Source organism: Mesoplodon densirostris, chromosome 1 (assembly GCF_025265405.1).
Source record: "Mesoplodon densirostris isolate mMesDen1 chromosome 1, mMesDen1 primary haplotype, whole genome shotgun sequence".
In the NCBI taxonomy this organism is placed as follows: Eukaryota; Metazoa; Chordata; class Mammalia; order Artiodactyla; family Ziphiidae; genus Mesoplodon; species Mesoplodon densirostris.
Window position 1 is genome coordinate 191,290,338 of NC_082661.1, and position 115,601 is coordinate 191,405,938.

Sequence of the window (115,601 nt, forward strand, 5' to 3'; positions counted from 1 at the left end):
AATATTTTAAAAATTCAATCACTAATTGTGATATAAATTTAACTTAAAAAACTATAAGTTATTCTTTACTATAAAAATGGCAAAGATTTTTTTTTACATCTTTATTGGAGTATAATTGCTTTACATTGTTGTGTTAGTTTCTGCTGTATAACAAAGTGAATCAGGGACTTTCCTGGTGGCGCAGTGGTTAAGAATCCGCCTGCCAATGCAGGGGACACGGGTTCGAGCCCTGGTCTGGGAAGATCCCACATGCCGCAAAGCAGCTAAGCCTGTGTGCCACAACGACTGAGCCTGAGCTCTAGAGCCCACGAGCCACAACTACTGAGCCCGCATATCTAGAGCCTGTGGTCTGCAACAACAGAAGCCATCGCAATAAGAAGCCTGCGCACTGCAAGGAAGAGTAGCCCCCGCTCACCACAACTAGAGAGAGCCCACACGCAGCAACGAAAACCCAGTGCAGCCAAAAATAAATAAATAAGGCAAAGATTTTATTTATTTATTTCTTATTGAAGTATAGCTGATTTACAATGTTACGTTAATTTCTGGTATACAGCAAAGTGATTCAGTTATACATATATATTCTTTTAAATATTCTTTTCCATTATGGTTTATTACAGGATATTGAATATAGTTCCCTGTGCTATAAAATAGGACCTGTCATCTCTGCCCAAAGGGGTACAACTCTGTTGCTCCAGAACTTCCCACTGTGTTGGCTGAGGCTTTTTTTGGTCTATATTATGGTTCAGATTCCCCCTGTGCCCAATCTGGCTTCATCCCATTTCTTTCTACATCTCTAATAAACATCTTGTACCCCAAACTCCACTTTAGAATTTGCTGGAGGGTCACTGTCTACCCATCATGGGCCTCCTCTCTTAACAGAAGAATTTTGCTTAGTATTAAGGATCATTTACCTCTGAGCCTTACCTGGACCCCTAACTTATGCTTAAACATTGAAACATGTTTACTTAATGCCTTGTCTGTTATCATTTGAAGAAGTCTACAGACATGAACTTATATCCTTCTTTCATATATGTATTTGAATACAAATAGCATCCTGATATACCCACTGTCGCTTTTGCCTGTCCAGCTGCCTTTACCCCTTCTTTTGGAAAGGGTATTTACATTTTTCTTTTGGGGACTAAATATGTCTGTGCCTTGTGATTTTGATGGGATCCATCAAAGTGCAGGTGTACACATGCACACTCACTGGCCAAGGTGTGGGCACGCAATATAAGCCAGGCCAGTCAAATTTTTACCTTGGGCATCTGAGTTTCAGGCAGAGCGACAGAAAGTTGGAAAATGAAGCTGAGTCCTGCCAATAGTATTGCCTGAAGGGATGGCTCCTCTCCTCTGTGAGGCCTCTCCTGGGTGAGCTACCCAGACGCTTGTAACAAATATCTGTCTTAATAACCAGCCAGTGTCTATCTTTGTTGCTTGAACCAAAACCAAAACAATAACAACAACAACAAGAACAAAAAGACCCTAATGGATATATGTCTAGTTTATAATCTTTACACATAGCAATCCATACAAGAATATTTCTACAACACTCCTGAAACATAGAGCACTGGGGGCAGTTAGAGAGAGGTGGCTATAAATGAGGGGTATCCTCCAGTCCCTACAGTGTCCATCAACCCCACTTCCTGGAATGTATTCTAAGGAAATAACTAAATGAGCAGTGAAAGGTATATGTGCTAGGCTATTGACCACAGACTTATTTTAAAAAATGAAATGTAGAAATAATCTAGATATCAGTGGGTAGTTGTGGTCATTAAAAATGTAATGAAGGCTTATATGCATTATATGGAAAGATGTTTTGATATACTTTTAAGGGAACAAGACGACTATAAAACAAAATACCCCTTTTGTTTTTACAAATATATATTTATCTATATATGTAAATATGGGTAGAAAAAAATCTAGAAGTGAATATACAGAAATATTGACAATTGCTATCTGAATGGTAGGATTATGAGTGATCCTTATTTTTATATTTTTCAGAAATTTCCAAATTTTTTGCAAAGGTCATAGTACATCTATAATCAGAAATAATCAATGGACTATTAAAAAGCAATGTTCTTGAATCTTCAATAATATAAAAATGTTAAGTAGAAAACAAAGGATAAAATACTCCTTTTAGCATTGCCTTAATTATATTAAAATATTCAGTTTTAGAAGAAAATACAAAGCATATTAATGTGCTTTTCTCTGAGATGTTTGATTATTAAAGATTCTTATAAAACTGGGTATAAAAACACACGTAATTTATCTAAATAAAAATTAAAAGTAAAAAGTGTTTTTAATCCAAACACAAATAATAACTTTGTCATCGCATAGGACCAGAGGAAGAGTTGATTACACATTTAAATTCAGTCCCTTTCTGGTTAGTTTGTTTCATCTGACTGGGAAGGCTGATGAGAAGAAGGGTCAGAGGGACTTCCCTTGTGGCGCAGTGGTTAAGAATCCGCCTGCCAGTGCAGGGCACACGGGTTCAAGCCCTGGTCCAGGAAGATTCCCATATGCTGCAGAGCAACTAAGCCCGTGAGCCACAACTGCTGAAGCCCAGCTGCCTAGAGCCCGTGCTCCGCAACAAGAGAAGCCACTGCAATGAGAAGCCCACGCACCGCAACGAAGAGTGGCCCCCACTCACAGCAACTAGAGAAAGCCTGCACGCAGCAATGAAGACCCAACGCAGCCAAAAATAAATAAATTTATTAAAAAAAAGAAGGATCAGAGAGAGGTGATCAGACTCAGCTTTGGATTAACCCTAAAACGAATTGATGGACTTGGCCTCTTTTTTCTCCCCAGTCCTCTCTGGGAGGATGAATTTGATTCATGTCCAATCATTCTTCCAGCTCCCTTAATAATAATAATAATTATTATTAATATAATTTGCTACTGAAACTAGAATATCAATTGGGCATGCACAGTAACCATGTCAAAGCTTCAATAAGGGTGTTAGCCCTTCCATTTTTTAAAGTTGCTTTATTAGGTACATATGTAAGTAACTATTCACTAAATGTCTCTCCTATGTATAGACTTATACGAAAAATGAAAAATTACCAAAATTAAACAATAATTTAACAGTGACAAAACAATTCAAAGTCTTTCCAGGATAGTATGTCACCATGTCAGAGGCAGGATGACATAGTAGCTACATGTGGTAGTCAGCCACCAAGATAGTCCCTAGTGATTCTTGCCTCTTGGCAACCCCTGTGTAGTCACCTCCTATAATGAATAGAGACAATTTGATAGCCAATGGGCTGTTGCAGAGATGATACAGTGTGATTTTCCTAACACTAGGTCATAAAAGGCCTCGTGACTTCCACCTTGCTCTTTTCTCTGTTGTGGATCACTTATTTGGGGAAAGTCAGCTGCCATGTTATAAGGACATTCAATCAGCCCTATGGTGAAAACTACATGGGGAAGAACTGCATCGTTTCACCAACAACCAGTGCCAGTTTGCCAGGTATCTGAGTGGGCCGCCTTGGGAGCAGACCTTTCAGCCCTTGCCAAGGCTCCAGATGACTGCCACAGCAACATCATGACTGTAATGTCATAAGAGACTCTGAGGCAGAACCACCCAGGTAGGCTGCTTCTGACTTCCTGACCCATACAGACTGTGAGAGGATCACTGTTTATTGTTTTAAGTCACTACATTTTGGGTAATTTTTTTTTTTTTTTTTTTTTTTTTTTGCGGTACGCGGGCTTCTCACTGTTGTGTCCTCTCCTGTTGCGGAGCACAGGCTCCGGACGCGCAGGCTCAGGGGCTATGGCTCACGGGCCCAGCCGCTCCACGGCATGTGGGATCCTCCCGCACCGGGGCACGAACCCGTATGCCCTACATTGCAGGCGGACTCTCAACCACTGCGCCACCAGGGAAGCCCCATTTTGGGTAATTTTTTTTTTTTTTTTTTTTTTTTTAACGGTACGTACGCGGGCCTCTCACTGTTGTGGCCTCCCCCATTGTGGAGCACAGGCTCCGTACGCGCAGGCCCAGCGGCCATGGCTCACAGGCCCAGCCGCTCGGCGGCATGTGGGATCTTCCCGGACCGGGGCACGAACCCGTGTCCCCTGCATCGGCAGGCGGACTCTCAACCACTGCGCCACGAGGGAAGCCCATTTTGGGTAATTTTTTATGCAACAATAGCTAACCAATACTCTGTCATGATATATTAGTATCTTTTTCTTTTTTTTTTTTTTTTTGAGGTACGCAGGCCTCTCACCGTTGTGGCCTCTCCTGTTGCGGAGCACAGGCTCCGGACGCGCAGGCCCAGCGGCCATGGCTCACGGGCCCAGCCGCTCTGCGGCATGTGGGGTCCTCCCGGACTGGGGCACGAACCCGTGTCCCCTGCATCAGCAGGCGGACTCCCAACCACTGCGCCACCAGGGAAGCCCTCTTTTTGTTTTCTTTACCTTCTGCTTCACCATCAGACAACTGAGAGGACAGGGTCTGGGGACCAGGCATCTCTGGAAAGGAAGAGGGATGCTGAGGGCTAGAGACACAGGTACCAATTTGTACATCACGGGGAATAGGGCACTCCTGCTGGGAAGATTTGGTTTTCTCTGTAAGTAGAAAGCAGGGAATATCTGCCAGAGGGAATGACAGGCACTAGAAAATACAAAAAAAAAACACAAAAAAACAAAAACAGGGGTAGACAGCATGAATGTGTATTGATCTGATCTATGGGACTCTGGTCTTTGTCCATCAATTCTCTGTGATCTAGAGGTAGAAATGATGAAAATAGCCAGCAATTGGGTAAAGCCTAAGGGAAATTTCATTAATGGCCAGGATATTCAGGGCACTGGCAGGGGAGACTGATGAGCCTAGTAGTAATGTGTATAATTTCTTCTATGTGAACACTGTGTTTAGTGATTCATACTGTAAAATTGCCAATATTTGACCATTTTGGCCTGCAAAAATGTCAATTTCATATAGTTCAACCTATATTAACTCTGTAAAGGGTAAATCCATATCTTCCTTGTAGAGGAGTTGGGATAGTTGACCTCATTGAAAGGAAAGAAGCAAATCTCTTTTAAAAACCCTTAAGATTAAAGGGGACTTGTCTCAAATACTCTCTATTTCTCAATGCCTGGAACACTGTAAACTCTTAAAATCTTTCAAAATAGACGTACATGCACATGATTTAAAAAGGAAAAGATAGAAATTATATAAAAGGAAAAGTCTCCATCTGCATTAATTGCTTTCAGCTGCAAGTAGCAGAAACCTGACACGACTAAAACTGGTTTAAATAATAGGGAAATGTATTGGTTCACTTATCAAAGAAATGTGAGATAGGGTTCAAGAATTAGTTGATTCAGCCGTTTAACACAGTATCATCAAGGACCAGATTTTTCCTTTCTACTCTGCTCTCTAGTGCACGGGCTTCAGCTTAAGGCTGATTTCTTCCAGTTGTAAAATGGAAACAGTTGGGCTTCACGCTCCCTTGTTTGTGTCCAACGAGAGAAAAGCTGACCTCCTGTGAATTTCTCCTAAGAGTGAGAAAGCATAATCCCAGAAGCTTCCAGCAAACCTCTCCTCTCATTTCACCAGATAGAATTGGCTCACATATAACAGGTCACTGTCAAGAAAATGGAACCATATTTCTATCAATCAGAGACATCCCTGGAGAAAAAGTCAGTTTTCCAAATGCATTTGGGTAAAATGGATATGGTTGAGGCACCCACAATGTTTATTACCTTGGCCTACACCTTCCCCATATGCCTTTTCACAGGCGCAAACACTATTAGCAGTTTCCTGTGCATCCTTCTGAAGATATTCTATGCATGTTCACTTAGAAGCCTTTCTTTTTCTGTGCTCTTTTTACAGAAATGATAGCATAGTATACACAATCTTATACTTTGCTTTTTTCCATAATACATGACTGGTAAACATTTAATTAACAAATGGTAAGAACAAATATTTTGTAAGTCAGATGGTTTTAATCCTAATTATGCACTTTGCTTATTTGCCTTTTGCACTCCACTAGCATTAAAGTCTCTCTCTCTCTCTTTTTTTTTTTAAAGCCTAACCATCAATTTCAGTTAGGCTAAGGGGGAAATAGGGAGGGGTTCTGTCTGGATTCTGGCTAATGCATTAAACAGGATCAGCAGATCCTGGGTGTCAGTAAGATAGTGGCAGCAGGAAGGAAGAGAATTGCAAGGGTCAGGTGAAATACAAAACAACAACAATAGCGAAGGTATGTTGAGTACATACATAGGAGATGTTCCAGGTTGTGATAAACATATACTCAGTAAGAACTGAGTTAGGTATGCCTGATCAGCTATCTCTTCACATCTGAAGATTCTCCTTCAAATGCTAAATGGAGGTGATTCTCTTAGACTTGGTAAGTAAAATTCCAAAGAGCTGCATGAAGAAAGATGTGAGTGCTAAGGAGGGGATGGTGTGTAACCAAGCTGGGTTTGAATCCTGGCTCTGCCACTTACTAGTGTCACAATGAGAACTGGACATTGGACAATTTTCTTAATGTCTCTGTGCTTCACTATATTCATCTGTAAAACAGGGTGATATCAGAGGGCTGCTGCAATGACTAAATGAAACATGCATGCAAAATACCTTGCATGATGCCTGACAGAGTAGGCATTCAATAAATCTAAACAGAAGTTGGATGGTATGTAATGACTTCTAGAGAAAGAGACCTACATTACCGTTTTTGATGTAACAACAGCTACATCGGCACAGTAATTTTAAAAATAAATTTTATTGATGTATAATTTTATTGATGTCTATTGATGATAGACAATAATACATACCCATTTTAAGTATAGAGATCAATGAACTGTGACATATTAATTCACCCATATAATCATCACTACAATCATGATATGGAACATTTTCACCACTCCAAAAAATTCCTCTTGTGCCCTTTCAAGTTAGTCCTCCCTACCTGAGACCCCAGGCCACCACTATTTTGCTTTCTGTAAGTATATTATTCTGTGTTTTTAGCATTTCATATAAATGGAATCATATTGTATGCACTTTTGTGTGTCTGGCTTGTTTTATTCAGCATAATGCTTTTGAGACCTATCCACATTTTGCATGTATCTGTAGATTATTTTATTGTTGAATAGTATCCAGTTATACAGATATTCCGAAAGTTATTTACCAATTAACCTGTTGAGAGACTCTTGGATTGTTTCCATTTTTTGGCTATTATGAATAAAGCTGCTATGAATATACTTTTTGTGGATACAAGTTCTTATCTCTCTTGTGTAAATACCTCTGAATGGAATTATTGAATTATATGGTTTATTATTTAATGTTTAACTTTATAAGAAAATGCCAAGCTGTTGCCCAACGTGGTTGTGTATCTTATATTCTCGCTGACAATGCATCAGAGTTTCAGTTACTCCACAACCTCCCTAACAAGTGGTATTGCCAATTTTTCTAACTTTCATCATTTTAGTAGGTGGTATATAATTGTGGTTTAGTTTGCATTTCCCTGAAGACTAGTGATGTTGAGTATCATTTCATGTGCATTTGCCCAAACATATCTTCTTTTATGATGTAATGTGGCTGAACCACACTGACTCCATTCTGTCATCTCATCTTAGGACCACGGTCCTACCCCCTCCCCTCTCCGGATGACTGAACTTTAGCACACTCACAAGGAATGCCCCCAAGCCAGATAAATTCCCTATCAACTTTTGTCTTTGCCTTCATCTGACATGAAAACTGGAAGAATGCCTTTTGCTGATGCAGATGGTTAATGGTCATGAGACACCCCCAGGGGCAGGAAAAAACTCCAGTTCCTGTCCATGTGGACATGCACCTCTCTAATGGTCAGATTCTGTTTTTAGCTTTGGCCCTTTAAATTCCCCTGTACCTCTTTTAGTGGTGCAAAGTGCAGCTGCAAATGCCTCTGGACACATTGTCCACCTAAGCCTGCCTGTATGTACGTTACCCACAATAAACTTCATAACTGTACTTTATGGAGTTTCTTACTTCGTTTTTCAGTCTCAAAGTTCCTTCTCAGTTTGGAGAATATTATTCAATATCTCTGCTTCCTAACAGATGCATGTGTTCACATATTTTGCCCATTAAAAATTTTTTTTTTTTGCCAGTGTTGCAGAATTTTCCCAGTCTGTGGCTTGCTGTTTCATTTTCTTAACACGTCTTTTAAGGAACAAAAGTTTGAGTTTTGTTGATGTCCAGTCAGGTAGTGCTTTCTGTGTCCCCTCTAAGAAATCATTGCCTAACTCAGTCATTAAGATTTTTCCTATTGTTTTTTCTAGAAGTGTCACTGTTTTAGTGTTTACATATAGACTGATCCATTTGGATTCAGTCTTTGTGTATAAGTGAAATTAGCATTGAGGTTCTTTTTTTCTATATAGACATCCAATGGTTCTGGTATGATTTGTTGAAAAGGCTATCCTTTCACACAAAACTACCCTGGCACCTTTGTCAAAAATCAGTTGACCATACAGGTATGGGCTCTCTATACCCTTTCAAAGGACTGTATGACTGTACTTTGGCCAATTCAACAATGTCTTAATTGTTATAGTTTTTCAGAAAGTCTTGAAATCAGGTAGTTTACGTTCTCCAACTTTGCTCTTCTGTTTCAAAACTGGTTTAGCTATCCTAAAACAGTTTCTGCATAAATGTTAGAATTAGGTGGTCAATTCCTATTTAAAAGAAAGCTCCGTGGGATTTCAATTGGGATTACACTGTATCTATAGATTGATTCAGGGAGAATTATTGTATATTTTAAAAATATTGAGCCTTGTAATCCATGAACATGGTATATCTCTCCATTTAGCTTTCTTTTCTTTCAGCAGTGTTTTGTAGTTTTTACAGTACAGATTTTGGACATATTTTGATAAATGTATCTCTATTTTATGTTTTTGACAGTGTTGTACAGTAATTTTATATTTATTTATTTCAGTATCATAATGACCATATTTCAGTATCATAATGACCAAATTTGAGCTTCATTTTATAAGAAAATGGGACTCAAAGAGATCAAAAGACTGGCTCAATATCATATGATTGGCTAATCTCACTTCTGGAAATGTATCTTACAGATATGATTTCACATGTTCAAAATGACAAGCACAAGGTTATTATTGCAGCATTGTTTGTAATGGCAAAAGATTAGAAACAACCCTGAATTTACCAATGGGACTGTTAAATAGATAACAGTACATCATTAAAAATACTAGGCAGGGACTTCCCTGGTGGCACAGTGGTTAAGAATCTGCCTGCCAATGCAGGGGACACAGGTTCGAGCCCTGGTACAGGAAGATCCCACATGCCATGGAGCAACTAAGCCTGTGTGCCACAACTACTGAGCCTGCGCTTTAGAGCCCCTGCTTGCCACAACTAGAGAAAGCCCGTGCGCAGCAACAAAGACCCAATGCAGCCAAAAATAAATAAATAAATAAATTTATATTAAAAAAATACTAGGCAGTAGTATAAAAGAATGAGGAAGATAACTAGACAGTTATATAAAAGGATGTGCAAAATACATTGTTAAATAAAACAAGGTATAGAATGATATACATAGTATGTTTTTCTTTTATGCATTGATAAAAAATGGAGTAGGGTAGGAAATAAGAACATATATATATATTTGCTTGAAGTTGCTTAAGGAAACTCTGGAAAGATACACAAGATACTAAAAAAGTATTTACTTCTTGAGGAGAGGGGTGGGGACTTTACAGATTGTGAAAAAGGTGGAAGACTTCATTCTATGCTCATTCATTCTATGGACTATTCATTATTTTTTAAATTTTTTATCCATGTAACTACATTACCTCTGAGATTGCTGATTTTCCCCCAGTATCCACCTCTCATTCTTTCCTTTTATAAATAGGATCCTCTTCCCAAGTTTTAGTAGGGCATATTGGTGCTATATAAGAGATTACAAATCGTAGCTACCCCTGCAACTAAATATGTTCATGTGACTTTTTGCAGTGGACTGTGAGCAGATGTGACATGGCTATGCTCCTGTCACTTTATTAAAAGGAAATTGTTTTCCTTCCGCTTCCTCTTCTCCACCCTTCCCATGGGATAGACCATGGATATGGTGCTGGTGAACGAGCTTTGATCAGAGCAGATGAGATAACAATCAGAAGTTGATGCAGCAAGAAGACAGCAACAAGGAACATGGACTCTTGGATGACCTTAAGAAGCATAGCTAACAGGTCTCTCTGGACTGCTCACCACCTCCTGGACCATTTCATGAGAGAGAAATGAATACCTTTTGGGCCACTGAGTTTTGAGGTATCTCTATTACAGCAACTTAGCCTATACTCAAACTAATATATCAGTTTTGAAAGTTGCATAGCTTATGATATTTGGAAGTGAAGGAACATGAATCCAATTGTCCTGACTTCCAAGCCCACGGTTTTCACTGTGGATGAATAAGGATGCAGCTATGCAATGGCCAATTCTGGTATAACAGAATATAACAGAGTATAACAATGTTATAACAGTGTTATATACATTTTATAGCAGAGTATAATAATGAGGCATGGAACATAATCTGCCAAAATTTATCATACCTACCAACCAATATCCACTCTTGTTGATCCAGATGGGACTAAATGAAACAGACAGAAGAAACTTTAAACATAGTGCTGGTGACTTGAAATTTTAGGTTGGACAGAGGGAATTAATGCCAGGGCAAACTGAATTTGAAAAAAATCACAAACGGAGATGAATGCAATCCAACAGATATTGATAGATGAAGAAGCAAGGAACTCAGGTTGAAATAGGTAAAGAAAGTTTTACCTCATTCAAAAGGAACAAGTCTACAAGAAGAGAGATGAGGGTACAGAGTAACCCCATGCACTAGAGTTATTCAGCTAGTGGAAACTGATGATGGTAGAATGATGGACAGCGAATAGGTTGAGACAAAACATGAAAATATAGAAGTAATATTGCTGTTCAAATATACAGGTATGTATGTATGATTCTATTCTAATTCAGTGGCAATATCTAGTGGTTGAAGGGACTTCAACTACATAAATTTTCTAGGCTTACAAAAAGGAATAACTGATACCACAATAACTGGCTACAGGGAGAAAGGAATTATCTGAGAATTAGAGATGTCAGAACTATGGGACCTGACCCAGGCTGGCTGCCAAGGACAGTGACCAGCAGGCCAAGTCATCATACTCCAGGGAGCATGTCATTTCACAGGATGCTCTTTAATGAGATCAGATTTTAAAAAGAGCATGTATTAAAGAGTAGCAAAAGCCTACAAGGATTGATACTTTCTTGTAGGCTTAGATAATTTTTGCTTTTAAAAAGAATACCAAGAAATTTTCAAAATTTGTTTTTTTGCTTTTCAAGTAATACTTGCCATAAGAGGGTGAAAAGAAAGGATGAAAATCACCACTTGATGCTGATATAATGCTATCAGATGACCAAGAAAAGTCAAAACTACCCAACTTTTTGTCTCCTCTCTCAAAGAGAATTCTTTTTAATGAAAAATGTAGTATAAACATGATTAAAAGGTTACTGAAATCCAATGTGGTAAGTGAGCAACAAATTGCTTTAAGTGAGTTAAACTTTCCAGGCCTAAATGAATTATCCCTGAAAGACTTTGCATAAGTGATTATGGATTAGCATTAGTCAGCTTTGGGAAAGCAGAGAAAAATAAGAAATGCCAAGGATTGAAGAGGGCATATATTGTCCTGATTATCAAACAGAATAAAAGCAGCAGGAACAGGGCAGAGTTTGAGAAATATTGGTAAATTTAACATTATCTAGAATGAATTTTTAAACAACTGTTTTAACAGGGAAAGAGATTGAGCTTATAAATGACAATTTCAATTTTTTTTTGTTTCCACATATATCTACCAAAGTCTCAGTGGAAAAAAAAATATTACTGCAGATGTTTCAAATGAAAAAAAAATACCTTAAATAAAGAGTAGAACTGTTAACACTTGCTAGTCTAGTATGATCACCAGATCAACAGTATTAGCATCACCCGTGAGACTGATGGAACTAAAGAGTATCAGGCCCCACACCAGACCTACTGATTTTAGAATCTGCATTTTAACAGGATCTCCAAGTGATTAATGTGTACTAAAATTCGAGAAGCACTGAAGTATAGCAAATAAGGGATGGCAAGGCACCCAAAGACTAATAACATTAAGAAGTCACTGGGGACTTCCCTGGTGGCGCAGTGGTTAAGAGTCTGCCTGCCAATGCAGGGGAAATGGGTTTGAGCCCTGGTCCGGGAAGATCCCACATGCCGCGGAGCAACTAAGCCCGTACACCACAACTACTGAGCCTGCACTCTAGAGCCCGTGAGTCACAACTACTGATCCCACGTGCCACAACTACTGAAGCCCGCACGCCTAGAGCCGGTGCTCTGCAACAAGAGAAGCCACCGCATTGAGAAGCCCACGCACCGCAACGAACAGGGGCCCCCCTCTCACTGCAACTAGAGAAAGCCCGCATGCAGCAACAAAGACCCAACGCAGCCAAAAATAAATAAATAAATTTATTTATTTATTTATTTTTTAAAAAGTCATTACCACTCTTAGAACTGAAGGAACAAAGGGAGGAAATTGTGCAATTGGAACTGGTGGATATATTAAAAATCACTGAACTGTACACTTTAAATTGGTAAATTGTATGGTATGTGAATCGTATTTCAATAAAACTGTTAAAAAGGAAAAAGACCAAAAAAATACATGCAAAATCTGTATGCTGAAATCTCCAAAATATTAAAGAAAGCAAGCAGTGGAAATAAATGGAGTGATGTATCATGTTCATGGATTGGAAGATTCGATAGTGTTAGGATGTTAATTCTCCCCAATGATTCTATAGACTTAATGCAGTCCAAAATAAATCCCACTATGATTTTTTGGTATAAATTTACAAGCTTATTATAAAATGTATATGGAGAGGCAAAGGATTTAGATTAGCCAAAATAATTTTGAAAGAGAATAAAGTTGGGAGAGTTCATTTTCCTTCATTTCAAGACCTATTAGAAAGCTACAGTAATCAAGGCAATGTGGTATTGGCAGAAGGATAGACACACTGACCAATAAACAGAAGAGTTTGGACAAGCACATATATACTTAATCAATTTTTGACTAAAGTACAGAGGCAATTCAGTGGAGAAAGGATAATCTTTTCAACATGTGAAGCTGGAAAAATTGCATATGTGAAAAAAAAAGCTTTAGTCCTTATCTCACACCACATACAAAAATTAACTCAAAATAGATTATAGACATAAATGTAAAAACTAAAACTATAGACTTCTAGAAGAAAAACAGAGATTTGACACAGATTTCTTAGACAGACACCAAAAGCACAATCCATAAAAGAAAACAAATCAATGTTATACTCCATCAAATAAAAATTTCTGCTTTTAAAAAATTCTATTAAGAAAATGAAACGAAAAACCTTAGAGAGAAATACATGTGAAATATATATCAAGCATCTATAAGAATAAATAATAAAAACAAACCAGTTTAAAAAACAGGCAAAAAGTCACATAACCAAAGAGGTATATAAATGGCAAATAGGCAAATGAAAAGATTCTCAACACCATTAGTCACTGGAGAAATGCAAATTAAAACTACATTGAGGTACCACTGCAAAACTACTAGAATGACTAAAAAATTAAAAATTGAATATACTTACTGCTGGTAGAGAGCAGAACAACTGGAACCTCATATATCACCATAATAAATTTTAGAACACTTTTATCACCTTAAAAAGAAATCCCATACCCCTTAGTTATTCTGTACCCCTTCATCCCACCTCAGTCCTGAGCAGCTAGCTGTTATTTTTTTCTGTATAGATTTGCCTATTCTAGACATACAATACAAATAGAATGATATAATAAGTGATCTTTTGTGGCTGGCTTCTTTCACATAGCATAATGTTTAAAAGATTCATCTATGTTGTACTATTTAACAGTATTTAACTCCTTTTTATGGTCAAACAATACTCCATTGAATGAATCTACCATATTTTATCTATTCGTCAGTTGATGGACAGTGGGATTATTTCCACCTTTTGGCTATTGTGAATAATGCTATGAATGGGCCTGTTTAAGTTTTTGTGTGGACATACGTTTTAATTTCTCTTGGGTATATACCTAGGAGTGGCATTGTGGAGTCATATGCTAACTCTATGTTCAACCATTTGAGAAACTGCCAAACTGTTTTCCAAAGTGGCTGTACTATTTGACATCCCCACCAAGTGTATGAGGGATCTAATTTCTCCACATCCTTGATGAAACTTGTTACATGATTTTTTTTTTTTTTTGCGTTATGTGGGCCTCTCACTGTTGTGGCCTCTCCCGCTGCGGAGCACAGGCTCCGGATGCGCAGGCCCAGCGGCCATGGCTCACGGGCCCAGCCGCTCCGCGGCATATGGGATCCTCCCAGACCGGGGCACGAACCCGTATCCCCTGCATCGGCAGGCAGACTCTCAACCACTGCGCCACCAGGGAGGCCCGTTACATGATTTTTTAAAAGATTATAGCCACCCTAGTGGATATTAAGTGGCATCTCTTTCTAATGAAGTCAAGAATCTTTTCATGATCTTTTATGGCCATTTGTACATCTTTTTGGACAAATGTTTTTTCAAATCCTTTAACCATTAAAAAAATTGTCTTATTATTAAGTTGGAAGAGTTCTTTATATATTCTAGATACAAGTCTCTTATCAGATATATGATTTGCAAATATTTTTTCTTATTGTGTATGTTGTCTTTTCACTTTTGTGTCCTTGAAGCACAAAAGTTTTAAATTTTGAGTCTTTTGTTGCTTGTGCTTTTGATGTCATATCTAAAAATCTATTGCCAAATCCAACATCATGAAAACTTAGCTCTATATTTTCTACTAAGAGTTTTATATAGTTTTAGCTCTTACATTTAGATCTTTGATACATTTTGAAATAATTTTTGTATGTGGTAGGTGATTAAGGAGTGGAATTTATTCTATTGCATCTGCCTAGTTTCCCAGTACCATTTGTTAAAAAGATTATTCTTTCCCGCATTGAATGGCCTTGTCCAGTTGACCATAACACTTGAGTTCATTTCTGTCAATTCTATTCCATTAATCTTTATATCTATCCTTATGCCAGTACCACACTGCCTTGATTACTTGCTTTGTAGTAAAATTTGAAATATGGAAGTGGGAGTCCAAATTTTGACTATTCTGGGTCCCTAAAATTTTATATGAATTTTAGAATCAGATTGGTTTCTACAAATAAGCCAGCTAGAATTCTGATAGGGATTGTGATAAATCTGTAGATCAATATGGAGAGTAGTGCCATATTAACAATGTTAAGTCTTCCAATCCATGAACATGAGGTGTTTTTCCATTTACTTAGACTTTGAAAAATTTCTTCCAGCAATGTTTTTAATGGAAGTTTTGTACTTCTTTTGTTAAATTTATTCCTTAATATTTCATTCTTTTTGATGTTACTGTAAATGAAATTGTTTTCTTAATTTCATTTTTGGATCGTTCATTGCAAGTGTGTAGAAAAACAACTGATTTTTGTGTACTGATTTTGTATCAATACAACCTTGTTGAATTCATATTAGTTCTAATGATTCTTTAGTGGATTTCATAGGATTTTCAATATACAAGTTTATGTGAATAGAGATAGTTTTACTTTTTCCTCTCCAGTATGGATGTGTTTTAAAATATTAGAACATTTTTATATATTATGTTGCAGGAGGGGTTCACGATCTGTTGTCAGTTATACTGTTTGAAATGAAAGTGGTAACAGCTTCTAACTTATTCCCTGTCTCTTATAGTGTTCCTAATTCATCATTTATCTTTTTTTTTTTTTACTGGAATCAAGGTGATGTGTTAGTTAGGGTTGTTTGACTGCAAGTCACAGAAACAAGCTCTAGATAGCTTAAGAAATAAAAATAGATTATGGAATGCATGAACTCTAACAATTTGTACTGTCTTTGGGTCCTTAATTGAAGATTCAAACTTAACAGTGTCTGACTGACCAAGCTTAAATCACATGCTCTCTTGGATATACTTTGGTGGTAAGAGGAAGGATTTGATGGAAAGCAACTTTAGGAACCTCTCTTGTAGAGGCATTTATTTTCCATCAAGGTGGAACATTTGTTGGAAAATCTCCCCAAGCAAAATGGGGTTCCATTAAGAAGGGAATAGATCTGGCATAACTAACAATGTCAAATATTCAGTAGAGATCTTTTCTAAAACGCAAATATATGGTTAACCTCCTTGGCTCTTCATTGCCCACAGGATCACATTCCAAATCCTTAGTATGGCAATAAAGACTTTTGGTAGCATAGTGCCTAGCCTCATCTCCATTCCAATGCAGCTCAACATTCACTGAATATATCAGACTTTGTGAAACACGAATAAGCACTCTTGCGTTGAGACATTATAATCTTACTCATAATCTCTGTATGTTAGTATGATCATCTCTCAATTAATAACTTGTAATAATAGCTAGGGTGACCATAAGTCCTGGTTTGTGCCTATTGTCCTAGTGTAGTTACTAATGGCACCAATGCTTTTTTTCAGTCTCTGAAGTTTCGAAGTTTGGACAATAAGTTATAGGTCATTCTAATAATAGCATACCTATATTTTCTCAGTTAACTCTGAGTAAAACAATTCTCTGATGGACTGAATCTGTTAAGGTTGAGATGGTACATTCCTATTGGATAATTTCAGTAGAGTTTAAGAAAAGGCTACTTGAAAAGGTGTGGGCAAAATGTAGAGAAACCACAAGGGGTTTACCCTAGAATAACCTAGAGTAACTGTGACCTTCAGATGTAGCCAGCCTGCAGTCATGCCATAGCAAGGGAGCATTGGGGAATAAATACCCAGACTCTTTGTTGTATTGCTGTTGTTCCCCATTGCCTGAACTCAACTAACTGAATCTAAAGGAAAGAAAGCCCTTTAAGTTCAGGTTCTCCTGTAGGCAGGAGCATGGATATCCTCCATCAGAACTCACGATTACTACCCTATTTTGCAGTAGGGAAAAATGAGATGAAGAAAGGCTAATGTGCTCCATGTCACAAAGCTGATAAGTGATAATCTGGAGTCCAAGTGCTGTGTTGTGTTCTCCCCACTCTACCAGACTCCCTCTAAGGCTGCTACATTGTAGCAATGCCAAATTACCTATCCTTCCCATAGCATCATTACCTTTGAAACCACCGAATCTTTGCTCATTCTCTTCCCGTGTTTGGAATGTCTTCCTTGCTCTCGCCCCTCCTCCAACTCTTTGATGAAGCCTTTCCTGTTCTGACAGGCAGTGAATAGCTCCTTCTACTGTGCTTTGAAATCCCATAATTCATACATCTTTTCTAAGATTTGGCCTATTTATCAGAGTTGTTTAAACATCTGTCTCTCAGCAGACTGTCAGAGAGGCATCCTCAGTAAAAACTTTTTTTAGTTCCTAGCACAGTGCTGGGCAGAATTAAAAGGTAATCTAATCTCTTAGCAATTCTATTAGGGAGGAGCTATTACTAAACAGGTTTTAAAGATGAGATAATTGAAGCACTGAAAGGTTAAGTAATTTGCCCAAGGTCACACAGCTGTGACATATCAATAGTAAAGCCAGGATTTTGAATCTAGGTAGTCTGGTTGTAGAATGATATTTAACTTCAAAATGAGAACTGAAATTCTGAAATAGCCTTCCTTGGTTGAAAGGATTTAAATTGTATATTTATTAAATATATATATATTGTATATTTATTAAATATATATATACATATATATATATATATATATGTATATATATGCCTACCTGCCAAAAAAACAAGGAGGGGGTAATTTAAGGCACTGCTTGCTCCTAATCAGTGAAAAAAATCAGGCAGAAGCTGGGTAAACTGACGATTTTATCCTAAAAGGGTTTCCTCAAACAGATTAGATGTTGGAATAAGTGACTTTAAGCTTTGTGATGAGCATAAATAAAATAACCTACCAACAAAGGTAGGGAGTTCACATTCTTAACAACTAATCAGCTGTTTCAACCTAAGCATTTGCAAACAAAATAAATAAAATTAAAAACAATGAATAAAGTCCTGCAGTCTGGTCTGGTCTATGTAACATAAAATGGAGAGTTGGTTTGTAACTGCCCTTATCCGGTTGGCAGCCTGTGGAGCTCCTTTCATAGGGTTTACCTGAGACCTCTTGTCCATGGGCAGTGCCGCTGTGTAATCCTCTCTCTGGGAGAAGGAAAAAAATGTCCATGTACAGAGAGCTGCAGACCGAAGTATTTCTTTCCCCCTCCCTTTACATAGCACGCACGCACCTGGTAATCGTAACTCAACGCTTACAGAGTGCCTAATGCATGCTTGACGTAAAATGGTGGTCCTTGTCTTCAAAAGATTTGAAGTCTAGGGGTAGAAACTGGTCCAAACTGAAGAGGTTAGTGCTCTGAGGGTCTGGGCCACAGGCTGAAGAGCCCCTCATCTTTCTTTCACCGAGTGTACTTTCATCGTATTCTCATTCCTGGCGGTCCCACCAGGATGCTGCGGGTGTAATTCAGCTTGGGTGGCCTCTAGCCCCTTGACCGCTCCAGGGGCAACCCAGCGTCTGCCTCGCAGCAGCTGTTTGCGCGCCCGGAGCCCACCCACCCTTAGCCAAAGGCGGCGCGGCGCGCGTTTGAATCCTGCGACCCATCTGGGGCAGAGAAAGCAGGAGCGGCAGACGCAAGGCCTCGAGAAACCTGGGTGCTTTGAGTCTCAGGTCAGGCTCTGAGGCGCCCCAGTCTAAAAGAGGTGGTTTCTTTCACCTAATTCAATAGGCCAGGGTTTTCCCTAAGGGCGCAATCCCGTGGGCTGATGACAGCCCTTCATCGCCTCACCACACTTTCCCTGCGCTTGGATCCAACTGGCTCCCGGCCCCCGACCGGGAGCTATCCTCAATCACCTTGTCGTCCTGGGCCCCTCCCTCCTCGACCCTAAGAGAGGCCGCGGGAATAGACAGCACCTCCCGCACACCTCACCGCCCAGCTCTTGCCGGGGTGCCGCGCCACCCGGCCTGCACCAGGACCCTGCCATTCTGCACTCCACACAGACACGCTGCGACGCCCCCGACATCTGCGGGAAAAGTCCTTCCCCACCGCGGAGCAGTTTCCCATTCCCACGCGCTCGGAGTAGCACAGACTGGCGCCGTCGCCGCGCCCCCCAGCCGCAGGCCCGCGCGCCCGCCTTCCGGGTCGTCCGGTCAGTCTCCAGCGATCAAAAAGAGTCGGCTGAGCTCTCACGTGTGCCCAGCTCTCGGGTTACAGCCGGGGGAGGCCTCGGCCCCCACACTCTAGGGCAGTCAACAGCTGCTTTAATTCTCCGGCGGGGGCGTCCTTTTCCTCCTCTGCGGCAGGCTGAGGTTAGTCGTCCGCCGCAGCAACTTCTACAGCCTCTTCCTCTCCACTGTGGTCGCCTACCCGGCCGCACGCTACAGTGACAGCTTCCAGCTGCCTGCCTTTTAATCTCTCCCTTAGGAAGAGAAGAATTGTGGAGGGGAACTCTTCCCTCGCGGGGGTCGGCCCAGCCCACCTCGGTCGCCCACCGCTCTCCCTAGTAGCCCGCTCCCCTTCCAAGCCGGTTCCTCCGGGCGGGGCGTGCTTGCCTGGGGCTAACTTTCCGCGAGATGCTGTCCCCGTGGACCTGTCTCGCCCGTGTCCGGTCTCCCTCTCCGCAGCCGCTCCAGCTACCAGCTTGGCGAAGCGCGTGGCGGGAACCGGGGCTGGGACCTCCGCGCCCAGGCTTTTACTCGGACTCCAGCACTTGGTGGAACGGGGGTGGCGGCCGGCCCACAGGCTGGGGGCTTTCGGTGGCACGGGAGACGGTCATTTCGGGACCGCCCGCTACATTCGACAAGAGCGAGCTCTGCGGCCTGGACCTGCCGACCAGGGCTGGAGGCCCGCCCGCCTACCATCTTCCCTCCCACCGCCTGAGCCCGGGCGCGCAGGCTCACACCCCTTCCTGGGGAAGCAAATGGTCCCTTCCAGGCGGGTGGCCATGTTGTTCTAATAAAGCGGGAGGGGCGGCGGCGTGGGGAGGCGGGGGAGCAGATGCCGCTGGTTGCGCGCGGGAGCCGGGCGCTAGCAGAGCGCAGCCGCGAGGGAGGCGCGGGGGAGGCGAGCCGGAGCCGGAGCCCAAGCAGCAGCTAGTATTGGCGGAGGGCACCCGGGCGCAGCTGGAGCAGCAGCCGCGATGGCCGTGGCCGTGGGGAGACCATCTGTGAGTGCTGGGGCCTCGCTTCCCTCGGCCGCTTCTCCTCCGGCGCTGGGGGGGGGGTTCCCGCTTGCGGGCGGGGGCCGGCGGGGAATACTGGGGGCCGGGAGCGGGGGCCTCGGGACGGCTGCGGCGGTAGCTGTGGGTGTGTGCATGAATTTGGGCGCGTGTCTGGGGCTGAGGGGAGGGCGAGGATCCCCGCGGCTCGGCTACTACGTGATTCAACAGTGTATCGCCTCGTCGCGCCCCGATTCCCGGGATGTGGGAGAAAAAGGACCCCTCGCCTATTTTTTCTTTAAGAGGATCCTTTTGGCCACGGTATTTCTCGGCTGCCTCCTCCCCGCGCACACCTTTCCCCTCGTGACAGTCGAGAAAGGCGCCGGGTGCGTAGGGGGGGGCGGTTTCCTCCCGGCTCCCCCGCGCCGAGGGGCGACCAGGGCGTGGGAATTGTTAAGCCAAGCGTTGGGTCACGCGGTTGTAGAAGCGGGTCAAAAATGAAGGGGTGGGATTGCTGGGTCGTATGGTAGTTCTATTTTTAGTTTTTTAAGGAACCTCCATACTGTTTTCCATAGTGGCTGTATCAATTTACATTCCCACCAACAGTGCAAGAGGGTTCCCTTTTCTCCACTCCCTCTCCAGCATTTATTGTTTGTGGACTTTTTGATGCTGGCCATTCTGACCGGTGTGGGGTGATACCTTATTGTACTTTTGATTTGCACTTCTCTAATGATTAGTGATGTTGAGCATCCTTTCATGTGTTAAAAAAAATTAAAAAGGGGTGGGATTTCCGTGGTGGCCTCCCCAGTGCACTGTGAGATCCCGGACACCCTCAGGCACCCACGCTGGTGACCGGGCCCTAACCAGGATGTGGATAAAAGCCGTAGATACACAAAGTTTTCAAAGGGCCCCGTTGTGGGGGTGGGTGGAAGTTTTAAAATGCTCTGCGGTTGGAAGGCCGGGGGCGGCGGGCTGGGGAGGCGGGCGAGCGAGGAAGAGGAAGGGATGGCGGGTGCGTGGAGAATCGGGTGCCCCGGGACGGGGCGAGGGAGACGGGGAGGGAGGGAGGGGGCTGCTTAGTCCCCGAGTTTGCCGGCAGGGCACGGGCCGCGCCTCGGGCGGTGCAAAGCTCATTCAGCGACTCTGGACCCGGCCCGAGGGCAGGCGGACTTCAAGGGTGCGGTTTCAGCCGGGGCTCTGCATCCCGGGTGAAAGGCGGAGGCCAGGGGCGGCGGCGGCCTTCCCTTTTTACTGAAAGGAGCAGAGCCGGTGGGGAAAGGCGGAGTCCTCTCTTTCTCTTTCCCTTTTCTTTGTCGCTGTTCAAAGTCACTTTCGCCCCAATGGGCTTTGTGGGCTCCTTGAGCGAGTTTCTTCCCGCTCTACCACCTCCTTTTCTTTTCCTCTCTTCCCCTTCCCACAACTGTGTAGCTGCAGGTGGTGGCTTGAGAGATTTTGCAGGTACAAAGTCTCGCGGAGATACTGGAAGCTCTGCAAGCCCAGAAATGCAAATTGCAAGTCTGTGCTCTCAAACCCCCGGCCCTTCTCCCAACTCTTCCTCCAAATACAGTCGCTTTTTGCGCCCCTCCCCCATAATTAGCGGAGTCCTTCAGCGTGCTCTCACCCGGTTTGGTGGTTCAGCTGCCGCGATGTTTTCAAAGACATTCTCCGCCGCCAGAAAATGCGCAGTGGTCATATTGAAGTGTAACGGTGGGTCTTTTAGGTAGTTTAAACTCTAATATTTAATGACAAACACTTAAGAATTCAGGTGTCTTCTTGATAATTAGTGGTCATAGATTGTTGTTACTGCGGGAATTTGCATAGTCTCTGAGCTGATCCCTTTATTTTTCTGGTGAGAATATTGAGGTCCAGAGAGGTCAAGTTTATCTGGTTAAATTACTACTCCCACCCCCCCTACCCTACCCCCCTTCCCCAACACACACACACACACACACACACACACACACACATTTACAGAGCACAGATTCAGATAAATAACAATATCTGCTTTAGATAATTGGACAGTGGCTATATGCAAATGTTCTGTGTGTGTGTGGGCAGGGTGTCTTTCAGTAACACCTATTGCTGGTGCATTCTTGAGGCATGGGGGAGGTGGGAGAAATAATTTGCTGCACATTTTCTATAAATTAGTTCATATATGTTAGTTAAATAGGAACAGTATGTGGATTTAAGATTTAGTTGTGTGGCCACAATCATGTCCAACACCAGGTCTGCCAACCAGATGTGAGCTTAATTCCACAGAACTCTTGTGTAAGACCTCTCTCATTCAAAAAATAGAGGCGATTTTACAAAGTGTGTGTGTACAGAGGAGGTAACTGCTTTCTCTGCACATTCCCTGTTGTCATTAGAATTAAGATTAAGTTACTTACAGTTTGGAAACAGAAGACTTTTTTTTGGACCGAGTTGTGGTAGGGGTGATCAGGAGTTGACTACCAAGTTAAAAAAAAGTCTTTTCATACATTTTCCAAGGAATTGTTGAACTGTTTCACTTTGTTCATTCGGTTCCTGTTTTAAGTGTAGTGTTTGCAGTTAGGTCTTCAAAACAACCCCTGTGAATGCAGAAGATTCTCCAAACCCAGCCCCAGGGTCTCTACACAGAATCCTTCATGGTGGAATTCGCTGGCCCTCCTTTCCCCGTATCTATTCTACGATTTGAACAAAAGAAAGGAAGGGTGTGTTGCTAGAAAAGAATCACTCCAAAGTTGACTGTGAATGGAGTTTCCCTAGTTACTCCTTTAGAATTAGATTTTTTTTTTGTTTAGGAAAATGTGAACATATCTCCTTCCCCTACAGACTGCCTCTCTCATTCAGATTGAAGAAAAGTTCAACCAGAATAACTTGCCCTCAACTTTAGACAGACATTCTTGAACTTGAACATCTGAGTGTGATACCTCAGGTACATATGACATGTTACTGGGCAAAAATCCTTATATATCAAATGCAGTATTTTCTATCTTACGAAGTGGTTATCTTCAGTTATAACCATTTTAACTTCAAGGCTAAATTCAGACGTTTCTTAAGTGGATTTGTTGTTGGCTGGGAAACAGAAGCGTCAGTCTGGTGTGATACTGTTTATTTCCATTTTAATCTCGACCCTTAGCTTCTCCATTTTCCCAGGAGTGGTTTTTGGACTTGGCTCCCAGAAGCCCCTGAAGCACATCTGCTGTTTCCAGAGTGACTGTTGATTAGCAAGAGCATTTCTCCCCTAGGGATGTGTGCACATTTTGGATGAGTTAGTATTTTGGCATCCAAGTCCCAGGGCCGCTATTATCTTTGTTTTAATCAGAGCATGGTAATTTACTCTACCTGGGAACAGGCTTTAAGTAGCTGATCCTCTCTTTTAAGGAGTAGTGTTCATCAAGTTATAAGGTCTGGGGGTTTAAAAGGACTTTAGAGGTCATTTGGTTCAGCCTCCTCCCCAATGCAAAAAGAAATATTTTCTACATTATCCCTAACAGAAGTGTTTAAGTCTTTCCAGTGGTGGAGATTCCCCTATGATATCGTTCAAGAAACAAGTTTAATTATCCTTTTATCCACTGCGCCAAAAGGAATGGAAATCCAAGTTCATTCATTAGCTTATTTAACACTTTATTGAGCACCTCCTGTGTGCCAGGTACTGTTCTAGGTGCCAGGGATACAGTAGTGGACAACAGAGAAATTCCTTCTTACCTGGAGCTTTTATTTTCTGAGAGATTTAGTGTCCGTGTGTATTACAGAAACAAACTTCAATAGCGGAGAAAGGAAATTATGTGCCTATTGCTGAGTCAACAGCTATGATGCAGGTTAAAGGATCTTATCTGTTCGAGGATCATTATAGGCAGTTCCTAAAGATATGGTCTGTCTTCAGCAGGAGGATGAAGACTGACAACGAAATGTTATTTTCCCTTGTTGTAAAATTGCCATTTCTATGACTTGAGGATGTGGCCCCTACATGGAGGGCTGTGGCTTTTGGACCTGGGGAAGGATTAAATCTTTTGAAAGCTGTAGATTATTTTTCTGTCTTCTAAAGTATCTTCTTTAAAAATGATATGTCTACATCACGATGAAAAACTGACCCAAGGAATTGATTAAAAGATGAAAACTACTCATATCCCATCGTCCTGATGTAACAGTTCTTAGATTATTCTCATCAACTTTTTGAGGTTTACAGCAGCAGGCATAACCCATACCATATAAACTGCTACTAAGAAACCAAACTGTGTGCCTGGGAGTACTCCGTCTGACTATTTGGACATTCGTATAATCGAGGAAACAGATGCTTAGTGCTTTCACAGGGGCCATGCTATGTCTGTGTCCAGACAAAGGGATGAATGATTTGGATGGCCTGCTTTGATTGATTACCAAAAGACCCAGTGTTTATTACACTGATGATGCCACAGCTGATGATGATCTTCGGATTTAGGCTCCCTGCGGAGCAAGCTACAATCAGGGTTTCCTGTGCCTGTGTTTGTCTTTATAGGGCCTTAAACTTGGTTGGGGGGGAGGGTAGGGGATGCTCTTGGATTTTATCATTTATTGGGAACTGTCTTTCATAGCCTTAGCTAAACTGTCTCAACTGGGGTCAGCCAAGCTGAATGATTATTTAAACAAAGACCCAGTAGATCTAAAGCTTCAATCCTTTTTCCCAAAGAGAACTACTTTACAATATAATTGATACCCCCTTTGTTTTGTTTTTTTAGTTTGTTTGTTTTAATCCAGATTGACAGAAAACCGCCTTTCAACTAAACAATACCTCTCCTATCCACTCAGGCCTTCTGGCAGCCCATCAATGCGGCTGCTGTTGAACATAGAAACAAGACTTGGGCTAAGGTGAAACAGACAGATTTCTAAAAAGAATGCTGGTGATCTAAAAATCAAGTATGCATTGTCTCACGCCTGGCCTGAGGGAGAAATCAGGAGTCTGTTGCCTGATGTGACCAGAGCCAAGGCCTTAGAAACACCTTTTCAGGATTGGTGCCAGTGAGGGTGAGCGCATTGCTCAAGTCAAAGGATGCAGGAAGTTGAGTTGTGTGGATGCGTTCAGTCCACCTGCTGAACTAGGACCCTGTGGGATGGAGTGTGATGTGTTGACTCGGGCCAGGCCTGGGTGGAGAGGTGTAGGAATGGCTTCATGCTCCAAAAGAACATCCTCGTATCCAACAAGGGGGAGCTTGGTTCCTGCTTTTTTTTTTTTTTAATTTTAAAAATTGTTGTGAAAATATACCTAACATAAAATGTGTCTGTTTTTTTTTTCACACACACACACTGTATTTTATTTTTACAAGAGATAAATCAACTGACACCAAGCATTGTAAATGGATGACCATAACAAAAGCAACAATGATTGCAATTACCAAACACGAAACACACTCATACTATGTCATAATATTGACATTCAGTCCAGGAATCCTCCACTGTAACAGCTCATTTACTTTGCAGTGAAAATTGATTTGTATATTTTTTGCCTCTGAGTCCTTGTGGGATTGTGTCTGTTTTTGATAATTAAGTAACATTCCTTTGGGAAGAATTTATGATTTTCTTACTTTCTAATTCTTTTTTCTTGTAGAAGTAGAATTACAATAATATAGATAGGTTAGAAGTGGAAAAACAAAACAACTCTCAACACCCTAATGCATCAGTGGTCATTCTTGGCTTCCTAATCCATCTGCTTTATCAGATACATCTTGTGCACTTTCTTTGTGTAGGTGCTGAGGTTATGACGTAAGTCCTTGAGATGCCGTCCCTGATGCTCATAGAATTTCTCTGAAGGATGAGCAAGGACTAGGTCTCAGCAAGGAAAGTGAGGTGGGGCGGTGGCTATAGGGAAAAGTGTTCCAAGCCAAGGGAACAGCATGTGCAAAGCTCTGAGGTAAGGCAGAGCCTCTTAAGGGAATCCAGTGTAGCAGGGACATCAGCATTCAGGATGGCATAGAGTGGATGGACGTGAGGCTGAGAAGGTGGTGGGAAGAGACCACATCACTTTTGCAGTGCATTCTTCAAGACATGGGTACTTACTACATAGCTCTTTAAATATTTTATATGCTATCCACCCGACCCACAACATAGGATATCCCAGATTCTTAGACTTGGTTGATGGAAGACACTGAAAATCTTCAGAGCACTAATTCTTCAGGTTTCAGGGGAGGCTCGGGGAGTTGATTTCTTTCATGGCCAAATCAAGCCCTTAAAGAACTGAGGAAGTAAAGACTGAGGAAGGGCACAGAGAAGAGTGACAACATCACCAGGCCTTCCTCTGTCTAGTCTTCTGTATTGAGCTCTTCCTCAAGATGTAGAACTAAAGTCTTACTTCCTTACACACCAAAGCAACTGAGTCCTGAAGGGTGGGGTAGAATGCTAGGACTCCTCCCACCTTGGACTGCAAGTGCCGGTCGGTGTTGTCCATAAAGAAAACTAAAAACCCACTGGATCCTATGAAAACAGGAGGAGAGTCTTTTAAAAGCCAGGGTCCTGTTAAGACTTAATCCTTTTTCATTCATCTTCCTTTGTGTACCCTTTTCATGCCAATATAAACTTCATGAATCTCATTAAGGATGCCCATTAAATTTACTCAGACCTCCTGTTGGAAGGAAAAGGCTTGACTCACAGCTTCTTTGTGAGGTATAGGAAACCTGTGCAGCGTCTTGATTTTTAAGTTTTTTCTATTTAAATTACTGTCAAGACAATTATTTCTCTTTATCCTCACAAAAATTCTGAGAAGTAATACAGGCAAGAAAACTGAGGCACAAAGAAGTTGTCACTAATCTGGTACAGCCAATTAGTGGGAGAGCTTGGCTTTGGAACCAACAGTTCTTAGACCAATGTGCATACAGACCTACCATTTGTATTGGTCAGTTAGACTGAATTATGTTGAGGTAACAAATTGGTCCCGGGATCTGGTGGCTTACACAGCAATGGTCTATTTCTCACACAGGGTCCTTGTCTGTTCCATCCTCTGAGATCCGCTCCGTGCTGAACTGACCCTAGGACCCAGGCTGAGGGAACGTTCTGTCCTCTCTCTGGACATTGCCAGTCTGGTGGCAGAGGAAGAAGAGGCCTGCTGAACCCTGAACTGACTTTTTAAGCTCTTGGGTGGGTCACTTGCACGTGAACATCATTGACCAAACTAAATGTTTACTCCTAAATTCAACAGGATGGAGATGGATAATCCTTCTGCAGAGAGTGGCTCTGCCAGTCACTTGGCCAAGCTGGAAGGGATTGGGAAGTAAACCCTCCCCTAGGGAGAGCCAGTGATTGTGTTGAATAGTAAGAGTTCACCATAGCTTCCTGGTCAGGGCATCTGCTAGAGAGCCAAGGGTCTTTATTATTTTGTAAAGTTGTCTCCCTGTCTGTAATGATTTTTCTCAGTCTATTTGTCCCACTCTGATTCTAGCTGGACATGGTAGAATGATGAGAGAGGGAGAAAGAGTGTCTGTGTGTGTTTAAGCAGCCAGAATGAACTGAAGGCAGAGAGTATGATTCTTCCTATTCTTTCACAATGAGCTTCCAATAGCACCGTCACCAAATAAGGGATGAGTGGTGACCTTCTCAAAGACCTTCTGTGCTAGTCTCTGGTGGCCCCAACTCTGGGACTGTACTCTCTGGGAAATGGTTTTGAGGCTATTAGGGCTTCCAACTGCTTGATAGAATTATTTCCCTTAGGATGCTTCCAAATCAGTCTTTTCCCAGCCTGGCCCTGTCTGTTCCTAAATGCAGATGCATCTATGACACCCTTCTTTTCTGTGCTTTATTTTCTCTCTGCTGAGAGGTACTAGTACAGTCATCCCTCAGTATCTGCAGGGACTGGTTCCAGGGTCTCCGTGGATACTAATACCTGCAGATGCTCAAGTCCCTTATATAAAATGGCCTAGTATTGTTGGCCCTCCGTATCTGGATTCAGCCAACCGCTGATGTGGTCCCTGCAGATAGGGATAGAGGACTGTATGTAGCATTTTGGTTGAGAATGTGGGCTCTAGAGCCAGACTGCTGGCCTCCTAGTGTATCACCTCTGCCGTTTGACCACCTTTGTGACCTTAGACAAGTTACTCACCTTGTGTACCTCACATTCCTCATCTGTAAAATAATTACAGTACCTTCTTCAAAGGTTTACAGGACTAAATGAGTTATTACACCAGGTGCTTACAATGATGCATGAAACATTCGTCCTCAGTAAAAGACAAACAAATACTGAAATAATAACTGCTTTATACCTAAGGCTGGGCTCAAAGCAGAACTGCCACCCCCCCCGCCCCCAGCAGGAGGCGAGCATTTGCCCCTTCCCTTGCTCACACACCTGAAATGTACACTCTTCCCTTTTTCTTGTCAGGGCACACTTTTGAGGCACAGATCCAACATACACGCTCCTTGAAGCCTCCATTCACCAACCCAGGTTTTGGTGACTTTTCTGTCTTTGAATTCCAGCAGCAGTAATGCCCACCACACTTATGTGCCACCTACATAGTGTTCTGGCGCACCTCCAGCCCCAAGTTACTTTTTTTAAATAAAGAGGAATGATCAAATCTAGTTGTGAATGTTTAAAAAAGCCTCATTACGTTAAGCAATATGTTCTGATAACCTTGACCACATTCATGTACTCTTAGCCCTAACTGACAGGCTTAAGGGAGGGGCTGGCGCTGTGCACAGACCCCACAGCCCAAGAGACATTTGACCTAAGGAGTGGAAACTGGTCCTTGGATCCCATGGATGAGACGTGTACCGGCTCCCCACCTCTCAGCCACCCTTTTATTCCAGCTGTGCTGTGCTAACCTCTGGCAGGTGTAGACCTCATCTCTACAGCTTTCTGCCCCAGGCTTCTCGGCTGTAGTGTTCTGCTTCGCTGTTCTGACCTATGTACGTATCTGGATGTCCAAGGGAGTTACCATTACATGGCTCACCTCTGACTGCTGGGGGATAGAAGCTGGTAGATAAATACTTCTCTTTTGTCACTAAGTTGGACAATTCTGAGGCACAATCAGAGGGTCCACATGGGCCCCAGCCCTCAGGGGTGATTGGTCTATCCTTTAGGATAGCTTTCCTCTTTCGCTGTTAAACTTTTCCCAGTCCCCACTCCTGTTTCTCTGGATCACTTTCACATTAGCTGCATGCATGCAAACCCTTGCCTCAGGCCCCTGCATTTTGGGGAAACCCAGGTGAAAACACCTTGTTTCCTGCTTTGGGTCTCTTTTGCCTTATGCAGATGAGGGAGACTGCATGTTGCTTTTGTAACATACCAGATTACTCTGGACATCAAAAAAATAGGTTCAGAACAAACTGATCTTTTATCAGGTTTTTACTGTTTAATGGAGGACAGACTTCAAACTGCTGTAAAAAAAGCTAGACTTAGGGATTTCCCTGGTGGTACAGTGGTTAAGGATCCACCTGCTAATGCAGGGGACACGGGTATAAGGTCTAGCTCATGCTCTCAAGAAGCCTGCAGTTCAGTTGAGGAAAAAGTCTGAGACTCAGGTAATGCTCAACTTCCATGATTTTGGGGGGGTGGGTGGCAGCGTCTTGTCAGGCTCTTCTAACTACTATTTAGCCCTCCCTTTTCCCTTAGATAGTAAATGTCAGGAACTTGATTCCAAATTCAGAAAAGTAGGGCCCGTTTTATTTCCCTTCTCTTCTCATTTTATAATGTAATTTGAGGAGTGCTAGAAAGATGACCTCAACTTTATTTCCTTCTAGGCTACCATTAGAAATTTATTCTTTTGGTTTAAGGTGAGGAGAAAAAAGGCACAACAAAGGGAATTGACAAATTGTATCAGAGTCTGGAGGGGATGTTTTCAAAATTTCTTCCAGATTAGTTTGTATGCCCCATTATCTCTTCAAAACATAGTGACTGCCACAGCGTGCCAAATGCTTTGACTAGTAGACTAATATTCTATTCTAGGGCACGTGGGCATTTCTGTACCTACCATGCCTGCTGGATCAGTAAGCCAGTACCCATGCTTACTGGGTCAATTGTTTGTTTCCAAACCCGCTTATGCCAGTTGTAGTAATCATCATAATGTGCATAATTTAATATTATGTAAATCTATGAAATATAAGTGCAAAAATAGAAAGATTTAGTAAAGGTGAGAATTTTGCTAAAGTAAAACTGCTGTGAATTTAATATGGTTAAGTTGGAGAAAAAAATTGTAAGAATCTAAAGGAGTCTGAATTCAGATTACATTGAAAATGTTTCAAAATTCTGACTCCACTTGAGAAACAAACTGGAAATCATAGATGATGCTTATGGGTTTGTACCAGAAAGACACCTCTAAATGGAATTTCTCTAACTCATTATGATGAAAACAAACCTTGGCCTTTTGTCAAAAAAATTGGTGCATGAATGTATGTTTATATGTTTTAAGGTAAAATAAAATGTTTAGGCTATAACGATTTTTTTTAAATAGTAGTTTTTATTGTGTATGAAATTTGGAGTGAGTTTTATTAATTAATTTATTATTTTTTGCTGTGTTGGGTCTTTGTTTCTGTGCGAGGGCTTTCTCTATAGTTGTGGCAAGCGGGGGTCACTCTTCATCGCGGTGCGCGGGCCTCTCACTATGGCGGCCTCTCCCGTTGCGGAGCACAGGCTCCGGACGCGCAGGCTCAGCGGCCATGGCTCACGGGCCCAGCTGCTCTGCGGCATGTGGGATCTTCCCGGACCGGGGCACGAACCCGTGTCCCCTGTATCGGCAGGCGGACTCTCAACCACTGCGCCACCAGGGAAGCCCTAGAAAACTTTTTTATTGAGAAAAATATCAAACATACACAGAGTAAGGATGGAGGTGTTCATTATAACATTCTCTCATCACCCAGGCCAATCCTATATCATCTGTTTTCCCTTTTCTCTAACCTCTTCTCTTCCCTACCTGTCAACCCCCCAAATTATTTTGAAGTAAATTCCAGGACAGTCTGATTTCATTTTGTTTTAAAAGCTAAGATGGTAATCTGGGGGAAGGAGGGGAATGGTATTAGAAAGAGGTACTCAGGGATCTTCAAATGTATTGGTGATAAAAAAAAAAAAAGACTTGAAGTATAGAGATGGGAAAAATTATGGTTTGACAAAGGTAGGTAATGAGTATACAGATGTGCTATGTTTTGTTTGCTTGAAATATTTCATCACCATCATCATCATAAGAAGCCAAGCTTGAGCCCAGAGATGGAACAGTCACTGTACCAGGCCTCACTTACCTGTGCTTATAGTGAACTTTGAGTTCCTGGATAATTTAAACATTCAAACATTATTCGTATGCGATACTTATCATTGAGCTTAATTGAATGCCAACAGTGCTATAGAGTCGTAGGATCTGTAAAAAGGTGGAAAGCAAGCTGAAGATCTTTCTCTTTAGCCCAGTCTCCTCCCAACACTTGGTTTCAGAGAGTGGTAGCTTGATTGGAGCTCACACTGAGTCCAGAGTTTTCTGTCACACCACACTTGCCAGATCGACTGATTTGCTGAGTTAAAGCTTGCAGCGCTAAGTCACTCCTACCTACTTTTTAAAAATGGCAGATTCCTTTTTATAAATAAATAAATTAATTAATTTTTGACTGCATGGGGTCTTCATTGCTGCGCACGGGCTTCAGTAGTTGTGGCTCGTGGGCTCTACAGTGCAGGCTCAGTAATTGTGGCGCGTGGGGTTAGTTGCTCTGCAGCATGTGGGAACTTAACGGACCAGGGCTCGAACCCATGTCCCCTGCATTAGCAGGCGGATTCTTAACCACTGCACCACCAGGGAAGTCCTCACAATGGCAGATTCTTATGATCTCTTTTACAGCAGATACATTATTTCTAAGTCTACTTGCAGTTTTGCAGGTACTCTTGTTGGAGGGAAGTGTTTTTGTAATTAGCAGTATAAAGAAGTCATTTATGAAATTTTATATTTGGGGCTGAGAATTGATGCCTGTTACTGGTGGAGAGTATTATAGGAAATGCCTGTTTGTTATTTACATTTCTGTTTATAAAAGAAACCCTTGTAGCAAGCACATTTTGGTCATGTGGACACATTGAAGGAAATAGTGCTTGCATCAATGATATTTAAAAGTGCAGTTTTCCTTTACTATGTAAAATGAGAATTGTTGCTGTGCTTTTGTAGTTCAATTTAGAGGCTAAAAATGATTTTCTTCCCTTCTGATAGTGTGCAGAATATGTATATTCTAAATTTGGAACGCTGTACTTAGGATCTCAGGATTTAAGGGGAATGCATTTGTGATGGTAAAGGATCTTGTATCATCAGAAATGCTCCCAGGCCTTGGCTCAGCTGTCCTATTGATGGAGGAAGATAATATGCTTTAGAAGAAGAGCTATTAAAATTTTTAGCAACATTCTGAACAACTGCAAGCCCATGGTTGCAACAGGATGCTGTTCCTCTTCCATGGTCAAGTCTCTAAAAGCCTGCCCTTTGTGTTCCCTTGGTCTTTTGTTAACTACATTCCTGGGACGGAGGGAAGAGCTTTGTCTAATCTCATCGTCTACATTGCAATTTGGTCCAGTTTGTTGTTATTCCATGGTTTGTGGAGATAGTGAATAGTTGGTTAACACCCTACATATAAATGTTACCAGGAGTCAAAGATTTATGCCATTTTTACAAATAATACTCCCGTGAAATGAGCCTTCTTATCTCCACTTGACAAGAGATAGTTGAATCCATGGTAGGGCAAGAAGATTTAGGGAAATGTTTTGTCAAGTCAGTTGCTCTGTCCTTTTCATGTAGGATAGAGACAAGAAACTATTAAGGCTTTAAAAATGACCGTGACCTGATTAGGAGACTATAGCAACTATTTTCAGTAAAGAGGGCACAAGATTAGTGTGAGTAGCAGGTTTTTTTCTTTTTTAATGTATTAAGTTTATAGATTTTGAAAAGCTTTTATATTAGATGAAATTTAAATCTAGCAATAACACATCTTGAAAAAGAAAATAAATTGATCTCAATTAAGCATTCTTACACTTAATTACATTTAGAAAAATGTTAAACTTGATGTCACCATAACACTAGTAAGAAATAGAAGTTTACCATATGTGTTCTCTTTAAAATAGTTAATGAGCCATGGTTTACTAGCAATCTAGCAATCTTTGATAGGCCTCAGTTTGGTTCTGGAGTGAATTATTTATGGCATGGTAAGATAGTAAGGGAGAGAAATATGTCAAACTGTCTTTGACCAGGGTGAGCTTCATTATTTGGCTCATTTACTTGAAGGGAAAAAAGTACCAAAAGGGACAACTCTCAGATTCTTCTAGTTAAACTGCTATAAACGGGCAAGCACATGCCACCTCTTGATTCTGGTTGTTGAAATAAGGGTGTTAGTGGTGCCATAGTTTTTCAAGAGAAGACGGACATTTAGAGTTTGAGGTGAAATTTCCCCATCTGAAAATGTTGGCAACGAAATCAAATATTTTAAAACTACTGTGTGGGCCACATACACACATGCTCATGGGCTGAGTCTGCCAGTATGCAGTCTGATTTCCACTTGAAATGATTCATTTATTTTTCTTGTATTTGAATAAAGAACTCATTAAAGTTTTTAAATTTTATTTTGTTTTGGTATGCCTTTTAGAATGCTTTAACATTTGAGCAATTACAGTGCTTTGTGTGGAAAATACTCTGGTTTTTTAAAACAGAAGCAGTGCCTTGAACTCCGGTATGAAAATGTCTAGATTGTTCGAGGGCAGCATCAAAACTTGTAAATTGTTGGGCTTCCCTGGTGGCGCAGTGGTTGAGAGTCCGCCTGCCGATGCAGGGGACACAGGTTCGTGCCCCGGTCCGGGAAGATCCCACATGCTGCAGAGCAGCTGGGCCTGTGAGCCATGGCCGCTGAGCCTGCGTGTCCGGAGCCTGTGCTCCGCAACGCAAGAGGCCACAACAGTGAGAGGACTGCGTACCGCAAAAAAAAAAAAAAAAAAAACCAAACAAACAAAAAACCTTGTAACTTGTTTCGTTCACAGGATATCTCCAAACAGGTTTGATCACATTGGGAGAAATGGAACCGGAGTTGTGTGGCGTGACTAGGACCCACAGCAGAGAGAATGGGAGGGATTCATGAGTGTGTGGGATCCAATGTAAATATCCCTCTGCAAAAACATGTGCTATATATAGTGAATGGGGTTGGATTTTTTTTTTCTTCCTTTTTGGTTGAGGTCCAATGACAGTTAATGGCTGTTTCTTACAGGCTGTGAAATTATTTATGAGTTTGGCAGTAGGATGATGTAAAATGCAAGTGGATATAGGTAGAATAAGGGCTGTTACCAAATTCCAGTAAACTGTTAGTGCTGGAGCTGGGAGGGAATTGAGAGGTCATCTCATCAGGGCCTGCCTTTGAGATGGGGAACTGAGGCCCGAGTTCAGCTGAGACTGAAATTCCCCATTCACCCTTCCCTGCCTGGCAGGAACCCAGCATTCTCCCTTCTTTTCCTCTCCCTGCCTGTAGGAAAATGTATCTTCCAGGAACTATTTGTGACAATTAGAGAGTCTTGGAAAACAAACAAAAGCAGATGTTTGGTGAACAGAACTTTTAGAAAACAACTTGCGAGGAGGTTGTCTTTCCGATTGTTAGAACGTTTTTATTGGTAAAGTTTCTGTGGTTGTTTTTTGTGAGTCTTGATACCCATCTTTCCCAAAGTCTACTCTTCCATAATGGGTATAAGAAAAGCAAAAAACCAGTTAGATCATCGACAGAAAAATGTGGCAATTAATTACCTTTAAGTCTGCAGAATTTCCTAGTGGTGGGTTCAGCCACATGAACTAGTTGATTTCAGCTGTTTCTGAACTACTGAAATGCTAGTTTCACATGGTTCAAGATAGTAGCTTGAGCAAAAGGGTAATAAGTACAGTTGACCCTTGAACAACAGAGGTTTGAACTGCACAGGTCCACTTAGAAGTGGATATTTTTCAATAGCAAATACTGCAGTACTATGTCTGTGGTTGGTTGAATCCAAGGATGCAGAGAAACCACTTGTATGCAGGGCTGACTACACATTATACGAGGATTAACCCCTGCGTTGTTCAAGGGTCAGCTGTACTGGGGTATCTTCCTAGCCCTCTAAAAACATCCTTAACGTTTTACACGGTCACTGGCCACTCAGCCCTTCTCAGTTTATCCTGCTCAAACACTGTTCTGCTGGGGTACTTTTACTAAGAAATGTGGAATTGAAAGCTCCACGTGCACACGTGGAACAATCTTCCTTCCCCATGTTACCTTTGGCTTGAAAAGCCTCCCTCGCCTTGAAGAAAAGACTACCCAGCTAAAGTCAGATGCTGGATTTGTTTCTAATTGTTCAAGCGAACAGAAGCCAGCTGGAATGGAAGTCTTGGTCAACAGCAAGATAGTTTTGTTTTTTTAAAAATTAATTAATTAATTTTTTAAATGTATTTTGGCTGCGTTGGGTCCTCATTGCTGCGCACGGGCTTTCTCTACTTGCAGCGAGCGGGGTCTACTCTTCGTTGCGGTGGTGGCTTCTCTTATTGCGGAGCATGGGATCTAGGCACGCGGGCTTCAGTAGTTGTGGCTCGTGGGCTCCAGAATGCAGGCTCAGTAGTTGTGGTGCATGGGCTTAGTTGTTCCGCGGCATGTGGGATCTTTCCGGACCAGGGCTCGAACCCGTGTCCCCTGCATTGGGAGGTGGACTCTTAACCACTGTGCCACCAGGGAAGCCCCCAGCAAGATAGTTTGATATGCAGTTATATTAATGTTACAACTTGTATTGAGGATCTGAGACTTTTGGAAACATTGCCCTGTTATTGTAATTGAATCCTAATTCTGATTTGGCAGTGGTAGTGGGGGGGGCGGTGGTGAGTGGGCCCACAGAAAGCAATGTTGTAAACTTTAGACTTTTTCTTCTGCTAGTTTCCTAAATTGAATCCACTGAGTATTGACTTTGTCAAACCGACTTTTGTTAAACAAGTGGCATTTTAGCATTTTGTAGATTCGGAAAATAAGTATAAAATAAAAGACATTTGGGCTTCCCTGGTGGTGCAGTGGTTGGGAGTCCGCCTGCCGATGCAGGGGACGCGGGTTTGTGCCCCAGTCCGGGAAGATCCCACATGCCGCGGAGCGGCTGGGCCCGTGAGCCATGGCTCCTGAGCCTGCGCGTCCGGAGCCTGTGCTCTGCAACGGGAGAGGCCACAGCAGTGAGAGGCCTGCGTACCGCAAAAAAAATAAATAAATAAAAAAAATAAAAGAGACATTTAAGCTTCACTCTGAAAATTTTATTTGAGAGATGTTGTGATCTCAATAATATTTCAGACGTCTGACCAAATAGAGGTCTGAAAATCTTTTGACTTTAGGCATCTTAAGAAATTAAAAAAAAAGAAATCCACCCAAGATCCAATCAATAAGAGAAAGCCAAACTCTACCAACTTCATGGTTCATAAAGATCAGAGTGCACTGCAACTGAATAAATACAACGAAAGAGCCACCATAAAGAGCAACTTGGAAATGGGATTTTTCTGTACTCCTTTGAACCAGACGGTTAGAGATACGTTTCTAACATTTCAGTCCTTTTTGACTATTGGTTTAAAATCTGTGCTTTACTCCAATTCTTAAAGCATTGCATAATACTTGTATATGAGCTGTAGAACTAAGGGACCCTTTTATTGATATAAAACGTTTTCCAAAGGAAAAAGGTACTGGAGAGGCTGAATCTCTTAAATTACTTCTGCAAAGCTGCCCTTCCATACTCTGTTCTCTTTGGGATGCAGGCTCACCTCCCCAGGGTGGCATGCTCTTCATGACTGGATGCCTTTCCTCCCTATGAAGCTATTGCTGGGTCCTGAGCACATCTCCATGCAAACTCAGTCTTCGCACATCACAGAAATGCCTTTCTCCTGGCTTCTTCCACCCTCTACACCTACTCATCCTGCGAGACTCTCCAGGCCTTTTAGCTTTCCTCTCGCCCAGGCAGAGTTGGGAAGACTTCTTTTCTGAAGTCCCATTTATCTTGGGCTCCTGTAATAAGCAGATATTTCGTTGTACCGTAATGGTTTTCATGCCTTATTCATTTTTGTATCTTAAATACAGTATAGAATAGTGCCTGGCCCAAAGGAGTTCCTCAATAAATGCTTCAAAAATAAGTCAGCAGTAACAGGCCCAGGTTTCTGCCTAATGTAGAAGGACTTAATCAGTAAAAATTACTGCGGCAGAACATCCTAGAAGGAGGTTAGGGAACAGAGTTTAACAATCTGCTAAATTTTCCCCAGGAATTCTCAGTTATCTTTATTTAATGGTTGAGCACCTGACAGTAGGTTGCTGTGGAGGGCTGAGAAGTGAACACAAATGCAGTGGGCTGAAGCTTTTAATTTTCATTTCACCTGTTTCTTGTCTCAGCTCAATTTTTCTCAGCCCTGGGTTGCTCAGGCTATACCAGTTGGAGCTGACAGAGCATGATGTGATTTACTCCTGCCTATCAGAAAATACTGCAGAGTGACTGGGTGAGGCAGCCTCAGTAAATGGTACAGGTGGTTCTCTTTGATGCTGTACTCAGGGCCTTCCCCTGGGCGTATTTTTCCTAATTATTGAAATTGTATGAATAGCAGTGATCCCTGAAGCTCTTCTATGTGGAAGTTGGTGGGCTGCTTTCAGTATTTCCACTTTCATTACTTATTATCTTCCAGAGAGCTGCCAGGTGAAAGTTCTAGAAATAATAGCATGTGAAGTGGTTATTCATAGTTGTCTTTGTCCTGTGGAAGTGAGGCTACAGGAATTCATCAGGACAGTAAATATTTACACTTTTTAAAGTTTATATATGAAATCTATATGTGTTTCTTAAATAAACATCCTTAAATGGCTAGCAGAGTTGACAATGAATTGATAGGGAAAAACATTTTAAATCTTGTTTACTGTGGAATTGCTTAAAGTGGGCAAGACTATACCAGATACTTCCTATTGTCTCTGAGGAAAAACTGTCACAAACATATAATATAGACATCTGTACTTTTCAGTGAAAGGAAAAGAGACTTAGAAGTCACCTGCCCCAAAGTCATTCAGCTCAAAGGTGGCAGAGCTGGAATTTTTATTCCCAACTGACTTGCAGCCAATGCTTGTGACACTCTTCCATGCTGCTTTATTTTTTGTATTAATTACAGAGAGATTTTTTTTCCAAGCCTATCATTTAAGATACTGATATTTAAATATTAAATTAAAAATGGGGGGCTTCCCTGGTGGCGCAGTGGTTGAGAGTCCGCCTGCCAATGCAGGGGACCTGGGTTCGTGCCCCGGTCCGGGAAGATCCCACACGCCGCGGAGCGGCTGGGCCCGTGAGCCATGGCCGCTGAGCCTGTGCGTCCGGAGCCTGTGCTCCGCAACAGGAGGGGCCACAACAGTGAGAGGCCCGTGTACCGCAAAAAAAAAAAAGAAAAATGGCACCACCAACTTCATGCAGACCTGCCTGAAATGTATGTTGGTGAAAGGTAACACTAATTACTTTAAATTTTTAAATCATTTTATGCGTTGCTCTGAAACAGAATATTGCAGTGTATGTTTCAGCTGAGTACTTTAGTTATGATGTTTGAATGTTGGCTCAGTGCAGCACAACACCTATGAATATGCCAAGACTTTTATGAGCTTTTTAGAGGGGTAGTATTTGCTTGGAAAAAAGAAAACCATCTGAAAATGGATGGAACTTCGGGGTTATTCAGTGGTAACACTGCTCATCTTAGAAGAAGATCAGAATGAGCCAGTGAGGGTCTGGGTGTGAAATGCCAAGTGGTTGTCACAGTGCCTCTTTTCTGTCCAGCTTCACACGGTAGGTATGTAAAACATAGGCCTTTTAAAATATGGGGACATAAATTAGTTTTCTTAAGTAATTCTTAAGTAAAGATGGCCAATGGCTCCGCAAGATACAGCCACCTCTAGGTGGTTATGGTATTCAACCACCGTGACTGTAGTGTGGTTGGACATCTTTTCCTGGGGCTCTTGGCCATTTACGTTTGTTTCTTTGTGAATGACTTGTTCACCTCCTCGCCCTTCGGCTCCTCTACCCCCGAGTTGGGCTGTTTCTCTCTGTCCTGTTGACATTCGTCCTTTTTTTATGTACACATAATTTTCTCTCAGTCTGCCATGTTTCTTTTCTTTTGTTTTTGGTGTCTTGTTATATAGAAGCTTTAACTGCACCATCTTCTTTTCGGTTTGTATTTTGGTGTCTTGTTTTGGAAATCAAGCTCCCTTTTCACGGAAATTCATTTAACTATGTTTAACAGCTGTTTTATCTTTTGCTCAGTACTTTACAGACGACAAGAATGTAGCAACTGTTAAGAAACAGAGTCCATTCATCCAGTGGGAAACGTCCTGAACTAATAAATTAGAAACCACTCAAAGAGGAGACAGAAAGGGAAGAGCTTGAAACCCAAGAGGTGAAAAGGAGCTCAAGGATCCAGCCCCTTTAGAGGGGCACAGGCATTCAATGCTCTGTGATTTGAAGAAACTTTTATGAGATAATTAACACCTAACTTGTAATTAGCAGTTGAGTACACGCTGAGCTAGATGGAGGACAAGCAAGGGAGGCCTTGAGTTAGTGATTGGGTCTTTGAGTTAGAAATGTGTTGTTTGGGGGGAGAGATCCCATTTTAACATTCTTTTCAACTGGGTTATTTTCCAGGTTTATAGATCAAAGTATTTTATCGGTAATAATGAGTAATAATACTGAACACTCACTATACAGCAGGCAGTGTGTCTAAGCACTTTATGTGCATCATCTCATTTGGTCGATAAACTTATGAGCAGGTGTTATTATTATGCCATTTTCCAAATGAGAAAACAGGCTCAAGAAGGTTAAATAACTTGCCCAAAGTCACATAGCTGGTAAGTAAATGGTACCAGGACTTGAATTCATTTTTTTTCTGTCCTCAGGGCCATCCAAATGTGATTGTTAACACATGTAAAAAAGTATTTGTGGAGATTCTGAATGATGAGTCCTTGAAGTCAATGAGAGTGGCTGTTCTGCTTTAAAATCAGGCTCTATCAGGCATCTGCTGGCAGGGCCTGACTTAGTTGCTCTCAGTGGAAGTCAGAAGTCTCTGAAGGACTTTACCACTGGAAACCCTTAAAAAAAATCAAAGCTGCTTCACTTCTGGGGGCCCTGCTTTTCTCTGCAGCCTTTGCTGTTTTCTGCCAAAGTGATGAGTGGGTCGTTCTGCTCTTTCAAGCCCTGGCTTTGCTCTCCAGCACCCTTTTACTAAGTCAGGTCACAGGTAAGCCTACATGTTGCGGTGGTGCGAGGGGACTGGATAGACCTTGTCTGCGTGTGTACATGACACACACATGTGAGGGGGGGCTCAGAGCATGGCCATCTCCTCCCCAGGGCTCCTTGTCAACAGTTCCACTCCCCAGCTCAGCACGTATTTTATCAGGCTGTCCCAAACATAACCACCTACTTCAGTGAAAATGTGACACATATCAAGCAAACGGAACAAATGCTGATGTGAATCGCTGATATAATTCCATAGTGATAAAGCAGGTTAAAAATCCAGGTTTTGTTACTTACTTCCTCTGAGACCTTGGCCACATTTCTTTGTATCTCCATGACTTAATTTCCACCTCTGTAAAATGAGGATGATAATATCTATCTTACAGGGTAGTGAGGATGTAAACGTTAATGCATGTAAAGCACTTAGAATAGTGCCTGGAGGATAAATGGTACTTTATGAATGTTAGCTATTTTATAGATTTAAAGCAATAAGCCACTATTTCCAGAGTGGTGCTCCTGGTACTATTTCAGTGCAGTTCATGGACATCTTATATTCTTACCTCTGACAGTTTGGCGCACTGATATCACACTTACCTCCCCCTGTAGATGAATGCATTTCTGTGGTCTCTAGAAAAGTGGAAATGTTTATTTGAGCCCCAGGAATACTGCTGCTGGCTTTGAGTCATCCTTTCTCACCATGGCCATGTTCCTTTGATCACCCAGATGTAGTCCCCCATTTAAGCCTAAAGAATGGGTTCTCTGCCTTCTAGAACTGGCATGTGTTCATGAGTTATTACCCTAGCAGCTGAAATCAGGATGAAAACATCCTAACTGTGCTTGTGGTCTCTCCCTACCTCCTCTTCCTTGTTGAAGGTGCCCCTTGGCTACGGTCCTTGTGGACTGTTTACAGCTCAGCGGCCCGTGTCGAGCACTGACACTCCTCCAAGCCCTGGACTAGATGCTGTGGAGGCACACTGAACACCACTGCAGGTTTCTGTGGCTTGGGTTTTCAGAGAGTGTTCAAGCAGGAACAACTTTTAAAGAAATCATCTCATCCAGCTCTTTCATTTTACAGAGAAGGGGGCCGAGACCCAGGAGAGTCAGTGACCTGCTTAAGGCCCACAAACTCAAAACTGGAGCCAGATCCTCTGACTTTTGCTCATACTGCAAACCCAAGGACAGCTGAATGGAGGCATTCCTGATAGGTAGTTAGTAGGCAAATTTTTTGGTGGTTTCCCATTGCCTAGCGGAGAAAACCCCAAATCCCTTTCCAGTTACTGATCTCACGTTTGGGACCCTGGTCACTTACTATGGTGAAAAAAAATCTTAACGGTTTTGGAACTACACATGTAATGAATCAAGTTTAACTTGGGCCCTCAATGCAGTTGGGTGTTTATGGTGAGTCACCCTTCGTAAAAAAAAAAAAAAAAAAAATGATTCCTTATAAAAGGCTTACATAACACAACTTGGGTTATTGGTGCTTGTGTGTGCATCTCCAGCCTGTGGACTAGAAAATAACGAATGCCTTACCGACAACACGGGACACCATTTGAAAGCTCTCTACCATCCCAAAGTGCTTACTGTGACAGTATCAGTTTGGGACTTTTTTTTTTATTATTAGTTGCATACTTTATGCCAAAACAAAGTACTCCCCGTAGCCATCCCTGTGGAGTTTTGTTGCAACGTCGATCCACTTTTATTATTATTTTTTTATGTTTTAAAAATATTTACTTATTAATTCATTTTACATAACAATAATCGTATTACCTGTTAACATTAATAACAGTTTTATGAAATGTAAATTTTTCAAGTCATTCAACGAGTGAGATGAGATACAATTGTTTTACATTTTTGTGATTCTTTTTAATGTCTGACTTAATAGAAGACAGCTGGTCTTCAGGTCTGCTTTTCATGTACTCTGATGCAATGTATTGTTTTGGTCGAAGTGCATGCAGAAGTCCCAGCCTCACAGATATGTGGTTGGAAAAGAAGGAACTTGTACACCCCTAAAAGTTTCCTGGAAAGGCCTCAGGGAACCCCTGACCACACTTTGAGAACTACGTTACTTTAGAGTAACTCTCTCAGATCTGTATCCTTATTCATTCCCCTCTAGGGAGGAACATTGCATTTCCTGATAGATGACATGGATGGAGAAGGGAGCGGGCAATGCTATTACTGTGAAGTTAGGACTCTTAGTGACTGTGTGCTGATAGTGGTGTATAAGGTAGAGCTATGGTAAAAAACAAAACAACAAGAAAATGACTCAGTGCCAATTCAGGATAGTGTTTGTATCTGGTGGTGGGCAGGAGGGAAAGGGTTACCATCACGTGTGGGGAACTCTGGGGCTTCAAAGCATTTGGTAGTGTTCTGTCTCTTGGGCTGGGTGTTGGATATATGGGCGTGTGTTCTTTCTCTTTGCATGACAAGGATATGTTATAGACACTCATATATATATATATTTTTTTTTTTTGTGTGTGTGTGTGTGTGTGTGGTACACGGGCCTCTCACTGTTGTGGCCTCTCCTGTTGTGGAGCACAGGCTCAGCGGCCATGGCTCACGGCCCCAGCTGCTCTGCAGCATGTGGGATCTTCCCGGACCGGGGCACGAACCCGTGTCCCCTGCATTGGCAGGTGGACTCTCAACCACTGCGCCACCAGGGAGGCCCGACACTCATATATTTAAAGAGAGCTCTGGTTTCTAGCACCTGGGGGAAACAATGAATCTGTTTTTTTCCCTCATTCAGTCTCTCCTGCTTTTTTGGCTTGGAGTTCTTGAATCTTTCCCGTCTAAAAAACACCTGTTTGGATACATGAGTTATAACTATATCCATCACAGTTATTTTTCACTTCAGGTACTTGTGTTCACGCAAGATCTAAAGCTTGTGATTCCCTCATTGTTGTAAGAGTAAAGAGAATCAGAGACTCTCAAGCTCAAATGTAGGGCTAGAGTCATGAGAGCTCTTGGTGTGGGAATGGTCTGGTGACAGTGTCCCCCCCACCCCTTGCTCTGAACCTTCTGTGTCACGTTGATCTTGGCCCACAAGGGCTGATTGGTGGTTCTGCTTTCTGCTAGATAATAGGCTGGCTTTGTGGTCTTAAAAGCTAAAGTTGTGCTTCTTGGACCGGCTAACATACTTTTGACTTGCACTTGGATCCATTCCTCTGTTTTGTCTTCTCCTTTGGCTTCATATTTAATACTTCTGATTTGATGACTGATTACTTCTAGTTCGATTTTATTTGAAGCCTGATATCCACTCTAATGTAGGCACTGGCATCCTTTCTTTTCTTACCCCACGGTCAGTGATAGAAGCCTGTGATTGAAGAACTAGAGAGTGTTCATGCACCCTTCCTCAACAACGCCTGTCCCCTCATCTGTGTTATAGAAGATGAAACTGAAGCCCAGACAAATGGTAGTTGCTGTTATTTAAAGCAGCCCCTAGCTGGCATATGGTTGCAAGCCCTGGAGGATTTTTAGCTGTGGAATGTAATGGCTAAAGTAGCTTTGTTTGCATGTGTGCTTATTTACTTTAAGGTAGGTAAGTCCAGCTTCAGGATATAATGTGGAATGAGGTGGAGGGAAGAGTATAGTATTCTAAAGAAAGCATATTTGGTGGGAGAGAAACTTAGACGATAGGACAAAGCTCAAGAGGAAGCAACCACCAATTTTTACTGGAGAGGGAGAAAATGGTATTAAATAATATGTGACTTTAAATTGATTAAAGTTTGATTTTAGAATGCTTTGCCATTTGTTGCACTTGCCGAAATATTATTGCCTAAATAGTTGACATCTGAATATGGTTTCCATGGGTCTGAGTAAGCTATTAGTAATTACCTCATGGATTGTTAAGAAATCAAAAATCAGGTATTTTGTGTTGATGCCACAGTGGCTGGTGGCTTGAACATGTGTTCCAAATTGTGAGCTGCAGACAAGTGCATGTAAAGGAATGTGGGTGCAATTAAAATGCCTTCAGAATGGAAGTCTAAGTAAATATTAAGTGAAACAACATAAGTGAAATTGCCAACTAATGTCTAGCTCAGAGTAGGCTTTAGAATCATGAATGTTAGTTTCCCTGAGGGTAAAAATATCACTAGTTTTAAAAGTTTTATTTTTTAGTATAAGCTCAGAAGTGGATAGTGGTGTTCCATCAATAAATCAGGAGATAATCATTCTCTCTTCCATCTAATCTTTTTTTTAATCAATTACTTTTATTTTTATTTATTTTTGGCTGTGTTGGGTCCTCGTTGCTGTGCGTGGGCTTCCTCTAATTGTGGCGAGCAGGGGCTGCTCTTCACTGCGGTGAGTGGGCTTCTCATTGCAGTGGCTTCTCTTGTTGCGGAACATGGGCTCTAGGCGTGCGGGCTTCAGTAGTTGTGGTATGTGGGCTCAGTAGTTGTGACGCACAGGTCCAGTTGCTCCGTGGCATGAGGGATCTTCCCGGACCAGGGATCGAACCCATGTCCCCTGCATTAGCAGGCGGATTCTTAACCACTGCGCCACCAGGGAAGCCCTCTCTTTCATCTGATCTTAAATACGTGGGTGATGAGCCTTCCCCTCTAGACAGGATGAGGGAATGAATCTGGAGACGTCCTCTCATCCCAAAAGGCACATCTCTTTTTAGGATAATTAAGGATAATTAAGTTTATGTCTTGCCAGTTCCTTGCACGTGGGAATAGGGGTACAGAAAATATTTGTTCTTCTCTATCCCCTACTCCTAAACGTTTTTTAGAGTCCAACCATATGTGTTTGTGTTCCTCAGTGCTCTCTGAGAAGCTAAGGAGGAAGTGATGGGAATTTCCGATGTGTTAGCCATGTGGTTTTAATCAGTCAGGACTGCATCCTGTCTTCCTTCTCTATCTCCAATGCATTTTCTTTGCATCTTCTATGTGAACTTTAGTTGATTTTTCTCTACAACTGGTTTTTATAGCATTTTTCATATCTTCTTAGAGAAAACTAAGAAGGGAGGCTTGATAGTCTTTGCTTTCTGGATGCGTGAGAGAGCGATTACTGTAGGCTGTTCAACTTTAACCTATAATCTTTCGGTTAGACATGTTCCTTCTGTGTGAGAAATACAAGAATCCACTCCAGCAGCTGGTGGTGGAAAGGCATCTCTTCTCAGATCCTTCCTCCTCTTCCTTCCTTAGTCTCCCCTTTACTTTCTTTGTGGGCTCCACCAGGTGGCTTAAGGCACGTATGTTGTGGTAGGCACTACCTCTCCTACTCTTACTGACCTTAGGAGATGGTAGTGTAGTGTGCTGGTGTGAGGCTGTGGATGTCCCCTGATGGCCAGCACACACACATCACTCTGTGGCTTATAAAAGGTTGACCGAGGGCTTCCCTGGTGGCGCAGTGGTTGAGAGTCCGCCTGCCGATGCAGGGAACACGGGTTCGTGCCCCAGTCCGGGAAGATCCCACATGCCGTGGAGCGGCTGGGCCCATGAGCCATGGCCGCTGAGCTTGCGCGTCCGGAGCCTGTGCTCCGCAATGGGAGAGGCCACAACAGTGAGGGGCCCGTGTACCGCAAAAAAAAAAAAAAAAAAAAGTTGACCAGAAGTAGCTTTTCTAGGCTCTTAGGCCTTGCTAATTCAGTGGCACGGGTTTGGAAGCAGCCTGCCTGGCTTTGAACCACCACTTACTTGCTGCATGACCCTGAGCAGCTCAATCTCTGAGCTTCAGTTGCCTCAACTGTAAAATGGGAATCATATCAGAGGTGGTGGTGAGAGATAAGTGAAATCAATGTAAAGTACCCAGGATGGTGCCTGGTGCTGTGTGCACGCGCACACACACACACACACACAAACACACACACGTTTCCTGAGACCAAGTGCCCTACAGTGTTTGACTTCTAACTATGCACAGTGAGTTGCCACTAAGTGCTGGGAAGGGACCATACTGATGCACGTGGCTGGAGTATTAATGTCTAACTTCTCCAGTTTGCAAGGGCATCTTCACCCTTACTTCCTCCATCACACGTACCCTGGGGGTTTTAGCCCATTAGGAATGCTCCTTCCAGCATGGCAGTTGTTTTGGTTGGGGAAGGCAGGGGAAGACTGTTAACTCTGTGAGAACTGATTCCCTGCGTTTGTTCATGCTAAACATACAGATCAGGCTACGTGTGACATTGTGATAAGTGAGGTTCAAAGTAAGATGAGTAAGATGGGGTTCCTGTCCCCAGGAAATTTACATTCTTCTGGGGCCTAACCAGTGGAAAACTAAGTATACTGCTAGGTACAGGACGTGCTGAGTGGCCCAAATACAGTGAATGTTTGTGAAATAGAGAACAGTGGTGTCTAATTCAAGGAACCAGGGGAGGCTTAATGAAGAAGGTGACATTTTGCCTGGGATTTTAAGGATGAGTAGGATTTGACAGGTGGAATTGATGATAAAGCATTCTCTGTGCACAGGTGGTGGGCTTTGAAAAGAGTCAGCTGTCCAGCTCAAAGTCCAGGTGGTGGTGGACTTGGAATCTGGCCCAACTGGTTTGAATGCTGCCTCTGCCATTCATTTAAGCTTTGGTTTCCTCATCTATAAAATGGAGCCAAAAATATCTACTTCACAGAGATATGAGGATTAAATGGGAAGATGTTTTAAAGGTCCAGGTATGGTGTGTGGCACAAAAGGGCCCAGTAAACCATTATTTATGTGATGGTTGTAGTGGAAGGAGGATAGTATTGAAAAGCTTGAAGGGTTAGAGAAGTTATGGTGACCTTGGAGTATCTTGTTTATTTTTGCTAAACTCTACTTAGTATTGTGGTCTTTACATAAATGTTCAATGGTTGCTTTTTGGGTGATTGATCGAGGGAAATGTTAGATCCCCTCTTTTTAGTTCTCTGGCTAAAAAAGTGGTAGAGCCTGTTTCCTCTTTTCCCTACTATGAATATTTTAACCTTCACTATTCAGGTATTCCAGGCAACTTTGAATTGATATTTGTAAAAGATATCAATCTACTTTTCCATCTTGAACCCAGAATATGAGGTGAAATAGAAGGTACATTTCTTAGTGCTCTAGTTGCCTGAGGACTGAACTTTCACTCATTCCACTGTCCAGATAGAACTGGTTTTACAGTGGTTATTCCTTGAGTATTTGGGCATGCTAGCAGCCAGATGACTTGTGGCTGTCACACTGTCTTCCGCATTATTAATATCTGGGCTCAAGAGTAGGAACTTGGACTGAGGAGGAATCCGGGGGGGTAGCTGCCAGGCCTTATCTCCTTACATTGGTGGTCGCAGCTGCCACATTGGGCGAAACCCACTCCTGGTAATAACCAACCTAAGTATGTACAGTTGGTGCAATTGTGGCCAAAGGGATTTAACTCTGTGTAGCCATGATTACAGTAAGATATATGGTCTGACCCTCTCTATGCAGGAGGAATTGGAGGCTTAGATCTTTCTCAAATCCAAATGGCCAAAGTTGCTTTTCTTGTTTTTGCCAGTGTAATTATCACTTATCTTCCCTGCCTGCCTTTCATTTTCACTACATGAATAATAATTATTCTCATGAACCATTAAGGCTTTGGAAGAGGTTAATGGTGGCAGCTTGGATCAGTGACTAAGACTTTTTGCTAATTCTGTTCTTTCTTTCACCCTGGGTCTCATTTAACTTTCTTAGTTTCTCCTTCCTACAGAACGTATGAATTATAGCGAGGATCTCTTGCCAAGCTATAATCTTTCAAGTTTCGATTTCAGCTTAATGCTTTCCTGTAATCATGCTATCAAAGACTGTCAGAAACATATTCTCATTCACATATCCCACAACTCTTAATCTATTAATCTAGGAGCATAGAGCTGAGACTGGACTCCATCTCAGTGAGAAGTCTGGGCTGCCAACCCACCTCCTTTGTGCTTTGTGGGAACGAGATGCATGAAAGTGTAACCTCTGCTGTTACATATATTCTGTCATCTAGTTTTGAAAGCTGATGGGATTTTGTAACAGATTGTTGTATGTAGTAGAGGTTTCCCAGTATCCGACTTGGGTCCTACTTGATTGTTTAGAAATAACATGATGATAATGAAAATGCCTCTTTAAGAGGCAGTAGAGGGGGCGGAGGGGACTGTGGGAACATTCTTCTGTGACAGCATGTGAGAAGGTTTGTTTTGCATTGGCTGATCAAGACAAGAAAGCCAGCATCTAAAATCATCCAACAACAGGAAACTTTTGAGAGTAGCAGAAAATTGTAACGTAGCCTCTTGGGTCTGCTTTCCCAAGTACAGCAATATGTGTGAGAAAACCCCTACATCAACTTTTTCTTAGAGCTAGATGGACACTTCTATGATGTGCTACTAGAAGGCAGAAAGTTGTCTGTTCTGCTGGAGTATTTATATTTATAGGGGTTAACTGGCTCCATTTTTTTTTTTTTTTTTTTGCGGTACAAGGACCTCTCACTGTTGTGGCCTCTCCCGTTGTGGAGCACAGGCTCCGGACGCACAGGCTCAGTGGCCGTGGCTCACGGGCCTAGCCGCTCCGCAGCATGTGGGATCTTCCCGGACCGGGGCACGAACCCATGTCCCCTGCATCGGCAGGCGGACTCTCAACCACTGCGCCACCAGGGAAGCCCTGGCTTCCTCTCTTTTTTGAGAAAGAGAGTAGGAAGAAATAGGAAAGCTTCAGTTTGATTAGAATGGCAGAAATTGTAGCCATAATTAATGGAGTCAAACTATTAGGTTTTCTGCAAGATATGTTTTTTGTTTTTTTGTTTTTTTAAATGCTCTGAAGGACATTTGCATCAAATAGCTTACCGTTTGGATGGTTGCCCAGGCTGGTAATCTAGGTTAAAACATTGGCTAGAAGGCAGTTCTATACCCAAGATCCCTTGGGCTGCTGCTCTGGTGGGAAGATCTGTTCCTAAGTGCACTGGGTGGTAGGAAACAGAAAAATCTTTCATGATGTGACCGCCCAGTGATTGTTCCTTGACTTCCTCCCTCAACACTGTGACACCCAGTGACAGATCCTGGGTATGTGTTTAGGTATGTGTTGCTTATATGTGTCTTTGTAATGCTTCACTTTAAGGGATATTTCCAGTAAACTGAAACGTGAACCAGTTTTATTTAAAGTCTTATGTCCTCTACACTGAATTATTCTTTGGTTTTTCCAGTTCATTGATTTCCATGCCCTTTTGGACCTCTTTCCTTTCCTGTTGCCTCCCCTAACAGACTCTACTTCTTTCTCTCCTCCCATCTCCATTCCTCCTCTGTAGCTATCCAAGTTGATTTCCCTTTATCATGAGCTAGGTGAGGTCTGACCCCCTCAGAGAAAGTCTTAGTTTTTTGCCATGGTCCATGTTGCTGCCCCTTGTCTCACACTGATAAACTTTGTACTATACTTCATCATCAAACAGTTTGCAGTCATCTTCTGTTTTGTCTCAATGACTTTCCTCCCTAATAATGCTTAAGTTCCTTAAAAAGCTTCTGCATCTCCTAGAATTCTTACATAGCAGCCACCTAAATGTTTTTGCAAGGTTTACTTTCATTGTTGGAAGACTTCCTCCAAAGGCAAAGTGACACTCCACCTAGTTTGTCGTTAACCGCCTTATCACTTTTGGTTAAGAGAGGGTGGAAATGCCTTGGTAACTTGATAGAGATCTAGTTTACGATGGTTTACTAATTTCTGTCTCCTCCCTCCCCTCCCCCGCCTCCAGAGACTTAGTTGTGTTTTGTTTTTAGTTAGGGAAACTCGCTAATATTCATTATTTTATTCTATCCTAAAGTTACCTGGGAGAACATAGGAATATTATAAGGCACATGTGGTTGGCAGAATCCTAAGGTGGCCCCATGACCCCAGCCTCTTGTGTGCATGCCCCGTATAACCCTCAGAACTTGTGAGTACAACGGGTTAGTCACCCCTTTGATTATGTTATGGCACAGTTTCCTCTATGATATGAAGATTATCCTGGGGAGATCTGATCCAATCTTTCTAAAGAAGGTGATTTGAAATATGAGAGGGACAGAAGGGATTTTCTGTTGCCTTTGGAGATAGGTGGCCATATGGCTAGTAACTGTGGGTGACGTTTTGGAGCTGAGCACAGCCTCTGGCTGACAGCAAGGAGAGGAGGCTCTCACTCCTACAGCTGCAAGGAATGAATTCTGCCCACCTGAATGAGATTGGAAGTGGAATTTCCTCCAGAGCTTCTCAGCCTGGCCAGTGCCTTGATTTCAGTGATATCGTGGGCAGAGAACCCAGCCATGCCATACCCAGAGTTCTGAGTTACAGAACCGAGAGCTAATGAATAGGTGTTTCCAGCCACCAAGTTTTTTGGTAATTTGTTGCATGGCAATAAGAAACTAAGGCATACCCCAAGTGTATGCAGACAACCTCTATTCCATCCTGATCGCTTTTCATCCAGGGCTGAGGTTAAGATGCAGTGCTATTTTATTTTTGGAAGGCTTGAGAATTTTGGCCAGGATTGTTTAGTAATATTTGCAGACTGATATCAAATGTTAATTTGTATGTTTATTTCCTAAGAACATATTTACCATGTCTTTGGTCATTGTTGGTATAGCCCCTCAATTTTCAGGTGCTAGAAATGAATTCCTGCACTCAAAGATGTTCTATATCAGCCGGGCTGAGCAACTGAAGATGCTTTGGGAGGAGAAATCCCTGGTGCTTTTGTTGATGACTGCTACAGAGCTGGTTTGGATTTTTTTCTTCTTTCTCAGAGACTGCCATTATGTGGTCATTACAGTAACTGAGAGCCCCTTCCATCTTCAGAAAGGGACAGAAATAAATAATATCTTTCAAAACGGAAGTGGCTAATTTATATCCGGTGATAGAAATGGTGGCAAAGGAAGGAAGTGTCCCATCCATATTTCACTTTTTGCTGATGAATGCTTTCAGTGAATAGAGGTACATGAACTGAGACACAATATTTCTCAGATAGGAAGCACTGAGGAATTGACGTGTGTGAATATCAGGAGGAGAACCGTACATAAAAAGTTGAGAACAAATCTTCCAACTGATATGGGCCCCTTAATTATCTTTGACCTCCTATTCACTACTGTTTTGAGAAAGCTTGTCTGAAAGATGTGCTGCACGGTAAAGGCAGGGCAGAAGGCACAAAAAAGGAGCCACACAGCTGTGAGGATTTGGGTGGTCTTCTCCGCTGCAAGATAGGTGATATGTTGGAGATGGCACTGGGTTCTTTGGGGTCCCACTGGAAAGCTGAGGGTTTTGAAATGATTAGTGACCCTCCTCCGTGGTTTTTTCATTAGCTTTCCTTGGTGTTTGCTGAGTGAAGGGCTTCTCTCTGTCTCGGTGATGTTGAGTGGTGTGAGAGAACATAGCATGTAGCATGTGTTTCTAATCGGAATGTGCCTCTCTAAATACTTCTTGCCTATCTGTCAACCCCCCTCCCCCTCCCACCCGTCTTCCTCTGAGCCTGCAGAATTTGTGAGAGTCCCTGGAATGCACATGTGGGCCTTGTTATTCCCAAACATGAGACTTTCTGTTGATCAGCACTTTGTAACATTAGGCTCTCACAGGCATTAGTCACTTTGACTCCACTAGAAAGACTGATCTTTAGAAATGTAAGAAAATGTCTTTTGCTGTTGTTGTTATTAATTCTTGGCATCCAGTTAGATTTAGCCTTTGAGAATTTACATGGACTTCTAGCAAAAAGCATTCTGTCTGTAAGAAAAAAAAGTGCTGCCACTTTTTACAATTTTGGGATTGTCACACTTAGTAGTTATTGGCTGCAAGACTATTTTACTAATAAGCCAATACCTCCCCCATCCTGCCTATCCTTCCCCCCACCTCCCCAGGATCCAGGGTTGTGGGCAGCAGCTGGGATTTTGTTCACTTCAGATACCCGTTTCTGAGGACTGTTTTTAAACAGTGTATTTCCTAATTGTGAGAGATCTGATATCTAACTGGACAAAGGTGAGACTCTAATCCCAGACAAAGCAGCAAGATCTTGGAGGAAGTGTGGGCAGTGACTGTTTTCTGTGAGGGGAGGCTGTAGAGAAGACAGAAAGGCGGGTGGAGGAGCAGAGGCAGGACTGTGTCCTCAGCCCTTTGGTGTCAGGCTTCACTCAGCAACAGTGTGAATTTTCACCTTGCAGCTGGCCCAGGCTTAATGGAGGGCGGGCTGGACCAGGCGCCAGGGCGCTGGGTGCCTCAGCTCTGTCTCTCCACGTGGCCCTGTGCGTGGGGAAGACCCATCAGCCGCTGGACCTGTCTCCTTATCTGAGAAAGATGAGGTTGGAAGATAACAGTTTCTGTGAAACCTCACACGGGATACAAATCTGGGTGAAGTGTAATAGGGGTGGTGGTAGGAAAAGAGGGACATGCAAGTCGTGGATTTCCAGGCTCAGAAATAGAAATCAGCTGGTAGACTGGATGCACTTTTGTCAGTTATGAGTGCTGGGTGGGCAAGTTTCAGCCAGAAAAGGGGTGATGGGTGGTTATTAACATCTGGGCACAGGAGAAAAATCTAACTTGAGACTGACAGGCTTCAGGAAACCTTCGCCGTCTAATTCGGAGGGTAGCGGAGGGTTTAAGATGATTAACCAGTGGACTTTTTTCTTCTGCAAGAGGGCGGAGGCCTATAAATTTATGCATGTTTTTAGCAATATGCATACGAATTGATGTTATTCTAGAGGCCACTAATAACTTGAAGTAGATATTGTTGCCATTTGACATAAGAAAATCAGAGGAAGGACAGATTTGAATTGAGAATGGGGGATAGGGTGCGTTCTATTGGAGATGTTGGCTTAGGGGTGCCTGGACCATGGATGCCCAGGCACCCCTAAGCCTGGAGGCGGGCAGCTGGTTATAACCAGGGAGTTGTTAGCTTGGGGTTGTCATGGGCAGGGATGGGGTCATCCAAGCAAAAATGTGTCAAAAGAGCTGAGGAGAGAGAATTATGTTCATTCTTGCAACAGCTTGGTGAGCTAGTTTATTTTAAAGTTGACAAGACTGATACAGCCACTGTGCAGAACAGTATGGAGGTTCCTTAAAAAACTAAAAATAGTCCTACCATATGATCCTGCGATCCCACTCCTGGGCTTATGTCTGGAGAAAACCATAATTCGAAAAGATACATGCACCCCGATGGTCATTGCAGGACCGTTTACAATAGCCAAAACATGGAAGCAACCTAAATGTCCATCAACAGAGGAATGGATAAAGAAGATGTGGTATATATATATATACAATGGAATGTTACTCAGCCATGAAAAAAAGAACAAAATAATGCCATTTGCAGCAACATGGATGGACCTAGAGATTATCATAATTAAGTGAAGTAAGCCAGACAGAGAAAGATAAATATCGTATCATATTGCTTATATGTAGAATCTAAAACAAAACAAACCAAACCAAAAAAAAAAAAAAGATATGAATTAACTGATTTACAAAATAGAAATAGACCCACAGACAGAGAAAACAAATTTATGGTGACCAAAGGGGAAAGGGAGGGGGGGAGTGACAAAGGGGAAAGGGAGGGAGGGAGGGACAAATGAGGAGTTTGGGATTAACGTATACACACGACTGTATATAAAGTAGATAACCAACAAGGACCTCTTGTATAGCACAGGGAACTCTACTCAATATTTTATAATCTACAACGGAAAAGAATCCTGAAAAGAATATATATACATATATATAAATTGAATCACTGTGCAGTACACCTGAAACTAACACAACATTGTAAATCAACTACAATTAAAAAAAAAAAGTTGATAAAACTGAGGCTGAGAAGTTAAATGAGTTACCCCAGGTCATTACAGCTAAGCAATGGCAGAGTTGCCCCGTGTCTCCTGACTTCATGCGTCAGGTACCTTCTACTGTACTATTCTGCTTTTTTGCTTACTCTCGTCGCTTTCTATGTAACTTCGTTCTGTTATTAGAAAAGAAATAATTACACATATTTTATCTTACCACCCACCTATTAGCAGCAGTAAAATTGCAGGCTTAGCTACTTTGAAAATATTTTTATTATTTATTATTGTTATTCACATTTCCTGATTTTTATTTATTTATTTAAATTGAAGTTGAGGCTGTCCTTTAATATAAAGTCACGAGTAAATTTCCTGTGGTCCTGACACAACTTTTTTTTAAATTTATTTGGAGTATAGTTGCTTTACAATGTTGTGTTAGTTTCTGCTGTACAACGAAGTGAATCAGCTCCATGAATCAGGATATATACATATATCCCCCCCTCCCTTGGACCTCGCTCCCACCCCAGCCCCCCAATCCCACCCATCTAGGTCATCACAGAGCACCGAGCTGAGCTCCCTTTGCTACAACTTTTAACCAGAAAAGATGTTGAAGTTTTGGTTTTCTTAGATTATATTGTCTGCGGGTAGTATGAAAGAATTCACCCTAACATATCAGCACGACTTATCTTACCGTTTCGGTGTCTTTTTATATTATGCAGATAACTGGCACCCCTTTCCCTCACTGTACAAAATCTGAATACGATCCATTTCCTAATTTTTAAAATCTCATTTTCTATTATAAAAGTGTGAGGGGTTTTTTTGGATAATTAATTCAGATATTACAGAAACATAACAGAAAGTAAAATTTCCCTGTAATCCTACCATCCCCAAAGAAACCCCCTACACCATATTATTTTTGCAAGGATCTAGAAAAGCAAAATCTGTCCCTCTGCTGGGAGTCTTTTGGAGAAAGTTGCTTAGAGATGGCACTTAACATTGGAGCAGTTACTTAATATTAATCAAGATCTTTCCTCGTTATTTGGTGGTGTTTCAGGAGTGGCTTCTGGGTGTGATAGAGCTGACATTCCTGGCTCTGTGACTTGGGGACTGGCCCCTGGGTGCCTTTTTTTCTCAGTCCCAGCTTCCAGCTGGGCTGCAGTCAAGTTCTTTCCTCATATGGTTTTCCTCCGGAGTTCTCTCTTCTTCCTGGCTCTTACTATTCTGCTGCTTGTGTGAGACAGTTTCCTTGGGGGCTTTCTTGGCTCTGACCTTGGGATTTCATGGTATAGATGACAAGCAGAGTAGCAGATGTTGTCCAAGTCATTCTTAAAGAACGCAGTCCTCATTGGTAGTGAGATGCTTCAGATGTTTTATATTATGGAAGTGGCGTTAGCAATGCCTAGCCTTGAAAACATCCCAGTGCAGGCTTCGAAGTTGTGGTTTGGGTTGCTACTTTGCATACCAGTGTTTTCCTTTTTGCATGAGAACTAAGGGCGTGTCCCATCTTCCCACCAACTTTTCCTTCTTTAAAAGAGAATAGGGCCTCCCTGGTGGCGCAGTGGTTGAGAGTCCGCCTGCCGATGCAGGGGATACGGGTTCGTGCCCCGATCTGGGAGGATCCCATATGCCGCGGAGCGGCTGGGCCCGTGAGCCATGGCCGCTGGGCCTGCGCATCCGGAGCCTGTGCTCCGCAACGGGAGAGGCCACAACAGTGAGAGGCCCGCATATCGCAAAAAAAAAAAAAAAAAAAAAAAAAAAAAAAAAAAAAAAAAAAAAAAAAAGAGAATATGAAACCAGTTGAATACTCTCTAGAATGTATTTAGATAAGTGTATGTATTTACAAAAATGAACAATCGGGCACTTGGGATGAGCTTACTTCTTGGACAGTTTGTGAGGCCAGGATTTCTCGAAATACTGAGAAGTGGCTGGTGCTCAATCAGTGATTTTGTGTGAGGAAAAGCATGTTCTTCTCTTTGCCTGTCTCCAGCTGGCTGGCATCTATTACTAAAACAGAGCCTCAAAAAAAAGACTGTCTAAGATGATGAAGGGATATGTACCACTCCTCTTCTCTAAGTGGACATCTCCTTTATGGGAAAAGACAGAGAGTAAAGGGAATATGCCCCATGGTTCCACCTCAGCTCTATTTTAAATGGGACATTCATTTTCTTAGGACTTGAGTCTTAATTATTTCTACCTCCTCCCATCAGGCAATGCTGGTCAAAAAGACTTTGTTTTCATCTGAATACATAAAACTTGCACATCAATTGTACATAGGAGCTGTCTACTAAATTAATATCAAACAATGCTGCAGACTAATACATGTTTTTATATCCTATAAGCTGGTGGATCTACTGCAAGAATCACATGAGTTATAAGGTTGCATCGAATTCTGTACTTTGGATAGCCTGTGATTATACGTTTGGATTGCTTGATTAACGTCTGTCTGTCCCACTAGACTATGCGTTCCATGAGTTAGCAATGCTTTGCTTTCTCACCATCATCTCCTTAGCATTTATCACAGTATCTGGCACGTGTTGGTGTTCAATAAATATTTGTTGAATGAATGAAAGCATGAAAAATTTGCTTTTCTTCTTGAAGAGATGATTAACTTACATAGAAGAATTTTCTACATTTTGTTTTGAGGCTATAAATCCACTTTTCAAAAAATTTCTTGAAGACTGCAGATATAGCTGAAGAAAAAAAATACTTTTTAAGCAGGACAGTTGTAGGGAGTGGGTACGTAACTTTTGTTTTAAAACTAAGTCAAATTATTATAGTTAAGCAAGCAGAAGTGAAAAGTTCATGTGGAAGACACGAGGTACACACACAGATTTCTATTCTGTTTGGAGTTAACCAGCGTAAATGACAGGAACTCCCTTTCAAGGGTCATGTAAAAACTGAGCCATCTTGGATCTGGCAATAGAAAATCACTGCCAAGAAGTTTTTACCCTGTGTTGGCTTTCCTCAAGCAAAATGACAGATTTAGATTTATGCATCTCTGATTTCCAAATGCAAGAAATCTTAGAATTAGCCTTAGAACCAAAGACTTTGCTTAGAGGTCATTTGTTGAAATCTCATTTTACAGATGAGGAAACCTAAGCCCGGAGATTAAGTGACTTGGATCAATGTAATTCATTCTCCATAAAATGAGGCTTTGAGAGAGTGTAATTTCCAGCTCTGTAATACATAAAAGAAGTTACCTGTTAAATTTAAAAAATAATAATTTAAATTTTAAAGAGGCAGACTCTTTCTAAACTTAAATTGTAATGTCTGTCTTAAAAAGGTAAAAAAAATGAAGTCTAATTGTTTTCAACATACGTGAAAACAGATGTCACCTTGGTAACATGCTCTCCAGCTCCCCCTGACTGATGAGGGTCAGCAGCTGTAGACAACCTACTAACCACATCTACTGAAGCCTTCAGTTTTCAAAGGAAAGAACTGGGTTATCACTTTGAGTATGGTGAATAGAATCCATCTGTGCACAGCCAGTTTGTTAATTTCAGGAGGCTCTGGGCTGGACTAAAATAGAAGGAAGAGTGAAGATGAGGAATCCTTAATGGTTTCCAGCCGTGGAGGATGTGGATGCCTGCAAACAGGAATGGAATTCTGGGGCTTTCCCCTCAGCCTTGTAAATGAGCTTCCAATTTAGGGTGGATTTTCTTCACACTAGAGTCGCCATTCTCTCTTCCATGTTTTTTTTTTTTTTTTTTTTTTCGGTATGCCGGCCTCTCACTGTTGTGGCCTCTCCCGTTGCGGAGCACAGGTTCCGGACGCGCAGGCCCAGCGGCCATGGCTCACGGGCCCAGCCGCTCCGCGGCATGTGGGATCTTCCCGGACCGGGGCACGAACCCGTGTCCCCTGCATCGGCGGGCGGACTCTCAACCATTGTGCCACCAGGGAAGCCCTCCATGTTCTTTTTTTCCTCTTTGTTCCTCCGTGAGTGATTCTTCCTCCCTGGTTTGTCTGCGGGCTTTGCCCATCCACAGTTTCTCCCCCGGCTCCCAGCAGCAATAGGAGGGCTCCTCATTTTAAAATGACAGCTGTCTTCCTCCCACCTAATTTAGGGAAAGGAAACCCAGGTTTCCTGAGGACCTGTTAAATGCTGGCCCTCCCATACGTACCATTTCCTCAGTTCCTCCCAGCCACTCTGCCAAGTCCTCCATTTTTACTGATGGAGGACAAAAGGTAGGGAACCAAACCCATGGCTGTCTGAGTCCAAGCCTTTTTCCATCCTACTTGTGGTTAAGCAAGATTTGGAATTGTGGAACATATTTTAAAGCAGCACTCAGAATGTAGGTGTTGGCACACATTCTTATATAATTTGTTTTATAATTATTTCCATAATGAAGTCAGCTAGACCGCTTCTGAAAAACTTGTCGATTATAATCTTCAAAGTACACATTCATAATAAAGTGACCCTTTGTGTATAGGTAACATTTATCTGGAAGGCTTCTGCAAGCTGGACTTCTTTTCCCTGGTAGATTTGGAGAGCTCCAGCCTTCCTGAAAGATGCCCCCCTGACTTTCCCTAGCCAAAAGCTACCTGTTTCCCCTTTGTCATCCCACAGTTAAAGTGATGGTATTTATCACTTTTATCCTTAATAGTATTACATTTACTTGTGTCCTGTCTCTACTGCTACATTGTAAACCTCTGAAGGGCAGGCAGAGTGTTTATCAATGAATAACAAAAGTAATGTATTTTTGCTCCCTTAGCGCTTTGTGCAGTGAGGTGTTTTTTTGAATGAACAAATAAATAATTGTGTTCATGTGAAGATGATCTGGAAAGAGAAAAATGAGACTGTCAAGTTAAAGACTGGTTATTTTATTTTATACTATAGAATTTAGTCATTGCCCATTTCAAGATGGAGTGGGCCTAAAAATCATGCAAGTACAACCCCTCCCTAGATAGATTAGCAAGTGGAGGACTAAATCAATGAAGGTCTTATAGTTACTTACTTAGAGGCTCCAAGGTGGCACTTGCGTCTCAAAAATGGTCCAAATGAAACCTTTTATTATTGGCTTCATGTGCCATAGATGCAAAAATCAAAGTCTCAGCATTGACGGGACCAGTGAAAATATACTTAGAGCTACTTTGCCAATTTTAATTCTCAACTTCCACCTCTTATGGTTGCCAACGAATTATGATTTTAGAGAACATTTTTTTCTTTCTAGTTTAATATATTGGATTTCAATAGCAGCTACAATTGCTGTATTGTCTGGGGCTACCTAGGAACTTAGATCATCATGTGGTAACAGTGACTAAGTGTGAGGACTCTGGACTCTGGCACCTGACCTCCTGGGTCCACATTGCAGCTTCTCACCTTATTGGCTGTGTGACCTTGGGCAACTTACTAAACTTCTGGGCCTCTGTTTTCTCATCTGTCAGTTGAGATTAGGTAACAATAGTAACTACTTCATAGAATTGTTAAGATAAACTAATTCACTCATATTTAGGGCTTTTCTGGAACCTTGGTCCCTAAATGTTAGTTAGCTGTTATGATGATGATGGTGGAATACCACATAGCTTGAGCTACTTTTATCCAATTATTATTTTCCTTTTATTGGTAGGGGGAATGTTCACTGAAATTCTCCCTGAGATTTCATAGTAAAGACAAGCCTGGAGATAGAATTTCTGTGGGATCTGGAAGGTTTGGATATGTAAACACTGGCTGTAAGGTCCTTCCAGATAGAGGAAATAGTATGAGTAAAGTCTGATGAGGAGAACCCTGGGGTTTTCTCCCAGGAACTGTAAGTAATTCCATTGAACTGCAGTGGAAGGTGCTCCCTGGGAGGAGTGGGAATAGAGATTTGAGTTTGGCCCATGGAGGCTCCTGAGCTGGCAGGCCAAGTTTGGACTGAGGGCCTTTGAGTACCAAGATCCCTTTGGCAGCAAGGTAGAGTGAGGGAAGATTAGAGGGGGTGGGATGGAGGCAAGGTGACAGTTGGAAGCCTGTTGAATTAGCATAAAGAGGAGGAGGATGTGGCATTGATAACAGTTTGGGGTTGATGCAGGCAGGTGGGTCTCAGGTACAGATAAAGGTCACTAACAGAAACAGGGAACCCTGGAGTAGGGGTGGGTTTGCAATAGGAGAAGATGATTTCAAGTTTCTTGAAGAACACTTGGAGGGACAGAAAGGACAACCCGGGAGAACTGCCCCTTTGGTAGAAATTCAGAACTGGAATGCAGACAGAGTTCAGTACTTAGAAAATTCCGAGAGTCATTGCTAGGTGTGTGATGGCGGTAAAGACATGAGACCATCTGAGACTCCCTGAGATCATGCCTGTAGACTCAAGAGCCCCGCACACATTCTTCGGATAGAGACATCTAAGGCATGAGGCCATAAGCGTGGTGCCATGAAGTGCTGGGGTGTAGGAGTTCATTTTAGCTGCTGTGTGTGAGATAGAGCTCCCCTCACACATCCTGCAGTGCTTTCAGTTTTAAGCCTGTTCATGACCCAAAGGAGGAACTTCCTATTTCCCCTTTCCCCATCACTCACCAATAGCCCAGTAAAGGATTCCTTTACTGCTGGGCAGAGAAATAGGCTCAGATTATGGAATTTTTTAATGGCATTATAAAATTGACATATTTTATATGACAAAGAAGAGAGAGACCCTGAAGACATAAATTTAAATTAAAAAAAATTTCAAGACCAAACTGTTTTATAACCCTTCATTTTGTATGTGGTTTTCAGTGGGTATAAAAATACTTGGTGGGTATGTGGGTGGTTTCTCATGTTTTGGAAATGGTGAGAATATGAGATGCTGAGCACTGGGTTCTGGGATGAGAGCTATAATTACTAACTCTGATTCTTTCCCCGGACTGGCTCCTGGGTGGATATCTGAACCTAAAAACCCAACAACAGTCCAGAATCCAGAGCAATAAACCACTCTCCTCCCCACCCACCCCGCTGGAAATTAAAAGAATTATTGTGGCAAAGAGGAGAGGGAGGGCAGGACGATGGTTCTAACTTGCCTCGTCCCCTTTTGTGCTGCTCGCTGACTGTTCAAGGCCGTGGTGCATCAGGAAAGAGGCTGCTGTGATGGCTTCTCCTCGCTGGCTGCACAGCAGCCCCTGTGCAGCTGTGATGGAAGGAGTTCTAAATATAACCCAGACTCCTTTCAAATCTTCCTCCCCCAGTCTTGGCAGATGTGGTAAACACCCTAAAAATACCTGCTGTCTGAACCTTTGAGGTCTTTGGAGGGGAAGGGGCAGGTGGTAGCCCTGGGGCCACGGGGTGCTGTCAGGAGGCCTTGCCAAGCTACCAGGGCTGCTCCCCAAGCTGTTTGGTGCACTGTCGGCCAGACCATCCTGCTCAAGGATAAGAGCCCACTCTTGAGTCTCCTAGTCACTGCTGGCAGGTTTCAAGGAGACTATTCATAGACTAGACATCTGTTCTCTGTCCCGTTGACCTAAAACCTGCAGCTGCCACCGTGGTATTCAGGCAGTGTTGTGGCTTCCAGTCTTGTTCCACAGAATCAGAATTGTAGAGCTAACGAGGCCCTCAGATATTATATTGTTCATAAAACATTCCATTAAAATCACAACATCTATGGAGTTACATTTCCCTGCCTCTGTAGTGACTTAGGGATTTGGAAATGGAGTCTCAGTCTCTGATTATTAAAAGACCTCACTGTCCTCATTGGGTAACACACATAGGAGGATAACGAAAACCGGTCTTTTTAAAAATAGTGACCAGATGATCCTGTGCAAGGCTTTTTCTTCTTTATTAAAAAATGGAAATTTGAGGCTCATTTTCTCACCCAAAATTCAGTATCTCGAGTATAAAGCTCATTGGCAACATAGCCAGACGCCAGGAGTCTCATTTTCAGAAAGGCTTTCAAGATCTAGTTTCTGGAATCCCATACCATAACTGTGGTGTTTAATTGAAAGACCATAGCTGACCTCTGTTTTCCTGGGAAAGAAAGGCTTCACAAACGATCTCCAATACCCACGGAATGCATTCAAAGTTGTGGAGGCAGTCAGCACCATCTAATGAAACAGCATAAATCATCCAGCTTTAAATGTATGATAACTACCTTAGTCCCAGTCTCCTTCAGGAGAATCTTGAGAAGGTGCGGGGAGCGCAGAACCTGTGCTAGGAGCTGTGTGAGGGAGAGCAAAGTAGCCCCGAGAAGCCCGTCCAGATGATGGAGAAGGAAACCAAGTCCTGTGCCACGCCCTTTTCAATATGTTCATCATGGTAGTTACAGAATTTCCATAATTGTAACGGGTATGCATCCTCCACTGTGAGCTTCTCAGGGCTCCTTCCTGTATCTGGAAGAGTGTCATTTATTTTTTGCCACTGGGCTGAAAGTAAATTGAAGGGTTTTCTTGAGTGCTTGAAGCTGTCAGAATGGTTGAAGTTTTTAATGTCGCTTAATGCATGTCTGAGCCAGCCACCGCTAGAAGCTTATTTCCCCTGGACCAGTGCACCTGTAACCGGACCTGAGCTGCCTGGGAGGGAGATTGGTGTACTTAGGGACTCAGTGTGATTTTGTGGAAAGAGCGTAGCTCTGGAGTTGGTAACTTCAGTTGTGTAGAAGCCAGGGACGGGGTGGACGCAGAGGGGTCACCTTTTTCCATGCGTGTCAAGAAGAGAGGGTGGGAGAGGGAGGGGTCCCCAGGTGGCACTGTCATGGGTTATCAAATGTTTCCCTTCTGAAATTCCAGAATGAAGAGCTTCGAAACTTGTCTCTTTCTGGCCATGTTGGATTTGACAGTCTCCCCGACCAGCTGGTCAACAAGTCGACTTCTCAAGGATTCTGTTTCAACATCCTGTGTGTTGGTAAGTGACTCATCCCTTGCTGCTGAGCAAGGAATCTGACTCTTAGGTGTTGGCAGGTGACTGTCAGAGGGGCACGTTTCAGGAAATAAGGGGAATGATATTTTTTACTCTTTCATTATCAGTAAAGCAGGGCAATAATACCCACTCATGTATGTCACACAAAGATCGAGACTTGTATTTAGGTAGAATGCTTTGTAGGCTTTGTGATGTTACTCAAAATGTTATTTTTATTTGTGTCACATTGTCAAGCAGTGATCAGTTTAATATTGCTATTGAACCACTTATTTAAATTTTTTGTGGGGGGAGGGACTTAGACCCTAGCTAGACTATAGGAAGTTGAAAGAAGGACCTGAGATGCACATACATAGGAAGATCATTCAAAAGCATTTTAAGAATTTGTTTCCAGGGTCTTTGACTATGGTGCAATAGTAATCTCCACTGAAGTCTTTTTAAAGATACGGTGTCTACGGTAAGTAAAATCTGAAACTACTTTAACCACTTTGATAAACTTAGAATATTAAAAATTTTTGCTTTTAGAGCAAAAGACAATTTAAAATTCTCTTTTATATTTGAAATACATTTTCTGCCTGAATTAATAAATTAACCTTTTGTCCTTAATTTGGAATCTGAAATTGACCTCAGTTTATTCCTGGTAGATAAATGGAAACGGCCAAAGAGATACAACTTACATATTTGCATCCTCAGGATGTGTTATTCATAGCCTTTAGATGTTATGCATTGACCTGGGCCTCTGGCCTTGGTATTTTTCTTCTTCTTTAGCCATATATTTCTTAAACTAAGACAAGGAAGGTAGGAAAGGAGGTGGAGAAAAAGAGGAACGTAGAAATAGAAATCTCCTATTGGTTTGAAGCAGACATGTCCCTGGAACAGATGACGGCCTTTCCTTCACCCTCCCTGTCACTCTTGATGAAGGACCAGGCTAAACAGCAGTGAAGTGGCTTGGGCTGCATTGTTTTGTTGTCACTGTCCTCTGGGCACAGACTTCAAGACAAATTAAAAGGAATTCTGTATGTAGCCGATATGTGTTCTCTGTGTATCCGCCCCCGACTTTTGGCAGAATGTCCTGCCTTCTCTTGTCTAAGTAAAATGAAGTGACTTTAGAAAAGAAAGATGTGCATTCAATGTAAGTTAGTTGTTGGGGGGAGGGCCAGGCATTTTCCTTTCTGAAAATTCTTCGAGAGGAGCATACTGAACGTGGCCCCTGCATTGGGCATTCGCTAGTGGAAAGCCGCCACTGACTTGCACACCAGATGGCTCGCTGTCTGGCATTATGTCTCAAGCACTGGAGAGAGAATGACTGGAGAGAAACATGACCAGAGCCACCAGCTCTCCTGCTTTCCCCTTTTCCCCACTTGAAGCCGATTAAAATTCAGCAGGGGACCCCCTGGAATGGCAGCTCTGAGAGTGGCATAAATGAGTCGTCTTTTCTCTTCTGCTAAATGCTCATTGCAGAGCAGGACAATTCTTCATTAGCATAGCAATTTGTTGGCAATTTGTTGATTTTCTATTGAAAAGTGTGCTAAATTGTAGGCCAGTTACTATTCTGGCTTCTCTTCTCCGTCTCCCCCAGCCCTGTCTTCAAAATCAGTTTCAAGAATCTATGTGAGAGCTATGGCCCAGCCCCTGCAAGTAGGATAAAGCCTTACAGTGGGACTGGGCTGGAAGGACCTGGTTTGACCGGGTGTGTGGTGTGCAAGGGGGAGTGTTGGCTCGTTGACTCACCCTTGTGTTACTAGCACAATTATGGTGCTAGTTGGAATTCCTCACAAGCCACATCCTTGCTGTGCTGTTGGATTCGTAAAGCAGCTGCTATTCTGACTCTCCTGGGTGGGTGATAATCCGTATGATTCTTAGGTTTTTATTCTTGTTCCATTCTTAACCATGTTGAAAATTAGTTTTTCAAGTTATTCAAAATGATGCATATTTATGTTAAAAAATTATAAAATGGCCCCCCTTCTCTCCTACCCTCATTTCCATTCCACAGAGAAAACACTGTGGAATCCTAGGAACTTTCTAAACTTTTCTGTACTTGGAAATTATTTTCGGAGGCTGAAAACACCACCAGTTATCCCACAGTTTTGTAGAAGTCCCACGTGTGTCTCACCAGGCTAAACTCAAGGCATCCGCAAGGCTATGCTCCTTTCTGGAACGTCAAGGGGAGAAGACATTTCCTTGCCTTTCCATCTGCTGGAGGCTGCCCACATTCCTTGACTCTTGGACCCTTTCCTCCATTTTCAAAGCCAGCAATGTTGTATCTCTCTCTGACTGTTCTTGGGTTAGGAAATTTTCCACAGAGAATTTCAGAAATCTAGTTTAAACTCAGTTAAGGCTCTTCCTCAACCCCCAAACACACTAAAAAGGTAATATATTGAATTCTGTAATTAAGAACAGCTGGCTCTAGGGATGCAGCGTGTTTGCAGGGCTCCGTTTCTGGTTTTCGAGCCTGCTTGCTGCTGCGTGGCTTCATGGTCGGGCTGCTTCTTCAAGGAGGTGCTACAGCCTCCAGCAGTGTTGCCGGCTGAGCAACCCCAGAGGAGAGAGAGGCCATTCCTGACAAGGCCTTCTCAACAGTCATAGGATCTCTGATCAACCAGGCCGGGGTCATCTGCCCACCCAGGGTGGGAGATGGGGATCGTCCACCCCGAAACATACAAGGGTCCCATAGGAGAGAAGACATGGGCAGAAAGGAGAAAGGGCATGGGAGAGACACACACTGGACAGATATAAACAGGTCTCTCATGACTACATAAGTACTTTTTTGTTTTGGTGTAACATAAATGAGATCATGCCGTCCTATTCTTTTTTTTTTTTTTTTTCTGCGGTACACGGCCTCTCCCGTTGCGGAGCACAGTCTCCGGATGCGCAGGCTCAGCGGCCATGGCTCACGGGCCCAGCCGCTCCGCGGCATGTGGGATCCTCCCGGACCAGGGCACGAACCCGCATCCCCTGCATCGGCAGGCGGACTCTCAACCACTGTGCCACCAGGGAAGCCCGGGAAGAGAATTCTTGATGCTAAATCGGGTACCAGACACCCAAGAGTTCATAGTTCCTCTACTCTCCATCTTGCCTACAACACAGCCGTTCACCCACAAAACTGCATTTTGTTTTAAATAAAGCCTTTCTTTCTTACCCACGCTGTATTTCTCCAAAGAATCTAAATTAGTATTCAGCCTTTCTTCACAGTTTTAAATTTATACATCTTTGTCATTCACTTTCCAAAATGACACCAGCTCTGTGAGAAACTCCAGCATTGAACCACCTGTATGTTGGTTCTTTGTGCACCTACACAGATGGATAAAATACTGTGACATCCCTGCTTTTGAAGAGGAACCAGTTCGATAGCAGGGTCAAAGTAAATTAATAACATATTTTGAAAATAGAATTAAAAAAATAATTCCACTGTATTGTTTTGAGGGGAAGGCAGAAGAGGAATAGAAAACAGACAAGTTTCAGATCATTTTAGCCAAAGCTATAGTGTCCGCATAAGCTGTAGAATTTTACAATCAGATCTTAAACATTTTTATCCCATCTTGCTTTTCCAGGAAAGGCTCTGAAGTGGTTACAGGGTGAAATGAATGAGTTAATGAATAAAAGATAAAATTAACCACAGAAAATAAAGTGAAGCCAAGGTTAGAGTCAGAACTCAAAGCCATCAGACCTGCCTATAGCAGTTGATTCTCTCAGGAACGCATGTACCTCTCCGCCAGTGGTCAGAGCATGGAGGGACCCATTCATTCAACAGATATTTGTTAAACACATATTATGTGCCAAACACACGTTAAAAGTTTAATGATGACAGACTTACAGTAGCTATAAAGTAAAAACAAAATAGCTGCTCCAGATGAAACACAGTTCACCGGGAAAAATCTCTCCCATGGATTTTCAGAAAAGACATACGGTGGCCGTCCCTCCATTTAAGCTTGGGTTCCTGAGCGTCCCCCACTCAGCGCCACTGAGCCAGGCAACGCCGAGGGTCACATGCTGGTCTTCCAAGGGGACTTGAAAGACCAGCATGCTTTGGCTAATACCACCAGCTAATACCACAGCTGGTGGTATTAGCTAAAGCATGTTCCATCAAAGGCGATTCTATGAGGAGTTAAAACAACACAGCGTAGCTCTCTGATTATCTGGCTTCATCCAAGAATAAAAGCCAGACTGTTTAGAGGAGGCAGACAGACCTTCATGCACAGCTATTTGAATAATTATAATAATTATCCAAGGAACCAGTCTTGGCACTCAGAGTAAAAATGCTGAATCATAGATCAACTATTTGCTCAGTTTACAATTAATTACTTTCTAATTCATAATACATTCCTCTGTGTGTTTTTTGTTTTTGTTTTGTTTTTTTCTTTTTTAATAATGTCCAGCTTAGAGCTTGCGGTTTAAACAGAATGGAAGGGGCAAGCCTGCTTCCCACCGTGCGATGGGTGTTACGCTCACCAGCACTGGCAGACATGGGAGAAACGGAAGCCTCAGATAGTGCATCAGGAGTAAATCTCTAATTATTCTAACAACTGTTCAGGCAGATGAATTTATAACAGAATAAGCAACAAACTGAAAAATCTACCAAAGTGGCAAATCTCAATATAAATGATCACCATGATCATTTTTCTTTTCAGTTAACTGAAAAGAAATGCCTGAAACTGAATGCCTGCTCTGTGCCAGGGATTCTGAAATGTTTCACAGTTGCTGCCAGTCATTAATTGTCTCAAAATATTGTAGTTGTTGGGTTTAAATTGGAACCTATGCCAGGTAGGCTTTTGCTGAGACTCAAGTGAAAAGAAGCCTTTGTGCTCTTGTGTGTCCTCAAAAATATAGAAAATGCCTTATTTTCTGAGGCTAGAGATTGACCTCAACAACAAACGCATTGAAAATCTCTCTTAGTTCTAGAATTCCTTTTATTCCAGAAGCTGTCATTTCTTAGGGAACTGCTTGTGGTGAATTGCACTGCTGCTAGAGTAGCTGTGTCTAATTAGGGCTCTTAAAAGCACAGAGCATAGGAATGGAAAGCAAAGCACTCTGAAATTTAGAGGAACAGTGGTTTTTCCAACCCGTGGAGTAACCCTGTGCTGTAAGTAGGCCCTGGAATGCTAATTGTTCGTAATTTCCACCTTAATGCAAATAATAATTAAAATTACCTTGCCTTTAAAAAGAAAACAAAACATGGCGTTCTTGATTCACACATGCTTAACTAATTCTCAACTTAGTAAAATGTGATGGTAATTTCAGTCCCGTCCAGGTAACCTACAATCCTTGCCATGTAAATTGAAGTCTTTATTGCTGTTTTTAGGGAAAGAGATGAAAGTTAAGTGGGTCACTTTCCACTGATAGAACCGTTACCTTATAGGGGAAATTTTATAAGATAGTTCTGCTGTTGTGCCTTTTTCCCTGTTCTGAAAATAGGTAAATTCTGAAAAGAAGTTTGCTCTATTGAGAAAGATACTCAAGTAGGTACTTAAAATGACTGGAGTACCTTCCGTGTAGAATTGCCTTCCAGATTCTAGGTACCTTACAAGTGAGAACCCTGTTTTGTTTCTGTATCCATTACTTAGTAATTTTGTTTTGTTCAGAGTTATTTTGTTAAGTCACCAATGGTGGATATGAGCTTGTTGAGCATTAGGGAACAGAGACTACTTTAGGTTACTTTTATTGATGGGTCTTTTTTTGTAAGAATGTGAAGGAAAGTAAGGAAGACAGGAGACAGTCTCAAGTGCTACACAGCTAGACTTCATGGAGATCTGGAATGACATTCAGGATATTACAGAAGTTCAAGAAGTGTCAGTTGCTGTTTTTCTTCACCATTTTATCCCCAGCACCTATGCTTGTCACATAGTAAAATACTCAAGTACTGTTAATGAATAACTTTCAGGTACTAGTGTCTACCGTATCCATCTGCTCTCTTTCTCCTGTATGTCCAGCTAATTGTCTGTCAGCAACATGTCTTCTATTTATTGACAGCCTTTGCTGCCTCATGGCATCTGATTTTTTGCTTCTCTCAGCATATCTTTTCTTTTCTTCTTTTTTTTTTTTTTTTTTTTTGTGGTACGCGGGCCTCTCACTGTTGTGGCCTCTCCCGTTGAGGAGCACAGGCTCTGGACGCGCAGGCTCAGCGGCCATGGCTCACGGGCCCAGCCGCTCCGCGGCATGTGGGATCTTCGCGGACCAGGGCATGAACCCGTGTCCCCTGCATTGGCAGGCAGACTCTCAACCACTGTGCCACCAGGGAAGCCCCCAGCATATCTTTTCTTTTTCATGCCATCATGCTGTGTGCAGGTTCAAACTCCCAAAGATAGAAGTTTGATTGGATAGACACATCACTGTCCAGTTTGGAGCATTCTCACAGCACTGGCGTCCATGGGTGCCTTTGGACAGGGGGCTAGCCCTGGGCCAGTTATCTGTGGTCATTAGCAAGGTCCATGTTATAAACTATGGTCTTGCTTGTGAGAGGAATGTGGTTATGGCAGACATTTAAAATATCATTCCCATAATAGTAAATCAGAGTCTGGCTGGTATTCAGTCATGTTCTAGGTCAGATTCTAAGCTATGGGAGATCAGGCCAGTTCGTTGTTGTATTCCCAGAACTTGGTACTAAGCTGGAAAGGATACTGGCTGAAAGAAGACTGATGAAGGAGGAAATTCTTTGATCTTAGATGTATCGGGTCCAATGGGTAAAGCTAAAGAGTTAGGCAAATGTACTTGAGCAACTTTTATCCTACAAGTGAATCATGGTAGTCAGTGGCAAACCACCTAAGGCTTCTAATTAGAGAAAGCTCAATTACAGAAAGATTCCATTCTACTTCATGTTTGTACTGTGTTGGAAAGCAATGAGTAATACAGAACTTCTAATTAGTAAAGGTATTTTGTCAGTGGGAAAGTTGCCCTAAGGCTATAAATCTTAGAGCTCTTTTTTCCCCCATGGAATTGTCACCATCCTAAAAGTCATTATGGCAATTTTTCAGAAGAGGGGTACTGTTCCTAGGACCATCATGGGATTGGGATTTGTTGAAAGGGCCGCAGTATATTGGTATGTTTAAATTGAGCTGAAAATCTAATTGGGAAATTTTCCAGATTTTTTTTTTTAAAGGCATTCTTGTGGGCAATGTTTCTCGATTTCTACCATCACACACTCAACCACCACCCCTGACAAGGGTGGGTTCTTTCTCATTGCCAACTATGTTTGACTCAAGAACTAGTATATAGAGAGAAAATTTTTCTTGGTCTTATTTTGAAGACCAAGCTAAAGTTCTCCATGGCTCCACATTTGGGTCTTACCATTTGATTGGTGTAGTGGTGCTAGGTACCTGCCACTCTCCTTTGCATATATTAGGGGCTCAGTAAGACTTACTGACTTGAATTATCAATGTGAATTAATAAGGCCATTGTTGCAGGTTATTTAACATCATTCAGTTTCATTGTCACAAACATCCGCTTGAACCTGGGAAATCTAACAGGTGCTTGCCATCTGCTGAATAGGGAAATAAAAATGGAGATAATGGAGGATTCTCACAGATTCATAACCATACCTAAAAAAAATTAGGCAGTCATTTCCCTCTGTAACAGTAAAGTCAAGATGCTGTGTTGGTTGAGTGTAGGTGTTAGAACCACACAAACTTGGGTTAGAAGCCTGGCTCTGCCACTTAACAGTGTGACTTTAGGCAAGTTACTTAGACCTTATCTAAGCCTTAATGCCCCATCTGTAAAAGGGAGGAAAGAGCAGTACTTATTCCATGGGGGTTAGTACTAGGGTTTAAATGAGATAGTGCATTGGAAGCTCTTACCACAGGGCCTTGTACAAGGTAAGCGGCTCAGCAGCTGTAGCTGGGTTTGTTATGATTGCTGTTATTTGTCAAGAGTGTTGTTTTGAAAAATGTAATTCTTTTCCACAACAGTAGATGGTATCGAGTAATTCAATACAAATGAATCAGTCTTTTGAATTTTCTTCGTAACAGAAACTCAGCAATATAGAATTTTTTTTAAAGCAATATAGTGTTACATGCCAACATTTAGGGAAGGAGGAACTACGGTTTATGTCTTTGAAATGACCACACACTGACCACAGGCAAGCTTATAGGTTCTGATTCTCTATGCAGAGGTAAAGAAAAGTATCTTGATCTGTAAGTTCAAGATCTTTTCTACTGAATGGTTTTGGAAATTCATTAAAGCGTTTCTCGGGAAGTATTCCGTAGATCACACATGGAAAGAACTATCTTTTTGTGGTGGAATTTTTGGTGATACTGACTTTTCAAAAAATTTTCCTATCATGATGATGAAAAACTCCTGATGATGTGAACTGGTGCCTCAGAGGCATTGACACATTCTTTGATTTCTCCCTTGTGGTCATGCAGGCGAGACGGGCATTGGCAAATCCACATTAATGGACACTTTATTCAACACCAAATTTGAAAGTGACCCAGCTACTCACAATGAACCAGGTGTCCGGTTAAAAGCCAGAAGTTATGAGCTTCAGGAAAGCAATGTACGGCTGAAGTTAACCATCGTTGACACTGTGGGATTTGGAGACCAGATAAATAAGGATGACAGGTACATCTTGGGATTTTGTGGGGATGTAAATGAGTGAGAAGGTAACAGGATCCATCCCGGGTAAATGCAAAGACTAAGTGTTCGCTAGTTATGGGGCTTGGTCTCCTATCACCTAAAAGATAAGACATTCTTGTCCTCTGAGAAATTTTCTTAGAATATTCTTGAGGTCAGAATCAGCTAGTGTAATTGATTCCAGCTAGGGTAAGGAGCAAAGGGATTTGTTAGAAGGCATAAGCTACCTTATGGCATTTTTCCAGGAGAGTCATGGAACCAGGCTTGGGTGCTTTCCCACCTGGAAAAGCAGTCTAGAGAAACACGTACAGTTAGTGGAACCCCTGCCACAAACTGCCTTATATAGTTTGGTAGCTGTGACACTGGGGAGAGGTCTCTAGAACCTCCACCCAGTCTGTCTCAGAGGCCAAATGCCTTCACCATCGTTTGCAAGAAGAACCCCTTTCCCTGTGTGGGCCTCTGCCTTGTGCGGCTCCCTTCCTGCTTCCAGGTCTTGTATGGCTGCATCTGCTTCGTAGAAACTAGACCAGATCCAGAACACTAGCTGCAAGAGAGTCTGGGAAGTGTGGTTTCTGGTTTTTGTTGTTGTTGCTGTTTTAACTCTGCAAAAAAAAAAAAAAAAAAAAAAAAAAAAGGGCCGGGGGGAGGGGCATTAAAAAGTAAAAGGAGTTTGGAATGAGCATCTGCCACGCTCTCCTAGTCTCTGAGGCAGATTGACATATTTGACTGAATCCCCAAATTCCTACAGATCTGAATGAAAACTTGGAGTCAACGTGATTTTCCCGAGAAGCCAGAGCCCAGGATTTAGTAGACCCGGGTTGTGATCTGGATTCTGCCTATGAGCAGCTATGGGACCTTGGCAATTTATCTCACTCTAAGGGAATGACGCTGGATACTCTCAGGCCTCTTCCAGTGGGATCTGCATATAGTCTCTTCTTAGGTGGGGTCTAAGGAAGGGCACTGGGAAAGGCTAAGCCTGGAGGAGGGGTGTGGTAATAATACACAGCTGATAGAGCGCCATCAGCTCCTAAAACCCCAAAGTGAAGAAAGCATGTTTGTGAAAGATCAGTTGGAAGAATTGTCGTTGATTTCCAGCCAGCACAGGATCTTAATATTGATGCTAGTGCTGTGGCATGAGCACTGTGTGTCCTTTGTGCATTGTCTGGGTCTTCCTGTAGGCTGCTCATACTTGGGTGGCCCGCTGTGTGCAGAATGGCCACATTGAGTCTGAATATTGAGTGTGGTTTCAGTGGAGCCTGGTGAGGAATTCAGATCACTCTCTATCCAGCCAGGGTTTGTTAAGCTAATTTGATAATATATATAACAAACTTCTTTGTCAGTGTAGAAGAAGGACATGTTTAAGCTGCTTAAGAAATAAAACGTCTTTTCAGAATTTTGGTCCTGTAGTTTGTATGTAGACAGAAGCTGTTAGCTATGTCAGTCTCATGTATTCATTCACTGAAATTGGTTTACATAAACTTGATGATCTAGTTATAAAATAATATAGTGAGGTTTTACTTTTTTTTTTGAGGTGAAGCAAACAGTCATTTTATTGACTCAAGTTCTTTCATTTACATCTTATCTCAGGCTATTTGCTTTAGTAGTTTAGCACTCATCAGTAGAGAAGGCTGTCTGCATCCAGAGGTTTTACTTTTATAAAACACACATAGTCATTTTATAAAGCCAAGCAAGTTTGGCTCTTTTCTCTGAGTTGCTGTGTGCCCTTATTTGAGGGAAGCTGTTAAGCCTTAAACCTTCTTAATGTGTTAATCTCAAGATCACCCATCCTATTCACTAATCTTGACTTTAAATGCCTTATGATTGTTCTTACTTTTTTTTAACTTTTATTTTTTTTAATTTTTATTTTGTATTTTTAAATTTACTTTTGGCTGCTTCGGGTCTTTGTTGCTGCACATGGGCTTTCTCTAGTTGCGGTGAGCGGGGACTGCTCTTTGTTGCGGTGTGCGGGCTTCTCATTGTGGTGGCTTCTCTTGTTGCGGAGCATGGGCTCTAGGTGCGCAGGCTTCAGTAGTTGTGGCCCATGGGCTCAGTAGTTGTGGCTCATGAGCTCTAGAGCACAGGCTCAGTAGTTATGGCACGTGGGCTTAGTTGCTCCGCGGCATATGGGATCTTCCCGGACCAGGGCTCAAACCCATGTCCCCTGCATTGGCAGGTAGATTCTTTTTTTTTTTCTTTAACATCTTTATTGGAGTATAATTGCTTTACAATGGTGTGTTAGTTTCTGCTTTATAACAAAGTGAAGCAACTGTACATATACATATATCCCCATATCTCCTCCCTCCCACGTCTCCCCCATGCCCTCCCCATCCCACCCCTCAAGGTGGTCACAGAGCACTGAGCTGATCTCCTTGTGCTATGTGGCTGCTTTCCACTAGCTATCTACCCTACACTTGGCAGTGTACACGTGTCCATGCCACTCTCTCACTTCGTCCCAGCTCACCCATCCCCCTCTCCTTGTCTTCAAGTCCATTCTCTACGTCTGCCTCTTTATTCCTGTCCTGCCCCTAGGTTCTTCAGAACCATTTTTTTTTTTTTTTTAGATTCCATATATATGTGTCAACATACAGTATTTGTTCTTCTCTTTCTGACTTACTTCACTCTGTATGAGAGACTCTAGGTCCATCCACCTCACTACAAACAACTCAATTTCGTTTCTTTTTATGGCTGGGTAATATTCCATTGTATATCTGTGGCAGGCGGATTCTTAACCGCTGTGCCACCAGGGAAGTCCGTTATGATTGTTTTAAATACTTAAGTTCATTCTCAAAAAACGTTTGAGAAAGTTAAAATTAAACTGTCCCAGGCCCAAAGATAATTCCAGAAGGAGGCTTCCAGAGACATTTTTGTGCAGTGACAGCTTAATGGGAATAAGACACCAAATCATTAAGTTACATTACGTTTGCTTAGGGTTCAGAAACTTCATTAGTACCAGGTTTTTTTGTTTGTTTGTTTGCTTCATTTTCCTCAAAACTGTGTATGTTATATGTGTGTGTTTTGTAAAGAGGAATTTGAACCATTTTATCTAGGGCTATGTATTGTCTAGATATATTTTAACTATCTGTGATAGAAATATGAGCACACAGTAACAGCAGAGAAATATTTAACTCATGCTCTAGCTGAGCATGGGGCTCTATTTTATGTATAGGGCAATTTAAATGCTCTTCAGTAAGCATTGGCCTGTAATACAGGAGCAGTTGTTAGACATTGTAAGAAAGATTTCATTTTGCATCTGTCAAAATGGACTATCTGTACATTGTGTTGGAGTGGAGGAAAGCTAAGCACAGCTGAGCAGTTGCTCTTAATTTATGACCTCAATGCCAGGGAATGATGGAGAGGTTCTTGCCTGAAGGCTGTCTGCAATGCCCACTGAAACAGATGAAGAGAAAACCCTGATGACAGGCAAAAGTGCACACTGGTCCTCGTGTGGTCACGGAGTCCCCGTCCGAGCAAGGCGGGTCTCCATCTCTGACCTGCGCAGGTCTCCCCCTGGGGTTGGGGAGCGCCATGCTTGTGCACTCCCTGATGGGAAGACATAGCTGCACCTTCTCAGGATGTATTCCTGCAGGAATGAGAACCGTCTTCCTGCATTTTGCTGCTCAGTTTCCATGAGCTGTTCCAGCTCTGAGTCATCGCCTCAGCACTGCCATTGCATTTTTACTTCTCCCCTAAATGGGGACTTTCCCTCAGTCTGGTGGGTTTTCACTCACCAGCCCTGAACAGCAGGTGGCCAGTGCAACGCTGATCCACACATTTGCAGCTGGAGGCCTCTTTAAGAAATTATCTGACTCATTTGGGTCAAATAATAGTTTCCAAGGAGACTTAGAAGAGAGGAAGTGTGATATTAACCTAACCTACATACCAAGTATTTTTTTTTCTTCTGAAATTTCTTGACAGCTGTTGCATAACCTCTTTAAGTGGCATTTAGAACTCTGGGCCCCAGAATGATTGTTGACACTGTTGACTATAAACCCAAATGTCTGTTGTTAAAAAAATAATCATTTGGATAGGGTCTGCTTCCTTCAGAAAATTGGAAGTGGGATGCATTTTTGTATCGATATGTAAACATATGGAAGGGGATGTGCTGTTTCTCTAAACCCATGATTATTTTTAGTACTTTGAGGATTAGGCAAGCTTTTCTGCCATCAATGCAAGACTTCAAGAATGTCCCAGTTTGTTTATGTAGGCTTCGGACATGTCAGCATTCCTGCATCATTATCTGCCTGGGACCAGGCTAGCTAGAAGGAGGCAGGAAGAGAGATCTGGTAAGGTTTCCTGTTTTGTTTAATAGCACGATTAACTCTTCGTGGTCTAAGGGCCTCCTTGTTTTGCTGTCTGTACTCTTCAGTAAAGGAAAGAGGTCTGGAGAAGAAGGGAAACCAAATTTGCTGTAGTGCTGGAAATAAAAGAACTTGTTGGCCTCACGTTTGGGATGTGGGAGATAGAATGTTAATGGCATATTACAAACTATAATGATAATCAGTCCTGAAAAAGCATGGATAATTGAAATCCACTGAGAGAATCCTCAAACTCACCAAATCTTTATCAGAGTTATAAAATGGTAATGGAATGGACTGTTTGGTCTTCAAATTCTGTCTTAATTACACTTTCTGGTAGATGTAGTTGAAGGATAAGGAAAATTAACTTTGGCTAATAGATAGCAAGATGGTAGGTATCTGGTCATGTATGAAATGGAAAGTCAGCAGTCCCTGAACAATGGCATTGGCTATTTTGCAGTTGGGTAGCTTGGGTGGATAGAAAACATTGCATAAAATATTTTTTCCCCATCAGTTTTAGGGTCAACCTCTGTCAATTTTTTGTGTTTTTTAATGGCTGGAGATTTATGGGGGAAAAAAATAAGTGGTAGATAAAAAGGAATATCCCATGCCTTAAAAAGAAATTATGTGAAAATGTAAGGACTTGATTTGATCTGCCCTACCCCCCCCCCTCCTTCCCCCACCCTGCCCTTTCCTCTGCTTGATAGGGCTAAAATCCACAGAAGTTTGAATTGGCAGAGCAGAATATAAATAGGTATCCTTGCTGTAAGAATGGAAACTAGCAAAAGGCAAAATAGGGATGAAGTTTCCTTATATTTATGACTTTGAGTGTAGATAACATATGGACAGGAGTAGGAGAGAGGGCAGAGAGTTTGTTCAAAGGATGTGAAGGGGAGTACAAAGCCACTAGGCTGACTCATGCATCAGGAAGAAACTGTTTCATCAACATAATTAAATCTTGAACACAGGGCATAGTGATTATGGTAAATTGTTCTCCTGAAATACATTTATTTGTTTTTAATGATATAGAGGGTAAAATGGATGGGATTTTGTGCTTGGTTATGTGTAGGAGGTAGGAGAGGAGGTCTCTGGGTTGAGCCCCGGGGTTCTGACACAGCCAGTGGTCTGGATGCAGGTGCAATTTGCTGACCTGAGGAATACGGGGGAGTGTGGGTTTGGGGACAAGATGAAGAGTTTGATTTGGGACATATTTAGAAGAGCAAGTGGAAATATCTGGTAAGCAGTTGGATGGATTGGTCTGAAACTTGGGTGAAAGATCTGGTTAAGTGAAACGCAAGAGTAAATGTGATTTTCCAAGGAAACCACATACAGGGAGAAGAAGGAGATTGAAAAGATTGGCCCAAACTCCTTAACAGGGGATGGCAGACGAAGCCCGAGGTATAGAGGAGAACAAAAGATGTCTTGGGATATACCAAATCCAGGGCAGAAAGCATGCCTCACTGGAAAAGGAGAGGTGCTATGCCTCCCATAATCTTGGAGGATCAGAATCAAAACCAAATGCAAACTGTTGCTGGGAATGTAAATTGATAACAGCCACTGTGGAGAACAATATGGAGGTTCCTTAAAAAACTAAAATAGAATTACTATACGACCTAGCAATCCCACTCCTGGGCATATATACCCTGAGAAAACCATAATTCAAAAAGTCACGTACCACAATGTTCATTGTAGCTCTATTTACAATAGCCAGGACATGGAAGCAACCTAAGTGTCCATCGACAGATGAATGGATAGAGAAGATGTGGCACATATATACAATGGAATATTACACAGTCATAAAAAGAAATGAAATTGAGTTGTTTGTAGTGAGGTGGTTGGACCTCGAGTCTGTCATACAGAGTGAAGTAAGTCAGAAGGAGAAAAACAAATACTGTATGCTAACACATATATATGGAAGCTAAAAAAAAATGGTTATGAAGAACCTAGGGGCAGGACAGGAATAATGACGCGGATGTAGAGAATGGACTTGAGGACACGGGGAGGGGGAAGGGTAAGCTGGGACGAAGTGAGAGAGCGGCATGGACATATATACACTACCAGATGTAAAATAGATGGCTAGTGGGAAGCAGCCGCAGAGCACAGGGAGATCAGCTCGGTGCTTTGTGACCACCTAGAGGGGTGGGATAGGGAGGGTGGAAAGGAGGGAGACGCAAGAGGGAGGAGATATGGGGATGTATGTATATGTATAGCTGATTCACTTTGTTATAAAGCAGAAACGAACACACCATTGTAAAACAATTATACTCCAATAAAGATGTTAAAAAAAAAAACCAAATGCAGAAAGGAAATGAATAGAAAGAAGCAGCATACTTGGGCCACTCTTGTGGGGAGGTGCTAAGAAGCTGCAAATCAGGAACTGGGGAGGCAGGAAGGAGCACCTGCTGTGAGCTGCTTTCCTGTCCTTGGGGCTAAGAGGGCGTAGGGGGACCTTGATTCCCCCAGTCACATGCCTTGGTATCAGGAGACCGAAAGATCAGGCCCTGGACTGGCAGGGCATGGGTGGGCCTCACTGGAGTGGCCTGGTCCACTGCCCTACAGGGCATGCATGAGTCAGTAGCAGAACAGTTACCATGGAAAGCGGGTCAGTGTAAAGTTCCTTTTTTTTTTTTCCCTGTCTTTTTGAAAAGTCAGGCTTGCTTTTCTCTTATTTGTTGTTTATTATATTACTATGAAATAGTTATATCTCACAGTTTTATGGGCTAATTCTTTACATATATTAGCTCACTTAATTTGTCACATTAGCTGTCTGATATAGGTAATATCTTTGTCCTTGATATTACCTATGAGGAAATTGAAACACAGAGAGGTTTAGTAACTTGCCCAAAGCCACACAGCTAGTAAGTTATGGATTTGGAGTTTGGTCTTAGGTGGTCTGGCTTGAGTCCATGCTTTTAACCCCCATTTTATGTAACTATCCTATCATAATAATGGCTATTGCTATTGTTATATAATTCCTGCCTATATTTTAAAATTGGAAAATGGAGGAGAATCTTATTACTTGCTCATCCTTTCTATTGGAATTCATTGGGATTTCTACTGTCATGTTTAGAATTTTATTTAGGCACATTCTACTTTTTCTTTAAACCTCTAGAGATTTCGTCTGCTCAGATTGAAGCAATGGATTATGATAAATCACCAAGGGAAAATATAAGAAAACTTTTTTCTGTTTTCAGTTTTGGTCATACATTTTTGTTTGTTTGTTTAATTTTGTTTTGTTTGTTTTTTCTTTTAGGGCATCTGCTGTCATCCTCATTATAAAAGATTTATAGTTCTCTTTCAGGGATTTCAGTTTAATTTATGGATCCGAGAGTTGACTGTTGAGAGGTTTTTATTTTTCTTAATGCCTAAACTGTTCCTCAGCAAGGTAGTAAGTTTGGGGAAGAATTAACCCATTTTATTCCCAATCAGCCCATGTCATTGCTGGTGATACTTACTTCTGAGAAGTCCCCTTGGAGACCTGGAAGAGTTCATGGCTTTTCCACAGTGACCTAATGTACTGTTTAATCCCTGGAGAACATATGGTTTATTGAATATGTCTTCCCAGTATGCTATTAGTGATTGTGTTTTTGGCCTGTTAATAGAGTCATGTGTAATTATTCAAAATAGATTTGAATTATGATTTGGTGAGAAGAGAGGGTTACAAAGTTTACCTTCAAATCATAAAATTTGAGAGTTGGGAAGAATCTTGATCATAATAGCCAGGCAGTTCAGTTTATAGATGAGCTTATGGCATGCGCAGGGCTTTATGAGAGTACGGAGAAGCCCTCGTCCCTGGGGGTTGGGGGCGCAGGAGCAGGGAGGGGCTGCCAGCAGGAGGAAGTGCCACATCCTGAAACTGCAGAGCAGTTTCATCTTGTGCATCGATGCCAATCAGCTGGGAGAGGCTGTCAAAATCACTTTATTGGGACAGATTTTGAGGCTCAGTTTTGGCCCAGGAGGAAAGAATGCCACAGTCTCTTAGCAATACCTTCGTGGGTGCCATGGGGGAAGTGACAGTGTGTCTCACGTATTTCCAGTTGCTGTTTTAAAGGCTGAATGTTAGCCAGGGGAATAATAGGAAGAAGACCATTCCAGGTTGAGGTGTGGGGGGATGGGATGGCTAGCATGAGGAAAGGCACAGAGGCAGGCGAGAGCTTGACATGTGGGACAGAAAGGGTGAGCCCCGGAAGGGGTTGGAGAGAGGGCCTGGGGTGATGTTCAGGGGCCAGATGGCTAAAGGCCTGGGCTGCCAAGGTAAGGAACTTGGGCCTTAGCTCTTAGGGAAGAAGGAACCACTGAAGACTTTCCTGGAGGATTGTACAAAGAGCTTTGAGACTAGCAACATGCTGATTGGAAAATGTGTCTTAAAAAACCTTCTTCTGGGGCTTCCCTGGTGGTGCAGTGGTTGAGAGTCCGCCTGCCGATGCAGGGGACACGGGTTTGTGCCCTGGTCCGGGAAGATCCCACATGCCATGGAGCGGCTGGGCCCGTGAGCCATGGCCGCTGGGCCTGCGCGTCCGTAGCCTGTGCTCCGCAACGGGAGAGGCCACAGCAGTGAGAGGCCCGTGTACCGCAAAAAAGGGAAAAAAAAAACCAAAAAAAAACCCTTCTTCTGCCCTAGCTATAAGCCGATCGTGGAATATATCGATGCCCAGTTTGAGGCCTACTTGCAAGAGGAATTGAAGATCAAACGTTCTCTCTTCAACTACCACGACACCAGGATCCACGCATGCCTCTACTTCATTGCCCCCACTGGACATTCGCTGAAGTCCCTGGACCTGGTCACCATGAAGAAGCTGGACAGTAAGGTACTCACTGCTGCTCTGGGTACTGTCCACTCTCCTGTAAGATCACTTTTATCCCGGGGCCCCAATTTACCTCTGCTTTCAGTGTAATTTGGTGTTTTGTTTTAAAGATTATGTTTTAGAGCAGTTTTAGGTTCACAGCAAAATTAAGAGGAAGGTGCAGAGATTTTCCACATGCTCGCTGCCCCGTGGCATGCATAGCCCCACTCCCACCCCATTGCCACCATTCCCATCAGATGGTGCATTTGTTACAACTGGAGAACCTACAGTGACACATCACTGTCACCTCAAGTCCATAATTTACATGAGGGTGCACTCTTGGTGTTATACATTCTGTGGGCTTAGACACATTTATAATGACATGTATTCATCACTGGAGTATCATACAGAGTAATTTCACTGCCCTAAAAGGCTTCTGTGCTCCACCTGTTTATCCCTCCCTACTTCCTAACCCGGTATTTGTTTTTTCTGGTTGATGGAACCATAGGGTTTTGAAAAAAAATGGTTCAAAGCCTCTCTGGATATTAGGACAAAACAAAACAAACAAAACCATGTAGCTTATTACAAAGTATTTTTAGTTCTTCAATTAGCACTAGTGTATGCTCTGTTGAGGGTTGGGGAATTATACAGTGGAGACACCTAAAGGGTCGTAGGAAGGGTTAAATTTAGGGAGCTTGAACTATAATTTCATGCTTTGTTTATTTTCTTAAAAACTTTCTTTTAAATCTCTCTTTGAAAGGTTTTTACAGGCTTGGCTTTAATTTGAAGTTTAACATGCAAAAAAAAAACTGTTTATTTTTTGTTTATCTATGTGATAAGGATGGTCCAACTTCTTAGATTTTAAAACTGAGCTGCACCCTGTGTTCAAAAGAAGTAGAGTCTCAGATCAAGTCTGACCCCTAATCTTTGCACATTTATAACCTTTCTCCTTCACAGCATTTGGAGGAAGGGACCGATGAGTTTGACAACATTTGATGATCTACTTTATGATTAATTTGATTTTCCATTTTGAAATAAATGGAAGACAATACATTCTGAAATAAAGAAGCAACAAGTGACACAAGGACACCCACACAATTGAGCTATAGTATTTCCTCTTAGATTCTAACCTCCTTTTTTTCTTTTTTCTTTTTTTTTTTTTTTTTTTTTTGCGGTATGCGGGCCTCTCACTGTTGTGGCCTCTCCCGTTGCGGAGCACAGGCTCCGGATGCGCAGGCCCAGCGGCCATGGCTCACGGGTCCAGCCGCTCCGCGGCATATGGGATCCTCCCAGACCGGGGCACGAACCCGTATCCCCTGCATCGGCAGGCGGACTCTCAACCACTGCGCCACCAGGGAGGCCCTCTAACCTCCTTTTTTTTTTTTTTGCGGTATGCGGGCCTCTCACTGTTGTGGCCTCCCCCGTTGCGGAGCACAGGCTCCGGACGCGCAGGCTCCGGACGCGCAGGCTCAGCGGCCATGGCTCACGGGCCCAGCCGCTCCGCGGCATATGGGATCCTCCCAGACCGGGGCACGAACCCGTATCCCCTGCATCGGCAGGCGGAATCTCAACCACTTGCGCCACCAGGGAGGCCCCTAACCTCCTTTTGAGTTCAATACAAAGTCTTATCTTTAGAGGGCTTTGTTGGGTGTTATTTTCTGTCCAAACAACACTGTTTAAAAGATGCTTTTGCTCCGGAGGGACATAATAGTGAGAGAATGCTGAGAAGATCAGCCTGTCCCCAAGGCCTCTGCCTGTACCAGCCCAAAAAGGGCCTGCGGGCTGACACCAAGCCAGGCACCCGGGGCCCCCAGCTTGCGAAGACGCACTGCTTTACAGAAACATATTCTGCCAGCCAGAAAGGAGTCCTGCAGCTAGAGCACTCTTGGGAGAATAAATGGAAACCCTTCCTCATCTCACTTGATTCAGCCTCAGTGAGCCATCGATGGTGGCTCACTGGGCGGGGAGGTCTGCTTCCTGGGCTGTCGGGGTCCTTGAGAGCAGGGCTGGGAAGCAGACAGAGGGAGGTGGCTTCCTCACTGAGGCTGAGCTTGCAGACCAGCCAGGGTGATATCCAACAACAGGATTATGCTTCCATTTAAAAAGGGAAAGAAAATAAGGCAAAACAAACAGCTAATCAAAACAAAACAATCACTACAGAGCTGGTTAAACTGCTTTCAAAGAACTATTATTGTAGAGCTGGAGTGCCAGGGAGTATCTGAAAACGGTGTTGTCAGAGGTTTGTTGATCCAAGTAAAGTGAAGAGTTAAGGCAAACATATGACAATGTCAGACAAGATTTCCAGGCACCTGCCACTGAGGAAGAAGAGATTTTAAATATAAATTTGCTTGGTTCTTCCATCTACTCTAATCAAATTGGCCAAGAAAATATGAACCTCTGCCATTTTGTCCATGTTGATATTGACCCAATACTAAGTGTGCACAAAAGTTAGCCAGTACAAACCATAGGGAGGGGTTTGTTCCCCACGTCCTGGTCCAGGCATTCCCCCACCCTCAGTGATGTCTGTCTCACTGAGGCAACTTGCTGCAGGAAGCCCATCCATGATAAGGTTAGGATTGGGTTGAGGAATAGGACAGAACAGATTTTTCCATCAACGGGTCATCTCACTCTGGTTTATCAGGGATTTTTGATTTGGCTCTTGGGATAAAAGGAGAAGCAAAGGAATGCAGATGTGACCCGGAAAACCCCCCTAAAGCCTCCCTCTTCTCTGGCTGGGACTGATCGCTTTCTCGCTGAGCCTGTTCCCTTTTCACCTGAGCTGGGTGAGGAGCATGGTCCCCGGGGTAACAACTTGTTGAAACCTCTGTACCAATCAGGGAGTGGAAGAAAGTTAATTGTAAAAAATCCATTTTAGGGCCTCCCTGGTGGCGCAAGTGGTTGAGAGTCCGCCTGCCGATGCAGGGGATACGGGTTCGTGCCCCGGTCTGGGAGGATCCCATATGCCGCGGAGCGGCTGGGCCCGTGAGCCATGGCCGCTGAGCCTGCGCGTCCGGAGCCTGTGCTCCGCAACGGGGGAGGCCACAACAGTGAGAGGCCCGCATACCGCAAAAAAAAAAAAAAAAAAAAATCCATTTTAAAGAATGTGTCCTGTGGACAGTGCTGGGGCAAGTTGGGAGCAGAGGGTCCCACCTCGGGCTCTGGGGCTTGCGCTTGAGGGTCCTTGGCTCTCATTCTGGGCTTTCTGCCATCGTTGTCAAAGTTCAGAGTTCTCACCTGGTCTTTGTATCTGATGCTCTGAAAGTGAGCCTTGTCTTTTGGCACCAGGTCTCATTCTGGCACAAAGAAGTAATGTGATAGAAGCTGATTTTCAAGAGAATTACTTGGTGTGGTTTTGAAAAATTTTAAAGTAGGTGAAGTCAATTTTGTTTTGGTTAATATTTAGGTTCTCTGCTTCCAGCAGTTCTCAAGTCATCAGAAGAAAGAAAGGATGCTCTCCTGCATAGAGCTGAATATTCCACTATTCTAACTAATGAAAATCTTGGTATTAGGCTGTTAGAAACATGCAAAAATCAAACTCCTGAAGTAGCTGGGAGGAGTCCAAAAGGAGTGGTGACTCAAAGAATAGGCTTCTTTGTTACCGTTCTTTGTCATAGAGTAACACTTCCTTTTACACCGTAAAGAAGAATGAGGTGGGGCCTCCCTGGTGGCGCAGTGGTTAAGAGTCCGCCTGCCGATGCAGGGGATACGGGTTCGTGCCCCGGTCTGGGAGGATCCCATATGCCATGGAGCGGCTGGGCCCGTGAGCCATGGCCGCTGGGCCTGCGCATCCGGAGCCTGTGCTCCGCAACGGGAGAGGCCACAACAGTGAGAGGCCCGCATACCGCAAAAAGGAAAAAAAAAAAAAGAAGAATGAGGTGGCATAGAAGAGGAAATTACGAGGGTGCTTTCTTTCAGTGCCAGATGGGAGCGAGTAAAAATGTTCAGAGATGGAACTAAAAGATTATTCCATATCTTCTTAATTTTGTATCTAGGTAAAAAGTCCAATATTTAGTATCATCTTTATTTCTAAGGGAAGTCTTACAATTTCTGCTTCCTTGTTTTCTATATTTTATTCATTTGTCTGTTTTTCTTACATTGGAATCGTATAACAATGGATGTGTTTGGTTTATAGGTGAACATCATTCCAATAATTGCAAAAGCTGACACCATTGCCAAGAACGAATTGCACAAATTCAAGAGTAAGATCATGAGTGAACTAGTCAGCAATGGAGTCCAGATATATCAGTTCCCCACAGACGAAGAAACGGTGGCAGAAATTAATGCAACGATGAGTGTAAGTCCTCAAGTAAGAAGGGACCAACCAGTGATTTTCCTGAAAGCTTTTCTTAGTAGCAGCATTGTGCAGTGGCTAGAACATTGGACTAGCATCTAACGTACTCAGTGGGGTCCAGCTCTGCCACTGTTTCAAGTCATTTCATCACCCTACTCCTCAGTTTGTCCATCTGTCAAATGGGAGAGTTAGACAAGATCTCAAATCTCCTTCCTGCTTTAACAGTTATGATTTCCACAGCAAATCTTGTGGGAAGGGAATGCCAGCCCAGCACCATTTCACACAAAGCAGCTTAGAGGAACTAGCACTCCGCTTGCTTCTGCCAGTGTCGGCAGAAATATGTCCACCTGCCTCTCTTTTGCTTCTGTGATTGGTTCCTGCCTTTTTCTCCTTTCTGCATTCCCCACCCTTTCCTGAATCATGAGGTAAACTGGCAGTGGAGGGTACAGTTTCCACATCACAGGGAGGAATGGTCAGGAGATAAATGATGAAAGCTTCAGCAATCTAAGTGTGCCCGTGATATAATGTCTCCTGAGGACACTCCGTCCTGCTAGTCGATACCCAAGTCTTTCCCACTGCTCCTGTGTGTCTCGTAGCCGTGGCTCACCTCTGTGTCACGTAACTGTACCCATCTTTCTTCAGTTGGGAATGCCCGACTTCTGTAGAAGCAGCAGCATTCTTCACACATAGTTGATGCCCACTGAGGGTTTTTGGAATTCTTAAAACTGAAGGTTAGCTTCAATGGAATGTAATTAGAAGCTGTTAAATAGCTTGGCCTTCCCTGAATACGTGCTCGAAATTGATTCAGAAGTGTGCTGGTGGCAGTGGAAGTCAGTCTAGACTTTTTAATTTGTGGTCCATTGAGGTATGTTCTACCTTCCTCAGATCTGATCATGACAAGTGTCTAATCAAGTCATTATTAAAGGCACTAAAGGTGCTCCTTTAATTAACGGTTTTATTGAGATATAATTGATATACTGTACGACACCCATTTAAAGCATACAATTCAGTGGTTTTTAGTGTATTCACAGAATTGTGCAACCATTGCCGCAATCAATTTTAGAACATTTTCATCACCCCAGAAGGAAACCGTATACCTTTTAGATGTCAGCCCTCTAACCATCCAGACACTGGCAACCACTAATCTACCTCCTTGTCTCTGTAGGTTTGCCTATTCTGGACATTTTATATAAAGAAAGTCATACTGAAGCTTATCTAGAGAATTAAATGACTTGGTTAAAGCCCTCCAGTTAAGAGCACCACTGGGATTTTGACCCAATCCACCTGGTCCCAGTCTTGTTGCTGTTTGCCTTCATAATTAGGAGATCAGACTAATTCCACAAAACTGCTTCTTCCTTCTTCCATTCAGCATACAGACTTTTCTAGATATGGCTATTATCATTTAAGGAGGAACTTTTCCCATAAATCACTCCCAACATGATTAGGACTTTGGAAGGGAATGTAACTTTCCCCTTCTCTGGGAAATTGTTGAATTTAAAATTTTAGGGGGCGTCCCTGGTAGCCCAGTGGTTAAGAATCCGCCTGCCAATGCAGGGGACACAGGTTTGAGCCCTGGTCCGGGAAGATCCCACATGCTACGGAGCAACTAGGCCACTGCACCACAACTACTGAGCCTGCGCTCTAGGACGTGACTACTGAGCCCGCGTGCCTAGAGCCCATGCTCCTCAATAAGAGAAGCTACCGCAACGAGAAGCGCACGCACTGCAGCAAAAAAGCAGCCCGTTCTCACTGCAACTATAGAAAGCCCGTGCATGGCAACGAAGGCCCAAAGCAGCCAAAAATAAATTAAAAAAAAAAAAGAATTTAAAAAATAAATAAAATTTAGGGATGTCATTGATGCAGAGATAGACCAGCTTGGCTCTGTCCTAGTCTGGTCACACTGAGTCATGTGACACCCTCTGGCTGTCGTGCTCCTGTGTCTAGGATAGTAGAGGGTCTGGAATCCTTGGAAGGCACGGGAGAGCAGATTCTTCCTGGGAAATGGCCATGAGGGCGTGCGAAAGGAAGGTAATCATAGGGGAGAGTGACTAGACTTACTCAAAAGGCAGAACCAAAACCAGAGGGCAAAAGAGCAGTGTGGGCTTTGGGCCCAGTGAAGTGCACGTTTAACTCTTGGTGCCTCCATCCCAAGTAGTTGGTGGACAACAGATTCTGTTTCAACTCACTCAGAAGAGATAGCATGGAGGGAATTCCTACACAGATTCCACCCCTAAAGTTCTCTGGTTCTGGTTACTGAGAACTTGGTGATAATAGTAGTGCCTGACATTTTGACATTTATGGAGCACTTATCACTATGCATCGGGCACTGCTCCAGGCTCCACATTTAATGTCCACAACAGTCCCATGGACCCAAGCGGAGGAGTGTACTTGGTTATAGCATCATTAAAAGCTCAGGCTGGGACGGCACGTGTTTATTCCGCTGTAGGACTGCAATTTGGGGTCAGTGGGATTCAGGAAGTGACATGAATGAGTACCATCCAATTTTTCCCTGTATATCCCTTCCTGTCCTTTCAAGTAATTTTGCATGACCATGAAACTAAATTTGTGTTAATTTTCTTGGAAAGAAAATACCCATGAATCTTTGCTCTTTTTCTCTCTTTACCAGATTCACAGAACTGATATTCCCAAATTCATTGTGCTCTTTATCAAGGAATTTTCTTATAGGGTCTTCCTTGCAGGCAGTTCCTGGTGATGAAATCCCATATGATATGTGGAAAGCAGATTTCATTGGCGGTTGCTTTCGTCACTCAGATCGAGTGGAGGGGTCAGTTCCCTGGGTCGTCACAGCAGAACGTGGGCTGGAAGGGTCCTATTACCCCTCAGCTCCAGGGAACCACATTTCAGTTCCAGATGCCGAAAAAGAGAACGTGCTTTCTTGCCTTCCTACAGAGTGTGAGATGAACTAGAAAATATAAATATCTGGAGCACCAGACCAAATACCAGTTGGGCGGCCTGGGCTGAGGATTTTGCCAAGCTCTGGGAGAGGCTCTGGCTTTAAAACACTCTTGTCTGTCTCCGTGTATCTGTAGTGGAAGAGCACCGGGTCAGGGAGCCCTAAGTCATAATTCTCAGAGCAGCCATTTCAGATGTTATTCTCACTTGCTAATAGGAGAAAGATAGAATTACTGTTTTCTCCCCGGAATGTAGCCATAGTTACCAAATAAACCAACGTGGCACAGCCAGTTGTCTTGAATAGTATCTCTGCTCAAGGTAAGTCGGGGTGCAAGGCTTGAGCCAATAATTTGAGCTAAAGTATATTTGACTTGAATTTTGTGCAATGATCAACTGTCTAAAGCAGTGCTGTTCGGTAGAAATATAAGCCACACAAGTAATTTAAATTTTCCAGTAGCCACATTTTTAAAAAGTAAAAAGAAACATAAAGTTAATTTTGAGAACTTATTTAACCCAGTATATCAAAAATATCATTTCAACATGTAACCAATATAAAAATTATTAATGAGATGTTTCCATAGCAGGGCTTTGAAGTCCTCTGTGTGTGTGTGTGTATTCTTTTTTTTTGTCGTACCACATGACTTGTGGGATCTTAGTTCCCCAACCAGGAATTTAATCCAGTCGCTGGCAGTGAAAGTGTCGAGTTCTAACCACTGGACTGCCAGGGAATTCCCCCAATGTATAGTTTATAATTACATACATCCCAACTTGGACGCATACCTAACTTACTGCTAACATATTTAAAAGTTTTTCAATATGAAGTAAGTACCAAAAAGACAATTTTCCTTCATGTTTGCATCTACGTTAACAAAACTGGTTCTTCTTTTTTTTTTTTTAAGAAGATCTGAGTTTGAAGCAAAGTGAAATGCAGTCCTACCAAAACAATAAAGTGATAATTAATGGAAAAATATTTCACACTGCTTCCCTTTAAATGTAAATTAATTAAAAGTAAATAAAATTTAAATTTTCTTCATTTTACAAGCCTCATTTCAAGTGCTCAATAACCACATAGACCAGTGGCTAGTGTCAGGCAGTGGACATCCCACGCTTACCATATAATCGCAAAGACTCCTAGTTTCCCCCTGAGTCCAGCTCATGTCAGCTACTTGGTATCTGGTTGAAGGGGGTTCGGATACACGAAGCCCAACCCCACTGAACTGTTGAGCCCCTCGCTCTTCTGTCCTCCCTCGCCCATTTCTCCTGCCCCGAGCAGAGGCCTGTGGGGGGAGGGGGCGTGTGGAAGCGGAGGAGAGCATGTGTTTGCAGCACGGGGAGGGTAACCGCTCTCTGTCCTTGTGTTGCTGGCAGGTCCACCTCCCTTTCGCAGTGGTCGGCAGCACCGAGGAGGTGAAGATCGGCAACAAGATGGCAAAGGCCAGGCAGTACCCCTGGGGTGTGGTGCAGGGTACGTGCACATCGCGGGGAAGGGGTTCCTCACGTGTCACCCCCAGGGTGGCTGTCCCCGATGGGTTTGGGCAGGTCCTTGACGTGGGCAGGTGGAAGGGGGCGGCAGGGTTTTACACCTGGCAGTCGTGGAGGCCAGAAAGAAGCGGGGAGGCTGGGAAGCAATGGAGAGAAGTGGCTGCAGCCCTACAGTGCCTATGAGGCAGCCCCCCAAGAATGCTGGGTTGTGCGGGGAATTTCGTATAAATTCCTGCTGGAAGAGAGATCTTCCCTGGGAGTTTGAATGAGTTCTTTATCAGCAAAGAATAAGAAAGCTGCAAAAAGCTTGCGAACAAGAGGATACTTGTTTCTCCATTATCTCTGGAAAAATTGTCTTCTTTTTTTTTTTTTAGAAATTGTCTTCTCAGTAAATATCTGAGAACAAGTGACCTATAATTGTAGGACATGACCACAATCTCTAACCTGAAGACATTTCCTATGTCACTTGGATGGGCAAGGTCTCAGATTCTATTACCAACCCTTGTGTGTTCTGAAGGAGGGATGTCCAGTGCTATGGATTAAGTAGAGTGGCTGCAGAAAGTTCCCTCATCGGCTTACGATACCTCAGTCCTCCGTTTCCTTTGTTCTGAGTAAAGGCAATAAATCTGTGAGACATGAGAAAGCACAGTACCTTTGAGATATGTAGGAAAATTATGGTTTTTATCAGTCTTCCCAAATTCTCTACAATAGAAAAACTTGCTTCATAGTGTTGTTGATAAAATTACAGGAGATGATACATAAAAACTGCCTTGTGGGCTTCCCTGGTGGCGCAGTGGTTGAGAGTCCGCCTGCCGATGCAGGGGACACGGGTTCGTGCCCCGGTCTGGGAAGATCCCACATGCCGCGGAGCGGGTGGGCCCGTGAGCCATGGCCGCTGAGCCTGCGCGTCCGGAGCCTGTGCCCCACGATGGGAGAGGCCACAACAGTGAGAGGCCCGCGTACCGCAAAAAAACCACAAAAACCCCCCCCAAAACTGCCTTGTACAGGTCCTGACAGCACGGAGGGGCAGAAATCGGCCGGGCTTTGGAGCCAGAGGTGCTGGGGTCTGAATATAGACTGTGCTGCCTCTGGGAGGTCAGCCTGCTCATCAAAGCCACGCTCTGCGCCTGGGAATCCTGCTACGCAGAACTGCTGCCAAGAGCCAAGACAGTATTGGCAAAGCTCCTCCCACGGTGCCCTGCCCTCAGCAGCCACCCTCATCATCAGCAATCATGGTCTCTGCTGTCAGAAATCCTGTCTTTGTAGGGGTGTAAGGAGGATCCAGTGAAGGATCTTCGGGTGACCTTGAGGCCTCAGAGATTTCAGGGGCAACGGTAACTACGTCTTAGAAAGATCACTTGAGATTTTAGTGCCATCGCTGCTGAGAGCCCTCCCCGCTTTCTTCCCCATCTCCTGCAGTTGAGAATGAAAACCACTGTGATTTTGTGAAACTCCGGGAGATGCTGATCCGTGTGAACATGGAAGATTTGCGAGAACAGACTCACACCCGCCATTATGAGCTGTATCGGCGCTGTAAGCTCGAAGAGATGGGGTTCAAGGACACCGACCCTGACAGCAAGCCCTTCAGGTATGTGGGCACCTGGCAGCCAGGCCCCCCAGGCAGCGGTGTGAGTGGCGTGCTGGCGCATCACAGAAATGCTTGTTGGATTGAGAGGTGGGTGGTGGAGGGACCTGGCGGGGGCAGATTAATAGCACGGATTGCCAGGCATTGCGATAACCGCTTTATTTGTATCATCTAGAGTACCCGATGCAGCTGATGTCATTATTGCATCCCCATTTTACAGATGAGGAAACGAAGGCACTGCAAGTGTAAACAGCCTGCCCAAGTAGGAAGTGACAGGTGTGAGTTTTGAACCTCTGTTCTTAACAGTTATACTCACAGAGGCACAGAACCTGGTCCAGGCATTTACAAAGGTGTGGATGCTCACTACAGTTTGTCCCATTCATTTTTGCCAAATAGGTTTAACTTACCATGTCTCCTACTTTTTGACGTGCTCTTACTAGGTTCCAGTGAACCAGTACAATTCTAACAACACGAATGAGTAGTAAAGGAAATAACTTACAGAACATTTGCTGCGTATTTTCCCACACTGCTGATGGATGGAGAGGAAGAGGCAAAACGTGAAGGGGAGAATATCGAAGTTCATGTAGAATTAGGGGCCCCGCAAAGGCCAGGCCCTGTTAGAGCCCAGTGGTGGGGAAGGGTCGGCAGGGGCAGAGTGCCGGGGCCACTCCAGGCTTGGTGAACGGTCAGAGGAAGGTTTGCCGCCACCTGGTACAGGAGAGGATTGCTCTGTGCATACTGAACCCATACGGCTTCTTCACGGGGATCTGAGTTGAGGTGATGTGAGGTGTGTCTGTGCTTGGCGCCTGTACTGATCGGGGGCCACGGTTCCTTGGAGAAGACTGTTCTCCTCTTTTGTGGCTGGCCTGGACTCCCACTCAAATGCTCAGGAGCTGGCTGGCCGCGGTGCCTGAGGCAGCCTGTGTGCAGAGCCAGTGGACTCCCTCTGCTGGATCTGAGCTGCCATTGCAGTGGCAGGGAGGTTATTTTCTTGGAATCTCTTTAGTTTGGTGAAGTCTGGACTGGTCTCCCAGTGGAGTGCTCCTGTGGAATGTATTTGGTGAGAACAAATGGAGACCCCAGACAGAGGGCTTCTAACCAAAACGTTAGCTTCTAGCTAAGTTTGCATCATTTAGTCCTGCTCTAGGGGCTTGTAAAATTGGCCCTCTTCATTCACATGAAGTGTGCTTTCCGAGGCGGGGTAGAGGATGATGCCCTTCTGTGTACACAAGTTTAGGGGATTGAACCTTGAAATGCATTGACCAAAAAATAGCCCCTACACAATCAAGCCTACTCTCTGGTTATTAAGCCTGAGGAAAGTGGTTTTTGTGTGGCAGAGACTATCTTTATTTTTTCATAGAGGTTTTTTTTTCTTCTTCACCCATGCATAGAGATGAAACAAAAGGAACCACAGTAAAAATGGAACCCATGTGCCCTCCACCCTCATTCAAACCCAGGCGGTGTTGAAGGGTGAAGGGGCAGCAGTGTGGGTTCAAGTCTTGACTCTGCTACTCCCCAACTCCTTAACCTGCCTGCGCCTCAGGCTCTTCACCTGTAAGAAGAGGAACTGGGCTAGATAAGGGGACAGTGAGATCTCGTAGGGGGACTTTTTCCAGAATGTGCCACAGAGGAAATGCTCTAGGCTCTGTGGACCATGCAGTCTCTGTCCCAGTGAGTCAACCCCACCCTTGTACTGTGAAAGCAGCCAGAGACCCTAACATAAAAGAACAGGAGTGGCCGTGTTCCAATAAACATGTATTTACAAAAACAGGCAGGGCCAGATTTTTCCCTCAGGCTGTAATTTGCCAGCCCCTGGCCTAGATCATCTCTTGGAGTCCTGAGCTGCCTGCAGAAGTTAGAATGCATGTGACTGTTTCTTAAGTCTGTTAGAGGTAATTTACCTCCCCAAATTTTAAGAACCATTCAGCACAGCTGTGTTTTTTTCAGCTCTGGAACTTGGAGTCTGTGATGCAGGCCCCTTCACTGACCTTCCACCATCTCGACCAACTGGGGTTCCTGGTTCCCAGGAACCAGGGCTCGTGAGGATTTCCTGCTGCTGCCTGTGTCTCTGCGTTTGAGTTACAATTTCTCCTGCAAGGCCAGGGTAGCTGCCGCCAGGAGGAGGTTGCTGGGTGGGTCTAGCAGGTCCTGCAAGGCCTGGCAGAGCTGGATCCAGCTCACTGCTATGGCCTCCCCGTCCCCAGGGGCTTCAGGACCTGTGGTGGACGTCGCTGAGGCCTGACTTGTAGAGAACGTGCTTTATTCACACGTATCCCCCTCCCCATCTGGTTCCTTTTCTACTGGCCTGAGGGTTCCTTTTTGAGGATGAAAAGGAGGGAAATATATTTTATATAAAATATATTTTGTATATGTAAATATTTTATATATAAATATATTTTATATATATATATATATATATGTATATATATAAAACCAAGGCCTTTACTCTTTTCCCTGTATAAGAAAATAAGAAACAGAGAAAAGTAGACCTTCTAAAAATAAACACCTTCTATCATCTCAGTTCCTGGGAACCCTGGAAATAGTTTCTCCTCTTAGAAACCCACTCAATCAACCTCCAGTGGCCCTGTTGGTGCGGGCAGGATCATTTGGAACATGAAAGTTGGCTTTGAATCACATGTCTTGGCAGATAGCAAGGTGAAATAAACTTGGTTTTCCTCTCCTTGGAAACCACTGCTTTACAAAGGGCCCAGCCTCTCCCTTGGAGGAGTTTCCAGCCTCCCCAGCACTTCCTGTGAGCCTGACACTGAGAGTGCAGGAGGGGACACAGTTAAGGAAAAGCAAAGGCCACAGTTAATTTAAGGGATTTCCCAGAATTACACCTTCAAAGTCATCATGCCTGGATGCTCATAGAAGACTTTTTTCCCCTGTGAATTTAGGGTGAGCTTGGAGGAGTATCAGTGAAGGACTCAAGGCTTTTATATTCTCAAAGTAGAGGATCCCTTCACGGGTGTACAGTGAAGTCCACCCTCCCCTCTGGGCACCCTGTGTCCACCACTTGCCCTCTGGGTGCCACTTGTGTTTATACCACGTGTTTATAAAGCAAAGAGTGGCCTCGAAAGCCGAGGCCCATAAGTGGGAGCTCCCCTGAATAGATGACACCGTGTGAAACCAAAGCAGAAGCTGGGCAGGCCACATTTAAGCCTTGGAAGTACGTCCCGGGCACAAAAGCTGAATCTGTCCCTGGTGCTTTCCTTCAACCGGCCTGCGTTCAGCGTTGTGCCTCTCTTGTCTTGCGGTAGAATCTCTGTCACTACACGTGTACATGTCCAGGCGTCAACCTGCTTTGTCTTGTGCCGCATCTTTCCCACCTGCTGCTCTGCAGCCCCAGAGCTCATGCCTCACCCCAGCCAGAGCACCCATGCATTCCCTGGACCCAGGTCCCCCAGACCCTGGCCCCTTTCTGGCTGGCATTGGAGGGAGGTGGGGGCGGGGATGTCACACAGGAGCGGGGATGGGTCTTGTCCCTGCTGCTTGTCTCCTGAGATGCCACCGCCCTCTTCCTAACACTCCATCCTCACCTCAAAACACTACCGTCTCCTTGACTCTACCTGTCAGGTCACAAGTGCTCCTTTACTGCCCCTCTCTCAAGAAATCACAAAGTTTTCAGGCCCACGAGACCATGCATTTTTAGGAGCATGGAGGGCTCACTTCCCCAGCCTTGGGAGGTGGGGCTCCCACCTGAGCTAGGTGGCCCAGCTGAAAGTCCCAGCTCTGTCACTTCTTCACTGTGTGACCTGCACAGGTTACTAAGCCCCTCTGTGTCCGAGTTTCTCCATGTATAAAATGGGAGGTGATAATAATAGCTACCTCACCGCGTTGTTGTAAGGATAACACATGTGCGTGTGTAAGTTCCTCCGTAAACCCCGGTGGCGAGTGGTGCTCTGGCCTGCCCCCCGCTGGGTGGTCCAGGAGACGTAACAGGGAGACAAGTGTGCTACGTGAATTACCGGAGTGCACGATGAACTGGAGTGTCAGTGCTCGTTCTCCCTTCCCTTGACCTCCATGAGCAAAGCCTGCCTCTCCCAAAAGCTGTTAGAAGAGAATGAGAAGATAAAAGCCTCAGTTTCAAACCAGCCCAAACCCTCATGAAAAAATTGTTCACTTCTCACTTGGAAAAGGGTGTTAATAACTACAATTAAAAATTAAGTTGGGGGCTTCCCTGGTGGCGCAGTGGTTGAGAGCTCGCCTGCCGATGCAGGGGACACGGGTTCGTGCCCCGGTCCGGGAAGATCCCACATGCCGCGGAGCGGCTGGGCCCGTGAGCCATGGCCGCTGAGCCTGTGCGTCCGGAGCCTGTGCTCCGCAACGGGAGAGGCCACAACGGTGAGAGGCCCGCGTACCGCAAAAAAAAAAAAAAAAAAAAAAAAAAAATTAAGTTGGAAGAGCTAGATATTGCAAAAGATATCATCACTTTAGGTATCTGAGAGGGTACTATAGATGCAGTTCCTTCTGGACTGGTTTTCACTGGCTGGAAGCATAGGGGAGGAGGGTGTCTGGTGTCTCTCATTCACATGTGGATTTCTGCAGGTGCCCGGGGAGTAGGATCTGTGACTGCATTGCTAAGAAACCTACTGCAGGTGACTCCTTGGAGTGGGGGGTTTATGATTTCTTTCTCATACATTGCTTATGCTTTCCAGTGTCAGAGTTGCAAAGCTGGTTCCTGTCCCCAGATGCAGCCATCTAATAAGCAGCATGTGTTGAGGCCATCTGGCTGGTGGCAACATCGCTCCCTAACCTTTCTCTGGAACATGCGCTTTCCAGCTTTGGGCTGCAACCTTCACTATCAAATGTGTTCTACGTCGTGATCCAATATACACATCGTGAAGTGACACCTACTCTTAGAGTTTGCACTGCATTTCTGGTTTCTTCTATCCTGTTCTCTAAACTTTTTCTTTTAACATACTGGTTAAAACCCTTGATTGGGTCATGACCCATAGTTTGAAAATGGATCTCCAGGAACTGGAGCCTAAGCTAGGTTGTGGTTGGGACTGGATCAGGTCGAGTCATGCTGAGAGGTCTCAGAATTCCAGTAGCATTACCCAAAGGACCTTCTCTCTGTGGGTCACTTAACAGAAGTTTTCACAATTAAACAAATTTGGCTCTAAGTGAATCAACTTAAACAGGTTTTTTTTTTTTTTTTTTTTTTTAATTGAGGGACATTTCAGAGCACTTAAGACAAGCAGTGGTTGGCAGACTAGTTACATCAAGTCACCTGGAAGCATTTTAAAAATACAGATTACTTTTGCCTTCGCCTGACATCCTGAGTCAGCATCTCCAGGAGTGGAGTTAGGAAACTGTGCTCAGAAAAGTCCAGTAAAACATGCCCAGGCGACCCTGACGTGCTGCAGGGCTTGGGAGCCCCCGTGCGCTGTGGCTCTCCTAAAGGGAGGTCACACATTGCATTTTCCTTTTGTTCTTTTGCCTTGGGAACCCCACTTTTGAAGATTTCTTGAAACTAGCGATCTCTGGAACACACTTTGGGTCATGTTTCTTGGTAGTGTTTCTATACTAGGTGTTCCACTGCTTGTTAAGAAAGAAGAGGAAGATGGATTCATTATCTTAAAATGAACAAAAACTGGGTTCCCCCAAAATTTCATAGCAGGGACAAGTCATCCTCTGCCTTTGGCCATTCTGACACAAATGATAGTGATAAAGAGTTTATTAGAAGCGAACAAGCAAAATCAAACTCATGAATTATTTTATAGTTTCATTATCCATGCATTTCTCTCTCTCTGTGGCTATATAGCTTAAATTTCAAGTCCAAATATTGCTATTAATATTAGGCAACACTAATGTCGGCCAAACTTGCTTTTGTCTCCTAAGATAACGTGAAAGCCAAATATACCTCCAGAAACTCCAAACTCGTGATTGTCCATTACCCAGGCAGTGTTGACACTCTTGAGGGCAGGAGAACTGATTGTTCAGCAACCAGTAAGAGCATTGATTATAGAAGTAAAAACAGTCCTAATTAATGCATTTTGTAAGTATGCTGCTCTTATAAACGTATGTCCACATGCACACGCCCCTCCACCACCTGAATGTTCTTTTTCTCCTTCTACATGGACAAGTGTGAATGCTGGGGTGGCTCTGCATGGAGCCTGGGCTCATCCACAGGCGCTCTTCATTTTGGAATCAGCACTTTGGATGAATTTGGTCCCTAGGTAAAAGTGGATAATCCTGCTGCAGACTTGTGTAACTGTAACAACCCTTGTTCTAGGGAGACTGCAAGGGAGAGAGAGAGATAGCAATTACCGGCAAATGTATCTCTGTTTGTGTAGGTGTGGGTGTGGGTGTCTGGTTTTTTTTCTAGTTGTGTTACCAAAGGTGATTTTTCTGTAAATATATCTCTTCTGACTTGGAGGTAAAACTGCGTAATGGCCTTTGCTTTAAAATATTGGGCCCCAAGTTCTGTAGACAAGTCAGGGGCAGGATAAGGTTTAAAATAAAAATCAAACTCCTCCCTGCTCTGTTTACAATTGGTAATACCACTTGAAGAGCCGCAATTTTCTGTAACACCTTTAGATACACTATTGTCTCTTTAGATGGTTCACTGAGTCTGTTTTCTAAACTGGGGGCTGGAGGGAGACGCGTGCGGGGGTAACATTTATTAAGCACCGATGTGACCTCAAATGCTTCACTCACTCTGCCCACATTTACCTCCCGAAATCATGGGCCCCGGAAGGCATTGTATTCAGAGAACATTGAGGCTGAGAGGCCGTGCCCTTCCCAAGATCAGTCAGTAAATTGCTGTGAACCCAAAACCAACCCTGGTGGGTCTGTCTGGCTCCAGTGCCGATGCATTTCTCTCTCTACACCCCCTCCGTCTTCTAAAATTCTAAATCACGTCTTCAGTATCTACGTGGTACTGAACTGGGAGATACTGGCCAGCCCAGGCTTCCCCCATGTGAATGTATGTAGCATACAGCTTGGCCAGTAAGAGACATCCCATTAGTGCTACACTGTACTTATTGCCTCATCTCTGGTTCCTGATGTGCTTGTCTTTCTGATCGCCACATAACTAAAAAGGAGATGGTGCCATTTTGTGTGTCCTTGAACCTGGTGAGTTGGCAGCCTTATTTATTTTGAGGAAGTGGCTGGGTAGGAATTGTCTGGACTGAAATTTCTTATCATGCAACTCCATGACACTGTCCTTGGTTTGTGGCTTTTGAATAGTCTTCAGGAGACATACGAAGCAAAAAGGAATGAATTTCTGGGAGAACTTCAGAAGAAAGAAGAAGAAATGAGACAGATGTTTGTCATGAGAGTGAAGGAGAAAGAAGCTGAACTTAAAGAGGCAGAGAAAGAGGTAAGCCATCTGTCCTTGCTTCCGGGGGAGACACAGACGAGACAGGCCTTCGTGCTGCTCTAAGCACTTGCTACATATGTTCTATCACACGAGGGGCTACTAACCTGGTACGAAGAGTAGGGCAGCCAGTCTTATCCCCATTTCACAGATGGTAACACTGAGTGTCGTAAAGCTTAAGTTATTTATGCAGTCACATACCTAGTTAGTAGCAAAGCCAAGACTAAAGCTAGAACTTAGGTTTCCAGACCTGATCCCACATTCCTTGTAACTCCATATTTCATCGATTTACAAGTGATGAAACCTAAGATTTGCAATTCTGGGAACATTATTGTCTCAGTCTACCAGTCGACTCAGTGAACTAAACGGTGGAGGGCCCTTCGCCCCTGTCTGATGGGGGACGGGCTCCGTCCGCCGTGTCTGTGCTCTGGCTTCCCTCTGGGACGCACACCCCTGGCTCCAGTGTCCTGCTGACTCTAGTTCCCCACGCCGAGCCCAGGGTAGCTGCATCCTAGAGGTTCCCATGGACTCCTTTTTTATTTCCAAAGAAGTGTTTATTGATTATTTGAGTTTTATTTTGAGAAGTTTCTTGAAACACAAAGTATAGGTTTTGGTACGGAACAAAGTTGTTTCTAATAATTAAGCACACAGACACACAATTAAATTATCACTTTAAAATATTTTAAGCACAGAAAATCTGCCTAAAACTGCACAGATGAATGTATATTTCATTATAATGTACCCATTATTTAAGTTAAACCAAGAACTTGATTTAGTTGCCATTAGATTAATGAAGTGTGGAAACTTTTAAGGTCACTTGATTAAATGTAAATGCATCCTTTTTACTTACATTTGTTTCTTATATGTAGTACCCTAAATACACAGCTAAACGTGTGCATAGAATATTATAAAATGAAATAACAGTGAATATTTTCAGATGTACAGATTATTTCACATTATGATGAGTAGTAATTTGATCTCATTTTAAGTAATATTTTCATTATAATAAGATACAGTTTTAGCAGAGTTCAGAATTAAAAAGTCAGTTCTCTTCAGATTTTAAAATGACCCAATTAATTCTTTAGCTGATAGAGCTCAATGAATATTACTCATTTTACCCTGTTAAAAGATAAACTGAGGAACTTCCCTGGTGGTCCAGTGGTTAAAAATCCACGCTTCCACTGCAAGGGGGCATGAGTTCGATCCCTGATCAGGGAACTAAGATCCCACGTGCTGTGCAGCGTGGCCAAAAATTAAAAAAAAAAAAAAAAAAAGATAAACTGAGGCACATTAAAATTTGTAAGAGTTTATCTGAGCAAACATCAATTGGAATCAGGCCCCATGGATTTCTGCTGTAACAGTCACCCCAATGAGAGAGAGCAAGAAATAGGTTTGCCTTAGATAATAAGAAAGTTAGAGGTTATTTAAATAGCTAAGTACTCACCCTAGTTTTGCTGCAGAGAAAGGAAAGTTGAGCCTTATTTGCTGTTGGCTTTAAGTATCAAGTTGAATGCTAGGTAAAAATTCTAGAATTATCTAAATAGTAAGGATTTTCCCCTCCCTCCCTCCCAGTTTTTTTTAAAAATATAAATTTATTTATTTATTTATTTTTGGCTGCGTTGGGTCTTTGTTGTTGTGTGCGGGCTTTCTCTAGTTGTGGCTAGCAGGGGCTACTCTTCGTTGCAGTGCGTGGGCTTCTCCTTGCGGTGGCTTCTTTTGTTGCAGAGCACAGGCTCAGTAGTTGTGGCTCACGGGCTCTAGGCGCGCGGGCTCAGTAGTTGTGGCGCACGGGCTCTAGAGCACAGGCCCAGTAATTGTGGTGCATGGGCTTAGTTGCTCCGCGGCATGTGGGATCTTTCCGGACCAGGGCTCGAACCTGTGTCCCCTGCATTGGCAGGTGGATTCTTAACCACTGCGCCACCAGGGAAGCCCCCTTCCAGTTTTTGTTTCTGCATTTTGTGATAATTTTCTAAATTCAGTTTGTCAGGGGCCAGAAATTTCTCCACATACTCTTCTTATTTGAATAGTATGGAGACATATATCTGTAGTCACTATGTAAGTCTCTAAGTAAATATAGATTATACTTTTCAAAAAAGGACCAGAACTTTTCTTACCACTAGGGTGAGTTTCTTATGAGGAGCATGGATAATTTTTATTTTCTTCTTTATGCTTTTTACAATGAACACGTATTTTATTATCAGAAAAAGTGCACAGAGATTCCCCTTAGTGCTAAGGGGTCCAAGTTTCAACAGTGTGTAGTGCTCCAAGGGATGCTTTTCACCACCTCGGCCTGGCTCAGCACCAGACGGTAGCTCACTTGTGTAACTAAAACACGGGCAGTGGCACACACACGTTCTGCTTCTGAATGGATCCAGGTAGCCTTACGCCAGTAAGCGTCCCGTTCCCTCCACCAAGCTTGTCTTCCTCCTCTTCTCTCCAGCTCCACGAGAAGTTCGACCTCCTAAAGCGGACACACCAAGAAGAGAAGAAGAAAGTGGAAGACAAGAAGAAGGAACTGGAGGAGGAGGTGAACAATTTCCAGAAGAAGAAGGCGGCAGCTCAGTTGCTACAGTCCCAGGCCCAGCAGTCTGGGGCCCAGCAAACCAAGAAAGACAAGGATAAGAAAAAGTAAGCGGGTGTCACCCCCATGCAGCGGGGCCCTCTAACAATTTATTCCTCTTGCATGTCTCTACTTTTCCCATTTACAGACTGGAAACTGGTCTATTACCAGAAAGATAAAAGCAAGAATTTTCTCTACAGTGCAGGGGAGACGACAAAGGTTTTTAAAGTATTTCTAAAGGGTACACAGACACTAATTTATAAAACTTGACCACACGATCAAGCAATCAGGACTGGAGTAACCTGTCATCTCCAGTAGTATCTTCTGCACCTACACTAGGACTCTTGAGAAGACAGTGCATTTCTCTTCACTACTCTCTGGAGACAATCCTCATGGCTCTTGATAAAGAGCATCCTAAAATTATGATTGTTAGAATTATTTTTCTATTCTCTGTTGTAAGGCTTAAGAAGTCAGTCATTGAAAGTCTTGTTCCCAAAATGAAAGATTTGGAAGAACTACTAGGGGCCACTAGTTTTCCCTCTAAATTCCACAAGATGATGAATCGTTTTATCGTGAAAATGGGATCAAAATGCCCGTTAAGACACCTCCACCAATTCTCAAGACACACCTGTACCCGCACAAAATTTTTTTTAAATATGGCCTTGATTTAATGTGCCAAAGGGTCAGATTCTGCTTTTGAGTTGTCACTTCCTATGATACTCCAATAGCAGGGGCCTGAATCCAGTGGGCGATTTGGGCCTTCCTTGAAATTCTGCTGTGATTTGAAGCTTTACATCAAATCACCTGAAAGACTAGAGGGTGCCATTTTATGACAATTACTATTGGTTTGACAGTAAGCACAGTGGTCAATAAGATACCTTTGAAGAAAACCTTAGTGGTAGCTGGGTGGTGAGCCCATGGATGCCACCCTGCTTTGTCTGTTTAAGGTGTGGTCCTCTGAGGGCAGTCTTCAGGATTCCTGCTCTTCATCCTTAGATGCTAAGGTTCTAGGGCAAAGGCTGACGACTAAGTAAACAATAAAAACGTTGGTACTGGAGTAGGCAGAGAATTACATTCTTAGACGTATATGGCAGATAGGATTGAGCCTGCACAGCAGTCGAGTCCTATCCCGGGGGAGTGAGCTCGATAGTGGTGTTCACTTAATCGGAGTGAACGTGCAGACTTGTCCCTGAGGAATCTTGTTACGTTTCCTGTGGTAGAAACCAAAATGCACTGCTACAGTGACGTACAGAGAAAGTTTGAAATTCTGCTTTGCAAACCTTGACTTGCCAAGCTCTGAGCCAGCAGGAAATGTATGAAGAGAGCAGGGGAGCCAGCAGACTTTCTAAGCAATAGAAAGGAGTTGGTGTAGGTGAGCTGTGATTTGAATGGGGTTGGTACAGACCCACGTGGTCAAAGGACTCCAGGGGCCGAAAATGTAGTTATGCTGGATTAATTTCGAGAGTAACAACTGCCTAGATTATAATCCAGTTCAAGAAAGCACTTTGTAGCTACACATGTTGGGAGAGTATCGGCCACTAATGGTGACGTTCCCCATGCAGATTCAGAGATTAGTGACTCTTCCAGGGAAGACAAAACGCAAGCCATTTGGCATCATTCCTTGTTGATCCAAACTAACCCAGGATAAAAACAGGTTGTGTGTGTGTGTGTGTGTGTGTGTGTGTACACATCTATAGGCATGAATGAAACAGGAAAAAGCTGCTGACTCACGGTTTAGGAAACCCAAAGTCGAGTTTTTCTTACCCCGAAGCACTAAAGTGCATAAAGGTACATGTTTTAGAACTTAAAATGTTTATAGAAGACCAGCAATGTTCCAAGGATGTTTCATGTATACTGGATGTGCCTTTAAGCAATAAAAATTCCGAGAGCTGACCAGTATTGTGCCTCCATTGTAAAAAGTATCTAGTAACAGACTTCTCCGTGCAAGGAGGTTTTTCTTGTCCTATAGAACATTTTAGGTTATTTTCTTCCCAGCCTTGGGCCTTAGCAGTGTATAATGCATTTCACGTTTATGTGAAGTGTGTGCGAATTCAATTTTAGCCTTATTTATACATTCTCATTTATTATTAATGGAATTAGACTTAATTTGGTGAGCAGTAGTCACCAGATTTTGTGCCTGACAAGGGCGCGTACTTTTCGGTAACTTCTATGTTCTTAAGCTTTTCCACACTTTCCCATTTGAACAGTGAAAGCAGTTGCCAGTTGGAGGCCTGAAGTGTCAAAGTTAAAAAAAAAAAAAAAATCACTTCCCTTGCTGCCAGTGGAGAGTTTTGGTTAGAGAGGACCGCAGACAGACAGTAATCAGGGTAACCAGAACAGTACTTGGAAAATAAATGGGAGGCTCTTTCCTCCTCGTGTAGCTGGAGGAGAGGCTGGAGTCACCACACTTGCCGCTTAGGAGCTGCTCCAGGGAGAGAGTTTAAAAAGAGATGCCTATTGATTCACCTGCCATGCTTCCACCTCAGAGCTTCACTTCGTTTTTCTAATAGTTTAAAATTCCGTTTTTCTATTCTAATGACACGCTCCCTCTTTAACATAGGTAAGGCTTTGTACTTCTCCTTGACCTGTTAGTGGCATGAGAGCATATAACATTTCCTAAGATTACAGACAAGGTAGAACTAACCCTGGCACTGCCATTAGCTGGACCCCCGCTTCCTGCCATCTCTGGCCACCAAGTCACTTTCCTTGATGGCGGCTACACCTCAGTGGTGGGAGTGCCCGAGGGTAAGTTGTTCAGTAGTTGTTCAGTGTTCATCTTTTCTGAAAACTTTGCACAGTTGCCAGCCAGCAGTTTGCTGGTTAAGATGAATCCATTCCAAAAACAAAGTTTTAAAAATCTTATCATTTTAAAATGGTACCTGGCATCTGATAACTATAGTTTACACAATCATCCACTCATCTTTTCTTTTTTAAAAGAATATTTTGATTCTTCCTAAGGGATGAAGTTGCATGTTTTGGACTTGCCTCAAATTAGACATGTGAATCTTGGACTTGGCATTGCTTTATACCTAGGAGGGGGAAGGCTCCGGGCATTGCTTTAGCTGTAACCATATAATGATTGTCCTTTTTTTTTTTCCCTCCCAAGTAGATTAATAGCATGTCCTCCATCCATTATATTCCAATCCCCAAGTTAATTGTTGAAAGACATTTATTGTATATTCAGTACCGATGTGATGCCCAAATCTAATAGATTATGGTTTTGTGTTATTTGAGAAGATGAAAGTCAAACAGCAAATCCTTTCACTAGAACATGTAGCGGTTTCAAGAAGTCACTCATGAATTCTGAATTACCTGCAAATGGAAACTAACCACGTGTTCTTTAATTCAATATTAAAATTTTGCTTTTGCTTGTCATGTAGAATAGCTTACTCAAATTTTTGGTTTTAATTTCTGTCAATTCCATAATCATTGCATGAGCATTCACCATCACCGAATGCTGGTGCTGGCGCTCCTAATTTTCCTTCTTTTAATTTATTATTATTTCTAACTTTTTTGTTTTGTTTTTTAACTTGCAGTGCAAGCTTCACATAAAGCCTGGCAAGCCAAGGATGGTCCGCATTCACCTGCTTTTGCAGTAATATTGTATCTCTGCCATCTGTGTCCTTTTATTTTGTTTTATTTTTATTTTTTTCCCTTTCCCAGACACCATATAACTATTAACTCATTTTGCTGAATGTTGTTCGGTGGTGGAAAATGATAGAACAAGGGGATAACAGCAAAAGCTATGTGCAGCCGGACTTTGTTTCTGGAAAGCAAGTGATTTGCCTTTTATGCCTGTTCAGAGTGGCAGCAGGAAGCATGCCTGTTGTGTTACTTTTATGTTGCTTTGGACCAAGGGAAGGAGGCTAAATTGCTACATGTACGTCTGACAGGAAAACTTTTCACCGCCTCAGCAGCTGACTATAAACCTGAATAGCCATGACAACTTGCTCTTCTTGATTATTCGTCTCCATGACGCAAAAGGCCCTGAACTCCCTCTGTCTCTTCTCCACACCTGCCCCGAACCAAGGTAGCTTTGTATGTAGGCAGAACGGTGGGTACGCTTTACCTGACTTTTACCCTTGCGTGGATTTTTTTATTACTATAATAACATTATTTGGCCTGGGTTGTGGGTCTGTTCAGACTGACAGTTTCCTCTTATGGCTTAAAAAATGTGTCTGAACCCCTGTGTCTCAAATCCTGGCCAAGTGGGTTGTAATAAGAAAATGATGAGTCTGTTCCCTTGTATCAGGGCAACCTTGGCCCTCTCACAGACAGCCCTCTCCAAGGTTGGATCATACAACCTTGTTTAGTAGAAGAATCTTCTACTAAGGATGATGGGCTTTCCACAACCTGCTTACTACTTACAAGATCCAGTCTTTTCATAAACACACCTAAATCTGCTCTCAGTAGGCTGAGAGAGGAGGGCCTAATGACTGATTCCAGGATATCGACTGCTTCTAATAACAGTTTTCAATAATTATGAGGAGAAATTTTCCAGAAATATTTAAAATAGAAAATCTGTTATAAACTGTATCATCTGCAGCACAAGTTTGAGGGGGCCTTGTCAACTTAAGGTAGAAATGGGAAGGAACATAACATAAACCCACAAGTCAAGGAAGCAGAAATTCAGCTTCACATCCAGTTTCCTTGCATAGTCTCTTTTTGATATTTGCAATAAAGGCACGATGGAATAGAACAGCTGGTCTTTCAAATCCAGTTGTCTTGAAGGAATTTCCTCACCTTTTCCTTCACGAAGACTAGCTCTACCTGCTCTTTGCGTTTAAGGCCCAGTGCCCCATCAACAAGGGTTAGGACTTAACCATATGGCAGGACATAGACTACATGCCAAATTTGTATGGAAAAGGGCATATCTAATTTCTTTTCTGTACTTTTCCTTTTTGAGGCTTATCCTTTTATTTCCTTGATTTTTTCCCCTCTAATAACAAGATACTCGCAGCTTTCTCTCTAACTCCATAGTCTCCTGTTTCTTACTTGAAAGAATAACATTTCTCATGAACCTGATACTTCACCTCTGCATTTTCCTTTTGGCCTTCACTAGTCATACATTAATCAAATAGGATAGAATACACACACACTTACACACACTTTTTTTTTTTAATAAGTCTCTAGTTGATTCCAATGAAGACTTTTTTTCCTTCTCTTTATCCTCAACCACACTATTATGGGACAGAAGGAATGGTCATGCATGAACTGATTTAGGCTTAATTAGGCAAAGTAAGAAATCAGCTTCACAGAAGCCGAAACTAAGCTGGGATACAAACTGCAAACCAGAAGCAGCAATAGTGATATAAAGACAGGCTTAGGAGCTACTGGACCAATGTTTTTGTTTTTGCTTTTGCTTTTTTAATGATTCTAGTCTGAAGCTGGCTATTAGGCAGCATGCTGATTCTAACCATGGGCCGAGTTTGCTCAGATGCTGTGCACCAGACAGAAGCTTGAATACTTGTGTTGTATGCTTGTTCCAGCCATTGCTTGTGTGAGCATTTTTGTGCCTTGTAACAGGAAATACACTTCTAAATTCTAAAAATGCATCACTTTAAAATTTTCATTTTACATGCATCACTAAAGCCTTTTTAAAGTGAGCCTAGCCACGAAAGGCATCCAGCTGACTTTTTGATTCCAAGATTGTTGATTGATTGGATTGATTTTTCTTTTCCCATTAAATTTTTCACAGAAAAAGAAATCATATGGAGAGTCAGGGAATAAAAAGTCAAAGAAAACATAAAGGCTTTTTTAAAAAATGCATTGCTTCTGAACTTTTCTCTGCCCCTGCTCCCTGGCCCTGTTTGGTTTGTTATTGCTGCCCTCTCTTCTTTCTGTATCTGTGCCTTTTTTCACAGTAGTCCTTGGCTCTGCACGGAATAAATGATACCCTCAAATCTAATTGGATGTGCTTTCGCCTTTGCATGTAAGTACGGCAGTAAAAAACCTTTGAGACCTTTTTGACTTTTTAAAATTAGAGAAACAAATGGGATAGGTGGATTTTTTTTCTCCCTGGAGGGGGGTAGGGAGGTATTGGTTTGAGTAGTCTTTGTTTTTTTAAAAAACCAACAAACAAAAACCTAAATATATTTAAAATGGCTCACATTTATATCTTTTTTACAAGAAACACAGAGATTTGACTTCTCCTTGATATCAGTGTGCAAGTCAGAAATTACTAACCCCAGTCTGTGTTCTACACAGCATTGTGGGTTCATTGGATATTGCAGAGGGTCCTTGGTTTTTTTTTGTTTTTGTTTTTTTGGTTTTTAGTGTTTCATTTTTTTTTTTTCTAGGTTTTTTGTTTTGGTTTGGTGTTTTTTGTTTTTTGACTGCACCACGCGGCTTGTGGGATATTAGTTCCCTGACCAGGGATTGAACCTGTGCCCTCGGCAGTGAGAGCGCGAAGTCCTAGCCACTGGACTGCCAGGGAATTCCCAGAGGGTCCTTGGTTCTGACTGTGTAAGTAAAGTTAGAATGAGAAACTACTACCTTACACTAGAGAAAAAGCAAGAGGAAAAATTTTTTTTAATGCTAGGCTCCCTTTATGATTGCTTAATTTTTGGTGATCTTGGTTTAATGGTCTTTCCCTTGTGCTAACTACTGGCAGGGATCACCTTTTTTTTTTTTTTGGCCAGCTCTTGCTGGCCTCTCCCCACATCTTTTGTTCAACCATAATGACCATCTTTTTGCTTCTTTTGGACTTTAGATACCCGTAACAGTTGTAAGTGCGGTAGGATGTGATGAAAAAGCACTTAGGAGAATTTACTGGCAGTTTAGAGACTATGTTTTCCCAAGTTAGGCTCTTTATTAATTGGTCAAGGTTTTGTCCAGAAAGGGCACCTCAACCAGTGGAACATTTAACAAAATGCTGGGCACAGGTTACTCACCTTCCTTCTCTGCTTTGTGATCTCACCAGCGATAACACTTCATATCTTGTGCACCTCAAACACTCGGTTTCCTCACTTTCTTGACATATCCATAAGTGTTTCATATACAAACTGTTGAATCAGTTTTTTCAGCTGTTACCAACCCATGTCATACTGTCTCTGTGTGGTCCTACCAAAACTGTCCATTCAGATCCCTTTGCTTTCCCATTTGCAAGTGTCTGAAGTTGTCAAGTCTCAGCTTCCAGAAGTCTCGGTTCCACTGACAGGATACATATGTGATGACTCTTTAGGGGAAATGATGACGTACAAAGTCTAGATTGTATGTAGGTATGAAGGGAATTTTTAAAATAAGTTGAAGATTAAGCTGTGAACAGCATTAGAACTTTGTCTATTAATTTTAAAATATGCTGATACGCCTTAAACTGTAGTTGTAGATCATTGTCATTTTGCTGTTTGAAAATAACCAATGTGTTTTTAAAACTGTTGTGTAATCTACTTTGTGTTAATGCAGAATTGTCATATATGTAAACTGCATGTTAGACACTTGTCTTTTTTAAAAAACTAAAATAATTGTATTAATGTGAAGCATATCATTTTTTCAAGTATGAAAGTAATCACTTAGCAGACTTGCTTGGTAATTTGGTGTCTGTTAAGGTAGGAGAGTGGCGGACAGGTAATCTATGCATATATCACTAGTGCCAAGACATAAAGTGGGGGAAAATATATTTTTACCCAAACATTGTGTGCCCTTTTGTGAGTTCTTTTTAGTCACTGTTTGATATGCAAATGTACACATGCTTATAATATTGGATAAAAGAAATAGGGATGAAAGAGTCTCGTGTTTTCCTACCTTGTCTGGACTTCAAATGCTACCATCTGGGCAGCACCAGCTCCGCCAAGATGCTTGCCACGTGATGTCCTGTACGTCCTATTACTGTCTCTGCCACCCTTTCTCCCTGACTCCCGTCCCCTTCCACCCCAACTAGACTAGTGCCCCACTGCCCCAGCTGAGGCGTCCTCTTCTTCCCCGGCCTCCGGTGCTGGCGCTGCTGCTCACCCCGCCGCTGGGCTTGAGGAAGTCATCCCTTTACTGACACACTGCTGTTCTTGCACAGTTTGTTGTAGAGAAGCTCCTTTTTTTTTTAAAAAAGCCTTTTAAGAATCAAATTTGAATCTGAACCTTTCTTTTTTCTCTTCTGTAGCTTCTTCTTTATGTAACCATCCTGTTGACAAGCCCTACTCTCTCCTAATGGACATAGAGCATTAGAAGAGCAGGAGCTGTCTGTTCACACGTGTTGGGGAAGAGTTACCTCATTTCCACCATCGCCTCCTATTCTTTTAAAGTCTGGGTCAAATATTGCACTGCTGTTTGTATTTGTCAATGTCTGTTTACAAACCACTGCCCATAGTGGTTACTTAAGTGACTTATCACCACCAAAAACAGTAATACCTAATACTACTACTTAAAAGGAAATTGAGTGAAACAGAGCACTTGGGCCAAAACCCAAGGTAGCCCTGTGTTGGGATCCTCTTGCTTAGCTGTCATGTTCTTGAAGCTGCTGACCCAAGAACTCACGGACTGAAGACAGCATGGACCCTAATCTGAGGGTCCACAGACTTGATCTCATGTTAACTCCAGACCTCTGTCCCATGAGTGACATTCTGAACAGCCCTATCAGGACCCTCAACCGTCAATCAGGTCATAAGATTGGGGCAACAATTTTCCTTCCTTTTGTTAGCTTTATGGGTTGAAGTTTGGGATTTTTTTTTCTAAACATTTGATATTGCATGAACAAAGATGGCTGCATTTTTTTAATTTGGAGTGTTCTATTGATACAATGTTTTTATTTTTCAGCTGACCGTCTGCCTCTTGAGAGAGAGAAGTGGGCATCCTTCCTTTAAATTCAGGAACCATTGTTGTTTTATTTGACTCTTTTTCTGTTACCTGCACCCCTCATCTAAGTTTTTGGGGTTCTGTTTTGGAAAAAAAAATTTTTTTCCTACTCAGCCAGTTCTGTTTTATGTATTGGTTATTCAAACTTAGTTTTGGTATCAAAATTATGCCAGTTTTAAGCTCAAGGGGAAATTTAAATGAAGTTTAAGTCACAGAATTCTGTTTAAGATGCTCTCCTCATCTCAGATACAACAACAACAAAGTCCCTGTGCTGTCACTGGGATTTTGACCTACAAGTCTTAATCATGTTTAAAATGTGCCAGTATTAGGTAGATGACTTTTCTGCCTCTAGGACTCAATTTATATTTAAAGGTACCTTAAAATAACTTTCTGGCCCATCCCTGCCTTTTTATTTATTGCGAAGCTTTTCTTTACCTTGTGTCCAGAGTTTTTGTGTCCTGGACCATGGAAACAAACCCCCGACAAGTACATATCCTGTCCCAGACAACAGCAACATTAACTTAACGTTGGTTCTGATCAGGTGGCTTACTCCACTGTGTCTGCAAAAAAAAAAAAAAAAAAAAAAAAAAAATCTGCTGGAAATCACTTAAAATACACCCACATGCAAACACACGCACTTCTGCCTGCTGAGTCTGTGAGTTCTAATGCTGACTCGTTTGTGACAGGCTATTTTATTAGCAGCCACCTCTTAGGTGCAGTTTTTGTAGTCAAGGTACAAGTTTCAAATTCATTTCTATTTTAAGGCATGAACACGCATTTTAAGTTACCTTTTCATTTCATTACTTGTCAATAGTCTGCTTACTTCCATCATTATTTAGCCCCATAGTAGGTGGATATTGGTGGCGTGAATTGCATTTGGTAAAGATCTTAGGAGTGTTCCCTTGTATTTAAGAATGGTACATATGCTTCTGTTGAAAGGTGAAATGATGAAGCAACAGTCCCTGCTTCTTGAATCATTTGATTCTTGGAAGAGGTTATTTAGACCAATTGGAGGAGCTTGCTGGCAAGGGGCCTTCTTAGAAAGACACTATTATTAAATGCAATAAAATCAGGTTCATCTGAGCCATTACATGATTAAAATATAAGAGTCAAGAGCCATCCCCTCCATACTACAGTGTAATCTGTAAGGATAGAAATTTGCTAATGATGTGACCGCTGGTTTGCGGGTGGATGGTGGGTATCAACTCCTTAACTGATGCTACAGCATGACATACTGTCAGTTTTGTAAGTTAAACACAAACATCCTATTGTGTGAAACCACTGTGATTACTAAGTACAACAATTGGATTGATTTTTAAACTCCTTGTAATATTTTAATATCAACTTTACCCTATCACTCATATTTTAAAAGTAAATTCTGCATCAGATTGTAAAGACACTTTTTGGGCAATATTTAAAAAGCAAATTAGGCAGTATTTTTTTGTTTGTTTAAGTAGAGAAATTTGTAATCTATTTCTGCTATTCCCTTCTTAGTCTTCAGGTTGGAGGAAGTGTAAAGGTAATCATCTTAATGGGAGGGGCAAGGGAACTGGCTATTACATGCAGGTTGGCCTCTGTTCAGTTATCTAGGGAAAGTGGGTAACAGACACCACTGGTCAAGTACACAGCTGTCCTCCATTGATTTGGCATTTTACTTAAGGTGGTTCCTTTTCTCAAGTGTTGATAAAACTGGTATCTTCTCAAGTTCTCTTGGCTGACCAACTAAGAGATACGAATAATAAAAACTACTCGCTTATCCTAAGCTAGATTGTTGAAAAGCAGGGAGAACTGAGCCATCTGAACCTATTTCTATTGGTGATAGGCTTTTTATTTTTCATACAGTCTTTAAAAAAAAACCTTACTTGACTTCAGATACAGACTCGGCCTTATTGCTGAAAAGTGTAGTCTAGATGGTCTACTTGAGATAGGCACAGCACATGTATAAAGGAGAGACCTGATCTGAATTAGTATGTGCTGAGCTGGGTCAGATAAAATTAGGTCATCTTCCCAATAGGCTTGACCATACTTTTCCCCACCAACTGTACCTAAACGTCCTTCTTAGTTATTTTGGTTATTTTTCTGCCTATCATTGTCCCAGCTTATGGGTAAAAGTTCTGGATATCTGAAAAACTAAGTACATAATTTTCACTGTATTTAAATGACATTTCTATGCAAAACCTTTTGCTTTGCAGATGACTGTCATCTTTCCACCCTGGAGACTGACAGTGTTGGCAATGTGGCTCATTTTGAAGATCCTTGTACTTGAATCCTTAAGACCATGGTATTTAGTCCTTGAGACTGATACCATCTGGCTTTCAGGTCAATCTCTAGCAAACAACTGGCACCCTCAGGGCTGGTGTAGAGGTTGAATGTGTTAATCTAAAAAGACTAATTGCGAGCCTCCGTATCTGCTCACCTCACTTTCCAACCTTCCTATTCTGACAGGTAGCTGTTTACAAATGAGATTTTTTGGTTGTTAGTGGAACATCGTGGGAGGTACAGATGAAGACTTCACATCTGCCTCAAATCAGTTATTTGCATGCTGTGAGTTGAATGGCATTTCAGTCCACTATGGAAGCTTCCTTTCAAAATCATGGCACCTAGATCAGACGAGGCAGAGGCTATTATTCAAGGTTGGTCCCTGTCAAAAAAAACCACTTGTGTATGTTGCGGGGAGGGTGCAGAATAACATTCCACGAAGAACTCTGCTTAACCATGCCTTCTCTGTACGGTGCGTTGAGAATGCTGAAGAGTTGCAGTTCTAGCTCTCCTTGCCCTTTATTTATATCCATCCATCTTTCCCCCCCGCAAATACTTTTTTTTATTCTATATACTGCACCAGGCCTACATTAGGTACTGTGGATGTAGCCACGCACTATGAATTGCATGTCTCTGCATACCTCAAACACGGCAAATTCTGGGGGTAAACAGAAAAGGTAAGCCCTTTCTATGCTAAATTGTGAGAGTATTCTGAAAAGCAAAACCCACCCCCACCCCCAACTGCTTTTCAGTGGTTTCTTTCTTAAGGTTGCCCTTCTTTCTGTAGTGTCCTCTTGCTAACAAAACAAGCTGTTTCTGAGAATGAGAAACCAGTTCACTGGGCCTATGCTTTTCTACACTGCCCTACTGTTGTGTAACACAATAAGGTCAACAGTTTTGGCATCTGATCTGCTATGAAGGTTGTACTTCAAGAGTCGAGAGAAATGGAGAGGTTCAGCCTCCTGGAAACTTCAACACTAGTGTTTTGTGCTCTCTTCAGATTTCTCTACCTGATAAGACGTTCTTGGTTACCTCTCTTGACACCTTTTCAATAATCAAGAGATGACACAGGGAGAGTTATGTCTGTGTGCTACACATGGGTCTTACATCATAAAAACCACTGCAGAGGGTCCCTGACTTAAGATGGTTTGACTTAAAATTTTTTGATTTTATGATGGTGTGAAAGTGATATGCATTGAGTAGAAACCATATTTCTGAATTTGGATCTTTTCCTGGGCTAGCAATATGCAGTTTGGATGCTCATTTTGCTGGGCAGTGGCAGCAAGCTGCAGCTCTCAGTCAGCCAATGCAATCACAAGGGTAAACAACTGATACACTTAGAACCATTGTTTTTCAATTCAGTATTCAATAAATTCCATAAAGAATATTCAATACTTTATTATAGAACAGACTTTGTGTTAAATGATTTTGCCCAACTGTAGGTTACTGTAAGTGTTCTGAGCACATTTGAGGTAGACTAGGCTAAGCTATGATGTTCAGGTTAGATGCATTAAATGCATTTTCGACTTAAGGATATTTGCAACTTATGATGAGTTTATCGGGATGTAACCGCACTGTAAATAAAGGAAGGTCTGTAAACTCATCAGTATGGTGAGGGAAGGCTTTCATTTTAACTCCTTAATGCAAGCTCTGCTACAAAGCCTGTACTTCATCTCTTCTGTCCTAATGATTGGTCAAATCCAGCTCAAAATGAAAGCAGCAAGCTTTTGGGAGTTACAGCAAGCTTTTGGGAGTTACAATACTATTTTCAAGTATTCTCAATCATATTTCGAAGTTATCTTGCAGGACCAAACAATGAACAAGTATTAGGATTTTTAATTTGTAAAACTTTTTTTTTTTTTTTGGTACGAGACATACTTAGCCACTATCTGTCCCAAACCACGGCAGATATTGCTAATTTCCCTCAGTCCCACATGCACAGGCCTCCTATGGCTTAAGTGATGTGAACTTGTAACTGCAAATGATGCTGATGCATTGCTTAGCAACAAGAGGTGATTGCTCAACTGCTCATTCCCACACAGTAAGCCCAGTTTCTCCCTGAAACTTAAAGATGTCCTCTTTTTCTAAAAGCACCATCTAGTGGCCAAAGCTCAAAACATTATAAGTGAGCATAGGCGACATTCTCCTGTTAACACAGTTTAAAGACTAATTTCAACAATTTTGGAGGCTTTAGAAACAATTACATGTTAGACAAAACATCGTATCTCAAAGCTTTATCCTTTATATTTGGTAAGTCAGAAATTGAACCTTGTTAAAAATTCTTGGCTATGTGGACAATTCTCTAATGTTCAACCTGCTATGTCCCAGGATGGTTGTGAGGACATCTGGCACAGTATCTTCCCTTTCCAGTTGAAAATGTACAAACTACCTTAAGGATGAAGATAACAAGGCTCCCCATTATGCTTGCTGAGCATCAGTGGCTTTAATCACATTGTGCTGTTTCGGGCAGTAATGCTCAAGGACAACTTACTTTCTTGTTTCAGGAACTCCAAAGGAGTGAATTAGAAATCCTGAAAATCCAGGTATGTAAAGAGAATAGAGAGGACATACATACGTGTTGGTTCTAACAACATAGGAGAAAAGAAAGACTACTTCTTCGGGGGCAGACGCCAATGTCTTAACTCCCTCAATAGCAGGAATGTAGGCTCAGATTCTCATCAGCTTGGCCAAGTGAGGAGCTATGCTATAGCTTCTTTCAGAGCCAAAGGCATGGTGTCAGGAACATTTCTGACAAATCAGTTATATCAGTCTTTTTAACTGGCATTTGAGAGCACTCTCCTTTCCCAGCCCTCCCCTCCACACTAACGTAAGACATCATCTGCAGAAAATTCAGTTCTCCACAGATAACCAACTTCAACCCTGAAAGACAAGTAATTATTCGGCTACTCCTAGTAAGAGCTTCAAGAGCTAGAGCATGCACTTTCACTTCTGTTGAATGGAGGATTAGAGAATAACTAATTTCTCCCATCATGTTTATTCCCTTGCCTTTGCAGAGCCTTTGTGGAATAACAGGTTTTCTCACCACCAGGAGGCACCAGGCAATTGTGATCCATAAAGCTCAAGTTTCCAAATCTTGGAAGAGAGTAATTGTGGTGTGATGCCAAGATTTAAGACAGGTATCTTGGGACAGGCTAATGAGAATAGTTTCTGGTAAAACAGGATCCTAATTTAACAGTAGGAACATTCTTAATGAAAAGTTCCACACTGTTAAGGAATGTTTTGCTTTTTTTCCGTCTCAGCCCGTGAGTTCAGGCCCCAGAGAGCCAAAGTTCTCCAAGAGCTCAGGTCTCTGGGACAGTGGCAGGGAGATGTAACTGAAAGGGTGCTCAGGAGGGGCTGGTCTCCAAAGTACTATCATTTAACTGATCTATGGGTTAAATAAGCTTTGAGGCATGAGATCTAGTAGCAGCCCAACCATTCCAATTCAGTTTCCCATGAAAACAATCCAAACGGACTTACCATCCATTACCATCCATTTTTGATTAGAAAGCCTCAAGATCAAGAAATTAAAATATTATTTCTAACTTCTGTACCATCTGTAGCAACTGGACCACAAATGAAATATTCTGATTCTAGACTCAACTTTATCCGTAGCTTTCTACATAACAAAAATGTTCCTCATTTGTTAAGCGGAAGTGGGCAGGGGGTTAGTAGCATTTATTTTAATGATAAACATTTGTAGTTGTGGACTTCCTGGAGCTCCCACAATTCAGGAGAATTAAGAAACAGAACCAGATGAAGATTAGGATAAGTGGGATTTTTTTTTTTTTATGTGTATCTGCAAAGCCAGCCTCATGCTGTCTTCACCCCAAAAATTCTTCTATATCCCTTCTCACTCCCTGTACTTACTTACACATAAGTTTCCCCCTTGATTGGACTACAGCAGGTAGCCAACCCTACCATAAAAGAATTTAAAAGTCAACTGTTGACCGGAGAATACTCTTGCTCTGCTAAACCAGAACAAAATCAG

General features: G+C 42.7%; 1 protein-coding gene across 4 annotated transcripts; it reads left to right on the plus strand.

Annotated features, from left to right (window-relative positions):
* Window positions 1–20,004: 20,004 nt before the first annotated feature.
* SEPTIN11 (septin 11) lies at window positions 20,005–109,737 on the plus strand. 4 transcript variants are annotated; one of them, XM_060113576.1, is made up of 10 exons: window positions 20,005–20,179; window positions 62,642–62,756; window positions 71,123–71,318; window positions 80,247–80,433; window positions 84,542–84,703; window positions 88,982–89,078; window positions 90,515–90,683; window positions 97,875–98,007; window positions 100,445–100,632; window positions 109,313–109,737. In XM_060113576.1, the coding sequence occupies exons 1-10, from the start codon at window positions 20,153–20,155 to the stop codon at window positions 109,314–109,316; spliced, it is 1,278 nt and encodes a 425-aa protein (XP_059969559.1). In that variant the 5' UTR covers window positions 20,005–20,152; the 3' UTR covers window positions 109,317–109,737. The 4 variants fall into 4 exon arrangements, with proteins under 4 accessions (XP_059969559.1, XP_059969550.1, XP_059969541.1 ...); XM_060113567.1 differs by lacking the exon at window positions 109,313–109,737 and adding an exon at window positions 108,660–109,303; XM_060113558.1 differs by lacking the exon at window positions 109,313–109,737 and adding an exon at window positions 104,101–108,288.
* Window positions 109,738–115,601: the final 5,864 nt, after the last annotated feature.

Bases quoted from the DNA above. Each gene is read 5' to 3' on its own strand.
- SEPTIN11 (XM_060113550.1), top strand. From the start codon at position 20,153: ATGGCCGTGGCCGTGGGGAGACCATCT. The intron at 90,684-97,874 runs GTATGTGGGCAC...GCTTTTGAATAG, and splicing joins CCTGACAGCAAGCCCTTCAG to TCTTCAGGAGACATACGAAG. The intron at 98,008-100,444 runs GTAAGCCATCTG...TCTTCTCTCCAG, and splicing joins TTAAAGAGGCAGAGAAAGAG to CTCCACGAGAAGTTCGACCT.